Source organism: Gobio gobio (assembly GCF_949357685.1).
Source record: "Gobio gobio genome assembly, chromosome: 17".
NCBI lineage: Eukaryota > Metazoa > Chordata > Actinopteri > Cypriniformes > Gobionidae > Gobio > Gobio gobio.
The window spans coordinates 5,746,498-5,861,524 of record NC_137110.1 but is presented as its reverse complement, the minus strand read 5'-3'; the positions used below and the strand labels follow the sequence as shown (position 1 = coordinate 5,861,524).

The following is a 115,027-nucleotide window of genomic DNA, read 5'->3' as shown; positions in this document are numbered from 1 at the left end:
TACAATTTACAGGTACAAAAATCATCCTCCACAACACATCTGTATTAAAACATGTGTATAATCTATTGCTTTGAGAGCAAAGATGGAAAAGTAACACATTTGAGAACGTATCAAATCATTGTTTTGGCCAGCAGAAATTATAGTTGATGATAATCAAGTAGTCATTAGTTGATTGAATTGGATACAATATATATACACCTTTTAAAAGTTTGGGGTTTGTAATATTTTTTAAAGAAATTAATACTTTTATACCGCATTAAAATGGATGTGATAAATCTTTTCCAAAATCATACAGTAGATGTCTTTATTTTTATTTCAAATAAATTATTAAACAGCACAACTGTTTTCAACATTAATAATAATAAGAAAAGTATCTTGAGCAGCAAATCATCATATTAGAATGATTTCTGAAGAATCATGTGACACTGAAGACTGGAGTAATTCAGCTTTGGAATAAATTACATTTTATAATTAAATTCTAATAGAAAATAGTTATTTAAAACTCTAATAATATTTCACAATATTTCTATTATTACTGTAGTTCATCATATAAACACAGCTGTGGTGAGCATAAGAGACACCTTTCAAAAATATAAAAAAATCTTACAGACCGCAAACTTTTGAATGGTAGTGTAAAGCATGTGACAACTTGCCCCAATATAAATGACACAACATATCCTAAGGATTCACTTATTCTAGCATTACAAAAAAAGATGCAGAATTTTAGCCAAGAAATCTAGATCTAAACTCTCCGTTGGCTTGGGAGCTGGAAAAACCAAACTCTAGTCTGGCCAATCACATCGTGTATAGAGTCGGTGGGCGGGCTTAACATAATGACGGCAGAGTTGCTGTGGTTCCGCGTGATACTTGTAAACAAAGAAGCTGGTGAACAGCGGCCTTTCGAATCGGCTTTGGCCGCAACTCTGGAAGACTTGGAGTTAAGCTTTTCTTTGAGGAAAGAACAAAGAATAGCACTGACGTCATTCTTAAGAAAGGAAGATGTGTTCGGAGTTTTGCCGACCGGATATGGGTCAAAGGGTAGGAAACAATAAACCAGGTGGATAATGGATCAAATGTGTGTGTAAAATGTAGTGCTGCCATGATCGTGACAGAGCCCTCTGTCACACGAACATTATAAAGAGTATTCTCTGATCGCTCTCTGTAGTTTATTCACATAAGGGATTTGTTTCATGCTACTAACAGAAACGATCGTTTTAGTCACTGGCTTGATTCACTGATGCATTACGCTTAGGGCATCAAGACGGCGATCATTAAACAATCTAGAAAGAAAGTCTGAGTGAACTTGAATGATTAGCTACACATCAGAAATCCCTAATCACAGATCAGGCATTATTGAACACTGTAGACTTCAACGGAGATAATTGAAGTCAGGTAGAAGCACTCACTTCCTGATGGCTGATGTACTGCGCAGCCTCAGACTGAGCTGGACGATGTAGATGTGACGTGAGCAACCTGTCCGACAGTGGCAAGTCTTCTAGTAGTTGTGCAAAGTAAAATCTGAATCACCGAATCGTGCAGAGACAGAGAGGGTGAGCAGGGGCAACTTTTGATGAATGAAGCATGATCTGCAGCATCTCTATCTGCGTTTATGCCTCCACGTCCCCCCGATTGCCTCATAGACAGTAAAAGATTGCCTACGAGCGTCTCCTCGGGTCTATACGGTAACAGTCGCGTGGTTATGACACAATCGTTAGCCTATATTTTACAAAAACAGCTTCAACGGGGCGATAGTGTAAGATACAAGGTAATGGAGCCTTTTATACATTGTCGTGTTTGTTTAGAAATAAACAATGGACGAATGGAGTCTTTAAACGCCTCAGATGTAAAGATATTCACTGTCAAAATGAGGCCAAAATGAATGGGAGTCAGTGGGATGCTAACAGCAGGTGATGGCTTGGTTACCAATGGCCGCGCCTATGGAAGGTACGGTTTCCGGGGGCTGGATTACCCTCTTGATTTTCTCCGAATGCTCTGGGCGGGCAAAGCAGAGGAAGGTAACCTTTCCTGGTATGATGTCATTACAGGAACATTCCAGATCAGCTCGTCTGAGCTCTCATTTTCTCAAAGGCAGAGAAAGACAGCCAGAACTCGGTTTACACCCATACAAATTTCTAGCCACTTGGGGACCATATACAGGCTAGGGGAACTCATTTCAATGTTAAAAAAACTCATAAAATGAAAATTTCAAGCCATGGGACCTTTAATCTATCAACTAGCTCCGCTTCACCTTCTTCGTTGCTCTGGTTGGTTGTAGCGCTATCCTATTGCGTGCAGAGGGAATTTGAAAGACAACCGTTTATCCCGCCCCTCGGATTGAGCCCTGCCAATGGTGAGTTCCCAGACCCAACATCTTGATGTGTCAGGCTAGTAGAACTCCTGGGCCCGTATTCATAAAGAATCTTAATGCAAAGAGTAGCTCCTAGTGACAAAATTCTAAGAAAATTCTTAGAAATGTGGGCGTTTACTCTTAAAATCAACTAAAAAATCCTAGTAAAGAAAAAAGTAATTCAGAAAGGATCTTTACCCTTAAAAGAGGTCTTAAGATCAAATTTGTTAGGAGCACGGATGAGGACTTAAGAGGCTTAAGAGTTTCTTTAGCAGTGGAGAAAATGGCAGAAAGACGAAGAGGGAGAAGAAATGTGTTGCAGACAATGGATGACAGTGACTTAATAAGACGCTATAGATTAGATCGTGCAGGGATCATGTTTGTTGCATTAAATCCAACTTTCAAACCACCATTTAAATAGACATGCCAGCAATCAGTGTAATTGGAAAGAGTGGAACAATGTTTAAAATTCTAAGCCAATCAAATACCTTAGGAAATTAACAGCATGGTAAATAATAAAAGGATTTATATTCAATTCAAATTTATTTGCATAGTGCTTTTCACGATTATATATATATATATATATATATATATATATATATATATATATATATATATATATATATATATATATATATATATATATATATATATATATATATATTATATATATATATATATATATATATATATATATATATATATATATATATATATATATATATATATATATAAAATATGTGTGTGTGTGTGAGTGAGAGAGAACGGTAAAATAGGACAATATGCGCTTGTAATTTCAAAGTGAAGGCTTAGAATAGACCCTATACTCAAAAGCGCTCCTTTTTGGACAACCAACCAATCACAGTCTTTAAAAGACTGTGTCATACGTAGCAACGGGGTCAGCCCCGCCTCTTCACTAAGATAAAAGTTTTTGTATTTTCCTTGCTCAGAGTTGCTCTCAGATCGGTCCCGAATAGCTCTTAAGCTAAGACTCCTACGTAAAAGTTTTTAAGCTAAATTAGGAGTTTTCTGAGAGGACTCTTAGAATCTTTATGAATACGGGCCCTGTTCTTTGATTGTGTTCAATCCTCTTAAATATAAATCAAATTTAAGTTTACTTAATCCGTTTGTGTCAAGATTACATAATGATTTGTGTTGCATTAACTGAAACTGGGCGGGGCTTGTTAGTTCCCAGCATGCTTTGCATATGGCTAAATCGAGAGTAAATGTTATTTTATATGTAAAAGTGTTATTTTATGTATTTTTGAGAATTGATTGTGTTTAAAGGGATGGTTCACCCAAAAATGAAAATTAGCCCATAATGTACTCACCCTCAAGTCATCCGAGGTGTATATGACATTCTTCTTTCAGACGAATAAAATCGGAGTTATATTACAAAAGTCCAGGCTAATCCAAGCATTAGAATTGGATTCATAGTTGCTCTGTTTTTTAAGTCCATATAAAGTGCATCTGTCCGTCAAATAACTGCTCCACACGGCTCTGGGGTGTTAATAAAGGCCTTCTGAAGCGAATCGATGCGTTTGTGTAAGAAAAAGATCCATATTTAAAAATGTATCAAGTAATCTTTTGGCCGACCGCCTCCCGTGGAAAAGTGTTGAATGTTGAAAGTGAAACTCAAGATGCGTTGTGACGTCATGACGAGCGGACCTGGTCGCGTTAGTCTTTCGATCGGCAGAGGCACTTTCAACAATTTTTCCATAAATTGAACACGGAAGGCAGTTGGCCGAAAGTTTACTTTAAAAAGTTTTAAATATGGACATTTTTCTTACACAAACGCATCGATTCACTTCAGAAGGCCTTATTTTAACACCCCAGAGCCGCGTGGAGCAGTTATTTGACGGACAGATGCACTTTTATGGACTTCAAAAACAGAGCTTTTACTGCTATTATAAAGCTTGGATTAGCCTGGACTTTTGTAATATAACTCAGATTTTATTAGTCTGAAAGAAGAATGTCAAATACACCTCGGATGACTTAAGGGTGAGTAAATTATGGGCTAATTTTCATTTTTGGGTGAATTATCCCTTTAATAGTGTTTAATATTCAATTATGTTGGAATTATTAGAACAATTACAATGGGTTACCATTGTGGAGAAGAGTGGAGCATTTGCTTAGCGGACTAATACAAATAATGCCATAACGGCTTTGCTGAAGGAGCTTTTAATGCTTAGCACTTAAGATGCTAATGTATGCTTTTACTAGCTAAAAGTTTGTCAACTAGCTAGTTCAGTATTATAACTCAGTTAAAGAATATGAAATTGAAGTGGATGAATAAATATATGAAACTGAATGCCTGAATCATGTCAGGGAACCATATAAAATTACTTAATTGAGTCACTTAAAATGTATGTCCATGATGTTGAAGTTACATGAACGAATTATGTTTGTTTAACTTAACTGATTCATGTGGGACCGATGTACACAATTAAATCATGCAAATCCAACACACTTTTTTTTCCATAGCCATAGATTTGCCTGTCAATCTCTCAACAAAACTAATCTAAATTCAGTATTCAGACACCATCGTCCTATTAAAATAAATCATTCCTCCTTCAACACAAGACTGTGTATGAAAATATGTGGCAAGCAGTACGGTTTAATTCAGTCATTGGGGGTCTTGGCCAAGCGTCCCATGAGCGTATTCACAGGATATTTAATGGACTTGTACAGTTTGCACGGAAACAGTTCCAGGTTTTTCAGTTCATCCACACTGCCAAATGTTTAGAGCAGCCAAGAAAATATGGAAGAATTCTGAATTTACAGCTTTGATGTGTTTCCTGCCTGGTGTGACAGAGGAGAGAAATGTGTGTGTGTGAGACTCAAATGAACAAAAATGGGAGGAGAAAAGGAGAGAGAGAGTGAGAAAAGTTAAAGCCGACGAGGGATCATTGTGAGACCGGCTCAGTAAAGGATGAGGGAAGTAGGAGAAAGCTGCAGTCGCAGTTGATGCATTCAGTCGCTTTGCTTTTCGCCCTGTCAAAACAGCTTCTCAGAATCAGGTGTCATTTCTGCCTGCTGGAGAAACACACGCTATCAGGAGTCAACAGACATCTGCTGCTGCAACAGACACACACACACACACACACACATGCACGCTGCTGCAGAGATGAGCCCAAATGTGCATTTGCTTAGTTGTCAGACGTAACCCGGCTCTGGAATAGAAGAGCTCTGAACCAGGTAAGACAAACTATTTATACTGGTTTGAGCCTTCCTGCTTTGTTTTCACTTTTCAGACAGTTGTTTTTCAGAGTGTTTATTTCAGAGTAATACTAACATTTGAATGCATGAAACTTCATACGTGTAATTTGTTGGATATTTACTAACATTTTTATTACTATATGCTCAGGCAATATCATGTGTTTGGGGCAGGACTATCTGTTTGCCTGACCAATGGCAGACAGTGAAAAACAACAATCACTGAACACTTGGTTTCACATTTAAAGTGAACACAAAATTAAAATGGACCTTGTTTACTTTCTTAAAGAGTTAGTTCACCCAATAATGAAAATTCTGTCATTAATTACTCACGTTCCAAACCTGTAAGACTTTAGTTTATCTTTGGAAAACAAATGAAGATATTTTTGATGAAATCTGAGAGCTTTCTGTCCCTCCATTGACAGCTACGCAACTACCACTGATGCTTCAAAAAGTTCATAAAGAGATCGTAAATAATCCGAAATTGAGCGTTTAGTCCAAATTTTCTGAAGAGACTCGAATGCTTTATATGATGAACAGATTTAGTTTTTTTTTTCACATATAAAAATTAATCAACTCACACATCATATGTAGTAAACAGAAGCTCAAGCATGTTCGGTTGACGTGCGAGAACCAATGAGGTTCATTCTCGTGTTACGCAGCAGGTTTGAGCTTCCTCAAGAACCAATGAGGTTCATTCTCGTGTTACGCAGCACGTTTGAGCTTCCTCAAGAACCAATGAGGTTCATTCTTGTGTTACGCAGCACGTTTGAGCTTCCTCAAGAACCAATGAGGTTCATTCTTGTGTTACGCAGCACGTTTGAGATTCCTTAAGAACCAATGAGGTTCAGTCTCGTGTTACGCAGCACGTTTGAGCTTCCTCAAGAACCAATGAGGTTCATTCTCGTGTTACGCAGCACGTTTGAGCTTCCTCAAGAACCAATGAGGTTCATTCTCGTGTTACGCAGCACGTTTGAGCTTCCTCAAGAACCAATGAGGTTCATTCTCGTGTTACGCAGCACGTTTGAGATTCCTTAAGAACCAATGAGGTTCATTCTTGTGTTACGCAGCACGTTTGAGCTTCAGCAAGAACCAATGAGGTTCATTGTTGTGTTACACAGCACGTTTGAGCTTCCTCAAGAACCAATGAGGTTCATTCTCGTGTTACGCAGCACGTTTGAGCTTCCTCAAGAACCAATGAGGTTCATTCTTGTGTTACACAGCACGTTTGAGCTTCCTCAAGAACCAATGAGGTTCATTCTCGTGTTAAGCAGCACGTTTGAGCTTCAGCAAGAACCAATGAGGTTCATTCTTGTGTTACACAGCACGTTTGAGCTTCCTCAAGAACCAATGAGGTTCATTCTTGTGTTACACAGCACGTTTGAGCTTCAGCAAGAACCAATGAGGTTCATTCTCGTGTTAAGCAGCATGTTTGAGATTCCTCAAGAACCAATGAGGTTCATTCTCGTGTTAAGCAGCATGTTTGAGCTTCAGCAAGAACCAATGAGGTTCATTCTTGTGTGACACAGCACATTTGAGCTTCCTCAAGAACCAATGAGGTTCATTCTTGTGTTACGCAGCACGTTTGAGCTTCCGCAAGAACCAATGAGGTTCATTCTCGTGTTAAGCAGCATGTTTGAGCTTCAGCAAGAACCAATGAGGTTCATTCTTGTGTTACGAAGCATGTTTGAACTTCCTCAAGAACCAATGAGGTTCATTCTCGTGTTACGCAGCACATTTGAGCTTCCTCAAGAACCAATGAGGTTCATTCTTGTGTTACGAAGCATGTTTGAGCTTCAGCAAGAGCCAATGAGGTTCATTCTTGTGTTACGCAGCACGTTTGTCCTTCCTCAAGAACCAATAAGGTTCATTCTCGTGTTACAAAGCACGTTTGAGCTTCAGCAAGAACCAATGAGGTTCATTCTTGTGTTACAAAGCACGTTTGAACTTCCTCAAGAACCAATGAGGTTCATTCTCGTGTTACGCAGCACGTTTGAGCTTCAGCAAGAACCAATGAGGTTCATTCTCGTGTTACGCAGCACGTTTGAACTTCCTCAAGAACCAATGAGGTTCATTCTTGTGTTACGCAGCACGTTTGAGCTTCCTCAAGAGTCAATGAGGTTCATTCTCGTGTTACGAAGCATGTTTGAGCTTCAGCAAGAACCAATGAGGTTCATTCTCGTGTTACAAAGCATGTTTGTCCTTCCTCAAGAACCAATGAGGTTCATTCTCGTGTTACGAAGCATGTTTGAGCTTCAGCAAGAACCAATGAGGTTCATTCTTGTGTTACGCTGCACGTTTGTGCTTCCTCAAGAACCAATGAGGTTCATTCTCGTGTTACGCAGCACGTTTGTGCTTCCTCAAGAACCAATGAGGTTCATTCTCATGTTACAAAGCATGTTTGTCCTTCCTCAAGAACCAATGAGGTTCATTCTCGTGTTATGAAGCATGTTTGAGCTTCAGCAAGAACCAATGAGGTTCATTCTTGTGTTACGCAGCACGTTTGTGCTTCCTCAAGAACCAATGAGGTTCATTCTCGTGTTACGCAGCACGTTTGTGCTACTTCTAGAGCCAATGAGGTTCATTCTTGTGTTACTCAGCACGTTAGAGCTTCCTCAAGAACCAATGAGGTTCATTCTTGTTACGCAGCACGTTTGTGCTTCCTCAAGAGCCAATGAGGTTCATTCTTGTGTTACGCAGCACGTTTGAGCTTCCTCAAGAGCCAATGAGGATCATTCTTGTGTTACACACGTTTGTGCTTCCTCAAGAACCAATGAGGTTCATTCTCGTGTTAGGCAGCACGTTTGAGCTTCCTCAAGAGCCAATGAGGTTCATTCTTGTGTTACGCAGCACGTTTGTGCTTCCTCAAGAACCAATGAGGTTCATTCTTGTTACGCAGCACGTTTGTGCTTCCTCAAGAGCCAATGAGGTTCATTCTTGTGTTACGAAGCACGTTTGAGCTTCCTCAAGAACCAATGAGGTTCATTCTTGTGTTACGAAGCACGTTTGAGCTTCCTCAAGAACCAATGAGGTTCATTCTCGTTTTACGCAGCACGTTTGTGTTTCCTCAAGAACCAATGAGGTTCATTCTTGTGTTATGCAGAACATTTGTGCTTCCTCAAGAGCCAATGAGGTTCATTCTTGTGTTACGAAGCATGTTTGTCCTTCCTCAAGAACCAATGACGTTCATTCTTGTGTTACGAAGCACGTTTGAACTTCCTCAAGAACCAATGAGGTTCATTCTCGTGTTACGAAGCATGTTTGTCCTTCCTCAAGAACCAATGAGGTTCATTCTCGTGTTACGAAGCATGTTTGTCCTTCCTCAAGAACCAATGAGGTTCATTCTCGTGTTACGAAGCACGTTTGTGCTTTATCAAGAACCAATGAGGTTCATTATTGTGTTACCCAGCACGTTTGAATTTCCTCAAGAGCCAATGAGGTTCATTCTTGTGTTACGAAGCACGTTTGAATTTCCTCAAGAACCAATGAGGTTCATTCTTGTGTTACGAAGCACGTTTGAGCTTCCTCAAGAACCAATGAGGTTCATTCTTGTGTTACAAAGCATGTTTGTCCTTCCTCAAGAACCAATGACGTTCATTCTTGTGTTACGAAGCACGTTTGAATTTCCTCAAGAACCAATGAGGTTCATTCTTGTGTTACGAAGCACGTTTGAATTTCCTCAAGAGGCAATGAGGTTCATTCTTGTGTTACCAAGCACGTTTGAATTTCCTCAAGAACCAATGAGGTTCATTCTTGTGTTACGAAGCACGTTTGAGCTTCAGCAAGAACCAATGAGGTTCATTCTTGTGTTACGAAGTATGTTTGTCCTTCCTCAAGAACCAATGAGGTTCATTCTTGTGTTACGAAGCACGTTTGAGCTTCCTCAAGAACCAATGAGGTTCATTCTTGTGTTACGAAGCATGTTTGTCCTTCCTCAAGAACCAATGAGGTTCATTCTTGTGTTACGAAGCACGTTTGTGCTTTATCAAGAACCAATGAGGTTCATTCTTGTTTTACGAAGCACATTTGTCCTTCCTCAAGAGCCAATGAGGTTCATTCTTGTGTTACGAAGCACGTTTGAGCTTCCTCAAGAACCAATGAGGTTCATTCTTCTGTTACGAAGCATGTTTGTCCTTCCTCAAGAGCCAATGAGGTTCATTCTTGTGTTACGAAGCACGTTTGTCCTTCCTCAAGAGCCAATGAGATTTGTTATCACACGTCAAGCAGGTTCGGTAGAGCTTCTCTTTATGTACACTGAACAATGTTTATATGTAAATAAAAGCCTAAATTTAATCTGTTCATCATATAAAGCAATTTTGCCGCTTCAGAAAATTGGGACTAAACCGCTCAATTCATATGGATTATAGATTTACGATCTCTTTATTAACTTTTTGAAGCATCAAAGTGGTAGATGCGTAGACTGTCAATGGAGGGACAGAAAGCTCTCAGATTTCATCAAAAAGATCTTAATTTGTGTTCTGAAGATGAACGAAAGTTTGAAATGACATGAGGGTGAGTAATTAATGAGAATTGAGGGTGAACTATCCCTTTAAAGCATGTTATTACGAATAATTTATCGCTTTCAGTGTCATGTTATCAAAAGACACCTGGATCAAGGCTGTCAGAACCTCCCCTGCTGCCCTGTGTTTGTTTCGCTAAATTAACCCCAAACAGACGTCTGTGTGTATCCGCGGTCATCTGCAGCGTTTGGACAGGGATGAGGTTCACTGCACAGGTTGGCTGAAAGAAAAACGCCTCAGGCTAAAAACTGGTCGCTCTTTTCTCAGTCTGGGGTTGATGTTTATTTTTGCAGCTGCTGGCACGTGTTCTAGGAAAAAAGGCAAGTAATAGATCTCTAAGCTAGTGAGAGAGAGAGGAACAGGGATGTATTCAGGTGATTAACCTATTAAAAATAAACAATTAAAGGGATAGTTCACCCAAAATTGAAAATTCTGTCATCATTTACTCACCCTCAAATTGTTCCAAACCTTTATGAATTTCTTTGTTCTGCTGAACACAAAATATTTTGAAGAATGTCGGAAACCAAAATAGTTGGTGGACCCCATTGACTTATTTTGGGATCTATCATGGGATCTATCAACTGTTTAGTTCCCCATATTATTCAAAATATCTTCATTTGTGTTCAGCAGAATAAAGAAATTCATACAGGCGTGGAACAACTTGAGGGTGAATAAATGATTTTTGGGTGAACTGTGCCTTTAACAGACGTCAAAATATGCAGTAATATTGGGCATTGTTAACTTATGGACTAAAAAAAGTCAAATATCAATAGATACATGTTAAAATCTGTAGATTATGACTTACACCCCAGTCTGTAACAAATTAAACAAAGAGAAATTGAGTTTACACTAATGTACATTTGTACAAATTAACACCGCCTTCACGTGCGGGAATTTCTTACTTCCCACTTCTGAAGTCGCTTTCAAGTGCTTTGTTGTCAAAAAGAACAGGAATCAGGGAGGACGCCAGGTTTATTCTTGCCTATTTATTGGGAGAATCTTATTAAATATAATTAAAACCAAAATGAGATTTAGCATCTCATTCACTGACAACCTTATAAACATTAACTGTGCTTACACACAGAGAAAAAGTGTCAAAATTGTACCTTTAGGTGTACCTCTTTTGTTTTTTTTTACCACAAAAAGGTTCATAGTACTACCTTAAGGTATGTATTTGTACTCTAAGGTACTAATATGCACCTTTTAAGAGTAAAAAGGTACAAAGATGTCTTTTTCAAAGGTACTGCTACTGCCCCAGCGACAAGCTTTTGTACCCCTAAAGGTAAAATGTTGACACCCGTTTTCCTGTGCATCTCAAAAATAAGCTTGCTGACAATTCTGGAATTTTGGTCAAATACAGGCTATTTTAGCTGTGTATAAAACATATGCTTCAAATGATTATTCATATATGTAATATGCACTACTGTAATGACAATACAAGGCGATTGGACGTACACTCAAAAAAATGCTGTTGGGTTGGGTTGAAAATGGACTAACTCAGCAATTGGGTTGTTTTAACCCAGTGGTTGGGTTAAATGTTTGCTTAAAACAACCCAATCGCTGGGTTAAAACAACCCAATTGATGGGTTAGTCCATTTTAAGTGTAGCTGTTGTGTTTATGGCCCGCCCAACTCTGGAACTCGGGTATTGTAATGATCCATGAACTTCCCAATACGACTTGAGAGGGCGTTCGTGTCCAATTTTTTTTAACTACACTCTAAAAAAATGCTGGGTTAAAAATAACCCAAGTTGGGTTGAAAATGGACTAACCCAGCGATTGGGTGGTTTTAACCCAGCAATTGGGTTGTTTTAAGCAAACATTTAACCCAACCGCTGGGTTAAAACAACCCAATTGCTGGGTTAGTCCATATTCAACCCAACTTGGGTTATTTTTAACCCAGCATTTTTTAGAGTGTAGGAAAGCATGTGAAGGCAGCATAAGTCTTATATTAACACATAATGTCTAATGGCAATACTTTCAAAACATTGTGTATTTGAACAATTATTTTGGTTCAATTGTAAGTGCATTACTGTAAATACGATGCTGATGAGGATAGGGCTTAACCTGCATTTAACCTGCAACGCTGCTTTAAAGGCAAATCTTCTTTAAAGGCAATGAAAGAGACTACAAGCGCTTCCAAGAAGACAAATGATGTTTAATGGAGCTCTTTGTCATGCTTTAATACAAACCAGCGGTTGTGGAAAAAAACCCTCAGACAGGTTCCACTGCCCTCGAAGAATGAGTTCACAGAGAGGCTCCTCACGACTTTCAATTTACACTCCTTCACAGTCCAGTTTAGCTCATCCCTTCATTCTCCTGACATCCCCACCTCTCTCTCTCTCTCCCTGATCGCCCTTTGTGGGAATCTGAAAATCAATTCCCTGTTACAAGACTGCACCCAAAAACCGTAGAGCAGATTTCAAAATGCTGATTCTCCCTTTTTCTTTCTCTTTTGTTTCTTACGCTTGTCTCACTTTGTTGGCTTTGTTTCCATTTGAATGAAACAACACCCTTTGAAGGCATCTGGGAATCTAGAATTCCAATTAAAAACACCAGTTGCTTCATGGAAAGGCAAATAAGTCGACGTGGCCGTGTTACAGGATTGTCATGTTACATTAAGAAACTTGTCCAAGATTTGAAGACATGCCGTGCTGATATTATATAGGTCTGTAATTGGTCAACCTAAATATGCAAATAAGGCTAAAACAGGTTCCATCTTTCCATTTTAGGGATTATAATATGAGATACGAGCATTCATGGATTAGCTATTGAGCACAATACTGAACAATTATGGAATATTTACATTGCTATGACAAAGGCATTGCTATTTGGCATGTGTGTCAAACAAGTATTGCACTGGCAGACACAATGAACAAGAATATAACTTTCTGCAGTTGATTAGTTGTGTCTGGAAGAACGTGCGCTCTCAGAACAGTCATAACTGATTCTTCAACATCTGTGTGAGTTGGTGGGGCTTTCCCAAGATGTGATGTTGTCTTCGCTTTTGCTTGTGAGAATTGAACACACCCGTTTAATCTAATTTAAACCCTTGCCATAAACATTCTAACTCACCAAATGCTTGATAAATCAATTGCTTTCCTGTTCAGGAAATACATGCAAGGATTCCCATTTCATTACGGTACAACACTCTTCCATCCTGTTTATATATGACCATGTGTGTATATGCAATCGTGTCTCACACTATCTACACCCATGCACATAGAGGACATCTCCAAAAGTCAACTGGTCCGCTTCAGATAGCACATGCCCGGGCACTCGGTTACTATCTGTCGAAAACCTTTATCATTGGCTCACCAGCTCAATCCGGAACTGGTGGAAAGGGTTAGTTCACCAAAATAAAATGTAATTTATGAATACAGAATACAATTTATGAATTTTAAGAGGCTACAGGGTGGACTGAATGATCCTACACTCTAAAAAAACCAACAACACTGCGTTAAAAACAACTCAATTTGGGTTGTTTTTAACCCAAGGGCTGGGTAATAGGACAGAACACATGTTGGGTTAATGTTACCCAGCAAAATAGGGTTGTTTATTAAACCCAGCATTATTAGTTGATTAATTTTTACTATAATAATGGTTTATTTTTTACTATTTAACTTAGATCCTCTAAACTCCACACAACCACTGTTTGCATGATAATTCCTTTATTTTCTATCATATACAGTATAGCATGTTTTATATAATTTTTAATGCATATTGCTTAAAGGGTTAGTTCACCCAAAAATGAAAATTCTGTCATTAATTACTCACCCTCATGTCGTTGGACACCCGTAAGACCTCCGTTCATATTCGGAACACAAATGAAGATATTTTAGTTGAAAGCTGATGGCTGAGAAAGGCTTCACACAGGCCTCCATTGGCATTCAGTACATTGACACTTCCAAGATCCATGAAAGGCACTTAAAACGTCGTTACAAAGTCTATCTCACCACAGTGGCTCTACAATAATCATACAATGCGACGACAATAGTTTTTGTGCGCAAAAAAAAATCAAAATAACACCTTTATCCAACTTGTTCTCGACTTCCGTGTGTGCCTCCACGACGCATGCGCGAGAATATGACGCAGATCCGGCGTTCGGACATATGACCCAGAAGCGATTTGTTTACGAGCAGAGGAAGACGCGCGTGTCTAAGCTGTTGGATTCTACATTGATCGTGCTTTAGGTCTCGGCGTAGTGCTCAAAATGGGGCTTAAGTGTGTATTTCATCGATTCACGAACACCGGCGCTACGTCATATTCTCGCGCATGCGTCGTGGAGGCACACACGGAAGTCGAGAACAAGTTGGATAAAGGTGTTATTTAGATTTTTTTTTGCGCACAAAAACTATTGTCGTCGCATTGTATGATTATTGTAGAGCCACTGTGGTGAGATGGACTTTGTAACGACGTTTTAAGTGCCTTTCATGGATCTTGGAAGTGTCAATGTACTGAATGCCAATGGAGGCCTGTGTGAAGCCTTTCTCAGCCATCAGCTTTCAACTAAAATATCTTCATTTGTGTTCCGAATATGAACGGAGGTCTTACGGGTGTCCAACGACATGAGGGTGAGTAATTAATGACAGAATTTTCATTTTTGGGTGAACTAACCCTTTAAGCTCGTTTAACAAATATTCAAAGGAAAAATTTAACATTTAGAAGTAATTCAAGTGTAATCGAGCAGTCTCTGGATCTCATGCTTGTGTCGTGTTCAGCGCGCGGGGGGGGGGGGGGGGGGGGGTTCTAACTTCAGACCCCAAATATGTTGTGACCGACTTCATAACCTGTCCATAAATAATCTGTGTACAGTGTACAGAACATCCTATGTATTTATAATCTGTATCTTCTGTATTTATATTCAATATTTTTTTATAAAATCGTAACATTTCATGCAAGGCATCATCCCGAAAATACAGACGCGACACTCACATCGCACCCCTGAGTGTTGCTCTTGCTTTGCATAACATTATATGATATACGGCACAATAACGAATTTATAGATAAAATAAATGTACACATACATGTATTTTACCGAAGACATGCAGCAATTTAACGGAGCTGCACTGCTCTCTCCTGAAGAGGTCACAAAAAGCCTGTAAATAACTCAACCCCTGGGTTGTTACGTCTGACCCAGGATCTGGGTAACACAAAAACTACCCAAACACGGGGTTGTTACGTCTGACCCAGGATCTGGGTAACACAAAAACTACCCAAACACGGGGTTGTTACGTCTGACCCAGGATCTGTGTAACACAAAAACTACCCAAACACTGGGTTGATACATCTGACCCAGGATCTGTGCAACACAAAACTACCCAAACACTGGGTTGTTACATCTGACCCAGGATCTGTGTAACACAAAAACTACCCAAACACTGGGTTGTTACATCTGACCCAGGATCTGTGTAACACAAAAACTACCCAAACACTGGGTTATTACATCTGACCCAGGATCTGTGTAACACAAAAACTACCCAAACACTGGGTTGTTACATCTGACCCAGGATCTGTGTAACACAAAAACTACCCAAACACTGGGTTATTACATCTGACCCAGGATCTGTGTAACACAAAAACTACCCAAACACTGGGTTATTACATCTGACCCAGGATCTGTGTAACACAAAAACTACCCAAACACGGGGTTGTTACGTCTGACCCAGGATCCGTGTAACACAAAAACTACCCAAACACTGGGTTGTTACGTCTGACCCAGGATCTGTGTAACACAAAAACTACCCAAACACTGGGTTGTTACGTCTGACCCAGGATCTGTGTCACACAAAAACTACCCAAACACTGGGTTGTTACGTCTGACCCAGGATCTGTGTAACACAAAAACTACCCAAACACTGGGTTGTTACATCTGACCCAGGATCTGTGTAACACAAAAACTACCCAAACACTGGGTTTTTACGTCTGACCCAGGATCTGTGTAACACAAAAACTACCCAAACACTGGGTTGTTACATCTGACCCAGGATCTGTGTAACACAAAAACTACCCAAACACTGGGTTGTTACGTCTGACCCAGGATCTGTGTAACACAAAAACTACCCAAACACTGGGTTGTTACATCTGACCCAGGATCTGTGTAACACAAAAACTACCCAAACTCTGGGTTGTTACATCTGACCCAGGATCTGGGTAACACAAAAACTACCCAAACACTGGGTTGATACGTCTGACCCAGGATCTGGGTAACACAAAAACTACCCAAACACTGGGTTGTTACGTCTGACCCAGGATCTGTGTAACACAAAAACTACCCAAACACTGGGTTGTTACGTCTGACCCAGGATCTGTGTAACACAAAAACTACCCAAACACTGGGTTGTTACATTTGACCCAGGATCTGTGTAACACAAAAACTACCCAAACACTGGGTTGTTACGTCTGACCCAGGATCTGTGTAACACAAAAACTACCCAAACACTGGGTTGTTACGTCTGACCCAGGATCTGTGTAACACAAAAACTACCCAAACACTGGGTTGTTACGTCTGACCCAGGATCTGTGTAACACAAAAACTACCCAAACACTGGGTTGTTACGTCTGACCCAGGATCTGGGTAACACAAAAACTACCCAAACACTGGGTTGTTACGTCTGACCCAGGATCTGTGTAACACAAAAACTACCCAAACACTGGGTTTTTACGTCTGACCCAGGATCTGTGTAACACAAAAACTACCCAAACACTGGGTTGTTACGTCTGACCCAGGATCTGGGTAACACAAAAACTACCCAAACACTGAAAAAAGAACCCCCCCAAAAAATTATCCAAAGGGCTCAACCCAGGATTTGGGTAGAAAAAAATAACCCAAGATTTTTTAGTGTAGACATTGAAAAAGGGCATATTTCAGTCTGTACATTGCCATATGGCATCAGGGGGTGAGTCGTTTTCATATCGGTTACATACATTAATGCCAAGCAGGAGAGCTGGAAGCGGAGATGTTTTTCTTCGATCAGATAAGAAATGCAATTTCCATATATTTATATTCCCTACAAAAGGACTGGAATGTGAGCAGATTACATTGTTAAAAGGTGTGGCATGGGTACGCACAGAAAGAGAAAGCGTATGTGCGAGAGCAGCGAGACCAACAGTGTTTTCATAACATCCACTCATTGACTTCAGTGGTGGTACACCCTGCTGAGATACCCACATATCCAATACGCTCTCATCCCCAATGAACTCACTCTTTTTTCACTCCATTTCTGCAACGCTTTATTCGTTTACACAAGAAAAACAAAGGGAGAGAAGTGCAGGAAGTGCAGAAAAAGGAGGGATTTGCACATCAAACATGCAGCCAGAAGTACAATCGCTCTGGTGGAAGAGCTCAAAGTGAGGTGGACCCAGGTGGACCCAAGCCAGAGCGGAAAGCCCCACTTTGTAAAAACACACCGTCAAAAGTAGTTCCATCCGCAAGAACGAAGGGCTACTAATTGTGAGGACTGTCAGAGAGGGCATATCATAATATCAAGAGCTGAGAAGGTTCAGAAGTTCTTCAAAACCTTAGGTTAGGTTTGGCAAAGCTCTGTACAAAACTACACACTTTCAAAATCGATGTCTACCTGACACCATTCAGACACGTTACTCTGAGTCATGTGTGTATTTCACCAATAAACACAAGACAATAACACATTGCTCAGAGCAATCATTATGAAACGTGACATGCAATTGTCTTGAAAGTTCTTATAAACCTGCTGATATAATTAGCTTAAGTTTAAGGTGATCTCACAGTCTGGCCAAGCTGGTGTTTAGTTTCCTGAAAGGTACTCAAAATCCCTCTAAAACCAGTCGATAGCCTGGCTTGACCAGGTTAGGAGAGCACCAAACTAGCTTAGGCAGGTTTTTAAAAAAAAATCAGCAGGGAAAATCGGTGGTTTGACTATTAGTGCTATCAATGTGCTAAAACATCTTCCTTCACTAAATTAATAAGGCTAAAAACAAAAACTAAATGGAGATGATCTAGTTGACCTCACTAATTGTTGAAGGTCTTTATTGCAGTATTGCTTACACTTAAAGGGGCTATATGCGTTTTTCTGAAATTTAAACTCGCGACTGACACCTGTGGCCAAAAAACAGAACTGCTCTTATTTTCTGCTCGCTCTCGCAGCGGTGGTGACGTCACATCCGCAGACAGCGCGGGAAAAAACGACCCACCAGAAAATAGGAAAAATAGGATACAGGCTTATAGGTGCACCCACTGTGAGCGGACAAGGTGTCAGTATGCTCATCAGGAGATGTTTGAGTCATAAATGGTAAAATAAAAAGGCTATTGTTACGTTTATTTTGGGGAAAAAGTTGCATATAGCCCCTTTAAAGGACAACTTCGGTGAAAAATGAACATAGGGGTAATTAACACATGGTTACTGAGTAGATCGTTCTCTGGGATGCGTTTTCATGAAAATCGAATGTAAAGAGTTTTATCTCTAAAAACAGATTCGCTTATAACGCTAGTATATGGGGCATAGAATAAGTCAAATTAAATCGCTAGTTAATACCACTAATAGAGCTGCAACTAACGATTATTTTTTCTGTCGACTAATCTAACGATTATTTTTCGATTAGTCGACTAATCTAACGATTATTTTTCCGGATTCATTTTATGATTCTTTTTTTACTGATTATTGTATTTCAAAGAGGGTAGTGAATTTGTATATTATTTTAACATGAAATCAATGAATGATGACAATATTAATTGTATTTCAGGAAGGGTAGTGTACATAGTATGCCATTTTATAATGAAATATATGGACACAAGAAGCATTTTAAACATAATGTATAATGATACTATTCATCATAAAATGTATACAGAGTAGGCCTAATTAGGAAAAGTTGTTTACTATAGTAGTTGAGTATGATTTACTTATTGATTTGTGTCAATAGTAAACGAAAATGCACTTGTATTTATCAGCAAAAGGTTCATATACAGGAGCTTTCATCATAGTTTTAATGTATAACTAGTCGTCTATTTTGAAGATATACATGTGCATAAACAACGACTAAAGCTGCCAGAAGATTTTGCCCAAATTTCAAAGACATATTTAAATGATTAAAGCTAGAGGCATATAAATAAAGTTTGTCTCCCAAAATAAAAAAAATCAGCTCTGAACCGCCTATGCAAATCATTTGTTTAGAATCTCACTGTGTTATGGTTCTACGTCACTAGAAAAGACATTTGCATAACGATGTTGTACATCGTCCGCCCGCGAATTTGACACGCCCACAAACAAGTCATTTTCCTGATGACCGCTTCTCGAATCTCAGACTTTAACGCGGGATTCACAAAACACTTGCTTGTGAAAGATGGGTCAGTACCAGTTTACTTAGACCAGCTCCTCAGAATCATAACCTGTAAGTATGAATAATTATTGATGTATATTTCTACTGGGTGTTCAAAATATGTAGTTTTGTGTTTTATATTGTGTTTCTGGCTAACCGGCGAACTCACGTCTTACTGAAATACTTCTGCTCATCATCTGTGGGCCGCTATTACCTCAAACTGTGTCTATTAATGCAGATTCTTGCTAATGTGTCGTTCTTACTACTTTGAGTAAAGATAAAGGATGGAATTTTTCCATTTTTAGAATTTTTTCCCACCGATCCGAACCCTAGGTTTGCGCTACGCTGGTCGACGTAATGATGCCGCCGTTGATTACGGAAAAGTGTTTACTAGTGTTTACCTCGCAAGCAGGGACTTTCAGAGGGGGAAATATTTACCCAGAATTAGGCATGTGCCGGTATCAAATTTTCATATTGCGATTAATTGCTGAAGCTTTTATCACGGTGTACAGTATTATCACGATATTGAAATAAGTTGCAAAAAAGTGTTTTCATACTATAAACAGGTTTAATAACTTTCTTATAACAAAAGAACCAAACATTTGAATACAATAAAGCAATACACAAAAATGTATAAAGTAAACAAATATTTAAAACAGATTAAGTGCAAAAGAATAGGTAAACAATAGGTTACACTTTACAATAATGTCTCACCAGTTAATGCATTAACATTAACAAAGAATGAATAGCTACATTTTTACAGAAGTTATTATTCTTTGATAATGTTAGTTTAAAAAAGAGATTGTTAGTTAGTGTAAGCTCAGATCCATTAAATAATACAGTTACAACTTTTGATTTTAATAATGTGTTATTATTTTGCTGAAATGTACATTTAACTAAGATTAATACATGCTTTAGAAGTATTTTTCATTGGCAGTTTGTTAATGAATGAACTAATGTTAAATAATAGAGCCTTATTGTAAAGTGTGTGATTGAACAACAGTCAGAACATATTCAAACAATATCTAGGGCATGTAATTTAGTCCAGATTAAAATATAAAATGTTTAAGTTTGAAAATGAATAGCCTTAAGTCTTTAAGTATTAAGTATTAGGTTATGTGATGACGAGCACTGTATCGCTTTGTTTACGAGGGTTACCGGGGAAACGGCTGCATTTCTGCTGTTCCGTCAGCGCCCTCTGCTGTCAAAGAGTGAATGTGCACTTCAGCGAGTCTCCTGCACTCCTTCCGCCATGTGCTCGGCTCATGCACGGTCTGTATACATCAGTGCGCGTTCCTCTTTGATGTGTTGTTCATTTTAAACGGCTGATGGGTAAAGTATTCTTAAAATGCATTCTAAAAATCGGAATAATTCATAATAAATAATTATTCACTGTATTTTGAGGTGCCCACGATAACAATATTGTGCATGTTCATTATTGCGGTATATTGTATTACAATTTACCGGCACATGTCAACCCGGAACTTTATTTAGACCCTGATTCCTGCGGTCGAAACACACCAAGTACCAGCCCAAAGTCCCTAGATCCTGGGGAAAGTTCCTGCGGTGGAAACGCAGCTTAAGTGGACCGCTCGAATGCAGGCTGTGAGAAAGTGAAAATGGAACTTGTGAACAGAAAACGTGTTGTTTGGCAGTACTTTCAGTCAAAAGAAGGTGATTCAAGTTGAGCTACATGTTCAATTTGAAATGCCGATTTGTCTCGTGGTGGCAAGGACCCTAAACAATAGCCACTGTTAAAGGGTTAGTTCACCCAAAAATGAAAATTCTGTCATTAATTACTTACCCTCCTGTCGTTGGACACCCGTCAGACCTCCGTTCATCTTCAGACACAAATGAAGATATTTTAGTTGAAATCTGATGGCTCTGAAAGGCCTCCATTGGCACAATGGCACGGTTTACTCTCAAAACCCTTAAAAGGTACTAAAGATGTCGTTACAAAGTCCATCTCACTACAGTGGTTCTACAATAACTTTATGAATCGACGATAATAGTTTTTGTGCGCAAAAAAACCCTAAATAACGACTTACATAGTGATGACGATTTCAAAACACGGCCTCATGAAGCTTCGAAGCGTTATGAATCAGCGAGTCGAATCAGCAGTTTGAATCGCCAAATTTCAGCAGTTTGGCGGTTTGACACGCGATCCGTATCATGATTCGACTCACTGATTCATAACGCTTCGAAGCTTCATGAGGCCGTGTTTTGAAATCGTCATCACTATGTAAGTCGTTATTTAGGGTTTTTTTGCGCACAAAAACTATTATCGTCGATTCATAAAGTTATTGTAGAACCACTGTAGTGAGATGGACTTTGTAACAACGTCTTTAGTAGCTTTTAAGGGTCTTGAGAGTGAACCGTGCCATTGAGCCAATGGAGGCCTTTCAGAGCCATCAGATTTCAACTAAAATATCTTCATTTCTGTTCCGAAGATGAACGGAGGTCTTACGGGTGTTGAACGACATGAGGGTAAGTAATTAATGACAGAATTTTCATTTTTGGGTGAACTAACCCTTTAAAACATTTGCGTATTAAACATCCGAAAGAATATGAGTTGTGCATTAAGGAATCTACAGACAGCAGCCAAAATGCAGCAACTTCAGGTACGGCAAAGGAAGGACAGTCATCCTGGAATAATGTTGCCTATTCTTTTTCTCTTCTTTTTTACAGTTAAAATCAAATCAAACGAAAAATACTCTGCTGTGGACGTTGTTTACTTCATTAATGCATTGACTGTGATAATGGACAGAGCATGGGAGTAGGATTCGGTATTCGGTTTCGGCAAAATCTTAACCAGTGGATTCAGTATTCGGCCCAACCCCAAAAATCTGGATTCGGTGCATCCCTTCTCAGAACACATAGCAACACCCTGGCAACCAGCTTAGAATTTTGCACTGGCAAGCACAACACAATTTCTTCTGAAAATATCAAATACATATACATTTTGCTTTAAAATAATATCTGAGGGCTGTAAAATGTGACCACAAAACCCAAGAACAAGTGTAACCTTTTGAAAAAAAATGACGACTTGGAAGTGCACTAGGAACATCTCTCTAAACTATTACAGTGGAAAGAAGAAGAAAGATACTGAAAGAGAGAGAGATAGAGAGAGAAACAAGAACAGACAGAGAGTGAAGAGTAATTGCACTGTTCATGGCCTTCTTTACTGACTGCCCTCTCTCACACACTAAAGCCCATATGGCACACACAAACAGGATGTACAGCCCCCTAAAGCTCTGGGATCTATTAAAACTCGACTCAAATGCAGCCAGAGCAAAAAATAAATAAATAAAAAGAATCCTTAATTGAACCTTTTGCTGGCATATTCCCGCTGTCTGCTTTGAAGACTCTCTTGCACTTTCAAGTGGCCACTGGTTTCCTGACGAGATCCAAGGTAGTCATTTGGATTAGTTTACTCTCTAAGAGCAGAGCTGAAGACATTCAGTGCTCGAACCACATAATGCATTTCCTCTGTTAATCATATAAATCATGAGATCTGAAGGCATTCATGCTGTTCAGCATTTGAGGACAGTCATTTTTGTCAGTGAAGTGCATTTTGGGCGTGCATTTTCAAATCTTTTCTGTTTTTAGTGGTGTTTGAGAAAAATTAAGTTGAAGATTTAGATTTTTTTTTTTAATGATGTAGGCAAAACACACTGTCATAATGTTGTGGGTGGTTGCAAAGGGCACGGCTAGCTTTGCATTAAACGATTTCAATGCACGACGTGGAGGCAAAGAACCACCTGAATCTGATGCGACTCAACTCGAACAATGGTTTATACTTGCAGCTTATACAAAATGTTTATATTCCCAACTTAAATCCACTATAAGAGGAAATGTTTGTGCTTATACCTAATGTTCTGAACAAGGTTACCTTCAAATGTTTACAAAAATTAAACCACATGTTATTCAGGTAGCATGTGTCCAAAATGCATCACCTGGGTATTTTAAGTGCACTCTTTCGTTTTGGACTTTTCAGTACTACTAACACACTACTAGGGATCGACCGATATGGATTTTTTAGTGCCGATACCGATTTTTTTTCATCAGCCTTAGCCGATGACCAATACGGGCTGCCGATTTTCTTGAGCCGATATTTGGAGCCGATACTGTTTTTGCTCCCTCAATTTACATCATAAAAATGACACAATGATCATGATTAGGGCTGTGTTGAAAAAATCGATTCACCAATTCTGAATCGATTTTCATATTAATTTCTAAAGATCGATCTGTAACTCAGAGGATCGATTTAATAATAGGCCTACATTTTCCCCGTGAATTTTAATTTGCCGCGTCACTGAATTCACGCATTCGCGCGAGGTTTCAAGATTCAAGATTCAAGAGTTTTATTTGTCACATACACAGTTATATACACAATATACAACTGGCAGTGAAATGTAAACAGGTCCGCTCCATGGACAGTGCAAATAACAGTTACAAGAAATTAAAATAGAAATAGAATAAAATTAGAATAAAAAGTATTAACATAAGTAGAATTATAAATAAATCAAGTAAAGATAAAAATAGGAAATAAGATAAAATAAAAATATAAAAAATATGTGGATATGATAAGTGAGATAAACTGTAGACTTAAAAATAAGTGGTTAACATAAAATATATATATATGTATATATAAAGAAGTATAATGTGCAAGGTTTATTACATGTTGTTACACAGTAACAATAGGAACAGGAACGTAAAGTGCAGTGCAATGGCAGTATGTGGATGTTAATGTTTAAACTGGATGTTTATGCGTGTGCGGGGTGAAGTGAAGTCACGTGACTGAGTTCAGGAGTCTGATGGCCTGGGGGAAGAAACTCCTCCTGAGTCTTTCAGTCTTTGCCATCAGACTACGGAAGCGCTTACCAGATGGCAGCAGGGTGAAGTGAGAGTTTGCAGGGTGATTAATGTCTCTGATGATTTTAGTAGCTCTACCTCTGCAGCGTTTGGTGTAGATGTCCTGCAGAGACGGGAGAGCTGAGCCTGAGATGCGCTCGGATAAGCGCACCACTCTTTGCAGGGCTTTGGAATCATGACTGGTGCTGTTCCCGTACCACGCTGTGATGCACTGAGTCAGGACACTTTCTATCGCCCCTCGATAGAAAGTTTTCAGGATGGCTGGTGAAACCCTGAATTTCCTCAGCTGGCGCAGGTGGTACAGTCTTTGCCTGGCTTTTTTCACCTGTGTCTGGATGTGTGTAGTCCAGGTCAGATCCTCGGAGATGTTCACACCCAGGTATTTGAAGCTGCTCACTCTCTCTACCGGTGTCCCGCTGATCATGAGAGGGGAGTATGACCGATGCTGTCTCTTCCTGAAGTCCACAATCAGTTCTTTGGTCTTGTTAACATTCAGAGAGAGACAGTTGTCCTGGCACCATGATGTCAGTTGCTCCACTTCGTCCAAGTATGCCGTCTCATTGTTGTTGGAGATGAGACCCAGGACAACAGTATCATCAGCAAACTTGATGATGGAGGTGGAGCTGTGTGTGGACAAACAGTCATGGGTGTAGAGAGAGTAGAGCAGGGGACTCAGCACACAGCCCTGTGGAGCTCCAACACTCAGGGTGATGGAGGTGGAGGTGAACTGGCCTACTCTCACCGCCTGGGGTCTGCCAGTGAGGAAATCTTCAATCCAGAGGCAGAGAGAAGAATTCAGGCCTAGATCCAGGAGTTTGTGTGTTAGCTTAATGGGAACTATGGTGTTAAAGGCTGAGCTATAGTCAATAAATAGCAACCTGACATAGTTCCCACTTTTGCTGTCGATGTGAGTGAGGCAGGAGTGAAGGACGTGAGAAATGGCATCTTCAGTCGATCTATTGGGACGATAGGCAAACTGAAGAGGGTCCAAAGTGTCAGGAATGGAGGAGCAAATGTTGTTTTTAATGAGTCTCTCAAAGACCTTCATGACTAAAGATGTGAGAGCCACTGGACGATAGTCATTTAGGCAAGAGGGTTTACTGATCTTAGGTACAGGGATGATGGAGGATCGTTTGAAGGAGGTGGGGACAACAGATGTAGCAAGGGACTCGTTAAATATGGATGTAAAGAGCCCTGCGAGCTGATCAGCACAGGACCGCAGAACACGACCTGAAATACCATCCGGCCCAGCAGCTTTCCTGACATCCACACGTTTGAGTGCCCTCCGAACCTCGTCCTCCGAGACAGAGATCACGTGACCGTTGCTGCTCTGAGGGACTCTCTCTGACGCGTCACTCGCCGGAGTCGCGCTGCCGCGATTACCATCAAAGCGAGCGTAGAAAGAGTTTAACTCGTTCACCAGCAACGGATCAGCTCTCACCTCTGCAGAGGATTTAGTTCCAAAAGCACAGATGGTTCTCAGTCCCTGCCACATCCGCCGGGAGTCGCTGAGTTGGAAATGAGATTCCACTCTGTCTTTATAGCGGAGTTTTGCGGCTTTAACGGCGCGCCGGAGGGCGTAACATGAAGCTTTGTACTCCCTCATATCCCCCGTTAGGAGACCGGCATTGTAAGCGGTGGTGCGCGAGTTTACTGCAGTGCGAATTGAACTGTCCACCCACGGTTTCTGATTAGGGAAGGACGTTATAGTTATTGTTTGTGTGGCTTGCTCTGTCAGTGTGTTAATAAAGCAGAGCGCCACTTCTGTGAACTCGCTGACGTCTTCAGAACTCGCGCGGAACATGTCCCAGTCGACGTCATCAAGAGCTGCCTGTAGCGTGATCTCTGAATGGGATGACCAGCGTTTGACTTCCCTCCTCACCGGGGGCTCTTGAACGAGCCTTTGTTTGTATTCCGGTGTGAGGAAAATGGCGGCATGGTCCGATTTGCCAAAAGCTGGCTGTGAACGAGCTTTGTAGGCGTTCTTAAACGGAGAGTAGCAATGATCCAGTGTGTTTGCTCCTCGTGTGGGACAGGAGACATGCTGGTGAAAGTTTGGCAATACTTTCTTTAGGTTTGCTTTGTTAAAATCACCCGCGACGATGAAAGCAGCGTCGGGGTGTTTGTTTATGAAGCCGCTGGTCACATCATGGAGGGCAGATAAAGCCAGCCCCGTGTCTGCTTGTGGTGGAATATAAACGGCAGTGCAGATGACCGAGGAAAACTCCCTCGGCAGGTAGAAAGGCCGGCACATGAGAGTTAAATGTTCCAAGTGAGGCGAGCAGGATCGCGAAAGAATGGAGATGTTCCTAGGATCGCACCATTTCTTGTTTATCATGAAACACACTCCACCGCCTTTAGATTTCCCGGCCTCGGCTGTTCTGTCCATCCGAAAAACAGAGAAGTTCTCGGACGGCGTCACGGCTGTATCCGGGACCGCTGGCGTGAGCCATGTTTCGGACAGACAATAGATGTTGCAGTCTCTCATGTCCCGTTGAAAACTTATCCTGGCTCTAAGATCGTCCATCTTATTCTCCAAGGATTGGACATTTGCGAGCAAAATGCTCGGGAGAGGAGGACTGAATGCTCTTTTTCTCAGTCTGTTGCGGATCCCAGCGCGTTTCCCGCGGTGTTTTTTGAATCTTCGCCGTCGACTCGAGTGGCCATTGTTCAACTCGGCGTCCCGGCGAATCTCAGATGGAAGATTGGAGAAAGTGTCCTGAAACAGGTCAGTGTAGCGGAAGGACATTAAAACAACGAACATGGCATCTTTGAAAACTCCAGAAACGCTAAAAGCTGCGATCTGGCAGATTGTGGTTTCTCTTGATTTCAGGCGTTTATCCTCCGAAGCCGTACAGGGTGCGTCCCTGCCGCTTCAGCGCGTACACAACATCCATGGCGGTGACGGTCTTTCTCTTGGCGTGCTCGGTGTAGGTCACGGCATCGCGGATCACGTTCTCCAGGAACACCTTCAACACTCCGCGGGTCTCCTCGTAGATCAGACCGTAGATACGCTTGACACCGCCGCGGCGAGCCAGACGACGGATGGCGGGTTTGGTGATTCCCTGGATGTTATCGTGCAAAACTTTACGGTGACGCTTAGCGCCTCCTTTACCTTTGCGATCTTAATGTCAATTCTTAATGTCATTTTTAATAATACATCAGGTTCGCGTCTAAATAATTGGTCTACTGCTGCTGATATACCTCCTTGTCCTCTGTCGTCTACACCAGTGCAAGTTTGTGAAAGCAGTTGTATCAACACTCTGGAAGGGGGATTGTTCTTTGCAACCATCAATACTCCATTAATTTGCAGTTGAATGTCTATAATAATAGTATCAATATGTTGCATAACTACAGTCCTGTAATTCAGGTAACAGCTGGAAAAAAATGCTTTCTTAAAAAACACTTATCTAAATCTCGAAGATCAGATCGGATCGGATCGAATCGAATAATGATAATCGATTCAAGATCTTGAGAATCGGAATCGAATCGATTCTTGAAATTTGAATCGAAACCCAGCCCTAATCATGATGATAATTAAAAAATTTAAATTTTAAAAAGGAACATTTATTGAACTAAAAAAAACTATGTAACAAGCAAGCAGCATAATAAAGTGCACACTGACTGTACTATACTTAATTTTAAAACTATTTACAACCTAGTCAATTAATGGTTACACTCTAAAAAATGCTAGGTTAAAAATAACCCAAGTTGGGTTGAATATGGACTAACCCAGCAATTGGAAGACATTGAAAAAATCTCCCAATGCTCCACGTGAAACTTCAGTCTTTCGACCTTTTACCATCGTATCAATTCTCAATTGATTTTGATTAATATGCGCGAGGGAGGGAGAGCAAGACAGTTTGAAGACGGTGAGAGCTGCCTGTAGACGCCTGTCTGTAAATAATGCAGGGAAAAAAATATCAGCGAACGCAGCAGCCTTGTATCGGCCGATGCCGTTACACGTAAAAATATAATAATAATATAATAGCCGGCCGATATATTAGTCTAACACTATACACTACTAAAACTATTTACACTAAATACGGCATAGAATAGTGCTTAAGTATGTGAATAGGGATGCACCTCAGGTAAACAAAGACAGTTTTACTAACTTATTGTGCGTTCCAGACGAGGTTGGACGTGGGAATATCACAAACAGTTCCAGTCAATCAGTCAATTGACCACATAATGTCGCCATGACACAATGAGAGCATATCGTGTTTTTGTGTCAATTATGGCAAAACAGAATAAAAATAACAAAATCATAAAAAGGTAACATTACACGAACTTAATGTTAAAGTTTGTTTTTACGTATTCATTGTAAGCAGGACGCGCCAAGTGATGTCAAATGACGCGTCTCGCTGAGGTCATGGTTGATCGACGTACCCCGAATGTCTGACTTTGAGTGGCGTTCCAGACGTTATTTTCTAGAAGGAGGTGGGAAAAATCCAAAATCAGATCTGTCTGGAACGCAGCTCAGCAAGACTCATTTCAAACGGTTGCTCTACAATGCCAGTAGTTGACCTGAAAGAGAAAACTAACCATAGAACACATGCTAATAATTACCTGTATAGCAAATCTGTGAATGCTACCCACATTTGCGTTGCACTATGAATTGTTTTCCGACAAAATACTGGCTTAGTAAATTTGAAATGCCCAAATTATATAAAAATGTAGCCTATATATTTGATATAGAACCAAAATCCATGAACACTTCTAGGAAACTATGGGCAAAGGATGTGGCTAAGCAGCGTTAAACCCTTTTTGACCTGACGACAGTTTACAGAACAAACCATCTCTCCACAAACCCTTCCACCTAAATTCATCTTGTGTACATCTGCTGAATAACCCAAAACCTCATAGAGGGTTTGGATTGGAGAGCTGCTTCTCCAGTGTCTTGCCATCCATACTTCATGCCATGCAAGAAAACAATCAAGCCAATGTTCAATCTTCACCAGAAGCCAGCCAAGGAGGTGAGGGAGTTCAAAGTGGTTTAGGTAAAATGGAGACAATGCCTCGCTGAGAAATACTGGATGAAATGTTAGCCCACATCCTTTGGCAATAACCTACTTTCTCATTTGCTCAAAACTTTTTTTTATTTCACTATTTTTCTTGTTACACAAAGCAGTGTATTAACGTTACGGGACAGATGAATCCATAGACTGGACTGCAATAATAACAACAAAATAAAGATTTGACTAAGCTACTATTCAGAGGAGATATAGACGTCTAGTGACCTTAAACTCCCGAGGCACTAACCAATTTCGTGGCTGTCGCAACCTTCCAGACGGGCTCGGAAACCAAATCCATGCTTTACTCCTGGTAGTTAACCAACTTCACAAAGCACATGGAAAAATGTCTGTCTAGTCTCAACTCTTGCAGTCTTTTAAAAAAACACTGAACGTCATACACTAAATACACCCAAAAGAAATCTAGACTTATTGCCAATACATAGAAATCCCCTTGTGTGCATGAAAGCTAAGCTTAAAAACTCACTAACAAGCTGTCTAGATGTTTGCACGTAGCCAACCTTCAGTAAACAACAGTATTGCTATTACAAACTCTGGGCTTTTATATTCCTAGATTCACTTCAGCTCCATATATAATGCTAATCATGAGACGGCCGATCATTCAGTATTACTATCATGAGAATACATAGGAACCTCTTTTGGCGTAGTGGAAATATGGGACAGAAATCAGGAACTGATTATTGAGAGAAAAGGTCATGAATCATCACAGGACTAAAAGAAGGAAAAAGAGGAAGATGCAACATCTGGCGAAAACATTCCATTCAACCACCAAACATCAGGAGTTCTTATATAAAGACCATCTCCATAAGCCACGAACATGCTAAGCTTTGCCACATTTTGGGTTTAAGGAGGAATTACGAGCAAGTTTGTTGTAATAGTAAAACATGTGGTTTTAGGTTACCAAATTAACACAGGTTTACAATCTACCCACATTCTTATGCCCTCTCAACAACCGCCTTTATCTGATGACTGTTAACATTTATGCATGTGCATGTTTGAATGAAAAAAAAAAGACAGAAAAACAGAGAAAGAGATGGGAAAATTGTGCAACACAACCTTGTTGTTATTAGTCATTTGCACATATCATTTGTGTATGGTTGATTATCCCAAATGTCCAGGTCACATTTCACCATATTTTTCAAAATAAATTATATAACAATAATATAAAAAATATTTTATCTTAATATTTGTAATATATTATTATATTAAAATAATATTTTATATACAGAAAATGGCTACTTTTTTGACCAATAAAGCCAAATATATATTTATATTATTATTATTTTTATATATATAAAATATTATTTCATGTGGAATGGGGGCTTTATTGGTCAAAAAAGTAGCCATTTTCTGTATGTAAAATATGATTTTAATATAATAATATATAATATTGTATTAATATATAATAATATGTGTGTGTGTGTGTGTGTGTATTTATATATTTTATAAATATAATATTATTAACAGTAAAAGAGTAAATAATATAATAAAAAGTAACATACATGTAAAACAAAATCAATTTAAACAGTTTGTAAACACTTGTTGGTCTAAAGTACATTGATATTTTATATTAGTGTATATTCGAACACAAAAAAAAAAATGTATGAGTGTATTTTACATACAACTAACCATAAATACTAATGCGATCATCTTGAATTGTGAGCGAAAGCACATGAGTATGTGCAGGGGCCTCTGGGGTCCCAATGTGATGCGGTGGAAAAAAGCATTCTTAACAATTACGTCTGACCTCTCTGTGATTTATATGGCCTTTCTAGAGCATGCACACTCACTCACTCATATATCACACACAACACCATATACATCACTGAGAAGCGGAGGGGCCAAACGTCCCTCGGAAAACATAAACAAAGCCATGCGAGTGGACAGCCCTGTTTCCTTGCACATGTGTTTACTGTCTTTACCCACTTCACACTGATTTTACAGGTGCAGTTAACTTTGCAAAAAAATATAGATGGCACTAGAGAGAAACTATTGATGATATATTGTTTACAGGCTATGTACAAAGTTTGTCCAATCATATGCCGCCACTGTTTCCAAGAATATTTAAATCCAGAGAAATTAGCAATTTTAACCAGGACACAGACCGTGTGTCGCCTATCAATGACATCACACCTGTGTTACCCTCGATTCCTGGTTTTATTTTGTAGAAACCATGGAAACACCAAAGACGCTTTAATATAGGATGTGTTTTATTAGACATGGTGAGCAACTGATTGGATCATTCATGGACAGGAAACTACACTCTAAAAAAAAATGGCACCAAAAATGGTTCTTCGTCGTAATCATAGAGTAACCACTTTTGGTGCTATATAGCACCATATCTTAACATGTTCTGTCTATGGTGGCGGTGCTATATAGCACCATAGTTAGCGGTGCTATATAGCACCTTAGTTTCTCCAGCTCAACACAGTTAGTCTTATTGTTTAAATCTGGTGTTGTTGATTTACCGCGAGTACCATGTTTTAAGCTCCAGCGCCTCGTTCAGCTCCACCTGCTTCATACTACAGTAATGTTAACAAATCTTTAATACATGAGCTCATCCATGAATATGATTTCTGCCCGAGTCCCATCTGATCATTTACCACCGGCTGTAGAGGTGAAGACAACAACTCCCATGATTCTGCGACATTAAGCTACGCCTTCGTTTTGAATTAGTGACCTCTAGTGGAGAAAATTACACATTGTGCCTTTAAAACGCCTAGATATGTTTATACTCTTGCAAACAAAAGTTGAACAAAAAAGACGCAGCTTTCTTCTTATCTCTCGACCACACGTGCACATCCATGCTCTTTCCACCTTTGTCTTCTGTTGTCTTTCCCAAATGGCACACTTCATATGCACTTTCGGTCTTGTGGACTTAAAATGACTGCACATGTCCGTTAAGTCTATGTAGCGTGTCCCATTTGTCATTTTAGGTTTCCGAAGGGTGTGCACTTTTGCAGACTTCTAGCCAGAGGTGGACAAAGTACACAACTCCATTACTTGAGTGAAAGTAAAAGTCAAATATTACTCCGTTACAAGTGAAAGTTCTAAAAAACAGATTTTTACTTAAGTAAAAGTACAGAAGTATTTGTTTTTAAAAGTACTCAAGTGTCAAAAGTAAATAAAAATTTTGATGTCAGTGCATTATTTTATTATTGTTGCATTGTTGTATAAATGCACATTATGCCACCATGGTGGTTTAAGCCAGTCAGTGATGCTCCATCCGACATGCTAGCATACGACTACCTTAAACTCATTTAAATACTTGTATAAAAGTTACTCTTTACAAAGCTGCTGTCACTATAAGGCTGAATGCACGGATCCAATACACTGATACACATCCAATGTTCTCCCAACTGTTTACTCTTCTCTTTCTCCCAGATGTAGGGCTGAAACGATTCATCGAGTTACTCGATTAACTCGATTACAAAAATTCCTCGAGGCAAAAATTCCGCCTCGAAGTCTCGTTAAATTCCTATGACGCGCACTATACGTGCAGGGATCTGATTCTCACGGACCGCTGTTCAATGTTCAGGAAGCACACCATAGCGCATGATACATTTTGAATTTAGTTTAGATTCTAGATGCCTAGAATCACTATAGTAACTGCATGTTTTACACAGTTTATGTAAGTTGATTACCGTTCTTATAGCTGCCACACACACACACACACGCACACGCACGCACACACACACACACACACACACACACACACACGCGCGCACACGCGCGGCGCGCAAGCCCCGAAGCCAGATCGCTTTCACTTTCATCCTCATAAAGTTTGTCAAGTAAATGCTTTTAAAGCCTTGCCAGTTTGAACATTGAAGCGGTTTTGCACTATTCAAAAACAACAATACGGAAAACTCATCCGTTCAGTGCTCAGCTTTTTTCTGTGACACGGAGAGTTGAGTCGTGTCGCATCTTTGACAACGAGCGCGCGCCCTGAAGGCAGACCTCTTTTCGCGTGAAGATCGCGCGCGGAGAGCAGCGCAGAACTGATAGTAGAAAATCAGTAACACACACACACACACACACACACATGCACGCACGCATGCACCCTCCTCTCTCTCTCGCGCGCCAGTCAGACCAATCGTGGCAATGCATCACATATGCTTAAACTTTTATGTAGCCACGCAACAATAATTTCAGCATGCGTTCACTGTATACACCGGGACGTGATGTTGTGACGCGATTTTTCGAACGGATGCTTCACCTTAAATGCACCGCTATGCAAGTGATGCAAGCCAAATGCAGCGTTCTATTAAAAATGAATGTATGAATTTCTGCTGTACCAAACTGCAATGAAGCCTCTCTCTCTCACACACACACACACACACACACACACACACACACACACACACACACACACACACACACACACACACACACACACACACACACAGGTTGCTAGGTTACCATAGCAAATAGGTTCACCACATATGATATATTATTTGTTAGTAGCCTAATGGTAAATGCTGCAGGTGTAGAAATCTACATAAGATATTTACTTTGATGTCAGCGCTAGATTACAGCATGAAACCTGTTGTGCATATTAATAAATTAAATTGCTTTTCATTTTCGTTATGCATTATTTGTTTTGGTTGTTTAAAAACACGAAAAAAAATTATCCGATTAATCGATTAATCGATCGATTAAGTGCTAGATTAATCGATTACAAAAAGAATCGATAGCTGCAGCCCTACCCAGATGTTTAAATTTTTAACATTTTATGACATGCATCAAGTGTATCCAACTAAACTAATCTTTAATCTTTTGAGAAAACTGAAACACACTTTCTAAGTATGGCCATGGATGCACACTGTGCAGAGCAACCGCCTTCTTCTATTTTGCTATAAACTGATCAGTGTTCAAAAAATGTTGGGAAACTTCACATGACCTTACAAGAGTGATTACTGATAGGCTGTCTGCAAAAAAAAAAAAAAAAAAACTTTTAAAAGAAGAAAAAATTCCTCCACTGACTTTCAAAACTACTACAGAAATGACTTTCAACTTTGAGGACCTTGATAGAAATGTAGTGGAGTAAAAAGTATGATATTTGTCTTTCAAATGTAGTGAAGTTAAAGTCAAAGTTTCCCGAAAAAATAATACTCAAGTAAAGTACAGATACAAATAAAGTGTACTTAAGTACAGTACTCAAGTAAATGTACTTAGTTACTGTCCACCTCTGCTTCTAGCTTTGTTACGTTACATTTACATTTATGCATTTAGCAGACGCTTTTATCCAAAGCGACTTACAACTTGGGGGTACACGAAGCGATTGGTCATGAAGACATACGTGACAAAAGTGCGGACTCATAAGTGTGTGTTTAGGGTGCTATTTGGGACAGGGCCAAACAACACAATTGTCGTTGCCAACTAGTGGATTAACAAATTAATGCAGATAATTCCATGGGCAAGTGTGCATGTTACCAATGAACAAAAAAGTTAATGACACACTATTCATCATTATGCACTTATACATTATGGCTGCATCCTAAATCGCAGGCTTCCTTACTTTATAGTAGGCGTCATTCGGGTATATGAAGTGTACTTTTTTGGGGGAATTTTTAGTGTGAAGTTCTGTGAACACACTATTTGCAATATTTATACAACAAAAAAGCATAGAATAGTGCATAAGTACGCAAATCGGGATGCACCTGATATCTTTTTCACTCATACCCATACTAAGTGACGCCTTGCATTGTGGGATACAAAGGCTGCACATTTAAGTGAATGTCATTGGGGTTTTCTGTGCATGTAGAACATTTTTACTGAACAAAGTATTCATACTGCAAAAAGAGTAGTAAGATAGTTTGCTTTTCTGATCAAAGGCAAGGTTTTGCCCAGCTGTGAAGCTGTAAACTAACAACACAGGAATGAAAATTGCTTTGGTCAAACCACTTTATAAGGTCTTTAAATACAAATCAAGCACAATATATGCCTTAACACCTCATAACTTGATATTGACCATCATTTTCAGCTTTCATGTTGTTGAACATATGCTATACTGCAGCTGTGGACAGATCGGTTACTAGTAAACAGGATTTTACTAGTATGCATCATACGAAAAAGAAATCACTATCTTCTTGCATTGCCCCTTTCTGATAGGTCCTCAGATGGCTTTAATTAAAAAAACTAAAATAAATGGTTTGTGATTTTTCCTTTGCTAGTCTGTCAGATTCCTCTTTCTCCCGAGGTAATCCTCTCTCTGTACTCCTCGCTCTCCACTCACGTTGCTCTCTTTTCATTACTGTAATAAAAACATGTTTCTGTCATCTAATATGGCCAAACTTGGACCACATGTGATGCGTGTACTCATAATAACTTACAAGACTGATGTGCGTAACTCCCCAGTTAATCTCTGCACAAGAACCCCTAAACACAAAGTTATTTAGCACCTTTACTAATTCATGACCTCCACACAATCCTCATAAGTCTTATTGAACGCTAGAGGTAGATTTTTACAATTTCAGTGATGACATGAAGGCTGTGAAGTAGGGTAACCCATACTCAGATTTTGTCCGATGCATTTAAGCCATCCAAGTTAGTGCACACACATTAGGAGCAGTGAGTAGTGAGGGAGTGATTGAGGTTAGGTACCATTTCCTTCCGGTATTGAGACTCGAACCCCCAACCTTCGGGTTACCAGGCCACGAATGTACCAAAGAATTTTCTAAAGTATAGTAAACTTTACTTGGTTGCATTTTGAAACCACAATATGTCATTTTTCTGTGCTAGAGACATAGCTTGATAATGCCTGGATTTCGCTTCAGTTCCGTTCTTTGTTCTTTTCTCAAAGAAAAGCTGAACTCCAAGTCTTCCAGAGTCGCAGCCAAAGCCGATTAGAAAGGCCGCTGTTCGCCAGCTTCTTTGTTTACAAGTAGCACGCGGAACCGCCGCAGCTCTGCCATCATTATGTTAAGCCCGCCCACCGACTCTATACACGATGTGATTGGCCAGACCAGATTTGTTTTTTCCAGCTCGCAAGCCAACGGAGAGTTGCTAGACGCCCTGGCTGCAAATTACATTTGCTACCGCTAGGGTGCGTCTAGATTTCTAGTCTAGTATCATTCATGATTGCGGCATAAACGATATGGGATGAGTTAAACGGCAAAGATTAATAATTGACCTATCGGTAAGCCCCCCCCCCCCCCCCCCCCCCCCCCCCTTGGGATAAAATCTTATCCCAAGATGGTTTTGGACACAGAATGTAGCGTATATCCCGTCCGAATGATGGCCAAACTTTACTGATGGTTTATCAAGTTTATTATGTCCTTTTTCACTCCAAAAAATTGTAAGAGCTGAACAAACAAAGCATAAGAAGTGGGCATTAACGTCTCATTCACAAACTAGCTCTCTCTGTTGCATTACCATTAACATACACAGCAAATTACACAAAAACACTCATACAACTAACAGTAAACAAACATACATAGACCGTATGCCTTTTCGAGGGTGCAGTTAATAACTGGTAAACTCTGTATCTGCAAAACAACTCCGATAAACTGCGTGCGAGCTCTTCCTTTCACTACCCGTAGACTATAATACCCATCAAAATAGGAGTCCTCCTTAGTAGGACAGATAATTTAGACCTTAAACATATAAAAAATTAAATTAATTTACATTTAACCAGTTTAATATGGAGAGGCACTGAAATGTAGACCTTCGTGTTTTTGACCTACAGTGTTACATGACTTGAGAACAGTTAGTTATTTCGGTTTGTATGTTAGCAGGGACTTTAATCGTAACTTAATGAGAGTATGACAAACAGAAAATCCTCTCAGGATCCCTGGATTCAGTGTTATAGTACCTCAGGCACAACATTTTAGCATTGTTGTAGCATAAACACCATCAAATCGATGAGAGCTTCGGATTTTCCAATGTTTCTCTCTGGCGCTGACACCTAAAGATAATCCGAGTTCCGGTCCCAGCACAACTGATACTCAACTGCTATTGGCAAATCTGCGTTCGAGGGGAGGGGCTTACCGATAGGTCAATTCCCTCTGCACGCAATAGGATAGCGCTACAACCAACCAGAGCAACGAAGAAGGTGAAGCAGAGCTAATTGATGGATTAAACTTTCGCCGTATCCGGTCGGCAAAACTCTGAACACATCTTCCTTTCTTAAGAATGACTTCAGTGCTATTCTTTGTTCTTTTCTCAAAGAAAAGCTTATCTCCAAGTCTTCCAGAGTCGCAGCCAAAGCCGATTAGAAAGGCCGCTGTTCGCCAGCTTCTTTGTTTTCAAGTAGCACGCGGAACCGCCGCAACTCTGGCGTCATTATGTTAAGCCCGCCCACCGACTCTATACACGATGTGATTGGCCAGACCAGAGTTTGGTTTCTCCAGCTCGCAAGCCAACGGAGAGTTGCTAGACACCCTGGCTGCAAATTAGATTTGCTGCTGCTAAGGTCCATCTAGATTTCTAGTCTAGTATCATTCATGATTGCGGCATGAATGTTTTGGAATGAGTTAAACTGCAAAGATTAATAATTATGTATAAGGAGTGTTTTAATCCCCAACCCCAAGTATGAACAATTATAGTGATCTTTGCCATAGTAAGCACCGCATAAAACTCTCATTACACATTGGTCCTGCTCGTGGGTATTGGGTAATAATATCTTAAACAGCAGAATAAAGGTGATGATTTTTCGCAACAAAGCTTCAACTTCAACTTCAACATTATTTAATTAATGTTCTGTGCTGTCATCCATGGCTTTGTTCCAGTATGGATTGATAGGGGTGATGTGTTTGTGTGTGGGTGTGTGTGAGCTCTACGGGGTTCGCTCTGAGGGGGGCAGAGTTCATTTACAGCTAAGATCCCCTTGAGATCTCTTTCTTGAAAGTTATTTAAGAGTGAAATCTATGACTCAAGCACTATTCAGCAGAGATTCAGTTCCAGATAACAGCTGAACCATAAACAATGCGAAACAAAAGGCAGAACGAAAATTGTGCAATCAAGGAGCTCACAAATCACTCTTAATACACAACATACGGTTCACATAAATGCACAAATGCTTTCGAATTTCTCACGTTAGAGATATTTTGCGGTCTTCAAAGTTTTTTTGTTTTGTTTGTCTTCAAAGCAATGGCCTGACCCTGACTAAGCAAGCTGGTTCTTGGCTGTAATGTATGGATATTTGATTGATAGGTCTGTTTCTTGTTATGACTAAGTACTATGCAATGCACAATTTGATAAAGCTTATTAAATTCCGTTAATGCATGTGATATTGATGGTTGTAGTCTACTTGTGTGCACAGACCATCAAGGTTCAACTCCCATCTGGGTCATGGAAATATAGGCAGGTTGCATATCAGCATGTTAATGAGTGTCATTAAAAACTCATTTCTATTTCAAACATTTATGAAAGAAGATGCTGAGGGACTTCAAAAGATGCTGAGGCTAGAGTTTCATCTCACATGAGGTGGTAGTTTCTTGGTTAATGATCTAGGCTAATGATTGTAGATTTAAAGGGATAGTTCCTGTAATAGCTGCATGACTTTCTTTCTTCTAAATGCAAATGTTGGCTTTATAGGCTTTATATTTTGAAAAATGTCTGGGTTTTTTATCCATACAATGAAAGTCAATGGGGTCCAATGTTGTTTAGACCCCATTGTTGTTGTTATATATATATGTGTGTGTGTGTGTGTGTGTGTGTGTGTGTGTGTGTGTGTGTGTGTGTGTGTGTGTGTGTGTGTGTGTGTGTGTGTGTGTGTGTGTGTGTGTGTGTGTGTGTGTGTGTGTGTGTGTGTGTGTGTGTGTGTGTGATCTGTAGTTTTATACTTTTTAACTAGTAAAATAGCTGGTTTTCACTGAATTATCCGTACAAAGGCCAAAAAAACTTTCATATCAATTAGGGCTGCATAATTAATCACATTTCTAATCGTGATTACAATTACGGATGCCACAATTATGTAATTGTTCAAAGGCGCAATATAATATATAATATTATATTATATATTTTCAGCTTATTTCCATATAAAAATATAGCATGCTATTCAAAACATCATTCAATGTAAATTGTGATAATCGTAAATAATAATCGCAATTACAATTTCAAAGGAATAATCGACAATTATGATTTTTGTCAAAGTCCGGCAGCCTTAAAGGTGCACTATGTAACTTTTCCGTTCGCTAGAGGTCGCCTATTCAAAACAAAGGCGTAGTTTGATGACGCCAAGTTTGAGCGCAGAATCTTGGGACATGTGGTCTTCACCTCACAGCCGGTGAGAAAGACTCGGGCAGAAATCATGTTGATGGATGTGATTATTAATGTTACTGTAGTATGAAGCAGACTGCAGGACTCAGGAGTGTTGTGGAGCTGAGCAAGGCCGCAGGAGCGATTGCTAATAAGATGAACGCAACACACGCCTTCACGAGCTGCTGGACTTTTATTATGACACAGTCGCCGGCGCCACTTCCGCTTTTCCGGTCATGAGTATGAGGTAACGCAGCTCTGTTTATCATATTAGACACATCTGAGTGTGTTGAAAATGAAGTTTTGACGTTACTCTGTGCGTTCTCTCGGTGGCTGCTATGACACTTGTTCACACTGCAGTGAGAGTAAAGCGTTTCTGCAAAATAAAACCAGAAACCGAGGGTAACACAGATATGACGCAACTGACAAGCGACTCCCTCACATGTCCCGGTTCCTTGGTTAAAATAGCAATTTTCTCACGATTTACAAATAGTTGGAAACATTTGGGATATTGTAAGTACTCAACTGAGCAAAATATAGAACACTGGCCTAGTGGTTTTTGGATATTTTACTGAAAAAATTTTAAATAGTGCACTTTAATATCAATTTGTTATGTCCCTTTACGTCCAACAAAATCCATCCCACCCAAATGACCTAGATTGTGAACCTTCCCCCCTTCAATGGCATCATTACCCTGTGCTTTTCTTGATCCACAGCTTTGTGTGCTCTGGACTAACTATCTATTCCCTTTGGCGCAAAATCCCATGAGTCCCCTGGGTGAATGATCGATGGCAATCTGGCCGGAAATTTTCCAGTAAAATTTACATGCTTAATACTATCGTGAAGTGTTAACATATACGCCACGTTCAATTACCCCATGGCTGCAAACATACAAAAAGCCATCTTTTTTTCTTTTTTTTGAATGACAGCCATCATACTCTGAATCACAGTTCAAGCCAGTAAATCCACAATACCTCCCCTCTACACACTTCTGTTTTTCTTCCTCCTGCCAAAAAACAAATGGAAAAAAGTCTTAGTATGGCAGTTTCTCATGCTAGACATGATCCTTGTGCTAATATTTTGATTGGCCAGCCCTCAGATATCTTACTGTGCATCCCACTGAGAATGATGTGTGTGTATATATAAATAAATAAATAAATGCATATTTACTATTAAATAAGTATATTAAAAAGCATATCAAATGTACAGTTAAGGAATAGTTCACCCAAAACTAGCATAGACATTGTCATTATACTCACTCACCTGCATGTTGTTCAAAACTTTTATATTATGGCTTATACATGGTTTGGGGACACCATGAGACATTTCATTTTTGGGTGAAACTATCCCTTTAATTGTTTAACTGTGATATAATTTATTGTAATGCATCTCTGTGATCTGTTGACATGAAAACCCAAACATTTACAAGATTCTCTCTTCTAGTCTGGAGACTCTGGAAGCACACATTGTCTCTGCTGTTTATGTCCTTAAGGATATAATGAATTCCTCAGTTTTCATTGCATCTGGATGCCCACCACTACTTTTGGAGAATGAAAATAGCTTTTTAGAGCGGTTTGGGGGAAACCAATCCAAGACACAGATGGATTGGGTTAATTACAACATGGATGTTTTTTAGGTTAACCCCAGTGCCATTTGTTAGGAGGAGGTTAAACATTTCAACACTTGTTTCAAGGCACATATTAAGGCTACTTTTTGTTCTCAAAATAATATCATGGCACTATCACGTCCAAAAACTTGGTTTTTACTATAGTACCATGGCCAAAAATGCTGCATTTGTTATAGACATAGGCCTATCCAATCGCAAAACATGTTAAGGAGAGAGAATGATGTATCACTTTTCTAAGCATTCACACTTATGATTTTGCCTGGCTGATTAAATAGGGTTGAGACACGTTTAAACTCAACATTGCCACTTACTTTGTCTATTTTGCTCCTCTATCGAAAACAATTCCATCTTATGAAGAGCACCGTTGAAACAGACACAGCAGTGGAGATTCGTTCCTGAATGAATCAGTGTTTTGAACGAATCGAACACATGAATGATTCAATGACTCACTTACAAATGTTTTGTTTCTGAATTAAAGGGACAGTTCACCCAAAAATGAAAATGACCCTATGATTTACTCACCCTCAAGCCATCCTAGATGTATATTGTATTCGTCTGAAAGAAGAACGTCAAATACTGTATATGACATTCTTCTTTCAGACGAATACAATCGGAGTTATATTAAAAAATGTCCTGTCTCTTCCAAGCTTTATAATGGCAGTGAATGGCAACCCAAAATTTGATACCCAAAAAAAGTGCATCCATCAATTATAAAAGTAATCTACACAGCTCCGGGGGGTTAATAAAGGCCTTCTGAAGTGAATCAATGGGTTTTTGAAAGAAAAATATCCATATTTAACACATAATAAAGTAAAATATCAGAAGGCGGTCTGCCGGAAGCTAGATATTTTACTTTATAAAGTTTTAAATGTGGATATTTTCCTAACAAACCTATCGATTCACTTCAGGAGGCCTTTATTAACCCCCGGAGCCATATGGATTACTTTTACTTTTGGATGGATGCATTTTTTTGGGGGTGATCAAATTTTGGGCTGCCATTTTATTTGTATGTAATTCTATCGTGAGATTTGATAACTGCACTAACGGATTCAATTAAGTTTCTGTAATTAAACTAAATAAAAAACGGTTTCAGCGAGTCATGCTGATTCAATTGGGAGTTTATGAATCTTTTTAAATGATTCATTGGTGGTTCGTGAAACAATGCAGGATAACTCGAGGTGGACAACTCAATGGAAATTTCTGGGTAAACGGCCTTTTAATCTTATCTCGTTTAATTCAGACTGCACATTATGATCAAATATGACTTATTTTTTCGCGTGGCAGTTGATTCAACAGCGGCTGTTATGTCCGCCCGAAACGGTGCAGGAAAAACAACTGACAAAAATGCTAGTTTTGAGAGATATCGAGATCGTTTAAATAAAGATCACGATTGACTAGAAAATCTATATTTTTACCCAGCGCTAGAAAAAAAATTAATAGACTTACATTGTATAATGAACCCAACTCAAAGTCTATTTTTTGGGATAGTAAACAACCACCCTTAACTTCTTAGCAACGCCTTAGCAACCTTTTTACAGGCAAGCAATTCTCATTACAGTCTCATTGGCTGCACTTGTCATGGGTAGCATATGTCTGAACATTGTTTCCATGGTCCTTACAAACATGGTTTTCTGAAACTTCCTTCTCATCTACCCCCCACAGTTCTTCATCTACCTCACAGATCTCTCTCTTCCTCCTGTAGGAAAAGGAACATGAGTTACTGTCCTGTGGAGAATGATAACCGCCTCTGCGTTTGCAATCAAGACATCTCTCTCTGTCCCTTTCCTGTCTTCTGTCTCTCCTCTTCATCCTTTCTTCCAATCACTTCTCCGCTCGGGCTCTCTCTTGAGTGCCACTGTCAACAAAAACATTTCCTTGTGCCAAACAGGTGCAAAAGCCATAAGTGAACAGTATTTGGTCTCTTAAATGCACACAAATGCAAAGTGTGATCTGTGCTCAAATAGATCTTTTTGTGATTTTTTTCTTTTCAATGGTTGTGCTGTCATTTGCAAAAAAAATTCAATACTAATGCAATGACATTCAGACATTTTAAGTGTTGAAATTAAACTTAAGTAGCGGCATCTTTTCTTCTGTATTGTGATGTACAACACAGTGCACACATCACCAAAAAGAAATTTGACGTTATCCCAGGAAGATCCAATTACATGGTCAAAAAAATGAAACATGCATGGATGAATTGTCTACAGTAAGATCTATAACATGCATTTAGAAAATAGATGGAGAGAATTTTCATTTCATAACAACTTAAAGTGTCTTTCCGGGGCCACTGTAGGTGTTTTGGGGCCTTAGTGTCTGAGGAATGTTCAAAAACTGTGTACAATAACAGAGGAGAGAAGAATTATGGGATGAGGAGAGACAGAACAGAGACGTGGACATTTCTCATCGAGGAGAATGGGGTGGCTGTCACTGAGGTTGAAGAATGAGGAGTTCGTTATGAGGAGCTTTATGTTCAGCAGATGTGTGTGCATATGTGACAGTGACGATAATTTGTCCTGATCCTTTCTAGTGTTCTTGATTTCTCTCTTTAGTTTTGCTTTTATTATTTTGACGGTGTAGTGATGATAAAAGAATGTTGCCATGAGAGGTTGCCAGGGTGTTGCTAAGGTGTTTTGAGTGTTTTTTTAGTGCTTAGATATGTGGTTGGACGTTGCCATGCAGATGATATCATGTTCTATTTGTGAGTGTCTTGATATGTGGTTGCTAGACTGTTGCGGGTGGTTGCCAAGGTGTTGCTATGCGGTTGCTAACATGTTCTAGGCTATTATTCGAACAAAAAGCAGATTTTTAACAGTTTTTTTCTTGTGTTTGTGTATGTTGTAGGCGGGGGCGAGATGTCAGTAAAGCTGAAGTTTGATTGTCCGGCTGACGGCGGCATGGTGCAGCGGAGCCGCTCCTTCACTGGAGTAAACGCACTCAGTGGCCGGAGAAGGTAAGATGAACTTTAATGACATCCCATTCTTAATCCGTAGGGTTTAATATGGAGTTTGGAGTTTAATATGGAATATAACTCTTCTGGGAAGGCTTTCCACAAGGTTTAGGAGTGTGTTTATGGGAATTTTTGACCATTCTTCTAGAAGCGCATTCATCCCAAAGGTGTTCTATCGGGTTGAGGTCAGGACAAGCCAGTCAAGTTTCTCCACACCAAACTCGCTCATCCATGTCTTTATGGAGCGACGCTTTGTGCACTGGTGCGCAGTCATGTTGGAGCATGAAGGGGCCGTCCCCAAACCGTTCCCACAAAGTTGTGAGCATGAAATTGTCCAAAATGTCTTGGTGTGCTGAGTTCCTTTCACTGGAACTAACAAACTGAAAAACAACCCCATACGATAATCCCCCCTCCACCAAACTTTACACTTGTCACAATGCAGTCAGGCAAGTTCCGTTCTCCTGGCAACCACCAAACCCAGACTCGTCCATGGGATTGCGAGACAGAAGTGTGATTGGTCACTCCAGAGAACACGTCTCCGCTGCTCTAGAGTCCAGTGGCGGCGCGCTTTACCCCACTGCATCCCACGCTTTGCATTGCACTTGGTGATGTAAGGCTTGGATGATCTGCTCGGCCATGGAAACCCATTCCATAAAGCTCTACACACTGTTCTTGAGCTCATCTGAAGGCCAGTCTGTAGATATTGACTTCTGCGCACTGTGACCCTCAGCATGCGCTGACCCCGCTCTGTGATTTTACATGGCCTACCACTTCATGGCTGAGTTGCTGTTGTTCCCAATAGTCAATTTCCCGAATGGACTTATTACACAGGTGGCCACCGATCACGGTACCACGCTTGAGTTCTCTGAGCTCCTGAGAGCGGCCCATTCTTTCACAAATGTGTGTATAAGCGTCTGCATGCCTAGTGCTTGATTTATACACCTGTGGCCATGGAAGTGCTTGGAACACCTGAATTCAATGATTTGGAGGGGTGTGCCAATACTTTTGGCCATTTATATATATATTTGGAGCATGTTGCTTTTTTTCGGCTCTCTGATTGGTGAAATTTTCTGTACAGCATCATGGGTAATGTAGTTTTTCACCAGGAATTCCACTGTTGAACACAATTATTTTAAAAATACACTGAAATAATGCGGGTTGACATCTTCAGCGGAAGCAAAATACCATGGACTGACAACCTCATCGCTCACAGTAGGTCTGTCTTTAAAGGTTTAAAAGTTATCATTTAAAATCAATTTCCTTATGGAGGAAATGAATGCAGTTTTTACTTCCGAAACCCAACTGTTGCACTCTATTGACGTTCCAGATCAGTCACAGGCTCCATCTCAGTTAGGATGCTTAGTAGGGCAGCTCACTAGATTTTGGAGCTTAGCTTATATTGGATGTGGCTTACAGTTTTTCTTTGATTGCTTATAGTTCTAATTCGCCATTCCACACAATCTGAAACATAAACAAGCATGCATTATTATGTAACAGCAGAAGTTATTTCAAGAAGCAAAGGTCCTGAGAGGATGCACGGTTTGGATTCAAGCACAAGCATCCTCTCTGAGCAGTGTGACAGCTTACATAAGTAAACACAGCTGCCTCTGTGTGTGCATTTGTACAAGTTTTTATTTTGTCACAATAGCAGTACATTCCTGCATTCCCATCCAAGTAAAAGACTGAAACTAGATTGCAGATAAAGGCCAAAACAACTTCAGAGGCGAATCCTCCTGCTTCCAATTTGTAAACTCTTTATTAGATGGCAGAAGCTTCACAAAACTGCACTGTGAGAAAATGCTTTTCAAGCATGCAATCGCTTCGTGAACTTCATATTAATCATTGCTGTCAGCTACAATCCTGTTAAGAATAAGATCATGGATTTACAGTTATAAAGAAACAGATTTCAACCACTCTTTAGACTTTTGTAGATTGAGTTTGGACATGGTTCATTTATCCCTTCTTTTGTCAACACACACATTTTCCAAAAATACAATTTAAAAGCATGCAATATCATCCTCAGAATGAGGGCTGACTGAACTCTTCCTGAAACCTTTTCAGGTTTTTCATGTAGGTCTAAACTAGATTTTCAGGTACAGAAATAGTAATCACATGTAAAATATCACTGCCTAGTCTTGACTTTATAAATTTAGATTAACCCTTATTAAAGTTATAGTCATGAGCAGTGAGCGATTCTTAAAAAAAAAAAATCCTTTTGTTTTTTGTTTGGAATTTGATCATTTTTTCTATACCACAATTGTTTGATCAACAAATCCACAAGTCCTGTACTGAGTGACTGAAACAGTCTTTGTCATAGAATAGACTTGTTTGTTCACAATCCCATTGAGTTGACAGTTTGAACTTTCCTCTTTCTTTATTTCCTGAGATGAATTATCTATTGTCGCTTTCAGTACATCTATAAAGGGCACACAAAATGATATTCGAACTCACATCAGACTAGGGATGTCACAAGTACCAGTACTTCGGTTCCAAGTCGGTACTGAAATTATAAAAATGTGACGATACCAGCATTTCTGTAGTACCGGTAGTACCGACTCCCGAGTATATTTGGTACCCACAGCTGTGTTCAGTGGCTTCCGTGTTTATCTAAGCACAGGGCTCCAGACTGTAGCCTAATATAGACTAGTGTATGTGAATATTAAACTGCAAAATACTATTTAAATATTACTCCTAGCTGTGCATGTTCTGCGTCTCTGTGTGAATGACGGGCAGTCGGGCGATGCGCGGACGGGAGCACACACACACACACACACACACACACACACACACATGACACTCCCTTGCTGTCTTTGTTGTCTCTGCCTTGTGTCACTTTATGAGGACACAAACGCATAAACCATCACTTCATGAGAATTTACCGTTTAATTTGAGAAAACTATCATATCATGACCACAGACACTCAAAGGTCTTCACGGCAACCTGTCAAAATAAAAGTTTATTTTGCCAATATATTGGGTTACTTTTGTATCCTACAGTAGATTTATCTACGTCTCTATGTAATAATAATACATCTCTACTAATAATAATAATTATGCCTAGATGGTTGATTATTTTTCACTTTATCTTTTTTTAAAAACAATGTTTACTTTTAAACAGCATACAGCCTTTAATTGTTTCTGTATTATTTACTTATAATGATTATCATCATAAATAATAAACTTAATGAATAAAAAATTTAATGTGATTTATTAAAAATTAAAAGTTAATGAAAAAATTAAAATAAAACATTTAGCTTTGGTACCGAGTACTGTAAAATTTTGATGGTATTGGTACCGACTACTGGAATGTTGGTACCGTGACATCCCTACATTAGACGCTTTTAACATTTAAATAATGCACATAATCAGATTATAATTGCAGCTGAAACAACAACATACAGAGTATGACAATGTTGCAGAAATAGAATTTGTGGGCAGTTGTGGCCTAATGTTTTGAGAGTCGGTGTATGTAGGTGGGGAAGTGAATGAGCGGCACTCTTTTCCACTCTCATTACCCACAACTGAGTCGCCCTTGAGTAAGGACGGGTGAAACGCAGAGCACAAATTCGGCGTATGGGACACCACTTGGCTACACATCACTTATGCCGAGTTCACTCTGCCGATATTAGCCCCAATTTTGACTCGCAGACAGGTTTTGCGAAATGCCGACAAATGCCCGAAATCATAGGCAAATCGGTGCTCATTCACGCGAGTGACAATCACACAGTGTGAATGATCAAAGACGCGATCCGAGAGATTCGCAGACGCCCATGAGACCTGGATCTGTTGGCGATTCAAATTCCTGCTGTGTGAAATGTATTTTGACTGAAAAATACATCGGCGATGACCTACAGCCAATGAGAGAGCAAGATACAGGGCAGCGGAAGTTATAGACCAAAATATCAGTATTTTCATAGATATATTTACAATTCTATCAAACAGAAACAAAGCACAACCATTTGCTTGACCAGCCACAACAGCACCACATTGTTGTACAATTATTTATTTACCTCCAACTCTTGTTGCAGAACACAATCCTTGCTCCCTGTGTCTCCACAACCATTTCCTCCTCCATAATCTTTTTTCTTTTTCTCCTTTTCGCTGCAAGTCAGCGCACAGACAATTTGGATCGCAAACTTTCTGCTGTTTATCATTTTTAAAGGGGTCATGAACTGGCTTTTTACATTTTCTGAGGTCAACTTATGACGTTCGCATGGTTTTTACATTCAAAAACATCATAATGAATAAGTAATAGGCTATTTTCTGCCCTGGTTTTGAGCCTCTCTCATGGAACGCTCGGTTTTTCTAGGCGTGCCACACTGAAGACTTGGAAGTAAATACCCACTGCTATGATTGGATAAGCTTTGCATATTATAATGAGCTTCAGGTTCATGTGAGGAATTGTTTTGAAATTTCAATTAGAAATTACTCATTACTCGTTATTCATTTTTAAAAGTCAAGAATTAAGAAATTAAGTATCTGTAATCTAGCCACATAATTAAGTTGTTTTTCACTGAAAGTCTGCAGAATCAAGCTCCTTATTCGTGAGAAAAAAGGCGTTACTTGTGTCATTGTCCACTGAGGGATCTCGAGTTTCAGCGGAGATGTCAGTGATGGAGCCAGGAAGGAATATACCGATGTGAGAGAGCCAAAGCTTGTGTTATTAGTGACCCCCAGAGCAGCGCAGAGGAATGCCTTCCCTAAGAGAGTTTATTTACATTGCAGAGTCATTGAGTTTGTTATGCTGTGTAAGCATACACTGTCAGAACATCGCTGAAATATGTAGATTATATTGTGGGTGTAACTAAAATGGGATGTGAGGATTAAATTCAGAATATAAAAACATATACTACTGTTCAAAAGTTTGGAATTGCTAAAACAAATGTTGTTTTTGGAAAGAAATCGATACTTCTGTCGACCAGAGTAGTATTTAATTTACCAAAAATACATTCAGATACATTTTAAATAACCGCAATGCGATCATGAAAACCAGCATTTTCAGCAGCCATTACTGTAAGAATTTGTTTTCTAATGTGCTAATTTGGTAATAGAGAATCTGGCCAACTGAAACCATTGTGCTACTTAATGAAGTGTGAAAACGGCAATGCAGTGACTTTTATCAGTTTTCTGAACCCATGGCCAAAAGAAACAGCTTTCTCTCTTAATTCATTATTCAGATTTTTTTAAGAGATGAAGGTTGTTCTTGAGGGTGCCGAACTTTATCTAAAATAGAAAGCAAACTGGATTTAATCAGGACAGTGGTAGAAGCAAACAACCCAAATGCACAACAATAAAGTGAGACAAAATGCTAATTAAATTAGCAGGAAAGCATAACGCTTGCATGGTAAACGATTAGACAGGACTATTATGGATGGATAAATCTTAAGTATGAGGTCTTGAGCTGTTGTGGGAGCAGTTTGATCTGTGATAGAAAACATAATGCTTTGATAAACACAGTAGTGTATATAACTTCAGTTTATACACTGTAACATGTTTTATTTAGTAATTCAATCTTTTTTGGCCATCTCTACTCTTCCATCTCACCCTGCAGACTTTCCTCGGCTCGTAGCTCTCTCCGCTCAAAAGTCACAGCAGGGAAATCTCCCAGAATTCCCTCTTCGAATCGGGTGGGCAGCAGCGTCTGGGGGCAACAGCCTGAGCAGGTGGACAGAATCTTCCAGGCTTTGAGAAGAGGGCTCAAGTATGTGCAGTCATTGATTAATGAAACCGTTTGTGGACTGCACACACTAGTCTTGTGAATGTTAATGACATCTCATCCCGAACAGGGACTACTTGGAAAACCATCAAACAGAGCTGGACTTCCTGTCATCCCAGCAGAGAGACACAAAGAGGAACTCCAGACTGGTGGGACTTTGTACTGAGATTTTTTGTGTGTGTGTTGAGTAAATATAAAATAATAAATACAATTCTTCATTCCTCAGGCTTTTTTCTATGACCTGGAAAAGGTACGTTGTCATTAACAAATGCTAATATTATATGTTGTTTCCTTTACAAAAATATATTTTGGGACTTTTTTTATTATGTTTTGTACCATATAGTTTATCACAAATGGGTTTTTTATGTTCTGCTTGCTAACAACAGGAGATACGAGCCTTAGAAAGATACATACGGCGCTTAGAGTTTCAGATTAGTAAGGTAACACAACCTGAAAATACTAATTTAATTTGATTGTATATGGACACTGGTCAGATTTGTTAAGAATGGGGATGTCGACAGGTTGAAGAGCTGTATGAGTCCTATTGTATCCAGTGGCGGCTGTGCCAGGGCGCTTTGAACATGAAGAGAGCGTTCTCTCTGTCCCCATCTTCACGACAATCTAGAGAGAGTTTACTGGAGCTGAACCGCAACCACAGACACAGCCTGGAGGTAAAGTCTGTCTTGGACACCATACACACACAACAAACTATAAGTAAGCCATTTGTGTGGACATTTTCCCAACAAGCGTAACCACTGTGGCTCGGTGGATCTTTCAAAACATCCCGGCCAGCCCAACATAACAAAACTGGCTTAACCACACTTTGCTTTTCCTTTGTTAGCAAATGAGATCTAACCAGTGCATAAAGAACCTATAATGTAAGTTCAAACATCTCACTTCAAAAATGTCTCTGTTTAACACTCATCTCTACCTGCAGGACATGTGTGCAATGGAAGGAGAGCTGGAAATCTTGCTGGGAGAGCTACAAATCAAAATGAAAGGTACACAGCACCTCACATATGCAGGATTTTGAGTTTACATCTGCCTCCAGCTAATGTTTTCTCTCTTTTGCTGGCAGGGTTGATAGGCTTTGCCCGGCTTTGTCCTGGAGATCAGTATGAGGTGAGGAGGTTTAACACAGCATCCTGTATCCCTGTACACACTTAAAGGGATAGTTCACACAAACATTATAGTTCTGTCATCATTTACGCACCCTCATATGTGGCCCTGGACCAGTCATAAGGGTCAATTTTTTTAATTGAATGAGATTTATACATCATCTAAAAAGCTGAATAAATAAGCTTTCCATTGATGTATGGACAATATTTGGCCGAGATACAAATATTTGAAAATCTGGAATCTGAGGGTGCAAAAAAAATCTAAATATTGAGAAAATCACCTTTAAAGTTGTCCAAATGAAGTCCTTAGCAATGCATATCTCTACTAAAAATACATTTTTTTATATATTTATGGTAGGAAATTTACAAAATATCTTCATGGAACATGATCTTTACTTAATATCCTAATGATTTTTTGGCATAAAAGAAAAATCAATAATTTTGACCCATACAATGTATTGTTTGCTATTGCCACAAATATACCCGTGCGACTTATGTCTGGTTTTGTGCTCTAGGGTCACATGTGTGCACTGCTATTTTGGAGTGAAAATTAATATGGATGGTTTGATGGGGCGCTGATGGTCTCCCAAAATGTCAAAAAAGCACCACAAAAATATATGACTGAAAGAAAGAAAGTCATACATGTTTTGAACAACGTGACGGTATCACAGAACTATCCCTTTAATATATAAAAGCAAAATAGATGTGGAGGCATTTGACCCCAAAACATCACTCTTAATCCAAGTGTTCTATCAGCCTATGAAAGACACAAATGCATTTTTATGTTAAAATATTAGGCAGAAATGACATATTTCACCAGCTATTTTTAAGGCCAGGTTTCCAGTGACTTCATGCACAATGGAATGTGGTCACAGGAGCCATCGACTGGCTGATGCACAAGACCACACATTCACATGCAGTCGCCCCAAAAAGTATTTGGAAAGTTTAGACAGTGTATGAATTTCATTGTGTTGGATATCAAAACATATGCAAACATTATGCTAGACATAAGAGAAAGTCATTTTTAATGATTGAATGAAGTTCATCACAATAACTATGGGCGTGTTCATGTAAATGATTCACAACAATTTTCAACATTCTTTCTTGATTTTGAACACTACGGGCCAGGTTTACTAGAGCAAACCCTCTTTTGCTGTTAAAAAAACTACTGTCAGGATTTACTAAAGACACGCAGTGATAAATTAGCGCTGAAAAGTCGTGGACAGTTATTTTTTTTGCTGATCTTATTGCATATGCATTTGTAGGAGTTTCCCTTTCAGATGCAAAATTCATGGGAAGATGTCAGTACTTTCAAGCAGAACTTTCCACTCCCATCTGCACTTTTATGGAATTGCGCTCTCATGCTAATTTGCCCTGTTTAGTAAATCTGGCCCTACATCTATTATTTTTTTCATTTAAAACCTAAAAACATTACTTTTGCTAAAATGTTTTGCTTATAAAATGTGCTTGTGCTATTTTTCTGTAATATTAATGCCACTTGGTTGAATATTTTGTTATATAATGCAATGAAAAACATTGCATGCAATGTGGCTGCAATTACTTTATTATCTCTGTTATATTTAACAACGTTCTCTCATAGTTCACTCTTAATAGTCTATTTATAAATGCATTCCATCTCTTTAAACAGAACTATTGTTACAATCACTACCAAAAAACAAAAACAGTATTCAATCTTCGTCCCTATAGAGACAGAGCGTATTTAGGCCACGCCCACACCGTGGGGAAAACTATCCAACACTCTCCATTGACTTTGCATTGCGCGAGGCTGCCTCCTTGTCATTTCGGACTTATAACAAATAACAGAACAATGTCTAAAAGCTGATGTGACAAGGTGTACAGTAAACAAGCTAAAAAAACACAGAAATATGTTTTTATAAGCTGTCGACCCAAAAAAAACGAGCGTTTAAGAAGATAAAAGTGGATACATGCAAGACGTGAAGCTTCAGCAGGAAGAATGGGTAAATTTGGGTATCCTGACACTCAGTATGCCTATGTGTGCAGTAAACATGTTGTTACTGTTAAGTCAAATATCCAAAGTCAGTTTTATATATTATATTTCCTGTCGCTGATTACGTTTCCCTCCAGTGGGTGTAGTTCTCAGTGTAATATAGCATTCTGTCTCAATTGCCTGTATCCACTTTTTTGTCCTTAAACGCTCGTTTTTTGGATCAACAGCTTATAAAAATTTCTGGGTTTTTGGTTGTGGGTTTTGTTTAGCTTGTTTAGTGTACACCTTGTCACATAGCAGCTTTTAGACATTGTTCTGTTTTTTGTTATAAGTCAAAAATGACAAGGAGGCAGCTTCACGCAATACAAAGTCAATGGAGACGGTTTGATTGTTTTCCCCCGGGTGGCACGCGTGGTCTTCAGATTATGACGCATGTCGCTCTGTCTCTAACTCAGCCCCTCAACTAAAATTAAATGATAGGAAAACCGCCAGTAGGGGGCGGCAAATCATTGTCTTAACAAGTGAGTCATTGAATCATTCAGTCAATTCGTTCAAAATGGCTGATTCATTCAGGGACTAAGCAAGCGACTGTCTTTATGGCCCTGTCCCAAATGGCACCCTAAACCCTCGCGGTCTTCCTACGAGTCCGTACTTTCATGACGTAATGCCGCTTTGACTGTCGGGAAGAAGTCCGCTGCAGAACCCACACCAGTGCGGGCTCGGCAGAAGTGCGCATTGAGGGCGCATATTGACCGCAAAGGAGGCGCTCGCGAGCACCCTTCTGAGACCTAAAATGACAAATGGGACACGCTACAGTCTCGTGGACTTACCGGACACGCGCACGCAGCAGCCATTGTAAGTCCACAAGACCGAAAGTGCACATGAAGTGTTATGAGTCATTATAGACAGATTCGTATCTGGGTCAGGGTCATTCAGTAACAAAACTGAAACTGTTGCTCAGAGATGTAATGGCTCTACTGTTTGGAATTTTTGTTGGCAAAATAGAGTAAAAACAGACAATATTGTCTAAAATGTAAGTCAGCTAATATTCGCATTTGCGAACATGCTGATATTCGGGAAAACTGTTTTTTGAGCTCAAGCGGAAGCCCCTTCTTTTGCGAAGCCCAAACATAGCATAGTCAAGAGAAGATTCAGCTTTGTCATCACAAGAATAAATGACATTTTAAAATATATTCAAGTAGGAAACAGTTATTTTAAAATGTTATATTATTACACAATTTTTCTTACTATATTTTTGATCAAATAAATAAACTTTTGAATGGTAGTGTAAGTACTGAATTGAACACGTTTTACACACAAACACATTGAACGTCTCGTTCTGTGTAGGTGTTGATCCGGCTGGGCCGTCAGAGATGGAGAATCAGAGGGCGAATCCAGACGGATGACCGACAGCTGTGGGACGAAGAAGAGATGGTCTTCCTCCCTCACATCCATGGGAACTTTGAGATCAAGGTGAGCTCGTGCGCACACACCTGCGCAAATACCACTTCCTGTCAGGGTCGCCTGTGGGGGATGTGATGACAGAAGTTTCCAGGCCTTTTGTTTGTTAGATCGAAATAGCCACATTTTCATATGCCATAAGAAACCGCCCACAGACCCCTGAGAGAGAATGATAGAGATGTTTAACAGACTGTCTGAAGCAGGAATAATGCTTATAAAAGGTTTGATTGTCTGAAATGTATTCCGTCGCTGAAAATACAGACATGGAGCCAAACTAATTCAGATGAAAGCGATGATTTCCTCTTAAACCACTACAATTAGTGGCACTAAGGCATGCGACTTATTGAGGAGAGGTGCGCTGTACCTTTTCTAAGTGATTGGACTTACAATTTTTGTCTGATCAATGATAAAACAGGGCAAAAAATCCCCTAAACTAGTAAGCAACCACATAGCAACACTTTACATAGCAACTTTGGCCCAACTTGAATGCATGTTACACTCATGTCTCTTGTCCTGTAGGTAACAGAGGTCAAGGGCTTGAGCTCTATCCTGGTCGGTATGGTAACGTGCAGGAGTGCCGATTTTTTCACAGCACGGCCACAGATGATGGTTGTGGACATAACAGAACTGGGAACCATCAAGCTACAGCTAGAGGTGGTTTGGAAGTAAGTGCATGTGTGGCATTTACAAGACAGACATAAAGTGCTAAAAGTGCTGCTATATACTTACAAAGTGAATTACAAGAGGCATTTTAAAACATTATTGACCAGGTTTAATATCAGTGACACCAAACTATTAACTTTTGTGCACATGTTGTCCACTACTGTACTGTACCGTTTGGGTTCAGTACTTTCTCTTGTTTCATTACTGGATGAATCAGCGCTTTTGAACGATCCTCTTGAATGAATGATGAATGACAAATCATATTTTTTAACACTTGTCACAACCTACTGGTGTAACAGTGTAATTGATATAATCGTTATTTAAAGCGGCAAGTTACTTTCAAAAGGTTACGCATCATTGTTTATATCCAAACTATAAGCTTTTTATAAATAATTGCAATATTTGTAACAGAAATCGATACTGTGTAGTTGAAAAGACTGTTTGTGAAGCTGTTCATACCTAAACATGACAATTTCTCTCTCTGAGTCAGCTGTGTTTATTTAATAGAGTCAAGTAGGAATGAGATCGCGAGGGTGTTTGAATCGATCTTTTAACGATTTAATCGTGCAAGGGTGCATTAAATTAATCAAAAGTAACAGTAAAGACTTACATTTTGCCAAGCAAGTTCTATTTCAAATAAACACAGAATCCTGAACATTTTTTATCAGGGTTTCCACAAAAATATTAAGCAGCACAACTGTTTCCAACACTGATAATGATCAGAAATGTTTCTTGAGCAGCAAATCAGCATATTTGTGATTTCTGAAGGATCATGTGACACTGAAGACTGGAGTAAATTCAGCTTTGCATCAGCGAAATACATCAACGGTTACCAGCAGCGAGGTTACCATTTGTAGGGAGATCACTGATGCCTTGACAGTTTAAAGTTTGTTTAAACATCTGGATTTCACAAACATGTCAAAAACAGTGCTATGCACTGCATATTAGGCCACTTTTTCATGTCATTGAGTTGACAAGATTTGATCTTTCACACAAACACACCCCCCTTGTAAGTGAGGCTTTGCTATCAGCTAACACACACCAGCTGTGTGAGAACAGCTGACTGCAGAGGGACGGATAAATAGTCCATCGCTGCCCCATCCCTCTCACACACACCGATCGAATTACAGTGGTTTTTACACAGTCCAGGTGGAAAAGATTTTTCATAGCCTCTTTTTACAGCGTCACTAAATTAAACACACCTCAGCCTGTTCAGCATCTCCATGCTTTGCTGTGACTCTCTCTCTCTCTCTGTGTGTGTGTGTGTGTGTGTGTGTGTGTGTGTGTGTGTGTGTGTGTGTGTGTGTGTGTGTGTGTGTGTGTGTGTGTGTGTGTGTGTGTGTGTGTGTGTGTGTGTGTGTGTGTGTGTGTGTGTGTGTGTGTGTGTGTGTGTGTGTGTGTGTGTGTGTGTGTGTGTGTGTGTGTGTGTGTGTGTTAGTTCACTGCTGTCACCTCATTTCCTCTGGTTCTGCTTAGTCTCTGTTCACAGTGTCACTCTTCATCAACCAGTGATGACAAACACACACTGCCACTCCACACATCATGTGTAATCAGAACCTGAGCGAGTTTTGTTCATGCCATTTTTTAAGTCTTTCTTCTTTATTGAGTAAAACAGTGAATGTCAGCTAGTATATGTAAAAAAATACATGGTTTAGAACAAAAGAAAACTATGTTTAGATATAACAGTCTCTATTTAGTATCAAAATTCAGTAGTACAGTTAGATTACAATGTTTAGATTTTGAGTGCTAAAAATTCTGACAAAGTAACTTAATGGGAAATTATTAAATCTTAAAAAGATAACACCCCCCAAAAAAAAAAAAAAAAATTTTAATTAAATTAGATAGACTACCATCAGAAGTTTGGAGTCCAGAAGATTTTGTAATTGTTTTTGAAAGAAGTCTCTTCTGCTCACCAAGGCTACATTTATTTGGAAAATACAGTTAAAATTGTGAAATATTATTACAATTTTAAATAACTATGTTACTATAATTAATATAACTTATTCCAGTAATGGCAAAGCATCATATTCAGTGTCACATGAAATTTGAAACATGAAAACGATACCAGCATATCCCCCTAGCATTTTGAGAGCTGAATTCTTGAACATCTCTGATTGGCCATTTTGTTGACATGCTCAACATATATGTCTGTGATTGGCTGCAATGATCAACGCTGAGTGCTTCAATGACGCTCTTCACAGAGCGCTTACACAGATATACACAGGAGCATTTGAAAGGGAGGTCTATCAGCAAGTCCCTAATATATCCGCTGATAGACGGATCCACTGATAGACGCTTGCTTTCAAACACTCCTGTGTGTATTTGTGTAAGCGCTTGGTGAAGAGTGAGCGTCATTGAAGCACTTGGTGAAGAGTGTTGATCATTGTAGCCAATCAGAGACACAAATGTTGAGCTTGTGAACACAATGGCCAATCAGAGACATATATGCTGAGCGTGTGAACAAAATGGCCAATCAGAGACCTGTATGTTGAGCGTGTGAACAAAATGGGCAATCAGAGACATATATGTTGAGCAAGTGAACAAAATGGCCAATCAGAGACCTGTATGTTGAGCGTGTGAACAAAATGGGCAATCAGAGACATATATGTTGAGCACATTAACAAAATGGCCAATTGGAGACATGTTGAGCGCGTGAACACAATGGCCAATCAGAGACATGTATGTTCGGTACATGAACAAAATGGCCAATTGGAGACATGTTGAGCGTGTGAACAAAATGGCCAATCTAAGACATGTATGTTGAGCATGTGAACAAAATGGCCAATCTAAGACATGTGTGTTGAGCGTGTGAACAAAATGGGCAATCAGAGACATGTATGTTGAGCATGTGAACAAAATGGCCAATCTAAGACATGTATGTTGAGCACATGAACGAAATGGCCAATTGGAGACATGTTGAGCGCGTGAACACAATGGCCAATCAGAGACATGTATGTTGAGCGTGTGAACAAAATGGCCAATCAGAGACATGTATGTTGAATGTGTGAACAAAATGGCCAATCGGAGACATGTATGTTGAGCACATGAACAAAATAGCCAATCAGAGACATGTATGTTGAGCGTGTGAACAAAATGGCCAATCAGAGACATGTATGTTGAACACATGAACAAAATGGCCAATCAGAGACATGTATGTTGAGTGTGTGAACAAAATGGCCAATCAGAGACATGTATGTTGAATGTGTGAACAAAATGGCCAATCAGAGACATGTATATTGAGCGTGTGAACAAAATAGCCAATCAGAGACATGTATGTTGAATGTGTGAACAAAATGGCCAATCTAAGACATGTATGTTGAGCACATGAACGAAATGGCCAATTGGAGACATGTTGAGCGCGTGAACACAATGGCCAATCAGAGACATGTATGTTGAGCGTGTGAACAAAATGGCCAATCAGAGACATGTATGTTGAATGTGTGAACAAAATGGCCAATCAGAGACATGTATATTGAGCGTGTGAACAAAATAGCCAATCAGAGACATGTATGTTGAATGTGTGAACAAAATGGCCAATCTAAGACATGTATGTTGAGCACATGAACGAAATGGCCAATTGGAGACATGTTGAGCGCGTGAACACAATGGCCAATCAGAGACATGTATGTTGAGCGTGTGAACAAAATGGCCAATCAGAGACATGTATGTTGAATGTGTGAACAAAATGGCCAATCGGAGACATGTATGTTGAGCACATGAACAAAATAGCCAATCAGAGACATGTATGTTGAGCGTGTGAACAAAATGGCCAATCAGAGACATGTATGTTGAGTGTGTGAACAAAATGGCCAATCAGAGACATGTATGTTGAATGTGTGAACAAAATGGCCAATCAGAGACATGTATATTGAGCGTGTGAACAAAATAGCCAATCAGAGACATGTATGTTGAATGTGTGAACAAAATGGCCAATCAGAGACATGTATGTTGAATGTGTGAACAAAATGGCCAATCAGAGACATTTATATTGAGCGTGTGAACAAAATGGCCAATCAGAGACATGTATGTTGAATGTGTGAACAAAATGGCCAATCAGAGACATGTATATTGAGCGTGTGAACAAAATGGGCAATCAGAGACATGTATGTTGAATGTGTGAACAAAATGGCCAATCAGAGACATGTATATTGAGCGTGTGAACAAAATAGCCAATCAGAGACATGTATGTTGAGCGTGTGAAAAAAATGGCCAATCAAACACGTGTATGTTGAGCGTGTGAACAAAATGTCCAATCAGAGGTGTTTAAGAATCCGTTCAACAGCACACAAAATGCTAGAGGGAAATGCTGGTAAACTTTTGACAACTCTATTTTATATTATTTATATATTTTATATTTCATATATTTTATATTAAAGTGCAACTTAAAAAAACCTTAAAAGCATTTTGAACATCAGTTGGTAGTTTATTGTTGGGTACAAGTAAGTATAGGAGTCTCAGGGAGACTCTGAATTATGCTTAAGGATAGGATAGGAGTGGGATTATGGGTAAGGTTGTTTAAGGTTTGAGGGTGGGGTTGTGTGTAAGGCTATGGTTAAGGCGGGAGGTTGAGGTTACACCTACAATTGTGCACAATAAACGGGTAGCTACTAGATCTGTAGTTAGTTCTCAGCATATTTTATATTCCAGTTTAAATCCAAACACCCAATATTTAATCCTTAGGCACTACTCTTCTGCATCATTCTGTTTACTGTCTGTGTCTTTTCATAAAATCATTATTTTGGGCTAAGCACACTAGAGTCTTGACAGCTTTTTTTTTTCGCTCACTTTTTCTTCCTTTAGTCCATTTGATAGCTCTGAGGTGAGGCCTCTCACAGCGTCCGCCAGCCGCCAGTCCATCCACAGCAGAAAGGGATCCGTATATAGCTGGACACCTCCCAACACACCCAGTTTCACTGAGAAATACTTTCTAGTGAGTTTGTGACCTACATCCACACACACACACTCACCCACTCCCAGCATGACCACTCACAAAGACTTAAAGGTGAAGTGTGTCATTTCTGATGCTAAAATACATTCTCCTATCTTGGTTTAATGTGCAGAGACAACTATAACTGAAGCCTGGTGTGCACGGTGAGATTTGATCTGTGCCTTTTGATTGTTTCGTGACAGAATTGTACAATGTGACCCAAGTGTGATCTTGGGTAAAAGCCAATGTAGACTGTGCACCAAAAAAATCCTCACTTTGACATTCTCAAGTTGAAATGGTGCCACGCAAACCCAAACAAGACTTTTGCTGATGTTGGCAAGGTTTTTCGAGTGTCTGGAGTCTGTCATCATTGGACAAAAAGACGCTAATGATGCAGAAATTACCCACTTCACCTCATTAAACTCTTGTCTTTGCCCTGAAGAGTTTAAATGTTATCATATGATTTGATCTGTCTTTTATGTTGTAGTCTATGATGCGTCAGATACAGGATGCAGATGGATCTTTTTCCATTGGCTCACGTGAATCGAGGGGCGTGTCTCTACTCAGCTACCTTGCTGACTCCACCCAGGCACTTAGTCCTCCTGCCTATGAGAAGACAAGCGACCCACCACTCACACGCCACCCTGTTCTTGACACTAAGTTACAGGATGACGATCTACTGAAGATGGCCACAGAAGATGTATGAATTTAGTTTTTTTTCTTTGTGTATATATATATATATATATATATATATACACTCACCTAAAGGATTATTAGGAACACCTGTTCAATTTCTCATTAATGCAATTATCTAATCAACCAGTCACATGGCAGTTGCTTCAATGCATTTAGGGGTGTGGTCCTGGTCAAGACAATCTCCTGAACTCCAAACTGAATGTCAGAATGGGAAAGAAATGGTGATTTAAGCAATTTTGAGCGTGGCATGGTTGTTGGTGCCAGACAGGTGCTCAGTTACTGGGATTTTCACGCACAACCATTTCTAGGGTTTACAAAGAATGGTGTGAAAAGGGAAAAACATCCAGTATGCGGCAGTCCTGTGGGCGAAAATGCCTTGTTGATGCTAGAGGTCAGAGGAGAATGGGCCGACTGATTCAAGCTGATCGAAGAGCAACTTTGACTGAAATAACCACTCGCTACAACCGAGGTATGCAGCAAAGCATTTGTGAAGCCACAACACGCACAACCTTGAGGCGGATGGGCTACAACAGCAGAAGACCCCACCGGGTACCACTCATCTCCACTACAAATAGGAAAAAGAGGCTACAATTTGCACAAGCTAACCAAAATTGGACAGTTGAAGACTGGAAAAATGTTGCCTGGTCTGATGAGTCTCGATTTCTGTTGAGACATTCAGATGGTAGAGTCAGAATTTGGCGTAAACAGAATGAGAACATGGATCCATCATGCCTTGTTACCACTGTAGAGGCTGGTGGTGGTGGTGTAATGGTGTGGGGGATGTTTTCTTGGCACATTTTAGGCCCCTTAGTGCCAATTGGGCATCGTTTAAATGCCACGGCCTACCTGAGCATTGTTTCTGACCATGTCCATCCCTTTATGACCACCATGTCCCCATCCTCTGATGGCTACTTCCAGCAGGATAATGCACCATGTCACAAAGCTCCAATCATTTCCCCACAGTCACCAGATCTCAACCCAATAGAGCATCTTTGGGATGTGGTGGAACGGGAGCTTCGTGCCCTGGATGTGCATCCCACAAATCTCCATCAACTGCAAGATGCTCTCCTATCAATATGAGCCAACATTTCTAAAGAATGCTTTCAGCACCTTGTTGAATCAATGCCACGTAGAATTAAGGCAGTTCTGAAGGCCAAAGGGGGTCAAACACAGTATTAGTATGGTGTTCCTTTACGTGGAATTAAAAATATATATATATAAAAATATTTAAAATACATAATGATAATATGATTTAGTATAGTTTTATGTTTTATTATTAAACACAATAACCACTTTTATAATAAAATAAAATAATATTTTATATATTAAGAAAACATTTGTTTAGATATTTAACATATTTCTATATCTTTTTATATATATATATATATATATATATTCAGAAATGACTTCAAATCGCAGGCATGTTTAATCTCTTTCCATTCATAACCCTAGGCAGAGGAGAGTGTGGAATGGCCCTCGGAGACTGACACAGCTTCCCCCAGTCCTGCGGGCAGTAAGCGAGACTCCATATTCCTCTTCCACCGCTACAGCACGCCTGACATCCTCAAGCAAAATGTAGAAGTGACCCCTAGCACAGGTGAAGGAGACGCACAAGACACGACGGCCCGGGATAATGCCACTGAAGAGGAGACCCCGTTCAAGCAGGACAGAAAAGCGGGCAGAGCACAGAAGAGAGCCGTGGCTAAGAGAATCAGTTCACTGCTAGAGGAACTGAATAAAGCACTGGAGGAAACGAGCAACGTAGAGATGTTAAAGAAACTAGATCTGCAGATACGCCAACTCAGTGAGGTCTTGAAGGTGAGATGGGTGAATCAATGGACTGGTAGGGTACAAGATGTGTGTTTTATTTTTGTAATTGTTTACTGTTGACTTGTTTTTCATCTTTCCTGATGTTAGAAGGACCTCGACCCTCCCCAGATGCCCTCATCTCAGACACTAGCAGTAGAGGAAGAGGAAGTGCTGGGCAGTTTCGATTTCCTCTCTACAGATTGTAATGAAGATGAAATCTCATGTGTGGGCAGCATCAGACTCGGGCACACTGGGTAAGTCCGCACACTTTTAGCTAGGCTGTCCATTAGAAATGTCCAAATAATTGCCACATATTCAAGAGACAGAAAAATAACTTATTAACTTACTAAAATGTAAACGACTAAATGTAGTACAACAAATACTAACATGATGCATAAATACTTTAAAATAAAATAGAATACAAGGAAGACATGTTTTCGAGTTTCAATGACAAATCTGTTCGTGCAAAATAAATATTTTGGGTTACATTTTATTTTAATGTATCACTGTTACAGTGTAATTATACGTTTAGGTACTGAATGTAATTAACTACATGTACTTACTTTAGGGTTAGGGTGGGATTAGGGTTTGGTTTAGGGTTAGTTGCATGTAATTATGCCTAATTTATAGTTATTACTATAGTAAATACATGTAACATGTGTAACAAGGACAGATTAAAAAAAGTGTTACCGGATTTTGATCTTCAGCATTGATCTCACCATTTGGGCCAATGAATATAAGTCTGTATAAAGGCATGCAAACAGGAAAAATTGATCAAAGGTTAAATTAAGGTTTAAAGTGCCATCTTGTGGATGAAGTGGAGTAATGCATGACATGTGCATTCTCACATTTATTTCTCAGGTAAAGGTCAGGTGCATATTGTTTAATTTAATGTACAATTGGATATTTAAATAATACATTATGTTTAATTTACCTTTGTATTGATATCATGATATTGCATATATTTTTGCATATAAAAATGTAAAAACATGGTTAAAGCTTAAAGCAAATAATAATTTAGGTTTAAGGTGGATGAAAAAAATAATAAATATATCTATGACTAGTATATCTATACATATATACAGTTGTGGTCAGAATTATTGGCACCCCTGGTACATATGATCAAAGATGGCTGTAAAAATAAATCTGCATTGTTTGTCCTTTTGATCTTTCATTCCAAAAAATTGCAAAAATCTAACCGTTCATTGAAGTCAAATAATTGAAAGTCGGGGGAAAATCAAATTATGAAATAAATGCTTTTCTCCGAAACACGTTGGCCACAATTATTGGCACCCCTAGAATTTTTTATGAGTAAAATATCTCTTATGTATATTCCCATTAATATTTAATTTTTTAGCAGACCAGGGTGACCTAGAAACATGAAATTGTCTAGCTATGACTTCTTGTTTCACAGGAGTATAAATATGAGGAAACACAAAGGCCAAATTCCCTTAATCATCATCACAATGAGTAAAACCAAAGAATATACAGTAGTTCTGATGTGCCGCAAAACATTGTTGAGTTTCACAAAATAGAAAGTGGCTGTAAGAAAACAGCTAAAGCATTGAAAATCCCCATTTCCACCATCAGGACAATAATTAAGAAGTTCTAATCAACTAAAGATTTTGTCAAACATGTCAAGACATTGTCAAAGCGGCTGCTCGGAGCTGTGGACGCAAGGTCTCCGGTGCCTGTCGAGGCGGCAATCCCCGAACCCGGTGGTGGACACCGGAAGTAAGGGATGCCGTCAAGCTGAAGAAGGAGTCCTATCGGGCCTGGCTGGCTTGTGGGACTCCTGAGGCAGCTGACATGTACCGGCAGGCTAAGCGGACTGCAGCCCGGGTGGTTGTGGAGGGAAAAACTCGGGCCTGGGAGGAGTTCAGTGAGGCCATGGAAAAGGACTATCGGCTGGCCTCGAAGAGATTCTGGGAAACCGTCCGGCGCCTCAGGAGGGGGAAGCAGTGCCCTACCAACGCTGTTTACAGTGGCGATGGGCGGCTGTTGACCTCGACTGGGGATGTTGTCGGACGGTGGAAGGAATACTTCGAGGATCTCCTCAATCCCGCCGTCACGTCTTCCATTGAGGAAGCAGAGGCTGGGGGCTCAGAGGAGGACTCGTCCATCACCCAAGCTGAAGTCACCGAGGTGGTCAAGAAACTCCTCGGTGGCAAGGCACCGGGGGTGGATGAGATCCGCCCTGAGTACCTCAAGTCTCTGGATGTTGTGGGGCTGTCTTGGCTGACACGCCTCTGCAGCATTGTGGTTTTCGTCCTGGTCGTCGAACACTGGACCAGCTCTATACCCTCTACAGGGTGCTGGAGGGTTCATGGGAGTTTGCCCAACCAGTCCACATTTGTTTTGTGGATTTGGAGAAGGCATTCGACTGTGTCCCTTGCGGTGTCCTGTGGAGGGTGCTGGGGGAATATGGGGTCCGGGGTCCTTTGCTGAGGGCTGTCCGGTCCCTGTATGACCGAAGCAGGAGTTTGGTCCGCATTGCCGGCAGTAAGTCAGAAAAAAAATGGTCGGGTTTAAATCGGGCTCGGGCTCATAATTACAGTTTATGTGTCGGGCCGGGTTGGGGTCGGACACAACGTGCACGGACTCGGGTAGGGTCGGGCTTGATTGTTTTGAGCCCGATCTAAGCTCTAGTCCCAGTCCCTGACCTGAACCCTATAGAGAATGAGTGATGAACTGAAGAGAAGAGCTGGGAATCTGAAGGATCTGGAGAGATGCTGTGTGGAGGAATGATCTCTGATCTCCAAACTCCTCAGGCGTCATAGAAGACGACTCAGAGCTGGCAAAAGGAAGTTGAAAAAAGTATTGAATAAAAGGGTGCTAATAATCGTGTTTTGGAGGAAAAAAAGAGATTTTCCCCACATTTTCAGGCTTATTTGTTTATATTTACCAAGGGGGCCTATAATTTTGACCACAACTGTGTGTGTGTGTGTGTATATATAAGCCAAACTTTCTTTTATTTTATTTCAGGATTGGTTCATTTAATGAGAAAACCCTGAAAAACATGGGTCTGTTATCTCAGGATAAGACCTCTCCATCCTCAGAAGACAGTAAAGCAGTAAAGCCGTCACTCAGTACAGGGGTCTACAGTCTGGATCAAGCTCTTGAAACCCACCTCAGTGTGTGTGCGGTGCTGCTGACGGTGAGGAATCGTGTTGTTTGATCACACAGTAATCCATCCATATTGTTACTTTGTGAAAGTGTGTGCATAACGTCCTGTTCTGTCTCCTCCCAGGCATTGAAGCATTCTGACTCCGATCTTGTGTATAAAGACATCATGGAGGAACTGTCCCGCCAAGTTGACATGCTGGACAAAATGGCTGCTCTGGCGCAGAGGATGATGGATGAAATCTCAGTGACAGAGCGTAAGTTTTGCAACACACCAGGCCTTGAATGAGTTGATACACCACTGAGATATCGCTCCTTAGATCCTAATAATAGAGATTTATAGATTTCCCACAAACACTAATACTAACCTTTAGTTTATGATTGATTGTGCCATGTTTTCTTTCCCATACCATCTAAGGGTAACACTAGAATATGCATTTATGTGCTCTGACTGTTACTTTATACTGTTCGCGGTCACAGTGTCAATGTGAAACGCTGTAGATGCATTAGTCATGTGTGTGGATGTGTCTCAGTGTTGGTCAGAGCTCCTAAGGGGATTGAAGTATTTTGGAAGGACTGCTGCGAAAGTGACCCGCCTTTCTGCTGCCCCGCTGATGGTTTTCTCAGGACACTGCGCAAACATTACACCCACAAAGTCAAAGCCAAACAGCCAGGCCAGACGGATGCAGGTGCGGATCCACAATCCTCTGATATAATATACCCATGGCAGAATGGGATCAAATAGAATATATTCTAGAATTGTTCAGTATATTCTGTTCTTTCTTGAGAATCTCATTCATTTCTGCAGGATATTTCTATTGTATTATATCATTGTTGCTCAGAATCATTTTTTGAAATAGTGTTTTTTTTGTATTATTTAAAAAGCTTTGCATAAATAATACTACTTAATTGTATTTTAAATAATATTATAAACCATAGAATAAAATTTGAATTGAATAATTATTTTTCAACAACTAAAATCCATCAATTAGTAAATAAATATCTAACAATATATTAATATGTAGAATATTTTGTATATAATTGTATAGTATAATTTACTATAATATTACCATTTTATTATATTTTTATTTATATTTTATTATTTATTGCTATATATTATATGTTTAATTGTATTATTATATTATATGTTTCTGAAGGATATTTCTATTCATTGTTGCTCAGAATTAAGATCTCTTCAAACACTTAATTGTCTTCTAATATATTTTTTTAAAGTATTTTTTATTTTAAAACAATTGAAAAAGCTTTATATAAATAATAGTACAAAATACGAAAACAAAAAAATACTTAATTGTCTTTGAAATAATCTAATAAACTACACAATAAAATACATGTATATTCCGTTTGTCCTTTAGAATTTAATCATTAATTTTTCAAATATCTTATAATATTCTATCACATATATAATATTTTTGTATAAGTGTATAGTATAATTTACTATAATATTATAATGTTATTTTTTTAATTGTAATATTATATTTTTCTGAAGGATATTTCTATTTTATTCATTGTTGCTCTAAGATTTCATTAAGATACTTATATTTAAATATTCAATATTTAATTGTCTTTTAAATATATTTTTTGAAATAGTATTTTTTTTAAAGCTTTGTAAATAATACTACAAAAATAATACTTAATTGTCTTTAAAATAATCTAATAAACTTTAGAATAAATATATATTCTATTTGTCCTTTAGAATTTAATAATTAATTTTCAAAATTATATACAATTATTCTATATATAATAAAATAATATAAATAAAAATATAATACGATAATATTATATTAAATTATACTATATAATGATATTCTAAATATTATTATAGTATAATTTACTATAATATTATTGTATAATGTTTTTATTTATAATATTTTATGTATTGTTTTATTGTATTTTTAATTGTATTATTATATAATACAATATGAAGGATATTTCATATATATTCATAAATATCAGAAGGATATATTCATTGTTGCTAAGATCACTTCAAAATAACGCTTAATTGTCTTTTAAATAATCTTAAAAAACTTTGTATAATAAGGTAAATGGTTTATGTATTGTCATATATTTCATTTTCAAACAACTAAAATATCTGAATAATATTTTATTATTTATAGAATTATTCTATATAATTTATTTAGTTTATATTTATATATAAATTATACTATAGTATAATTTACTATAAAATTATCTTATTATATATTTTTTATTATTTTATTATATATTATTATATTTGTAATTGTATTATTTTATATTATATTTTTCTGAAGGATATTTCTATTCTATTCATTGATGCTCAGAATTAAGATCTCTTCAAAATAACACTTAATTGCCTTTGAAATAATAACACAAAAAATTGTATAATAAAGTAAGTGTATGGTTTATTCATTGTCATATATTTAATTATTCAAACAACTAAAATATCTAATAATATTTTATTATATATAAAATAATTGTATATATTTTATATTACTATATTATTATTATTATCCATCAGAATTTAATTCTTTAACTTGCATCCAATAATTAGCAAAATAATACTTATATTTTGTGTTGTCTGTTCTATTTTATTGTTCTTTTAGAATTTCATTCTAGCACTACTGAAACAGTCAACTAGCACTCGTCTGTCTCTGCTTCCTGATGATGTTTTCTGTGTCCCGCAGTTTTCAGTCAGTTGCTGTATCAGGTGCAGTGCAGCTGTATGATGGCGTCTGTGCCTCTGTGCACCGCAGACCGAGTGACTGTGTTTCAGCTCTTAGTCTACCTCAACAGACGGAGTATAAGTGACTTTGGGGAGCACATCTCTCTCCTCTCTAAAGAAGGTAACAGCACAGAGTGTTTCTCACTTTAGGATGCAAACATCACAGAAACTAGGCTGACATACAGTAAATACAGATTCTTCTGTCCTCGATGGTTCACTGTGAGTTTACTGCTTTCAGCATCAATCAATCCCCCTCAAAGATTCTTCCCAATAGATCTCATTAAGAGACTTCCCTCTGTTTCTCCCTCGGATCGGCTTGCTGCAGTGTATCTGATAGCCTGTCTGGAGAGTCCCAAGAGGAGGCGAGCTCTGAAGAAGCTGAAAGGGAAGCGCATCTCTGAGCTGCAGCCGACAGGACGTGCCCTCCAGCTCCTGGCGAAGCTGCAGACAGACACCAATCACAAGGTGGCTTCGGCGGCCACGTCCTGCCTCAGCAGGGCCTCGCGGTCCAAATCCTTCAGGGCAAAGGTAGAAGCAGCCTAAAGGCCTGTTCACATCAAGGATGATAATGATATAGTTGTACAAATAATTATAAATATAAAAGAATTGCAGTCTGCACCACAGCTATAATGAAAATGGCACAGAGGGACGAGATCGTGGAATCCCTTTCAAAAGATTTTTTACAGCTTATAAACAATAAAAATACTGACAACCAATCAGCATCCATCCTACTTTAAATAGCTTGAGCATTTAAGCACACGCTTATAATACACAGAATGCTATCGTGTGATACTAGGGGTTGAACGACTGTTTTTAGTTACTTTACTTTTCAGTTTCTGAGCTGTTTTATTGATAAATCACAGTGTTGACAATACATTTCTGCGCTACTGAATGTTTCTGTGCGCGCGCGATCTGCATGTGTCCAATTAAATGCTCTAATGCCCTAAATAGACGATAAAGCTGTGGCTGAAATCAATCACTTGTTCACACATTTACCACATTCTAATGGCACATAGTGCACTATATAGGGGATAGGGAATGATTCAGACCGTGAAAATATTCTTTCAGTTGAGACGAATGAAGTCTGGTTTCACGTTAGTGTCAGTGAACCGCCACAGCTCCAGCCCAGAGACACGATAGCACAGAGTGGATCGTGAGATCGAGTCGGCGCAGACCAGAAAACGTATCGGACCCGTTTGAATTCGGCACAGAATGCTGTATTTTAGGGCGTTTTCACACCTACCTTGTTTGGTCCGGATTTTCGGACTTTTCAGTTTGGTCCGAATCAAAATTGCAGGTGTGAAACCTCCCCCGTACCACGGGCCGGACCAAACAGACAATATTTGGTCCGACGAAAAGAGGTAGTCTCGGTCCGGATCAAACTAAACAAAGGTTCGGTTCGTTTCTAGTGTGAAAGCATTTTCTGTATGGTTCGGACTTTCAGACCATTTATAGGAAGTTCCTGTTTATGTTTAAATATTATAACGTTATTTTTAAATTCAATCTAGGCTACATTGATTATGAAAAGTGAAAATATGCGCAATATGTCAGTAGACAGAAAGTCAGAAATAATTTTGAACGAAATTTTGTATGATTTTGCTTAGAAAGCATTTCTTTAATGGGAATTTCGTTTTGTATAAATTGTATCTTAATTGTAATCAACGTTTAATCAGATAATTGCCTGGATTTAATAAATAAGAAGCAAATAGTCTATAGCAGACAATAATCACGGGAGCGATCACATGCTTTACACATGAACTGGAGCGGGTCTCAAATAAACCGAAACTCAGCAGGCTACTTGCCTCACAAACATGAGAAATATGTGTATATAAAGCTTGAAATGTCCACTTTTAAACGTAACGAATAAAAAAATAGTCAAGCAATGCGCACTGTTCAATAGTGGCAACGATGATATGCGTCCGTTCATTCAACTTGTCAAAGACGCTGACGTCAGACGCACGTCCGTTTACAAACCAATCAATGTCCAGATGCCGCCCACACAGATGATGACGAGTGGACGCAAGTGCGTCATGTAAAGTTCTTTAGTCCGCTCACATAATTGCAATGTGAAACCAAACCAAAACTAACCGAATATATAAAAAGTATCAAAACATGAACTTTGGTTCGGACCTTGGTGCGGACTTTCAGGTGTGAAAACGCCCTTAAAGTGTTATGGAGGAGATTATGATGAGAAACTGTTATGGTGCGTTCACACCAGACGCGAATGAAGCGTTTCGCGCGAGTTATTTACATGTTAAGTCAATGCAAAGACGTGAATACACATTCTGCGGCACGAATTGAGCGTTTGACGCGTTATTCGCGCAAGTTGAAAAATCTGACTTGGGTTAACCAATAAGGGGCTTGCTCTAGTAGTGACAACAATGGGGAAAAAATCATATGGTTTATATTAATCATATATTAATATGTGGTTCAGACAAGTGTGCATATGATTATCACTGTAATAAAATTAAATGACAGGAAACACAACCCAGTCTCTTTTTGTTAAATACAAGTTTATGTATGATCAATAATAATACAAAAGTAATACATAAGTAAAAGGTATAATAAACTATACATGAAATAAAGCAAACAATTCAGTCAAACATTCAAAGTCAGCGCTAGTAGGCTACAACGGTAACGTAAAGTTAAATAGCCTAAAAATAAAAAAGTAATGAAACTTCACTTTGCCCTCAGCCTAAATGATTTGCCAGGGAACAAAATTATAGATCCATGAGACCTAAGATCGGCCGTTAGATCAACACAAGACAAATTATATCTCATGTTTAACCACCACAGAGACATCAGAGCCAGCGGCAAATGTCAAAAGGACTAGCCGAGGAAAGGCTGCTCTCGCCGGAGTTAATGAGCGCTGATCGCGTGGATCTCAAAACTCCGAGAACGCCAGATAATAGGCGCTCAAATAGGCGCTCTTTTTATAAATAAACCACAGATTTGAGCTTTAAACAGCTACATTATCGCCTGAAAAAGTCTTAAAACTACGTTTTGTCACACATTAACAGTAGTATTTTTATAAAAAAGACGTGTGAACACAGCCCATGTCAGCCATTTCTCAACGAGACAAGCCGGCTGGCAGAAGCCCCGCCCATGAGGCGACTTTGCGTCTGTTGTGAAGTGAATGTCCAGTGTGAACGCACCATTAGAGTTCAGGAGGAAACTGCAGCTTTACCGAGCTCAACAGCTCTGGCCGAACTGTGATATAAACGAAAGGCTACTGGCTGTTTTAAAGCGGGTCTTCCTGTTTCAGGGGAAATTATGTCAACACATTGAATAACGCTGCTGGTTTCAAGGCACTTCAGTGGACCTTTAAAGCATCACTACAGTCTATTAAAGTTGACTAGTCGATCAACCCCTAGTGGACGCTAATATAGTTACATTTTCATGGTGTGGGCCATAACTTGCTCTCAAACACAAATACTACTCATACCAAAAGATTAAGGAAAGGATCGATGCAAAAATCATTTAAACCCCAATAAAATTGAGTTTTTCACAAAGCTGTCTTTCCTATTGTTATCTAATGTAATCACATTCAAGCATTTTGAAGAGTGGATTAAAAGCAGAGCTTTTCATGTGATATGTGGATGTTTTTTAGGCGGTGGTTCACTACACAGATCTGTTGAAGAACAGCAACACGCATGTGCGTCATGAGGCCTGTCTGGCTCTGAAAAGTCTGAAGGTACGTTCTGACACTATAGCTGCTGCTTTAATGTTCAGTCAGAGTGGGTTTGTATTGACCTCAGTCATCAGCAATCCTCCCGTCATCAGCAATCCTCCCGCTCTCTCAGATCTTCTGACAAACTTTTCCTGTGTATACCTCATTCTCGCTTGAAATTTAAGGGGGATTGGGCTTTTTCTGTAGCCGGTCCTAGACTATGGAATAGCATACCTCAGAACATTAGATCTGCGCCATCCCTTCCTGTTTTTAAATCCCGCCTGAAGACTTCTATGTATTCCTTGGCTTTTGAATGAAAGGTATCTTTGTGTGTTTTATTGGGTTAGAATGGTTTTATGTGCTGAATGTTTTTTGTGTGTAGATGTACAGCACTTTGGCATACACAAGTTGTTTTAAATGTGCTATATAAATAAATTGACCTTGGACCTTGACCTTTTTACTGCTGTTGATATGCTATTCATCAAAGAACCCTGAAAACAATGTATCACAGTTTCCACAAACGTATTAAAGGCACAATATGTAAGATTTTTAGATTTAAAATATCTAAAAACCACTAGAACAATTTTATACATTTTGTTGACCTTGTGTACTTACATTATTTCCAACAATGTTTGTTTAAATCCAGAGAAATCAGCTCTTTTAACCAGTGTTACGGACCGTGTTATTGTATCGCCTGTCAATGACATCATACTCACGCTACCCTTGATTTCTGTAGAAACCAAAGAAACACCAAAGACGCTTTAAATAGTATATATTTTAATAAACAGGTGAGCAACTGTTTGGAGACATTCATCAACAGAAACGAATCATTGTTCTCCAGCTCAACAGTTAGTCTTATTGTTTGAATCGCTTGTTTTCTTGATTCACCGCGAGTAACGTTTTTACCGCCTCAGAGACAACACTATTATAGCATAATCAGAGAGAGCTTTCTCCATCATACAATATATTTTAATATTAATTTCAAGTCATTAAGCAACCGTCACTTAGTCATCCTGTTTTATATATGATATTCCAATATCGATCTAGATCACTGCAAAGTGCAACAAGTCTCTCATAGCAGTTAACGTAGTAACGTTAAATCAACTTCAACACACTCAAATGTGTTTAGTGTGATTGTTTTAACATGTAAATCAGCGCTGCGTTACCACACATACACAACAGAAAGAGCGGAAGCGGCGACTGCAGCGGAAGCAGAATAAAAGCTCTGGTGTTTGTGCAGGTCTCTCAGGTCTCGTGCTGCTTCACACCACCGTAACGCTAATAAAACTATAATACATTCACTCATTCATGAACATGATTCCTGCCCGAGTCCAAGTTCCTTTCCATCGGTTCTGGAGGTGAAGGACTACAACTCCCGTGATTCCACGCTCATTCACGGCATCATCAAGCTACGCCTTTGTTTTGAATAAGCGACCTCCAGCGGCGAAACTTACATACTGTGCCTTTAACATGATGGTACATGCTAGTCGATGAGTTGAATCAATTTAACTCAACTACAGCTTAATAAGCAGCACAACAGTTTCCAACGTTGCATGATAAGAATTAGAATATGCATTCTTGTGATGAGTTTTGTTATTTATACTGTATGTTTCTGTGTGGATTATTTAAGTGGTTTTGTGTTTTCTTAGGCCTCAGAGAGTGCAGAGCAGGTAGCAGAGCTGTGGCGCTCCACAGATGAAGACCTGAGGAACGCCGCACGGGAGACCGTCCTGTCCTTCGGTATGTGACCCTTAAGCTGTAATTACTGCATCTATGTCATATGCTGTTTTTCTCCCACTATCACCACATATGCACTGTCTCCGAATCCAAAGGCTTGCTACGTTTCCATCCAAAGTTGCGAATTTGACTTGTGCGCAATATGCATAAAATCAGCGTTTCCATCCTATGTGTTCAAGAGAACTTCCTGGGAAACTGTTGGAAAGTATTATCTGTAATAAAAATGCAAGTTGCTGCAATCGGAGAAGCCACTGTGGCTCTTTTTTCACAAATTATAAATGACTTGCTCCTCAGAGCGCACAGATGAAAGCAATAAACGCTGTCATGTTCTCTTGCATTTGGATGCCTGATGTGTGTGTATGCAATCGTGTGAGACAGTTCTGGGAAGTTATTACACCAAATCATATCGATGACAGACTTTGGCTCAGGCATATCAGGATGACCAAACCAACATTGTGATGCTGTGCGATGAAATTGTTCCTCTGGTTAGTCAAGTCAAGTCACCTTACAGATTGACAATACAGTGATAACAGGAAAATGATGCATTTTGGCTGTTCAGCGTTGATTCAGTTCCTTTGTAAAGATTATCAATGATTAAATCAGTTGGACCCACTTTATATTAGGTGGCCTTAACTACTATGCACTAACATTTTAATTAATCATTTGATACAATGCACTTATTGTGTACATACATGTCTTTACATTGTACTTACATTTAAAAAAAATACCTGCATGTAATTACATCTGTAATTAATTTCTGTAGTTACATTTGTAATTACACAGTTGACACTTCCATTACACCTAACCCTACCCTTAAACTTACCCATACCACCACACCTGTCCCTAACCCTACCCATATCCCACCTCAATATCAGCAAAGGTGTTTTGCAATGCAATTTGAACACAGTAAGTACATTGTACTTATTTGTTGATGTAAGTACATAGTACTTAAGGCCACCTAATATAAAGTGGGGCCAATCAGTTAATTTCATCTATAAAGCAGTTTTGCAAAAAACTTTCATCGTCCAGCTCAGTTCAGTTCTCATTCATCAGTGTCAGTGTCAAATAATATTGTTGAATATTAAGTGTCCCAACTAAGCAAGCCAGAGTCGACAGCGGCAAGGAACCCAAACTCCATCAGGTGACAGAATGGAGAAAAAAACCTTGGGAGAAACCAGGCTCAGTCGGGGGCCAGTTCTCCTCTAGCCAATGAACAAACACGGCGTAATTATGATTTGGGGATCTGGATCTGTAGCATTCAAATATTCATCCAGTTCCTTTTGCTTGAAGATGGATTCATCACACCAGTATGGAGATGGTCATAGGTCTGTGCGGAGGACTTGTCTGGTTCTTGTGGTCTTTGCTGAGGATCTATGTCGATGGCTGTCGTGTCGACGAGGCCTTCGCAAGGGATTGTCTAGTTGACAGGATGTCTGCTGACCTTCAGGGCTGCGTTGTGGTCGTGTCTAGGTGCAGGTCCATCATCTGATCTGGATACGGACCGGATACGGCATGACTACGGTAACCTCGCGATAAACAGAGAGTCTAATATTAGCATAGATGTGAGGTAACGAGTACATCGGGTGTTATGGGAAGTGTTCCCGGTTGACCTAATTTATGCAGCCTAACAATCCTTGAACCGATTTGAATAATAGAAATGTGATTATGTTTTATGTGTATGCCAGGTTAAAGAGATGTGTTTTTAGTCTAGATTTAAACTGACAGAGTGTGTCTGCTTCCCGAACCATGCTAGGAAGACTGTTCCAGAGTTTAGGTGCTAAATAGGAAAAGGATCGACCGCCTGCAGTTGATTTTGATATTCTATATTTGATAACACATCCCATTATCAACTGGCCAGAGTTTTGAGACCGCAATAGACGTGAAGGACTATAATGCATTAAAGGGATAGTTCACCCAAAAAGGAAAATTAGCCCATAATTTACTCATCCTAGGTGTATATGACATTCTTCCTTCAGATGAATAAAATCGGAGTTATATTAAAGTATAACTCCATAAAAAGTGCATCTGCCCATCATATAACTGCTCCACGCGGCTCTGGGGTGTTAATAAAGGCCTTCTGAAGCGAATCGACGCGTTTGTGTAAGAAAAATATCCATATTTAAAACTTTATAAAGTAAACTTTCGACCGGTCCGTGGAAAAGTGTTGAAAGTTGAAAGTGAAACTCAAGATGTGTACGTGACGTCATGACGAGCGGACCTGGTCGCGAGTTAGTCTTTCGATCGGCAGGGGAACTTTCAACAATTTTTCCATAAATTTAACAGGGAAGGCGGTCGGCCAAAATTATCTTTATAAAGTTTTAAATACGGATATTTTACACAAACGCATCGATTCGCTTCAGAGGGCCTTTATTAACACTCCAGAGCTGTGTGGAGCAGTTATTTGACGGACAGATGCACTTTTATGGACTTCAAAAACAGAGCAACTATTAATCCAGTTCTAATGCTTGGATTAGCCTGGACTTTTGTAATATAACTCCGATTTTATTCGTCTGAAAGAAGAATGTCATATACACCTCGGATGACTTGAGGGTGAGTAAATTATGGGCTAATTTTCATTTTTAGGTGAACTATCCCTTTAAGAGCTCGCTCAAATACTGAGGAGCTAAACCATTTAGTGCTTTGTAAGAAATTAGCAAGATTTTAAAATGTATGCGATGTTTAATAGGCAGCCAGTGCAGTGTTGGCAGAACTGGGCTAATATGACCATACTTCCTGGTTCTAGTAAGAACTTGATCTGCTGCGTTTTGGACCATCTGGAGTTTATTTATTAAGCGAGCAGGGCAACCACCCAGTAGAGCATTACAATAATCTAGCCTTGAGCTCATGAACGCATGAACTAACCGTTCAGCATTTGTCATTGAGAGCATATGTTGTTATTTAAATATGTTTAAGATGGTAAAGTGTGATTTTACACATGCTAGATGTGACTTTTAAAAGAAAGATTGGTATCAAAGAGCCCAGCCAGGTTCCTCACTGACGACGAGGACTTGACAGAGCAGCCATCAAGTGTTAGACAGTATTCTAGGCTACTACGTGCAGAGGTTTGTGGTCCAATAATTAGAAACTCTGTTTTTTCTGAATTTAGTAGAAGGACATTTCTAGCCATCCAATTTTTATATCAACTATGCATTTCGTTAATTTTGTGAATTGGGCGCAAAGAAATATAGAACTGAGTATCATCAGTGTAACATGTTATCCAAATCCTCTGTTGAGGCAAAGTCACGTGAGTTTTTTTGTTGCGCACCAAAGGAGATTTATTCATTAAATGTGCTTCTAGCTTAGTTTATGTGGTCTTCTTACCGGATAAAAAAAATTATCTGCCTCAATTGAGTGTTTTTATGGGTATTTTTAGAATTTTAGTCGCATTTCCATCCAGTGGTTTTTTATGCAATAATCCATAAAAATAGGTGGATGGAAACATAGCTAATGACTTAAAGCGATAGTTCTTCCAAACTTGTATGAACCCCAAAGAAGATATTTCGAAGAATGTCAGTTTACAGTTACCAACATTCTTCGAAATATCTCCTTTTGTGTTTAACAGAAGAAACTTAGAACATTTTGAGGGTGAGTAAATGACACACTTTTCTTTTTTGGGTGAGCAATCCCTTTATTAGACAGTGTTGTATGAAGGCACCTCCTTAGTTTTGAGACCGTCTTCCAAAAAATGTCACATCTCATGATCTAGAACAAATTCAAGTCAGTTTTACTAATTAACAATGCAAATATTTAATGACTATAATGCTTATCTCTCAGTAGAAATGGTTAAATTATGTCTAGAAGTGAAGGTAGTGTTTTTCAAGTTTCAGACCGAGAGTTTTGCTTCATTCACTAGAAATCATTCACGTTCACACAAGTGCTTATCTTCTTTTAAATTGCATGTCATTTATCCCCATACTAAATATAATACTTCTTACTTATACTTAATAGTGCAGATTTGCCGTCACCGTAGTTTTGTGTTCTTTCCCTGACTGAGCCTTTGTTCTTTCTCAGGTAAGAAAGGTCACATGGCATTCCAGCGTATGGATCAGATCTATGAGCTGCAGGACGAGGCTTACAAGAACCTGGAAACGGAAATCACAATCTTATAGAAGATCATGAACTCAATCACAAGCATCTGATGGCGATGCTGAGGGACTGCGAGGTTTTGATCGAATACATTCCACCTGTTTGTACACATATTGCCAAGTATTTAATATGCAGTTTTATGATTTTATGTAATTTTAACTTTCAAGTGAAATATTTATGAATAAACTGTCTTCTATAGTTCATATGTATCAAAATGAGTAAACATGAAATATATTGATAATAAATGTACATAAGATAACTCTGACTTGTCCAATAACTGCGGTAAAGCAACTTCTCAGTAATAAGCACACCAAAATCCAACAATGATTCATTTGCTTACAGCTCCAAACCTAAAATGTCTGTAACACTTCCATTTTTAACATTTGTTAACATGAGCTAGCAATGAAAAATTCTTCTATAGCATTTATTAATCTTAATTCATATTCATTTCAACATTTACTAATACATCATTAAAATAAAAAGTACTGGTTAATGTTATTTAATGGACCCGAGTTAACGTTAATTAAAATGAACAGTTGTATTTTTCTAGGGCTGTCAAACGATTCATCGAGTTTAATCGCATCCAAAATAAAAGTTTGTTTACATAATATGTGTGTGTGTACTGTGTATAATTATGTTTATTTGTATACACACACATACATGTATATATTTAAGAAATTTTGCATGTACATACTCTATATTTATATCATATTTAAAATATAAATGTAACACATTTCTTAAATGTATACATGCATGTGTGTGTATTTATATATACATAATAATTATACACAGTACACACACATACATTATATAAAAAAACCTTTGTTTTAGATGTGATTAATCGTTTGACAGGACTAATTTTTTATCAAGTAACATTTACATTCATTGTTATATTAATTTTTTTGTAAAATCTTACCAAATTGTCTTCTACATTCCCAAGCCGTCCATTCCATGCCAAGCTTTTTTTTTATCATACCTGTATGACTGTCACAGTATTTTACACAAAAAAAGCACAACCTCACTTGTATTTCACATCAACCAAAGAAAAAATTCTATTTTGTGTGAAGGAAATGCAGCCTTTATCAGACTTTGTAATTAAGCTAATTTTTCCAATCAAACTCTCACTACTGGAATATAATTATAACATATTTAATCTTGTAATTTTGAGGGGGAAGGACAATATCTTGACTATTTTTAATGCCAATTTTCAAGGAAAGAACCGAATATTTTAAAATATGACAAACTATAGAATTCAATTTGATATAATTTTTTTTTTCTTTTTCTGGTGAGATGTTAAAAACATCTGTATGAATAAAACCTTTACCAAGTGAGCCATGGGATGGTAGTTTAACAAACTCAGGGTTACAGGATTAGTTTTGAGTTGACAAACCCAAACCAATCTATTCAGGCTTTGTTGGTGCCATGATGCTGATCATCAGCTTTCTGTCAACTCAGGCTTTGATCCTGAGGTTAGGAGTTTAGCTGTGACATCAGTAGTGAACAGCCAATCACAGGCTGTGGATCAGTGAAACTGAGATTCATTTCTCTCTTCTGCAGAATATTACATGATTGAAAAATATTAAGAATTTAAACAAATTTACACAGCAAGAAGAAAAAAGCTGTCTGTGAAAGAAAAAATCTTACTACGTCAGTGCAAGTAAAAGTTATGAAGTTAGTTTAGTTGATATATAGAGAGAATTGAACATTTAAGCTCACTTGTAGTCATTTTATAGCTTTATTTATTGTTTTTAAAGCTTGTTTGTGTGACCTTTATATAGGCTATTTATATAAATTTTAACAAAGTGCCTATTAATGATTAACTAAAATGATACATGTTGTGTAATTGATTAAAGGTATAATAATTACATAAAGGATATCTAAATCATTCAAAATTATTATTACTATAGATAAGCATTGTTAAAAGCCAGACGCTTTAATCTTTAAAAACCATTTGATATGTAGTGACCTTTAATCTGGAGTAGAAACAGAGGGAGTGACTTTATTCCATCAGGGGTGTGTCACTTTGCTCACAGCTGATTGGTCCAGTTTCAGTTTGAGATCTCTTATCCAGAACATAACCTGCCCTGGAGCACAAGTTACTATGGAGAGAAACACTGCAAAAAGCCAAGCCACTTTAATGGACCTAATACCCAGGATTGACACAAACTAAGCTTGAACATATCTGGCTAGCCAGCTAAACTGGCTTCATGGTACAGGCCCCAGGTCTGTCTAGTTCTAGTAAAACTGCTTTAATGAGACTCACACTGCTAGTGAAAAGCACTATGGGTTGTATTTGCTCAACGAAGACGTTCCTCCGGAGAAATGCATGCACAGAATGGATCAGTATACAGTGAAAAAATAATTTCATGATTGATGCACACAGCTGTTCTGAAGTTCACACTGTCACACTTTTCATCTGCGCACACACAGCATTTGATCATTAGAAACTTTATTGAATTAAAAGTGGTGACAGCATTTGAGCCGACTCAGCGGTGCAGAAGCACGCCTTCAGCTCAACGTACATGACAAAATTCATCTGGCGTTTATCCGCTTAACACTTGGACTCATACTGATTATTGACACCCAAAAATCGTAATATACAAACGTATACACACGCACACACATTATCATCTACCCCTTTGGAAAAATTCAGCATTCAGAAATGAAAAAAAGTGCACCGAACACAACGAGAATGGAACCCATGCAAGCTTCACACGCCCTTGGCCGCGGGGAGGAGACTCGAGTCAGGGAGCGAGGGCGCTTTGTTACGGGTTACAGCGGTTTTCAACATGGGTATAGCGAACTGAAACTTCCCAGCATTCCCCGCGGCTCTTCTACTCGCAGTCCGGATCGAGGTCCGGGGGGGAAAACCGAGTCTAGGTGCCCACAATGTTAGGGTCGTGTGCGGAGTCCGGCAGTGGAGAATCGTGGCAGTGGTACAGGAAGCAGTTTCCCCAGCAGCTGTAGCAGATGAGAAACAGCGCCGCCAGGAAGACTAAGGCACAAATGGTACACGGCTTCCTCTCCAACAGGAAGCTGAGCAGGTAGAAGCCCATGAACATGGAGTGGTTGAACCACAGGGCTGGATTCAACGGTTTGGGGATCAGGAGGACCGGGAGTAACCACTGGAGGCAGTACATGGTCTCTGAGTGCGGGTGCCTGGTTTGAGCTCGGATATCCCACGTGACGCTACACGATCACAAATCCCCTGTGTATCTGCAAGGGATTAGACACAGTATCCAAACACCAGGCGAGGCCTTTGGAAAAGGAGAGACAAAGAGAAAACAATTTGATACTCCACTCGCGCCACCTTATAAGGGACCGAGGTCAAAGCATCGGTGTATTTTAGGATATTGTGCAGCTGAGGGCTATTTTTAGTTCCAGGCGTTGAGTCTAAGGTCTATCTATGTAAACATGACAGCACCAAGTCATATTTAACTAGTGTACTCGATTTCATCAAATGTTTCAAAAGAGGAAGATTTCATAGACAATCTGAAACTGGAACAGTTTAGTAGCTTATCATACATTTAAAAGATTTAGGGTTGTTGCTTTTGTTGAAAATAATAGTTTCCCCATTTAGACTGACCTCACTCTGTTTACATGAAAGATTGACGAGCTACAAAAGAGATTTGGTAACTAATGTGAGATTATAATTAATTATGGACATTTCTAATATTTCAGTTAATACTTTGCACATCCCTAAACACATTAAAATGTTTAGTAGTATGAAAAAAGAGCAAAACATTTAGACATCTAATAAAAAACAGTGGGGTTTCTTTTAGGAAAATAATAAAAGTTTCCAAATTTAGACATTCCTTACACTGTTTACACGAAGAATCGACTAAACTTTAAAAATATATATAAATATTTAGTAATTAGTGTGGCTTTGTAATCAATTATGTACATTTCCAATGTTTCACTTTGTGTTTTGAAAAATATTATTCTTTGTACAGCCCTGACATTTTAAAAATGTGAGCTCAATTTCCCCATTTTGGCTTCGTTTACAAGAACGCTCGACAATAACAACAAAAAAAGCTAGAAATCTAGCAAGTAGTGTGACATTATGATTAATTATGAACATATTCAAAATTTCAGGATGTGTTTTTAAATAATGTCATCAAAACAGAACACGTATGAACAATAAAAACATTGTGCTGTTAGCGTGTTTGCTAACCGGATATCTAGCATGTGGCTAGGAGTTACAGAGAAAATAAACTTTCCGACCACAAATGTGAACGTATAGAATTGTGGCAGTCTCAAATAAACACGCTTAAAAACTCAAAAACACTGAAATGATAATGTCAGACCTGCCATTCTTTAAATGCAATCCCGATCTCGCATATAAGCCGTCGCCATTGAGTTCTTTAGCTGATTGCGTAGATCTGTGCAACTCTAAGGACCCAACCGACGGCCTGTGTCCCGCAGATGCCTGATGAAAATTCATTCACTGTCTTTGCGCCTCATCATCAGGCCCGGGTGTTTTTTCGATTGATGATTGATGTAGGCTGTTTGTGCTCAATGTAACTGCAAGGTTGAAAGACAAAACGTGTATTTTGGTATAATAATGCAAACTGTTGTAATGTGTTTTGCTGATCTATGAGCCTAGTGATGCCATATTGGTCCGGTTTTTAGTGCATATTAAGCATCCCACACCATTCACTGGAAACTTATTAGAAATGCAATATCTGTATTTGTATCAGATATAGGCTACTGTATGTTCAACTGAATTGTTTGTCTATCCGGATAGCAAACGAAGGATACAAAACCCAGCCATAAAACACAAATATCAAAACATTAGCATCAAGGTAGAAGGGGAAAAGCAGTGTGTGTGTGTGTGTGTGTGTGTGTGTGTGTGTGTGTGTGTGTGTGTGTGTGTGTGTGTGTGTGTGTGTGTGTGTGTGTGTATCTCTGTGCATGTGTGTGTGTGTGTGTGTGTGTCTCTGTGTTTGTCTGTGTGCATTTGTGTGTGTGTGTGTGTGTGTGTGTGTGTGTGTGTGTGTGTGTGTGTGTGTGTGTGCGTGCGTGCGTGCGTGCGTGCGTGCGTGCGTGCGTGCTTGCGTGCGTGCGTGCGTGTTTGTCTGTGTGCATTTGTGTATGTGTGTTTTTGTCTTTGTGTGTGTATGCGTGTGTATGAGTGTGTGTGTCTCTGTGTGGGCGTTTGTCTCTCTCTCTCTCTCTCTCTCTGTGGGTGTGTGTGTGCGTACTTGCATGCGTGTTTGTCTGTGTGCATTTGTGTATGTGTGTTTGTCTTTGTGTGTGTATGTCTATTTTTGACTGTGTGTGTGTCTCTCTCTCTGTGTGTGTGTGTGTGTGTGTGTGTGTGTGTGTGTGTGTGTGTGTGTCTCTGTGTGTGCGTTTGTGCGTCTGTGTGTGTGTGTGTGTGTGTGTGTGTGTGTGTGTGTGTGTGTGTGTGTGTGTGTGTGTGTGTGTGTGTGTGTGTGTGTGTGTGTGTGTGTGTGTGTGTGTGTGTGTGTGTGTGTGTGTGTGTGTGTGTGTGTGTGTGTGTGTGTGTGTGTGTGTCTCTCTGTGTGTGTGTGTGTGTGTGTGTGTGTGTGTGTGTGTGTGTGTGTGTGTGTGTGTGTGTGTGTGTGTGTGTGTGTGTGTGTGTGTGTGTGTGTGTGTGTGTGTGTGTGTGTGTGTGTGGTTCAGGTAAACCCTATGTAATTTTGGACTATATGAAGATATATATACTCACAAAGTATATGAAGATATATATACTCACAAAGTAACTATATGAAGATATATATACTCACAAAGTATATGAAGATATATATACTCACAAAGTAACTATATGAAGATATATATACTCACAAAGATTGCAATATCTGAATTCCTTGTCCTTGTGGGGACAATTTTGGTCCCCATGACACAAAACAAAAAAACAGCTAATAAATCACACACTTTAACTTTTTGTTTTTATTTATTTATGTATTTATTTATTTTGAAATGTAAAAATGCTAAGTTTTCTGTGATGGGTTTAGGGGATATAATATACAGTTTGTACACTATAAAAATCATTATGTCTATGGATGGATTGTCCCCATAAAACATGAAAACCCTTCGTGTGTGTGTGTATATAAATATAAAAAATGACTAAGTATAATATAATTTAATATAAAATACATAAATGAATATATTAACAAAATAATAAGCAATACAGAGCAAAAAGTCCACCAGAAGCCCTGACAGCATGTAAAATTGATCCTAATAGTGGCATTTTTAATAATTAAACCCACATCCCTTATTGAGGGCATCTGAACAGACACCATTGAAGCTGATCTAGTGCATACTAAAGGTGCACTTCACTTCATAACGCAAAATGTGCATCGACAGCTGTCGTTATTAATGATGAATAATCTGACATGTTTTTTTTTTGTTTTTTTTTTGTCATTTGTGTTTAATGCTGCCTGAAAATGACCGTGTTTCTCTCGCGCATGGCTAAATCACCCCTCGAGATCTCAGAGTCTTCCTGTCAGCATCCCACCGTTACTATGATATCCGCGGAGAGATCGCGCCCGAAGGTAAGGACGCCTTCTCTTTCTTTCCAAGAACATTAAGGACGCGTAAACATATTAGGAGGTGTTGGTCGCACGATATAAACACTGATTGTTAAATATTCATTGAGATGTTACAAGGTCACATGTGAAGCTATAAGCGCACAGAACGCGTTAATGTGAGCATACACGGGTAAATAATAGTCGACGCCTCGCCTGGTTATTATATCGCTCTGAAGAAATGAGATTTTACGCGTTGGGTGAAGTCAGGTAAAATGGGCAGTCTGTGGTAAATCATCTGGAGCGGAATTTGATGTCTCTGCACATTGTCCAGACCGCTATTTGTGTTGTGTCTCTTTTATTCGTTACAAATATGTCGCAAAACCAGAGCTGTTTAAACGACAGAACTCCTGCGTTCAGGTAAAACGGGCCAGAGAATCCGTAAGCAAAACCATCACTTGGGGACAAAGAGCCTGTTGTAAATTATAACCGTTAATTCTCGTTTAGTTTATGATGGAATTACAAAAATGTAACAAAAATAAAATAAAGATTAAAGGCACTATATGTAAGATTTTTGGATTAAAATATCCAAAAACCACTAGAACAGTGTTATATATATTTTGTTGACTTGTGTACTTAAATGTTTCCAAGAATGTTTAAATCCAGAGAAATAAGCAATTTTAACCATGGACACAGACCGTGTGTCGCCTATCAATGACATCACACCCTTGATAGAAACCATGGAAACACCAAAGCCGCTTCAAGTCAAGTCAAGTCAACTTTATTTATATAGCGCTTTTAACAATGTAGATTGTTTTAAAGCAGCTTTACAGCTTTAATTTATAATGTGTTTTATTAGACATGGTGAGCAACTGTTTGGATAATTGATGGACAGAAACTAGTCATTGTTCTCCAGCTCAACACAGTTACTGTGCGTTCACACCGCCGCCGGCGAGAGCGTCAAACTTCGCTCTGGCCGCTCTGCCATCGACGCTGTAGAAGATTCGTGGACGCGCTGCTTTTTTGAAACATTTAAAGGCATTTAAATGGCATTTAAAGGGGCTGCAAAGCAAACAATCATGTTGATCGGCGTTTGTGCTGACTGACCACAAGTAGGGTATAACCGTATAATATAACCTCATGAAATCATTTAAATGTGAAAGTTAAAAAAAAGCAGATCGATGGAAAGAACTTAACAATTATAGTTACATGTTTGCTAACGAAATAAACCAATTAAAAGCCATTTGTATGGTGTATAAATAATGTTGCGCATCTTCTTATCAAACCCGCCGCACCAGCAGTGATTAACCTCTCTCTATTTTGCTTGGGAACTAATGTGGTCGGAACCAAAGTTTACAGCGCTGCGTTCTCTAGAATCATCTCAAGCGGAGCACTTCTACATTCCCATTGGTTGCCGCCGGCTGCCGCCGAAGCGCGTCGTAGCTCATTACCATAAAGTTGACCTGATCCCAACTCTCCTCGACGCCCAAATCGTCCAAGACGCGCCGCGCCGCTCTCGCCGGAGCTCGCCGCCGGGCTCCCATTGAGACTGAATGACTTCCGGCCACTTTGACGCTCTCGCCGGCGGCGGTGTGAACGCACAGTTAGTCTTATTGTTTAAATCTGGTGTTGTTGATTTGCCACGAGTACCATGTTTTACAGCCTAATATGATCTCGCTCACTGCAGTGTGAACAAGTCTCATAGTAGCATTATAACATAATTTTAACACACTCAAATGTGTGTAATATGATAAAACAGCGCTGCGTTCCCCCACACACACGAGCGGAAGAAGCGGAAGCGCTCGTCTGCGGCAGAATAAAAGCTGTGTAAAATTAAGGCGTCATCAAGCTTCGCCTTTGTTTTGAATATGCGACCTCTAGAAAAATAACATATTGCATCTTTAAGTTGGATGTCAGGGTTAATTCTTTAAATTGTAATTTTGAACATAATAGTTGAAACTGAGATGTAGGTCTTTCTTTATGTTGTTTTTGTGTAGCCTATAGGCCTGTTCACACCGGGACGATTTTCGCATGCGTTTATCGCCGACGTTTAACGCCTCGTGACTAAACAAAGGGCGCCAATGTGAGTGTGGCGTAAAAATGCTATTTAAAAAAAAAATGGCTCGAATTCGTTTTTTTATTTCGACGTGCCGCATTAAAAACTGGCCGACCAATGAGATCAGCGCCTTAGTTCACGTGCCTGGAGCTGCGGAAGTGACAGTAAAACACGACTTGGTGGCGCTCAAGCACAAAACGGTCTTGCCGAGCACACATTGATACGACGAAGAAGAAGATGAACTGCTAATGCTGCTTGCCAGTTAGCAAAACGTGTGTGAATGATTTTGGCCATAGACATAATATGTCTATGGTTTTGGCAAGCATGTAAATACTGTCTCTCTTCTTCTTCTGTGTGACAAGCGAGTGTCAGAAGCGTAAAGTGCTGCTGCACCACCTTGTGTACCGGGAGCGCTATCATCTACTGAATGTGCACGTTCACTCGGCGCATCGCCAGTGAAAATCGCTTGGGTGTGAACACTCAAGACGCGCCGAAAAACCATAGACTGTTAAAAAATATGGACGTAGTGTCCGTGACGTCACCCATAGGATTCTGATGAGCAGTTTTGAAGCGCAAAGTATGGACGAGATGGCCGTCGCCATCTTGGCAGCGCGTTATCGCGCGTCCCTCCTGGATAACAGAAAATGGGCAAAGAGGCGGGATGTGGGCGGAGCGGGGTTGATCTGATGGCTAACAGACAGCAGATAAATGGCTATATCCACCTGTCACTCGAAGTGGCCACGCCCTTAATTTAGCAGAACTTTAAGGCTTTATATAATGTAAACGAATGAGTTATAAAAAAATTCACCCCCCTCACAGTCGTCATAAAGGGCAAAATTAGCCGTATATACCAAAACCACAATTTGTCCCAGACTGTAAACATGTTTTTATCTGCTGTAAAGTTGGGCATTTTAACATGAGCTCAATGAGATTCTGCTCCTTCTGGAGTCTGTCTCTAGTGGCCAGTCGATGAACTGCAGTTTAAATGAACTGCAGTTTAAGTCACTTCCGTATTGGCTTCAAGAGAAACTGCGGGAGGTTGCCGTTTGCGAAAAACGTTACGAAAAACGCTGGCGATAAGCGCGCGCGATATTCGTCCCGGTGTGTACAGGCCTTATGTGCACATTTATGGACAGCGAAATATACTGAGGCTTTAAGGGGGAACTGTCTATTTTAAATAATTTTAAAAAAAAATTAAAAAAATTATTTTAAACATCAGACAGTTGATTAAGTCAGGGATAATACACTGCTAGCTGTGCATTAAGCGATTTTAATGCATGACGTGGAGACAAAGAACTGTCGGATGCCGTTACGGCTTGTTATCTAGCATTGTGACCACTTTGAATCAGACGCAGAGATAAAGTAGTGCGTAAGATTACATTTATTTGAATTATGAGGACTCGTGTCTGTTCAGCGTCTCTCTCTCCATTAACAACGAAGCTGAGTTTTTAATTACTTTAATTACTAGTTTTTAAGTACGAGGGGGTTACATAGCGATGTAACCCCCTCGTTGCTGAAGAATATAATGCAGTGATTCAGTAGCGAAGCTTTTTTATTAATAAAAGCCGCGGGGCAGTGTTGAGAACAAGTGTCTGTGCTTCAGAATGTTTGTGTGTGTCTCTGCTCTGTGTGCGAGTTATCTATGTGTGTGTGCGCTTCAATGAAAACAGTGCATTAATATAGAACGGTGATCAAACTTATGGAGGACCAAACCAAATAAATAAATGAATGAATGAATGAATAAGTAAATAAATGAATAGATATACAACTATGTAAATGAATAAATAGAAATATAGATATATAAATGTGATAATAGGAAAATAAATAACATAATAAACGACTTGATAAAATAAAGATGATTATTTTTTATCAAATTACATTTTGTATTATCTTTCCCTTAATTGATCATTTTCTCCTTTTATACATTTAAAAGTATATATTTTCAACTTTTATTTATTTGTTAATTATTTTTAATATTTATTTTAATATTTATATATTTATTTTTAAATGTATTTATTTATTCATTCATTTATTTTTACTTTTCCGTGTGCAACTTGGAAATGAGGAGGCAAAATGACTTGGAACTACTTGTGCATTAGACGGTTTTATTTATCACCTTCCAGCCAATCAGAATCGAGTATTCAGACAGACCATTGTATGATGGTAAATGTAAGGGTAATTTTCGAAGTGCAAGGTTGCGGTCTCGCACAATGTTGTTATTAATTGCGTCTACTAGCACAATAATCTAAAAGTAATCTAAATTAAAGATTTTAGTTGTGGTGATAAATCTATGATGTAAATGTATAATAAAGTGATGCATAATGACCGCTCAAAATTTACCACAATGGTTGCTATGCATATTCGGTGAAATATACATGCTCTCGCGATCTATTTTTTATCATAATCTAAAGGTTTAAAAACCTTGCTTAATCCTATTGAATGAAAAAATAATAACTTCACACCCCCACCCTCTCTATATATTACTTTGACGTCTGTTTTGGGGAGGTGGGTGTGGAAATCTCACTGTAATGCATGTTGGATGAACATAATCCAACTAAAACTTTTCAGAAAAAAAACTTCCATGAACAATTTATAAATAATGTTTTGAGAACATTATTAAAGACCAGATCATTTGAATGACATTCTATTAACATTTAGAGAACGTTGTCAGAGCGTTAGTCAAAGTGCATTCCTTGTTAGCTGGTTAGGCCAACTATATAATCAAATTACATCTCCTTTTTCTCTTCTTATGTACAGAAATCATTTATGATACATTATTTTTATATGAATATAATCTTATTAGTGAAAAACTGCATGTCTTAAATTATTCCATTACCCACAAAAAAAACATATTATTGTGGCAATTGTTTAAACTGGCTTGCAGTGATTGAATGGTTATTATTTACATTAATGAAACCACTAGATCAATATCAGAGCTGAGTTATGCTGCTAATGTGACATTTCAATGCTTTAACTGTAAACACACATAAAACCGTGAGCAATCATTAAAGGGATAGTTCACTCAAAAATGAAAATTCTGTCATCATTTTTCTCAACCTCAAGTTGTTCCAAACCTGCATGAATTTCTTTCTTCTGTCGAACACAAAATATCTTATTTTGTGTTCAACAGAAGTAAGACGGTAGCCCTCCATAGTAGGAAGCATAATTTTCAGTTTTGGGTGAACTATGCTTTTAAAATGTCCACGCCAAGCATGTACACCACAGTCCGCTTACTGCAGGGACAGTCCTCTGGAGATACCTGGGTTTATACCACTAGTTCAAGGGCACAATGTTGATATAGAAAGCTCTTGGATTGGTCTCTGCAGAATTGAACCTGTAACCTTTTGGTAACAAGCTCAAGTTTTATTTTTCACACTGCCACACCTCCCAACTTTGACATGTTTCCAAAGAGAAATAGAAGTTGAATGTCAATCAATAAGCAATGCAAACAACGCCTACTTCTCTTGTTGATACACAGGCAATCGGTTTTAAATACCATTATTATCATAAGTTTGATAACTTTTGTCAGACATGGTCTGAAGGTCATTTGAATTTTAGAAACAGTTTGAATGGTGATTACTAAAACCACGATCTGCAGATTTACTGTAATAGTTATTTTGTTTACATTGATATACCCCACTTTTGCGATACATCACATGCTGCTGTGTTTTATTCTTAAAGGCACAATATGTAATTTTGTCCACTAGAGGTCGCTTATTCAAAAGAAAGGCGTAGCTTGATGATGCCTCGTGGGATCATGGGAGTTGTTTCTTCACCTCTACAGCCGGTGGAAAAGAATCCGACGGGACTCGGGTAGAAATCATTTTCATGGATGAGCTCATGTATTACAGATTTATTAGCGTTACTGTAGTATGAAGCAGGTGGAGCTGAACGAGGCGCTGGAGCGATTGCTAATGAGAGACGAGAGCAGTGGAGCTTTTTGTTCTGTCAGACGAGCGCTTCCGCTTCTTCTGCTCATGTGTGTGTAGGGGAACGCAGGGAATTTTATGATATTACACACATTTGAGTGTGTTAAAGTTATGTTATAATGCTACGCTGCCCACTTGTTCACACTGCAGTGAGCGAGATCATATTAGGCGGTAAAACATGGTACTCGCGGTAAATCAACAACACCAGATTTAAACAATAAGACTGTGTTGAGCTGGAGAACAATCATTAGTTTCTGTCCATCAATGATCCAAACAGTTGCTCACCGTCTAATAAAACACATCAGATATTAAAGCATCTTTGGGGTTTCCATGGTTTCTACAAAATAAAACCGGAAATTGAGGGTAACACGGTTCTTCACCGGTCCGTGTCCTGGTTAAAATAGCTTATTTCTCTGGATTTAAACATTCTTGGAAACATTTGCGATAATGCAAGAACACAAGTCAACAAAATACGTATGTAACATTGTTCTGGTGGTTTTTGGATATTTGAATCCAAAAATCTTACATATTGTGCCTTTAAATATATTTTTTGGTCAAAAAGCCAAACAGGCACTGTGTAATAGATTGACTTTGTGAAAAAGAAAATTAAAACACACCTAAGGCCCTGTTTACACTTGGTATTAAGATGCGTTTCAGGGTTGTTGTTTTTTTCAGATCTTTCGATCTAATGGACGAAATAAGTTCACGCAATTCATATATGAACGACCTGAGAAAACAAAAACATACAGAGAGCTGCAGCTTTAGTTTCTGCTCTGACAGCCGCAAGATCATGCCGAACACTGTGAGTGTGTGTTACTCAGAAATCAGGAATGGTGCACAATGAAAAACGTACATTGTGTTTGGTACGTTTTTTATCTTCAAACCAAACTTAGGTCTCCAGACAACAAAGTTTAAATCCAGTCAGGTCAGCGCGATTCCCAAAATGCATTAGGTTCGTTCGCACCCATTTAACCACATGAGCGTTCACACTACAAAATGCTTTTTTGACTACCTCTGGAAGTGGTTGAAAGTGGACAAGATCAAAGCGTTTTAGACCCCGTTTACTCCTGTATTTAGCGTCGTCCAGTTCAGATGTGATCCGATCAAACTAAACGCATCTTAATACCAGGTGTAAACAGGGCCTAAGAAAACTGATGTCCTTTGGAATGGTTATTTGGTGTTTTTAAACATTTCAAAGAAGTCTATTTATCTTTTTAAGGTGAAACAAGAGGCATTTGATTCAACATGAGTGCAAGCGCTCCGTGTCGATGGAGTCCCTGAACGCAGTGGAGCTCCGTGAACTGGGGGACGGGAGCAGGCGAGAACCTCCTCAGACCTCCTCAGGACCGCGGCCGGCCACCGGCATCGAAAACGCGTCGTTCGAGGATGAGGATCCGGGAACGAGGATCCGCGTTACCTCCAGAACATCTGGAACTGGCTTCACCTCCATCAATTGCCAGTCAAATCCGCAGCCTATTCATAGAGAAGTGCCGTCACCGCGCTCCGAAGACGAACCTGAGCTCGAGTATAACGACCAATCGGTGGACTACGGGTTCATTTTCGCACTCATTTTCCTCATAAGTGGAATCATATTAGTGGTAATCGCATATACGATCCCAAGAGAAACCCGGACCAAGTGACAGCACGCCAGATGGAGAAACTTGAGATGTACTACGCACAACTCGGTTCTCACCTCGACAAATGTATTATTGCGGGACTTGGTTTGCTCACTCTGGGAGGAATGCTCTTATCCGTTTTATTAATGGTGTCTATATGCAAAGGGGAACTGTATCGCCGGAGGACTTTCGCTAGAAGACCCATGAAATCTTATGGATCCATTAATATGAGGATGAGGCAGTTAGCTGAAGGTGATGGAAGGGAGACGCTCGTGGAATGTGAACCGAACGCCACGGCCGACGCCGCGAACGGTAATCCGGTTCCTTCTGAAACGCTCAACACGTAGCACAACCGAATCACGTTGAAAAAACACACTTGCATTCCCAAAAGGAAACAGTGCTTGCAAGGCAGCATAAATAGCAAGTTTTTGGCTTCATTTATCAGTAAATGACAGATCTCATAGCTGTTTCCATGACACTCGGCATCAATTTTTTTGGTCTGCTGTGTTCCCAGATCTAAAAAAAAACAACTTGGTCTGAAAACCCGCCCCCAAAGAAAGCAACTTTCCTCAACATAAGCAAATAATAATAATAATAGAATTATAAAAATAGGATAATTACTTAATTGAACTGATCAACATAAAAACAATTAGTTCAATCAACATAAAAATCGTATATCCTTTTATATTTACACTCACTTGGGAAAGGAAAAAGATGTTTTTATATACGCCCAATAAACTGCAACCCACATTTATAAGTGACTAAAACAAGCACAAAGTCGTGTATAATAAGTGGACATGGCAACACAAATCAATGCACAAGGCTATTATAAATGATTAAATAGAAACAAATACTATCATGATTCAGGATGCAAATAAACACAAGAAAAAAACAATTAACGTATTGAAATGGTGCCATCTGTCAAATTTTCAGTGGTAAACACTCAAAAAATGAAGGTCAATGGCAGATTTTCACACTTTAATCTTAAATTTCCTTAAAAGCCTGATATTTTCAACAAAACAAAGTTTGAACATGCCCTCCCCATTCTCATTTAACTACAAAATGATCCCTTGCTGTAATGTGAAAAAATAAATTATATATATATATATTTAAATGTAACATATTTATACATCATAGTAGTAATCGTTGTACTGTCTTTAGTTTAGAAACCGACCGTAAAGGGCAACATGATTTTCCATGACTAATTGTCCTTCCGGGTTGACTGAACAGTTTTATGTCACAACGCCAAAATCTAGATGCTCTTAAAACAGGCTTTGTGCCAAAATATTCTTATCATGTTTTCATATACGTTACTCTGTTCATGCTGCCCTGCGAGCACTGTCATAACCACGCGAAACACACAATGTGACGAGATGCTAAGGACTCAAAAGACAAAGTGAATGAAAGCACAACGGTGGAGCTTCATAATAACGTAACATGCTGCAGAACAAACCGCCATCAGCTACTTTACAAAACTTGAAATAAATGTCTGTATAATCTATAACATCACTAAAGACACTATGAGTGGAACATATACAAGCTATTATTATCCAAGGATGCAATATGCCTTAAGACGTTACCGTGAACACAAACATCGGCTTATTTGTATTTGTATACTGTTCGTGTTTTGTATATGTGTGTCACACACTTACTCGTTGTCATCAACCCACGTTCTTGGAGTAGAGGACAATGTACCGCAACCAAGGGAATAGACATATGAATGCTTAAATGTTTTAAACAAAATATCTATTTTACAATATCTATCATTATGGTACTTTAGTAGGTTTGTGCTAACAATTAACAAAAATGTGAAGTTTTACTGTAATGGTGCAATATGCATAGATTCCAGTAGAGAAATATATATATATATATATTTGTTCAGGATGCACAGTTGTTGTCTTCTCAATGACACAGCAGATATAGGCTACTGTATGCTTTAAAGTGCCCCTTTTATGCTTTTTTCAGATATTACCTTTCATGCAGTGTGTAATATAGCTGTTTGTGAGTGTAAAAGATCTACAAAGTTTCAAAGATCAAACAGTTATTGTCTCCTAAAAGAAACACTCGATACTGAACTGCCTGAAACGAGTCGCCAGTAATTCCAGTCGCACTAATAAATATAAGGCCCTATGAAATCCGTTTTATTTTTCCCAAATTCCGTTTTAATTTCCGACTCCATTTTAATGGTTAAATTCAATTTTAGTAATCCAAAAGCATGCACAATTAATTTAAATCGTGAAACAATAACTTTATTAAAAGTTATTACATATTTAGGGCCCTATAAAATACTTTTTTTTCTCACATTCTGTTTTATTTGTACCAAATTCTGTTTTCTGTTTTAAGTTGTCTGGATTCCATTTTAATAGTTTAATTACATTTAACAATCATTGATTCAAGAATCAGTTCTTGAAAGTTCTTTTTTTCAGAATTTCTGTGTATTTAAACTTTTCTGGCCATCAAATGAAGGCATAAAACACTAATTTAATTTATTTTTTAATCATATGAAATGCTGCACAACAGAGCTTTACTGTTAAAATTAAAACATGGAAGAAAAATGTTAATTATTCCTTAAAAAATAAAGTTTTTATTATTATTGTTATTACTATAAGAGTTAGTATTATTATCATCACATTCTAAATTCTACTGTACAACAGTACTATATTTCGTTAATTATTTCTTCAAGTTAAACCAAACTTATTTTGACGGGTTGCCGTGAAGAACCTTTGAGTTTCTGTGTTTATGATATGGCGATAGTTTCTCTCAAATGAAACGCAGAAATGCTGATGAAGTGACTCTCAGAGCGGCTCTGGAGATGAAGTTCATGCGTTCATGTCCTCATATAGTGAGTCTGCAGAGACTGAAACACTGCAAGCGTCACGCATGTGTAAATGAAATGCAGAACATGCAGGATTCATATATAAATAGTCTTTTTGTGGTTTAATAATCACAGACATTGTTCTCGTGATTTGATTCAAGTGTACTGACATGCTTTTGATTCATCCATCCAAGATTTGACCAATTTCGTGAAATTCTGCGTTATACAGTAAATTCAGTTTTTATTCTGTCCATGTTTTCCGCATCACGGAAATCATAGGGCCCTATAAATATCATAATGCCCATCTATGTCTACTTTGCCCCGCCCTCAAACACTGTAGTTGTAGCTGAGACTGGAAGAGTTTGTGTTGACGACGACATGTCGAAATTCAGATATGGTAATGGCCGACTGGGCCATCGGACCAATCAGAGCAGAGTAGCTCTCGGAAAGGCGGGGTTTATAGAACCTCTTCAGTCACTGAGAGAAAAAAGGCGATGCTGCAGTGCATATTATGAGACAATTAAGGTTAATGCATGTAAACCCGTTGTAGGAGACCTCCAAAATTAGGAACCATTAAAATAGCATAATAAGGGCACTTTAAGAATATGCTCATCACCCCGTTTAAAACAAAGTTATTGTCATAGCACATATAGGCAGGTCACATTTGACATGGGTGTGTACTTGATCCCAGATGAAGCTGCCTGCACCTTGGTTTGGTTTTCCTGCTGAGGTCTACAAGTACACTATTCAGAGATTGTAATCAAAACTAGAAAACAGAAACCTAAAAAGAGCAGCTGTATTACACGTCTTAGATGTAGTAAAGATTACCTTGTACTGCAATTATGTATTGGGTGTGAGGCATCCAAAATACATCCAGCTTTATAATGGTGTTAATGGAAGTGGTAACTAGTATGTAGTGAAGTTAGGGAAAGCAAAATTCACATGATTGTGTCGATAAAGTGCACTTGATTTACTTCTTAAAACATGATTTTACTGCCGCGTTCCAGGCAACCCGTGTTTTTCCAACCTTCTAAGTGCACTGGAACGGCAGTCAAACCCGTGAACTCGTACTAGATCCATGTACTCCCAGTTACACTCTCTGACGTCACATAGCCCGTGAAACAACAATGGCGGCCACTAAGGATGCAGTGTTTATGAAAGTCGTACACGAATAACGTAAAATAAAAGGTATAGCAGCTTCTCTTGCCTTATGCACCGTTTTTTCTCCTCCGTTTCCTTCAAATAAGTGACATTTAGCGATAGAAATGATTGGTCCGCCATGCTTTGTTTACATCTAGCTACCACAATGCCTTGCGCTCAGGCAGTTTGCCGTGACTTTGCCTGGAACGCTACAAAGTCATGGTTTGAAGTCGTAACTTACGGGCTCAAAAACCTGCCTGGAACGCAGCATAAGAATCAGAATTAGGGATGCATGATATATTGCCATATCACTATTGGGCGATATATGTAGATTTTTTAATGTTAATGTTATCGACCCGATAAGAAAATTTGGCCGGTATATTAAAGCCAATAAATAATGGATTATTAGACACTTCAGATGCACACTGTTCACCATGATGGGTTTGAATTAGGGCTGCCACTAACGACTATTTTTATATCGATTAATCTATCGACTAATTTATCACAATAATTTTCAACAATTTTACTTAAAAACATTTAATTTAACTTGCAACGTTGGCCTTCAGTAGTGTACTATAAAAAAGTATAAATGTAAACAAGCCCATGACAAAATGTAAAACTAAAAGAGTAAAAATGTAAAAAGGTACAAATTTGAACCAACATAACAAAAAAAAGAGAATATCAGCAAATACTTTTTATATAGAATAGTGTTGTCACGATACCAAAATTATGACTTCAATACGATACCAGACTAAAATACCGCAATACCGATACTGAATCAATACCATGGCAAAAAAAACAGTAAAAGTAATTGAATAATATGACAGAACTTACTATGTATTATCATTGTTTTAGGGTTAAAAAACAGACTCCCGGCCGCGTCGCACTTTTCTGTTGCTTTTTTTTTTCCAGAGCTGCGTGTATATATTTGTCTGTTCTGCTTCCATTGTTTAATGAACGGTGGAAGCAGAGCTCACACACACACACACACGTCCTCATTCCTGCTGTCACACATCGACGCAAATTAAGAAATACTGCTCTTATTAGAGTGCTGTCATTTTTAAAGTACCGGTACTAATACAATTGCATATCCAACTTACCCAGTCGACTAAAAATATTGACGTCGACTAATTAACAGCGTCGACGCAGTCGTTTGTATCGACCAATCGCGGCAGGCCTAGTTTGAATTGCATGAAAAATTATTTAAAATTACTTCAAAAATACAGTTAAGTGTGACATGTGCAGCACAAGTCTGTCATATCGGCTACATAAAATTATAATGAGAGCATTATAATTGTGTGCTTGGGATTTAATGGGGAGACGTAATTTTGTTTTTGCTCTCAAAAATGATATACAAATTTGAATTCAGATCGGCCAATATATCAGTTATCCAATATAAAGACTTATTGGTATTGGCCAAAATGTTCCTATCAGTGCATCCCTAATCAGAATGCAAGTGAGCCAATGTAGAGTAAAGGAGGTTAGCTTAACACACAAACACACAAAGTAACATTTCAACAAGAGTTTGTCACTGTTACGCTTAATCCAATGGTTAATGAGAGCACATTGTGTCGTTACATACTATCATTTATTTCACATTCCAGCGTATTGAATATTCTTTACACTATATATTTACTAAAGATATTTCCTGTATACTGTCCGTCCTTTGGTGGTGTTTAAAGTGTGATGCGTTCACATGCTGCTTGGTGCATCACTAACTGAAGTGCTGTTTAAATGCTGATTAAAGTGAAATGGGCTTGTTGTAATGTTTCTTCGACGGCATCATGTTTCTCATCGCATCCCTAAATTATATTAAATATATCTGTCATTTATTACCTGTAAGATGTTGGTTATGGTGTGATGTAAAGTTATAAGGAGAAAGGGAAGTGTTTTCACGTGTAAAATATTGTCTCGTAAGCACAGAGGATCTAGTATTGAGCACACTAAGCATTTATCTTACACCAAATCTGTGCTGTTGATCACATGATCACAAGGCCGTAAAATGAATGTGAATGTTTTTAAAATACATTATGAAATGTTGTAACGCTTTTTCAACACGACGACCTGAACTGAGCAAGTCACATTGACTGTAATGAGAGTGGAATACTAGCATACGCACACTATTGTTTAAAAGTTTGGCATCAGTAAGATTTTTTAGATTGGGAAATGAATACTTTTATTCAGCAGGGGTGCTTTACATTGATCAAAAGTGACAGCATTCATGTTTTGAACTTTGTATTCATCAACGAATCTTGACAATTCAGCAAATCATCATATTGGAATGATTTCTGAAGGTTGCATCACAGGAATAAATTGCATCTTAAAACATATTCAAATAGAAAAGAGTTATTTTAAATTGTAATAATATTTCACAAATTTACAGATCAATGCAGCCCTGAAGAGACATTTCAAAATCTTACCGAGCCCAAATCTTTGAGCGGTAGCCTCACCATACTGCATGTTATATTCAGCGAGCGGCATCGAGAAGTCCCGAATAAATGTGATTCATTCAATACAGTTGTGTACTGCACATTTTATCAAATGTAATGTCATCTGTGTATTCCATGCATACAAAAAATGTGCATATATTGCAGAAATAATAGGGTTAGTAGTACGATAGTATGCTATTCAAATGAGCACAATTATGGGGCTTGTATAGTTGTTTGGGCTGATTAGAAGCAGCTGCTCATCTTTGTTACTAAATTATCATCGTTGTACAATCTGTGAAGGTTAATCATGGAGTCAGGCTGGAAAGAGTTCCTAGAAATCCTTGAGAATTACAAACACAAGTGCAGCTTTCTAACACCGCCGAGGCTTAATGATGTGCATAATACTTGTGTGAGCCAAACAGACTGTTATGTATTTAAATGAAATGCAGTACCACGGTACTTTTGGGCCAATGACTCTGTTTTTTTAATGTGGAGAGCGGGGGTGTTTTAATAGCATGTGTTAAATGTGAGCTGTGCATTTAAAGTCTGTAACCACTTCATGTGTGTTCAAGGCTAATGTGTCACCTTTTTATACCGTTTCCATGCGTGAAATAAATCTTTTCTGTTGCTATATCTGTTTGATTGTATTGATACATGGAATGCCAATGAACTTGAATCACATGGGACAGTATTTAGACGGGGATCTATTATGCAAAATTCACTTTTATAAGGTGTTTGAACACAGATGTGTGTCCACAGTGTGTGAGAACAACAGGCCTATGATGGTTAAAATCCACCCACTCCTCTTTTTTAATCCCCATAAGTCATAAACAATCTCTCCAAACGAGCCCCGCCCACGACTGTTGACGAAATACATTACAAATGTTCTGATATTGGATGTGAATGTACCAACGAACATAAGAGTCTCTACAGACTCCCGGCCTCTGAGCCACTGAGGACACTATGGTTGAATTTCATTTAATGTGCCAATCAAGTCAAAGTGCTATATATTTGTGCAAATCATTTTACGCCAGACTGCTTCACAAATGAGGGTCAGTTCAACACTGGATTTGCACAAGTTGTTTCTGAAAGATGAGGATTAAAGGCACAATATGTAAGATTTTCGATTAAAATATCCAAAAAACACTAGAACAAAGTTATATATTTTGTTGACCTTGTGTACTTACATTATACCAAACATTTCCAACAATGTTTGTTTAAATCCAGAGAAATCAGCTCTTTTAACCCTCTGGGGTACTGCATTTATGGAGGGCGGGATTAAGATAAAAAAGATTTGAGTAAAATCAATGAAATATATTTTTGTTCAATTATATTTTTTCTTTTCTTTTTTGGTGTTTTGAGATAATTTTATGATCTATAATTAATAATTATGCAATAATTATGACCCATTGTTTCCCATTGAATATATAAAAAAATTGATATATATATATATATATATATATATATATATAATTTTTTTAATTTTTTTATTAAAGCTGCATTTCATTTTAGAGTCGAGCCTAGGCCTCATGAAAGCAATTTTTTTAATGAGATCGGTGCCATCCGGTGGACACATTGAGCATTTTTATTACGCAATAGCACATTTTTACCATTATAGTGGATCTTGCGTTTTATAAAAAAAATTATAAAATCGTAGCTTCATTGGAATGGTCCGACTTTATTGGTACTTGGTATATGAACACCCAAAAAAATTGGGGACAGGATTTGAAAAGTCTAAGTGGACGTAAAAAAAAATAGTCACACTCAGGACCTTCGGGTCAAAAATCCCCCATAGGAAATGAATGGGAAATTGGCAAAAATATGAAAATATTGAGTTTTTTTGTGCATACAATCTACAAATCAGCCAGGATGCAGAAAAAAGGACTCAACTGTGAAGGGGTGAATCTCTAAAACATCAAGAGTGCAAAACAGACAAAAAAACACAAATGAATGCGTGCCATTCCAAAAGCTAATTGTGTTTTTGTGTAACGTTTAATCAACTTCAACACACTCAAATGTGTTTAGTATGATTATTTTAACATGTAAAGCAGCGCTGCGTTACCACACATACACAACAGAAAGAGCGGAAGAGGCGACTGCAGCGGAAGCAGAATAAAAGCTCTGGTGTTTGTGCAGGTCTCTCAGGTCTCGTCCTGCTTCACACCACCGTAACGCTAATAAAACTATAATACATTCACTCATTCATGAACATGATTCCTGCTCGTCGGATTCCTTTCAATCGGCTGTGGAGGTGAAGAGCCAAGACTACAACTCCCATGATTCCACGCTCATTCACGGCATCATCAAGCTACGCCTTTGTTTTGAATAAGCGACCTCCAGCGGCGAAACTTACATACTGTGCCTTTAACATGATGGTACATGCTAGTCGATGAGTTGAATCAATTTAACTCAACTACAGCTTAATAAGTTTATCCACTAACCATTCAGAAAAGTCCATTTGCATTCTAAAAGTTGTAACTTCTCCATCAGTGTCCGACTCTGGTTCAAACGAGGCTGAACACCAGCACTATACTGACAATTTCTGACATGTTGGCTGCATGAGATTCTTTAGTTTTATTGTTGTTGAATATCTGAAGCGCAAGCTGTAAAGGCTCCACCTTCTTGTGGAGGGAGGGGGAGAGAGAGAAGCAGCTCATTTGCATTTAAAGGGACACACACAAAAACGTCCCACACTCAAATAGGGGCAAATTTGACAAGCTAAAATAATTATCTGTGGGGTATTTTGAGCTGAAATGTCATAGACACATTCAGGGAACACCAGAGATTTATATTACATCTTGTAAAAAAATACAGGTGACCTTTAAAAATGTCTGAATATCATTGCACAAGATCACAAAAGCCATAACAACCCATTTATTTGATTAAAAAGTTAGCACTTGTCAAGCAAAACATTTCATATTTTAAAGAGGAGATAAAGATAATGTTAGGATGATCAAAGTTCAGTTTAAAAAGTGTTTGACCACATTGTGGAACACATTTTCCCATTAAATGTGAAGCACAGAAGTACTTTCACTCCATTGTGACTAACAGTTCTATATCTTCTAAATAAGCACTTAAATCTCACAGTGATATCCACAGTTTTAGTGCAGTCTCGCCTAGAGGACACTCTAGAGCGTCTTTATGGCAGTAAAGGACAGTCACACTGACATTGCGGGCATCGTGACTCACTGTGGCCATTACAGGCATTGATTTTTCACTATATCTGCAGCTTCCCCACGTCCTTCTCACTGAAGCAACCATCTCCAGAAGCTATGATTCATCTATTGATACTTTAAAGAGACTAGTGAGCAAGATCAATGTAGTTGCATGTAGGAGAAAAGCCCTCACACAAATCTAAGCCTAACTTTTCAGATGACACGTTTAAAAGTTTATTTGTTCTTTTCTTAAAGTGATATTTTTTAGCTTTTTTGGCTATATTTACAATGGTGAACGAACATCTGCAGTACTCCAACTCGAATGAATACTTCCCTACGTGCATGCGAAAAAGTATGCAAAAAGAGTAGCATGTAGCTTTCAAAAAAGTCCATGGATGACTTTCTACTTCCTGCGAGATTCTGAAGTGTGCATATGGACACTTTACTATCCCATGAGGCCACGGGATGGGATTTATGAATGGAGTTGAAGCAACACAACTGATGCTGGTAGGTCACTTTGAATTACCATTGTGTATGAAATGTGCTATATATAGCCTTTAATATCAGAAAGAGATCTATCACAGAGAAATGGGACAGAATAAAAGCAGTTTAATTTATCAATGCAGAATAAGTCAGTAGCACAAAGAACAGGACAAAAAAATGGAATTATCTGTGTTTGTTTGTCAATGTCAAAATGAAAACGAGTTGTGCTTTTTTTTTTAAGTAATTCTGTTTCGCCACAACAGTTTATTCAAACACAAAGTGCATAGGACTGCAGAGCAGTGAGAGTTATGGGATGTTGCATAAGTGCGTCCTCCTTATTCTACATGAACATGTCATCATAGCCTGGTGGGGGCATGTGATCAGGGTCTGGCCTGAAAGATAAAGCCAAACAGAAGACATTAGAGGTGAGGATATGATGTAAAATGAGGTAAGTGCAGTTTTACAGCTGAGCTCAGATCATTGGCAGCAATAAAGATCCCATTAGAGCTCTTACCCGGGTCTGTGTCGCCCAACCGGACCGAAGGGGTCAAAGCGGGCACCAGGGGGCACAGCGCCTGGAGGGAGGACTCCAGGAATACCAGAGGAGGGGTCAAACCCTGAGCGAGGAAACCCGGCACGTAATGGATCGACGATCATTCCTCCTGCCCTTCCCCTGGAGAAAGAACCAAGAGAAGACAAGACCTATTAATAATTCAGCGGGTAAGGTCCTTCCCTGAAGGTGCACTCATTCATTTGAATTCTTAAATGTTCTGTGCTACTTTCTCCAACTGTTTTATTCTACGTAAGGGTGGTCAAAAACGACTTGGTGCACATCTCAGAGTGCTTTCACAGAATTCACACTGGCACAGTTTAGTTCGAAACGGCACGGTTTGCATGAAAAACTGGTAATGTGAAAGCTGTCATGTGGACATGTCGCCCCCTATACCATTAAATAGGGCACTATTTGAAGGGACAGCCTTTTGTAGTGGTGTCTGAAACCATAGTGGACGTTATGGAGTGCACTCATTCAATCCCATAATGCACCACAATAACGAGTGCACAACCGATATACGCTAAACGGCTAGAGAATACCCATAATGCACTGTGAGAGTCGCAAACTGAATGAATTCCCACATTTGACCAGAAGATGGCGCCCGCAGCGTTATCAATCATCCATCCATTTTCCAAACCACTGTCCAATGTGGGTACAGCGTAATATCATACAGGTGTTTAATTAAGGTTTATACATAGTTTCCATGAGCTCAAGATAAATTGTTTCATTACTACTAGAGCTGATAGTTTGCTAAGCTTCAAATAATGACTAACTATGCAAAAGCCACAGCCCTTCTAGTGCACTCAGTGTTCCTTCAAGTGGATTATATTAGTAGTTTAATATGGGGAATAGACTCAGGTGAGCACATGTTCAGGAAGTAAAGTGGCATATGCATTTTAGCCAATGATGACGCAGTGTAACTGTGCACTCGCAATCCGCTGTCTCTTCAAATGCGTCCGTTTGCAAGCAGCAGAAAGCCACGTTCATGTCACACACATACAGTAGACGCATTCACTGCTGTGTATTAAGGGTCCAAATGGATAAAAAAAATAATAATTTAAAATCACAATATATTGGCCTGAGTTCTGTCTTCTATCATGTGTCGTGCATGTTTGTGGTGATGTAAGATGTACCGGGGTTTGATATAATCGAATGTGTGTGAAAACAGACAAACTCTTGGGGACGGGGCGACTGGAACAAAGGTGGCAACGAGGCAAATGTGCCCAGTGTGAAAACCCCCTAAGAAAGATTCTGCATCTGTAATCTACAGGTCAACATCTGTGATACATTTACTGATGACTGTTTTGGCAAATAAGTGATGGGATTTCTCACCCGAAGGGATCCAGATCGGCACCACCTGCGGCAAATGGAGCCATCGGGTCAGGCCTGAAAGAACAACACAAAACGAAAAACATTTTAGAACCTTTTTTATATATACACACACACACTATATTGCCAAAAGTTTTGGGACGCCTGCCTTTACATTTTAATGACATGCCATTCTTAATCCGTAGGGTTTAATATGGAGTTGGCCCACCCTTTGCAGCTCTAACAGCTTCAGCTCTTCTGGGAAGGCTTTCCACAAGGTTTAGAGTGTGTTTATGGGGATTTTTGACCATTCTTCTAGAAGCGCATTTGTGAGGTCAGGCACTGATGTTGGACGAGAAGGCTTGTCGCTCTAATTCATCCCAAAGGTGTTCTATCGGGTTGAGGTCAGGACTCTGTGCAGGCCAGTCAAGTTCCTCCACACCAAACTCGCTCATCCATGTCTCTATGGAGCGACGCTTTGTGCACTGGTCAGTCATGTTGGAACAGGGGCCGTCCCTAAACTGTTCCCACAAAGTTGGGAGCATGAAATTGTCCAAAATGTCTTGGTGAAGCATTAAGAGTTCCTTTCACTGGAACTAAAGCCCCGGGTATACTTCTATTTCCACGTCCGAACGCATCTCGTGCGCAGTTGTGTCCGCACAGCTTTCAAAGTATACTCAAGCGTGGATGAGCGCGGATGGCCGAGTTCGATACATGCGCAGTACAAGTGTTGCGACTCATCTGACTTTCTGGCGCATGCGCTGTTGTACGCGGACCATCCACGTGGTCTCAAAAATTGGGCTGCCTTTTTTGTGCATGAACTATTGTACGCGGACCGTAAACTTTGGGCTTAAGGGGCCAAGCCTACCCCCTGGGGGGAAAAAACCCACACCATAATCCCCCCTCCACCAAACTTTACACTTAGCCCAATGCAGTTAGGCAAGTCCCATTCTCCTGGCAATCGCCAAACCCAGACTCATCCATTGGATTGCCAGACAGAGAGGCGTATATATGTATATATATAGCCACTGTTACTACATTTGTATTTGTACATTCTGAATTCCAAGCCTTAAAATAAAAAAATAATGCAAAAAGCCCAACTGTTATTAACAACAACAACAACCGGTTGTTTGATTAATCATTTTTCAGAAGGTAGAATTTGGTATAATCTGTGAATGTCTGAATCTGTGGTGTGGCTGTGACTCAGCTCAATGTTTTGAAAGGCTACAGACTCTTTGACTTTAACCCAGAGCACGTTTGACTGAATTACATCACGCCCACGGCAACAGCAAGTCGATAAATCGCTGACATCATAACGAATCTGATAGGGGTCACCGTGAACTCAGGAGGGGGGGAAGTGGAAGACAAATGGCGAAATCCACCTCTGGGTTTCTGCCATGACCTTAAGGACTCCACTGCACAGACTCCAACCTCTTCTCTTTCTCGCTTCAATCTATTCTCTCTTATTTTTGCCACTTTTTATTGATAGAGACGGCAGAAAACAGGAAATCAAGGTCAGGTTGCATCTCCCACAGCTCCTTCTATATATATATATAAATGTTTTCGTGGGTTTCAACCAAACAGACTTCACTACATCTCCCAAACTGGCTGTGTTTGATGGAAGTGAAGCTGGCGTTGGGCATCAAATTCGGGCACTGAATAGGAGAGTAAGGACGCTGGCTCACTACACATTGGGACAATGACTCTATTTCCAGCGACGTGACAACGCCCTCATTGTACGCCAACGCCCTCATTGTACAACATCACTACTGGTATTTATGAACAACAGCAGAACTGATATCTTTCTGACATTACTTGAAATTACAAAGTACATTATGATAAAGTCTTTGCTTGTCATATACGTGCAACGTTTCAGCCGTAAATCAATTATAAATGTTAGCTAGATTATGTTCATTACCTAATGTATGTTTATGCCGAAATATAATTAAATAATGGATTTTGTATTTTAAAAAACATCTACCGCGTGTCATTATGTGTTGAGTTGGCTCACGTGATTTATGTTCAGGCTTCAGAACATAACGAGCATTGAAGCTCCCTGGTTTTTACGGTGCATTGTAGGACTTTTTAGGGAGGGAAAGTTTTAGTGAGCTGGTAGGATTTTGCAATCGAGACATCCCTTAAAATGGCCGACTCCATGATCAGTGCCCTGACTGCTGAACTAGGCAGCCGATTGAGACGCACCCCCAGTCTCTCAGTCCACAGTCTGCAATGCCAGACACACAAAACCCACAACACTCAGTGCTTCAAAAATAGACACAGCCCAGCAGTGAGAGCTCTCCGAGGACTTGCGCTGGTAAATATTAAACAGGATAGAGGACATGACACCAACACAACACACACACACACACCTCGCTCTCAAAGTCCCAGTGCTACGTCCTTCACACACAAAAACATTTATTTACAGATGAACTTTAACTTGACAAACAAGCAGGCAAACTCTATTAATATAGTTTCTATCCAAGGTAAAGTTGGCATGAAACGGAAATTGCGATTGTGTTTTCTTCCTTATTGTGAAAAGAAGAAAAAATGTAGAATGGGACTTGATTTTGTCCATCAATAATTGATTGGGTGGTTGTGGTTTGCTATTGGTGGATCTCATGTGAGTGAAAGGTTGCCCCGCCCTCGTCATCAGAGAAGAGATGTCAAAGCAAGAGGGAGGGGAATTATTCTGATTTAAGATCATGAATTTTATACAAAATAATGATGTGCACGTTAGATTATTTATAATAAAAACTGCTATATTCCATAAATAAGAATAAAACAATTCTTATAAAAATATAAAAATTATAATTAATAAATATGGCTAAGAATAAACATTTATCATGCTGGTGTTCTCGGAATAGAATGCAGAATTATTTTTAATAATGGGATTTAAAAATTTCAACATTTAACAATTAAATAAATATTATTGCATTCTATAAATTGTATGTCTTATATAACAAAAAAAAAATTCATTCTGCTAGTAAATAATCTTATGAAATTAGAAGATCATTTCATTATAACATTTATATACAGATCAATGGTACTGTATTATCATTGAGATACTAATATAGTTTTTTTCATATTTCAAATTAGATTTTATGTTTATATTTTCCATTTTTATTTAATTTAATTATTCATTTTAGTTATTTAAAGTGCATTGTGATAAAAACTTGCAACGTTTCAGCCGTAAATAAATTATAAATGTTAGCTAGATTATGTTTATTATCTAATGTATGTTTATCCTGAAATATAATTAAATGTTTTTTTATTAAAATAAATAAATAATATTGTATTCTTTACATTTCTTTTTTTCGTTCATGAAATAAGTAAACAATCTTATGAAATGAAAAGACTATTTCATTATAATTAATCTTATTTTATTATCATTGAGATACTATAGTTTTTATTAATATTTCAAATTAGATTTTGTTTATATTTTTCATTTTAATTTAATTAAATTATTCCTTTTCTGTTACATTTTTAGTCATTTTGTTGTGCGTGCATCTATATCGTTTTTTAAATTTTAGTTTTTTTAGCACACCAAGTCATACTAAAAGAAAATGGGAAATGTTGCATTGGCAGGTTTTAATTTCAGTTAACATTTGTTTTAGTTCAACAAAAATGTTTTCATATGGTTTTAGTTTTAGTTATAATAACAACCCTGATACGAACCATGAATACACAAACACAGGGCACTGACCCTCTAAATAAGGTCCTTATTTCATAGTTGAGCTGTGTTTTTAAACAATTCAGACCACAAAAGAGAAATCATTCACTGTGCATATTTTCACCAAACAGATTACGAACAGAAGTTAGGATCACCTGAGGCGGTAACCATAGCAACAGAGTGCTGTTAGGATATCTGTGCTATACAAATCTCCACAGACTGCATCTGAAAATGACCTCTAGAATTTCCTCTAAAGAGTTGATACCCTTGAAAGCCAATGTATAATGCATGAAAACAAGAACGAGAGAATGAACGTTCACCAGTTCGGAGGCTGTCTGTTTGAAGGGCCTCTGGTTGGGATCAGAAGCGGATCACGGTGCGGGTCCCTTAGGTTTCCGGCTCTTTCGCTGTCTGTCTTCTTCTCTGTCTTTCCTGGACGCTCCTCTTTTTTAGTGGGCAGCAGTGAGGACTTGAGCTTTGCGGTCAACTCGTCTGTGTTCTTAAACACGCTGAAAGCAAAATTAATCCGTTAGAAAATGCATAACCTTTCATTGATTTACCTATTTATGTTTTTGTTATACCTAATGATTTATTATAGCTAAAGCACATATTTGATATTGCCACTATCACAGATATGTTGGCATTGAGCTTTTTTCCAGAGAAAACTACGAAAAAACCAAAGAATTTTTGTAAAAAGAGATTTTCACAACTGAGGATTCTCAGATGAGCATAATTTACTGCATTTACCAGTTTTAATTTATACAATTATAAATGTTTTAATGTTTTTTTCATCAAATTAGGCCATGCTTGGCAAATAAAAACTATCAACTTCTTTAAAAAAAACAATAAAAAAAACTGTTCACAAGTTTGGAAATTTTATATAAGGATCTAAATAAGGCTGCATTTTTGTGCACATTATTTCTTCATTCGTCTGTGCTGAGCTGCTAAAATGCATCCTATAACAAAGATCTTAAAATTTGTGCCATATTACACTATTATTATTAAGTTTCGCCGCTAGAGGTCGCTTATTCAAAACAAAGGCGTAGCTTAATGACGCTGTGAATGAGCGTGGAATCATGGGAGTTGTAGTCTTGACTCTTCACCTCCACAACCGATGGAAAGGAACTTGGACTTGGGCAGGAATCATGTTCATGAATGAGCGAATGTATTAAAGTTTTATTAGCATTCCGGTGGTGTGAAGTAGGACGCGCTGAGAATAATGAGAGAGACCTGCGTGAAACACTGGAGCTGAGCTTTTATTATGCTTATGTTGCAGTCACCGCTTCCGCTCTTTCCGCTGAGTATGTGGGGTACGTTTGGGATAATGTAAGTACGGTGGCCCAGTAGTGCACAACACAACGAAATTTAAAAAGCAAACATAAATTCACAACACAACAAAATCAAGCCACAACACAACAGAAATGCTCCCAACCACTAGGGGGCACTCGGAGCACGGTAAAGTTTGTTTTCCTTGCCACTGTTCTATAGATTCAGCAGTCTCACAAAGTCTTATCAATACTATCAGTTTAAGTGTGTGTAACCATTGTATATCGACATGTTAATTTAAAATCACCTACATGCATTATAGCAGCATATTTATACTCGAGAATGCTTTGACCCGCTATCACGTCGCATGATGCCTAAGGGAACGTCTGCCAATCCCAATATTTCACAGTCTGGCCTGAAATAGTCCCAATATAAACACTTATTATAAGTGTACCATAATGATTCAGGGTAAAACAAAAACACGGTTTGGAAAATTGATTCATGTTGTACATTCTCATTTTATAATTTTTGTAAATCTTGAACAAAAAAAGTTACGGACAGCAGTTTTAAATTTCGTTGTGTTATGAACTACTGGGCCACCGTATGCAAGTACACAGGTGAACAGGTAACAGTTCTAGTGGTTTTTGGATATTTTCATCTAAAAATCTTACATATTGTGCCTTTAACATGGGTCTGAAAGGTTAAAAAGCATATATGAGTAATGACAGATGGACACTTAAAAATTGTACCAAATAAAGTCACAAACCTTTCAAACGTCTGCATATTGGCCTCATCAACATACTCACTGACGTTAATTGTGAGATCGGTCACTTTTTCTGTCGTGGAGTCCTGCAAAAGATTAAAAAAACATGCTGAAAACCACACTATTCTGCCATCTGTGACGACATGCATTGCATGTATTTGAACGAAATTACCATTAAATTGAAGATGAGGGTTGAATCCACTGTGAAGGCTTTGAGCAGTAGGTTTGACCGGTCATCATTTGATCTGTATCTGAGTGCATACAGCTCATTGCTTTCATTCCAGCCGGGTGGAAGCAGTTCTGACGACTTCTCTCCATCTTTAGGCTGCGTGAAAATCAATCATTTATAATCAGGCAAATGTCTGTGATAACTTGCGCCACCAAAACAAAATGTGACCCTAGAGCACAAAACCAGTCATAAGTCGCACGGGTATATTTGTGGCAATAGCAAACAATACATTGTATGGGTCAAAATGATAAATTTCTAGTTTATGCCAAAAATCATTATGATATTAAGTAAATATCATGTTCTATGAAGATATTTTGTACATTTTCATATTTCCGTAAATATATCCAAAATGTATTATTAGCAGTAATATACATTGCTAAGGACTTCATTTGAAAAACTTTAAAGGCGATTTTCTCAATGTTTAGATTTTTTTGCACCCTCAGATTCCAGATTTTCAAATAGTTGTATCATATTGTCCTATCATAACGAACCACACATCAATGGAAAGCGTATTTATTCATAAGATGAATACATCTCAATTTCACAAAATGGACCCTTATGACTAGATTTGTGGTCCAGGGGTGCAAATAATAATAAAGCATTTGCTGCAAATGCCGATTGGCTTGAAATTGTATCTAATGCAATGACAATCAGACATTTTAAAAGTGTGACATAAGTGTCTTTTTGCATGTCATTTCTGTAAGGACGCATAACTGCTTTGATTATCATCAGTCATCATTCACTTAAGTTACCTCATCTCCAATGCCAAGACATTTATAGCCACCTTTCACTATTTCCCAGTGTACAAAACAGATGAGAGCATCTTGAGAACAGGTTATAGAGTTTGATACGCAGCTGAAGAGCAGCTCCAGTCCAGCCATCTTTAAAGAGAGTGTTATTCAGCAGAAATGAAACCAAAACAAACAGCGGTGTGTGTGAAAATAAAGAGCGACTTAAACTCCGAATTCATGGCGTATGGACGCCGCAGATGTGACCGTAAAATTCCGTTTGAATTTTAAAGTAACCTGCGTTTTGAAATAACTATAAATGTAAAATCTACTATGTTTATTTCTCAATTTGTTGGTCATGCAGAAGCGGTCCGACGAGAAATATTCCCGACTGGAAAGGAAACAACAACTGGTGAACTTTCGTTCCGTTTATGGTAAAAGCTATAGAACACTTTTAGAAAATAGATTTTGATATTTTTTTTAATGATTAGCCTACTATGACACTTATCCGACACATATCTAATATAATATATCATCCGTTATATTAATTACATGCATTTCAGCCAATAGTTTGTTCGGACATGTTTGTTGACTGGTAATGGGCGTTTTGTCTGTGAAAAGATCACGGTGTATTACATCTTTTATTAATTATTTATTCTTTACAGTGTAGTACCATCAATGTATGGTACAGTGCTTTCAGCACTACAATAGTAGGCTATATAGTTTTTAATTAATTAATTAAATAATAGGCTAATATTTTATTTATTATAGGCCTATATGATGTTTGCAGGCTGCAATGTTCATTTATAAATAGCAATGAGAGAGTAAACACAAAAAGCTAAAAATAATCAATACTTGATCACAATGCAGTGCATTAGATCCCTTCAAGTTATCATTTTAATATAAAATATTCACATTCATTCTTTATGGCTTTACTGGACATTCTCAAGCTAAGAATAACGATAACATCAGCATCTGGTTTGACTTACAGTCATTGAAAACACATTGCACAGAAGCTTACTTCAGACTGAGAGCAGGCCTGCTTTAGTGTTACACTCATTTACGGCACTCAAAAGAGACCTTTTAACTTTTATTTAAAGACCACTTATACACATAAAGATTCACTGCTTTGACATAATTTATGTGACTAGTAGTTGTAACTTGTATAGCCTACTGTATTAAAGACACAATATGTAATTTTCACGCGCTAGAGGTCGCTTATTTTTGTTATAATGCTACTCTGTGCGTTCACTCGGCGCTACTATGAGACACTTGTTCACACTGCAGTGAGCGAGATCATATTAGGCGGTAAAACATGTACTCGCGGTAAATCAACAACACCAGATTTAAACAATAAGACTAACTGTGTTGAGCTGGAGAACAATCATTAGTTTCTGTCCATCAATGATCCAAACAGTTGCTCGCCTGTCTAATAAAACACATCAGATATTAAAGCGTCTTTGGTGATTCCATGGTTTCTACAAAATAAACCGGAAATCGAGGGTAACTTGGGTTTGATGTCATTGATAGGCGACGCACGGTCCGTGTCCCGGTTAAAATTGCTTATTTCTCTGGATTTAAACATTCTTGGAAACATTTGGGATAATGCAAGTACACAAGTCAACACAATATACAACATTGTTCTAGTGTTTTTTGGATATTTTAATCCAAAAATCTTACATATTGTGTCTTTAAACAAAATGTTGTATATAACTATAAACCACAATGTACTGAAAATATGATAATTGAAGTGCACGGTTGATTCGTGCATATGAAGATATTATATTACATCAATTTAAGTATTTAATGTAGTCTTTTAATTAATATGACGCAGCAAAAAAAATGCAAAAGTCAGAGATTTCTTTTAAACAAATTCATATTTTTATTTGGCAGAGATGCATTAAATTGATCAAATGTGACAGTAAAGACATATACATAAAGGAAAGACAAGACATATATTATTTTGTTAATTACAAAGATTTCTATATCAAATAATGTCATGATTGACAGCTGAGATTGACGGCTTCTCTGAGTGAAGTTGTCACTGAGGCACTAACAGAGTTTTTTCTGGATTTTTGGGAGGAGATTGGAGCTTTAGCTTTAATTTTACATTTCCATAACTGTTTATTTCACAACAACATAATGAATTGCTCTGCATCTGTGAGAGTGTGGGCGGGCTTTTGATATCGCGCCTCTACTTCCTGTTCTCTACTGCGCAGACTCGGTCCTAAGATGTCAGCGCCGTCTGCGGCCTCCGAAAGCTTCAACTCTGGTCAGCGGGAGTCAATGAAGTCGCGTCGTCCATATTTTTTTACGGTCTATGGTTAAAACCAAGAGGGGTAATCCTACACTCTGAAAGCGTACCTTTCATAGGGGCAGCCATCACCTGCTGTTAGCATCCCATTGACTCCCATTCATTTTGGTGTCACTTTGACAGCGAATAACTTTACATCAGAGGCGTTTAGAGACTCCATTTGTCCATTGTTTATTTCTAAAGAAACACGACAATGTATAAAAGGCTCCATTACCTTGTATATTACACTATCGCCCTGTAGAAGCCGTTTTTGTAAAAATAGGCTAATGACTGCGTCATAACCACGCGACTCTCCGTCGCGCAGTACAGAAATGACCATATATACCCATATAGACAGGATGCATTAAAGGGTTAGTTCACCCAAAAATGAAAATTCTGTCATTAATTACTCACCCTCATGTCGTTGGACACCCGTAAGACCTCCGTTGATCTTCGGAACACAAATGAAGATATTTTAGTTGAAATCTGATGGCTCTGAAAGGCCTCCATTGGCTCAATGCACGGTTCACTCTCAAGACCCTTAAAAGGTACTAAAGACGTTGTTACAAAGTCCATCTCACTACAGTGGTTCTACAATAACTTTATGAATCGGCGAGAATAGTTTTTGTGCGCAAAAAAACCCTAAATAACGACTTATATAGTGATGACGATTTCAAAACACGGCCTCATGAAGCTTTGAAGCGTTATGAATCAGTGAGTCGAATCATGATTCGGATCGTGTGTCAAACCGCCAAACTGCTGAAATTTGGCGATCCAAACTGCTGATTCGACTCGCTGATTCATAACGCTTCGAAGCTTCATGAGGCCGTGTTTTGAAATCGTCATCACTATATAAGTCGTTATTTAGGGTTTTTTTGCGCACAAAAACTATTCTCGCCGATTCATAAAGTTATTTTAGAACCACTGTAGTGAGATGGACTTTGTAACGACGTTTTTAGTACCTTTTATGGGTCTTGAGAGTGAACCGTGCCATTGAGCCAATGGTGGCCTTTCAGAGCCATCAGATTTCAACTAAAATATCTTAATTTGTGTTCCGAAGATGAACGGAGGTCTTACGGGTGTCAAACGACATGAGGGTAAGTAATTAATGACAGAATTTTCATTTTTGGGTGAACTAACCCTTTAACTTAAAATGGCGTACTGGCATTCAATTTTAAAGTAAATAAATACTATGCAAAATTACAAAATAATTAATCAGAATACTTACCAAAAGTTGCTCCTGCTCACGCTCTCTGTCTCTGCAAGATTCGGTGATTCAGATTTCACTTTGCACAACTACTAGAAGACTTGCCACTGTCGGACAGGTTGATCACGTCACATCTACATCGTCCAGCTCAGTCTGAGGCTGCGCAGTACATCAGCCATCAGGAAGTGAGTGCTTCTACCTGACTTCACTTTCCTCCGTGGAAGTCTATGGGGTCGCTGTTTCCATTTCTTTTTCTTTCTATGGTTAAAACATGTTAGCAACATGCTAATTCATGTTAGCAATGTACTGACCAAAATGCCAATTCATGCTAACAAAGTGCTAAATGCTAGTAATGCTAAAACATGCTAGCAGCATCCCGGCATGCTAATTCGTGTTAGCAATGTATTAAAACATGCTAGCAACATGCTAATTTAAACAACATGCTAGAGACATGCTAATTAACGATGATAATGTGTTAAAAACTAAAACTTTCATACTGATTTGTCAAGGTAACATCAAAGTTTGTCCCAACAAACTTTACTTTTGAGTTTACACCGTTCAATCGTTTGGGGTTGGTACACTCTAAAAAATGCTGTGTTAAAAATAACCCAAGTTGGGTTGAAAATGGACTAACCCAGCAATTGGGTTGTTTTAAGCAAACATTTAACCCAACCGCTGGGTTAAAACAACCCAATTGCTGGGTTAGTCCATTTTCAACCCAACTTGGGTTATTTTTAACACAGCATTTTTTAGAGTGTAAGATTTTTAAATGCTCACCGAGGCTGCATTTATTTGATCAAAAATACAGTAAAAACAGTAATATTGTGAAATAATTTTACAATGTAAAATAACTGCTTTGTATTATTTTAACTACTCTATTATTCTATTATTTTAATAACTGCTTTTCTGATAGAATTTAAAATGTAATTTATTCTGTGATGCAAAGCTGAATTTTCAGCAATATTTCTCCAGTTGGTATCGTTACACATTAGCTCAACATTACATCAGTAATACTGCTCATCTACTCTATGTCTGCACACTGTGATTTAATGAAAAGTGATATATCATGGCAACAGATGTCTTGCTAGCTAGACTTTTGAAATCATATGGTCCAGTTTGTGCTGTTCAAGAGACGAATAGAGG

The 115,027-nt window shown here is 38.7% G+C and overlaps 4 protein-coding genes across 7 annotated transcripts; 2 read left to right on the top strand and 2 right to left on the bottom strand.

The window, feature by feature from the left end:
- Nucleotides 1-5,258: 5,258 nt before the first annotated feature.
- On the top strand, nt 5,259-78,007 carry ripor3 (RIPOR family member 3). 4 transcript variants are annotated; one of them, XR_013818290.1, is made up of 24 exons: nt 5,259-5,545; nt 43,952-44,060; nt 49,608-49,757; nt 49,843-49,921; nt 49,999-50,022; nt 50,159-50,212; nt 50,294-50,443; nt 50,710-50,773; nt 50,851-50,894; nt 54,207-54,332; nt 54,840-54,985; nt 59,784-59,913; nt 60,398-60,610; nt 62,059-62,424; nt 62,524-62,669; nt 65,401-65,572; nt 65,666-65,795; nt 66,072-66,227; nt 68,220-68,378; nt 68,583-68,785; nt 71,868-71,951; nt 73,577-73,667; nt 74,955-75,185; nt 77,676-78,007. XR_013818290.1 is itself a non-coding variant. In XM_079840618.1 (23 exons), exons 2-23 carry the CDS (start codon nt 43,963-43,965, stop codon nt 77,771-77,773), a joined length of 2,883 nt encoding a protein of 960 aa, XP_079696744.1. In that variant the 5' UTR covers nt 5,259-5,545; nt 43,952-43,962; the 3' UTR covers nt 77,774-78,007. The 4 variants fall into 4 exon arrangements, 2 of the variants coding, with proteins under 2 accessions (XP_079696744.1, XP_079696745.1); XM_079840618.1 differs by lacking the exon at nt 74,955-75,185; XR_013818291.1 differs by lacking the exon at nt 60,398-60,610 and having other exon boundaries at nt 5,444-5,545.
- Nucleotides 78,008-80,491: 2,484 nt separating this feature from the next.
- Nucleotides 80,492-82,153, bottom strand: blcap (bladder cancer associated protein). The gene is made up of 2 exons (XM_079840004.1): nt 82,058-82,153; nt 80,492-81,007 (listed from the first exon to the last, which is right to left on the bottom strand). The coding sequence occupies exon 2, from the start codon at nt 80,888-80,890 to the stop codon at nt 80,627-80,629; it is 264 nt and encodes an 87-aa protein (XP_079696130.1). The 5' UTR covers nt 80,891-81,007; nt 82,058-82,153; the 3' UTR covers nt 80,492-80,626.
- Nucleotides 82,154-91,497: 9,344 nt separating this feature from the next.
- Nucleotides 91,498-92,192, top strand: tmem74b (transmembrane protein 74B; the record flags this gene model as incomplete). Its single annotated transcript, XM_079840935.1, is given in 2 exon segments — nt 91,498-91,849; nt 91,852-92,192. Coding segments are annotated over 2 exon segments (693 nt in total).
- Nucleotides 92,193-101,973: 9,781 nt separating this feature from the next.
- On the bottom strand, nt 101,974-110,785 carry psmf1 (proteasome inhibitor subunit 1). Its single transcript, XM_079841886.1, has 7 exons — nt 110,409-110,785; nt 109,600-109,752; nt 109,431-109,513; nt 107,719-107,907; nt 103,753-103,806; nt 102,382-102,540; nt 101,974-102,259 (listed from the first exon to the last, which is right to left on the bottom strand). Exons 1-7 carry the CDS (start codon nt 110,535-110,537, stop codon nt 102,208-102,210), a joined length of 819 nt encoding a protein of 272 aa, XP_079698012.1. The 5' UTR covers nt 110,538-110,785; the 3' UTR covers nt 101,974-102,207.
- Nucleotides 110,786-115,027: the final 4,242 nt, after the last annotated feature.

What these genes read in the sequence shown, in the direction of transcription:
- blcap (XM_079840004.1), bottom strand. Translation starts at nt 80,890, where the DNA reads ATGTACTGCCTCCAGTGGTTACTCCCGGTCCTCCTGATCCCCAAACCG.
- ripor3 (XM_079840618.1), top strand. Translation starts at nt 43,963, where the DNA reads ATGTCAGTAAAGCTGAAGTTTGATTGTCCGGCTGACGGCGGCATGGTG. An exon ending in CAGCTAGAGGTGGTTTGGAA is followed by an intron (nt 54,986 to 59,783) that starts GTAAGTGCATGT and finishes TTCTTCCTTTAG; the next exon opens with TCCATTTGATAGCTCTGAGG. An exon ending in TGAAGATGGCCACAGAAGAT is followed by an intron (nt 60,611 to 62,058) that starts GTATGAATTTAG and finishes TCATAACCCTAG; the next exon opens with GCAGAGGAGAGTGTGGAATG.
- psmf1 (XM_079841886.1), bottom strand. Translation starts at nt 110,537, where the DNA reads ATGGCTGGACTGGAGCTGCTCTTCAGCTGCGTATCAAACTCTATAACC. An exon ending in GTCTTGGCATTGGAGATGAG is followed by an intron (nt 109,753 to 110,408) that starts GTAACTTAAGTG and finishes ATTTTCACGCAG; the next exon opens with CCTAAAGATGGAGAGAAGTC. An exon ending in CCCTCATCTTCAATTTAATG is followed by an intron (nt 109,514 to 109,599) that starts GTAATTTCGTTC and finishes AATCTTTTGCAG; the next exon opens with GACTCCACGACAGAAAAAGT.